The sequence below is a fragment of the Rana temporaria genome, chromosome 13, assembly GCF_905171775.1.
Source record: "Rana temporaria chromosome 13, aRanTem1.1, whole genome shotgun sequence".
NCBI classification, from domain to species: Eukaryota; Metazoa; Chordata; class Amphibia; order Anura; family Ranidae; genus Rana; species Rana temporaria.
In genome coordinates, this window is record NC_053501.1 from 121,057,359 (window position 1) to 121,186,773 (window position 129,415).

The 129,415-nt window shown below is 57.6% G+C and overlaps 3 protein-coding genes across 7 annotated transcripts; 2 read left to right on the top strand and 1 right to left on the bottom strand.

Annotated features, from left to right (window-relative positions):
• Window positions 1-2,826: 2,826 nt before the first annotated feature.
• On the top strand, window positions 2,827-16,579 carry MSTO1 (misato mitochondrial distribution and morphology regulator 1; the record flags this gene model as incomplete). The annotated part of the gene is made up of 13 exons (XM_040332224.1): window positions 2,827-2,965; window positions 3,037-3,112; window positions 3,198-3,258; window positions 5,781-5,817; window positions 6,822-6,951; window positions 7,048-7,165; window positions 7,563-7,697; window positions 10,363-10,515; window positions 13,785-13,916; window positions 14,639-14,817; window positions 14,898-15,002; window positions 15,291-15,406; window positions 16,186-16,579. Coding segments are annotated over 13 exons (1,602 nt in total), but the record flags the coding sequence as incomplete, so codon positions are not given.
• Window positions 16,580-26,023: 9,444 nt separating this feature from the next.
• On the bottom strand, window positions 26,024-95,144 carry GON4L (gon-4 like). 5 transcript variants are annotated; one of them, XM_040332217.1, is made up of 33 exons: window positions 95,038-95,144; window positions 85,730-86,971; window positions 84,909-85,687; window positions 83,279-83,377; window positions 63,963-64,150; window positions 63,261-63,335; window positions 60,043-60,093; window positions 59,920-59,970; window positions 58,411-58,497; window positions 54,271-54,381; window positions 53,776-53,940; window positions 53,509-53,701; window positions 50,776-50,883; window positions 50,332-50,372; window positions 48,001-48,101; window positions 47,178-47,391; window positions 47,011-47,097; window positions 46,405-46,573; window positions 45,959-46,103; window positions 45,729-45,879; window positions 43,361-43,477; window positions 41,425-43,203; window positions 38,462-38,702; window positions 38,181-38,362; window positions 35,784-35,981; window positions 33,927-34,070; window positions 33,070-33,213; window positions 31,503-31,619; window positions 30,936-31,049; window positions 30,802-30,856; window positions 30,302-30,722; window positions 30,033-30,135; window positions 26,024-27,586 (listed from the first exon to the last, which is right to left on the bottom strand). In XM_040332217.1, exons 2-33 carry the CDS (start codon window positions 86,899-86,901, stop codon window positions 27,443-27,445), a joined length of 7,746 nt encoding a protein of 2,581 aa, XP_040188151.1. In that variant the 5' UTR covers window positions 86,902-86,971; window positions 95,038-95,144; the 3' UTR covers window positions 26,024-27,442. The 5 variants fall into 5 exon arrangements, with proteins under 5 accessions (XP_040188151.1, XP_040188152.1, XP_040188149.1 ...); XM_040332218.1 differs by having other exon boundaries at window positions 84,909-85,675; window positions 85,718-86,971; XM_040332215.1 differs by having other exon boundaries at window positions 26,024-27,350; window positions 27,417-27,586; window positions 84,909-86,971.
• A 16,824-nt stretch (window positions 95,145-111,968) lies between these two features.
• Window positions 111,969-125,162, top strand: SYT11 (synaptotagmin 11). Its single transcript, XM_040332577.1, has 3 exons — window positions 111,969-112,091; window positions 123,441-124,240; window positions 124,906-125,162. The coding sequence occupies exons 1-3, from the start codon at window positions 112,058-112,060 to the stop codon at window positions 125,038-125,040; spliced, it is 969 nt and encodes a 322-aa protein (XP_040188511.1). The 5' UTR covers window positions 111,969-112,057; the 3' UTR covers window positions 125,041-125,162.
• The last annotated feature ends 4,253 nt before the right edge of the window (window positions 125,163-129,415 follow it).

Sequence of the window (129,415 nt, forward strand, 5' to 3'; positions counted from 1 at the left end):
TGAGGGGTCAGACTGGCTAAATCGGGGGTGGGAGGGGTCAGTCTGGCTAAGTCGGGGGTGGGAGGGGTCAGACTGGCTGAGTCGGGGGTGGGAGGGGTCAGGCTGAGTCGGGGGTGGGAGGGGTCAGGCTGAGTCGGGGGTGGGAGGGGTCAGGCTGAGTCGGGGGTGGGAGGGGTCAGGCTGAGTCGGGGGTGGGAGGGGTCAGACTGAGTCGGGGGTGGGAGGAGTGAGACTGGCTGAGTCGGGGGTGGGAGGGGTCAGACTGGCTGGGTCGGGGGTGGGAGGGGTCAGACTGGCTGGGTCAGGGGTGGGAGGGGTCAGACTGGCTGAGTCAGGGGTGGGAGGGGGTCAGACTGGCTGAGTCGGGGGTGGGAGGGGTCAGACTGGCTGAGTCGGGGGTGGGAGGGGTCAGACTGGCTGAGTCGGGGGTGGGAGGGGTCAGACTGGCTGAGTCGGGGGTGGGAGGGGTCAGACTGGCTGAGTCGGAGGGGTCAGACTGGCTGAGTCTGGAGTGGGAGGGGTCAGACTGGCTGAGTCGGAGGGGTCAGACTGAGTGAGTCGGGGGTGGGAGGGGTCAGACTGGCTGAGTCGGGGGTGGGAGGGGTCAGACTGAGTGAGTCGGGGGTGGGAGGGGTCAGACTGGCTGAGTCGGGAGTGGGAGGGGTCAGACTGGCTGAGTCGGGGGTGGGAGGGGTCAGGCTGGCTGAGTCGGGGGTGGGAGGGGTCAGGCTGGCTGAGTCGGGGGTGGGAGGGGTCAGGCTGGCTGAGTCGGGGGTGGGAGGGGTCAGACTGGCTGAGTCGGGGGTGGGAGGAGTCAGACTGGCTGAGTCGGGGGTGAGAGGGGTCAGACTGGCTGAGTCGGGGGTGGGAGGGGTCAGACTGGCTGAGTCTGGGGTGGGAGGGATCAGGCTGGCTGAGTCGGGGGGGTCAGACTGGCTAAGTCGGGGGTGGGAGGGGTCAGACTGGCTAAATCGGGGGTGGGAGGGGTCAGACTGGCTAAGTCGGGGGTGGGAGGGGTCAGACTGGCTGAGTCGGGGGTGGGAGGGGTCAGGCTGAGTCGGGGGTGGGAGGGGTCAGGCTGAGTCGGGGGTGGGAGGGGTCAGGCTGAGTCGGGGGTGGGAGGGGTCAGGCTGAGTCGGGGGTGGGAGGGGTCAGACTGAGTCGGGGGTGGGAGGAGTGAGACTGGCTGAGTCGGGGGGGGGAGGGGTCAGACTGGCTGGGTCGGGGGTGGGAGGGGTCAGACTGGCTGGGTAAGGGGTGGGAGGGGTCAGACTGGCTGAGTCAGGGGTGGGAGGGGTCAGACTGGCTGAGTCGGGGGTGGGAGGGGTCAGACTGGCTGAGTCGGGGGTGGGAGGGGTCAGACTGGCTGAGTCGGGGGTGGGAGGGGTCAGACTGGCTGAGTCGGGGGTGGGAGGGGTCAGACTGGCTGAGTCTGGGGTGGGAGGGGTCAGACTGGCTGAGTCTGGGGTGGGAGGGGTCAGACTGGCTGAGTCTGGGGTGGGAGGGGTCAGACTGGCTGAGTCGGTGGTGGGAGGGGTCAGACTGGCTGAGTCGGTGGTGGGAGGGGTCAGACTGGCTGAGTCGGGGGTGGGAGGGGTCAGACTGGCTGAGTCGGGGGTGGGAGGGGTCAGACTGGCTGAGTCGGTGGTGGGAGGGGTCAGACTGGCTGAGTCGGGGGTGGGAGGGGTCAGACTGGCTGAGTCGGGGGTGGGAGGGGTCAGACTGGCTGAGTCGGGGGTGGGAGGGGTCAGACTGGCTGAGTCGGGGGTGGGAGGGGTCAGACTGGCTGAGTCGGGGGTGGGAGGGGTCAGACTGGCTGAGTCTGGGGTGGGGACAGACTGGCTGAGTCTTGGGTGGGAGGGGTCAGACTGGCTGAGTCTGGGGTGGGAGGGGTCAGGCTGGGTGGGAGGGGTCAGACTGGGTGAGTCTGGGGTGGGAGGGGTCAGACTGGGTGAGTCGGGGGTGGGAGGGATCAGACTGGCTGGGGTGGGAGGGGTCAGACTGGCTGAGTCGGGGGTGGGAGGGGTCAGACTGAGTCAGGGTTGGGAGGGGTCAGACTGGCTGAGTCGGGGGTGGGAGGGGTCAGACTGGCTGAGTCGGGGGTGGGAGGGGTCAGACTGGCTGAGTCGGGGGTGGGAGGGGTCAGACTGGCTGAGTCTGGGGTGGGGACAGACTGGCTGAGTCTGGGGTGGGGACAGACTGGCTGAGTCTGGGGTGGGAGGGGTCAGGCTGGGTGGGAGGGGTCAGACTGGGTGAGTCTGGGGTGGGAGGGGTCAGACTGGGTGAGTCGGGGGTGGGAGGGATCAGACTGGCTGGGGTGGGAGGGGTCAGACTGGCTGAGTCGGGGGTGGGAGGGGTCAGACTGAGTCAGGGTTGGGAGGGGTCAGACTGAGTCTGGGGTGGGAGGGGTCAGACTGGCTGAGTCTGGGGTGGGAGGGGTCAGATTGGCTGAGTCTGGGGTGGGAGGGGTCAGACTGGCTGAGTCGGGGGTGGGAGGGGTCAGATTGGCTGAGTCGGGGGTGGGAGGGGTCAGACTGGCTGAGTCGGGGGTGGGAGGGGTCAGATTGGCTGAGTCTGGGGTGGGAGGGGTCAGACTGGCTGAGTCGGGGGTGGGAGGGGTCAGATTGGCTGAGTCTGGGGTGGGAGGGGTCAGACTGGCTGAGTCTGTGGTGGGAGGGGTCAGACTGGCTGGGTCGGGGGTGGGAGGGGTCAGACTGGCTGAGTCGGGGGTGGGAGGGGTCAGGCTGAGTCTGGGGGGGTAAGTTGGTTGAACTTTGATTTGAGTAGCGGGGAATGTGGCAGAAGAGCTTACACTCTAAGTTGTGACCCCCCCCCCCCCCTTTGCAGGCGGAGGGTTGCCGCCGGTCGGAGGCGGAGCTAAGCAGCAATGTTCAGTTTCGGGCGGGGATCACTCAGAATGGGGAGGAGACGTACACGCCGCGCCTCATCATCCTGGATATAAAAGGTGGGTGGAGCTCAGTGATCCGCAGAGGAGGGGCCAGGCTCTGACTGACCAATCATGTATTTTTTTTGCAGATGGCGGGGGCTCGGTCCGGACGCAGGGGGCGGGGTATGAGGAGAAGGAGGAAGTGGCACAAGCCACCCCCGCCTGGTGAGGGTCATATTACTGGAATCTTCTCTTCTAGGGCCACGGGGCCCCTGATAGTCCTTTGAATTTCCCTCTTTGTGTTTTACAGGAGAGGAAAACTGACGACACACAGAGAGGAGCAGTGCAGTGCTGGGCCAGCTACACAGGAGGTGAGGAACAATGGAGGAGGGGGTGTGACCACTCCAGGGATGGAGGGCGGGGTATAAGAGGGGGTGTGATCACTCCAGGGATGGAGGGCGGGGTATAAGAGGGGGTGTGACCACTCCAGGGATGGAGGGCGGGGTATAAGAGGGGGTGTGATCACTCCAGGGATGGAGGGCGGGGTATAAGAGGGGGTGTGACCACTCCAGGGATGGAGGGCGGGCTATAAGAGGGGGTGTGACCACTCCAGGGATGGAGGGCGGGGTATAAGAGGGGGTGTGACCACTCCAGGGATGAAGGGCGGGGTATAAGAGGGGGTGTGACCACTCCAGGGATGGAGGGCGGGGTATAAGAGGGGGTGTGACCACTCCAGGGATGGAGGGCGGGGTATTAGAGGGGGTGTGACCACTCCAGGGATGGAGGGCGGGGTATAAGAGGAGGTGTGACCACTCCAGGGATGGAGGGCGGGGTATAAGAGGGGGTGTGATCACTCCAGGGATGGAGGGCGGGGTATAAGAGGGGGTGTGATCACTCCAGGGATGGAGGGCGGGGTATAAGAGGGGGTGTGATCACTCCAGGGATGGAGGGCGGGGTATAAGAGGGGGTGTGACCACTCCAGGGATGGAGGGCGGGGTATAAGAGGGGGTGTGATCACTCCAGGGATGAGGGCGGGATATAAGAGGGGGTGTGACCACTCCAGGGATGAGGGCGGGGTATAAGAGGGGGTGTGACCACTCCAGGGATGGAGGGCGGGGTATAAGAGGGGGTGTGACCACTCCAGGGATGAGGGCGGGGTATAAGAGGGGGTGTGATCACTCCAGGGATGAGGGCGGGGTATAAGAGGGGGTGTGATCACTCCAGGGATGGAGGGCGGGGTATAAGAGGGGGTGTGATCACTCCAGGGATGGAGGGCGGGGTATAAGAGGGGGTGTGACCACTCCAGGGATGGAGGGCGGGGTATAAGAGGGGGTGTGACCACTCCAGGGATGAGGGCGGGATATAAGAGGGGGTGTGACCACTCCAGGGATGAGGGCGGGGTATAAGAGGGGGTGTGATCACTCCAGGGATGAGGGCGGGGTATAAGAGGGGGTGTGACCACTCCAGGGATGAGGGCGGGGTATAAGAGGGGGTGTGATCACTCCAGGGATGAGGGCGGGGTATAAGAGGGGGTGTGACCACTCCAGGGATGAGGGCGGGGTATAAGAGGGGGTGTGACCACTCCAGGGATGGAGGGCGGGGTATAAGAGGGGGTGTGACCACTCCAGGGATGAGGGCGGGGTATAAGAGGGGGTGTGATCACTCCAGGGATGGAGGGCGGGGTATTAGAGGGGGTGTGACCACTCCAGGGATGGAGGGCGGGGTATTAGAGGGGGTGTGACCACTCCAGGGATGGAGGGCGGGGTATAAGAGGGGGTGTGATCACTCCAGGGATGAGGGCGGGGTATAAGAGGGGGTGTGATCACTCCAGGGATGGAGGGCGGGGTATAAGAGGGGGTGTGACCACTCCAGGGATGGAGGGCGGGGTATAAGAGGAGGTGTGACCACTCCAGGGATGGAGGGCGGGGTATAAGAGGGGGTGTGACCACTCCAGGGATGAGGGCGGGATATAAGAGGGGGTGTGACCACTCCAGGGATGAGGGCGGGGTATAAGAGGGGGTGTGATCACTCCAGGGATGAGGGCGGGGTATAAGAGGGGGTGTGACCACTCCAGGGATGAGGGCGGGGTATAAGAGGGGGTGTGACCACTCCAGGGATGGAGGGCGGGGTATTAGAGGGGGTGTGACCACTCCAGGGATGAGGGCGGGGTATAAGAGGGGGTGTGATCACTCCAGGGATGGAGGGCGGGGTATAAGAGGGGGTGTGATCACTCCAGGGATGAGGGCGGGGTATAAGAGGGGGTGTGATCACTCCAGGGATGGAGGGCGGGGTATAAGAGGGGGTGTGACCACTCCAGGGATGGAGGGCGGGGTATAAGAGGGGGTGTGACCACTCCAGGGATGAGGGCGGGGTATAAGAGGGGGTGTGATCACTCCAGGGATGAGGGCGGGGTATAAGAGGGGGTGTGACCACTCCAGGGATGAGGGCGGGGTATAAGAGGGGGTGTGATCACTCCAGGGATGGAGGGCGGGGTATAAGAGGGGGTGTGACCACTCCAGGATGAGGGCGGGGTATAAGAGGGGGTGTGACCACTCCAGGGATGGAGGGCGGGGTATAAGAGGGGGTGTGACCACTCCAGGGATGGAGGGCGGGGTATAAGAGGGGGTGTGATCACTCCAGGGATGGAGGGCGGGGTATAAGAGGGGGTGTGACCACTCCAGGGATGAGGGCGGGGTATAAGAGGGGGTGTGACCACTCCAGGGATGGAGGGCGGGGTATTAGAGGGGGTGTGACCACTCCAGGGATGAGGGCGGGGTATAAGAGGAGGTGTGACCACTCCAGGGATGGAGGGCGGGGTATTAGAGGGGGTGTGATCACTCAGGTCTGGTAGCGGATGGGAATACTGAAATGTGAACTGTCTGTGTCTCATCAGGGCGGAGCTCCGAAAGGGGGAGGCGGCAGAGAGAAGGGTGAGTCGTCTGTTCTTTGTATATCTCTGGGGGAGGGGAGCAGAAATTCCATTTAAAAATTGGTGGGAGGGGGATTTTGTTTATAGGGTGCAGTGTCGGGTGACCTATGGGGGTATGGCCTATTTATAGGGGTGTGGCCTCGGTGTCAGGTGACATATTTATAGGGGTGTGGCCTCGGTGTCAGGTGACCTATTTATGGGGGTGTGTCCTCGGTGTCAGGTGACATATTTGTGGGGGTGTGGCCTCGGTGTCAGGTGACATATTTATGGGAGTGTGGTGTCAGGTGACCTATTTATAGGGGTGTGGCCTCGGTGTCAGATGACCTATTTATAGGGTGTGGCCTCTGTGTCGGGTGACCTATTTATGGGGGTGTGGCCTCGGTGTCGGGTGACATATTTATGGGGGTGTGGCCTCGATGTCGGGTGACATATTTATGGGGGTGTGGCCTCGATGTCGGGTGACATATTTATGGGGGTGTGGCCTCGGTGTCGGGTGACATATTTATGGGGGTGTGGCCTCGGTGTCAGGTGACATATTTATAGGGGTGTGGCCTCGGTGTCAGGTGACATATTTGTGGGGGTGTGTCCTCAGTGTCAGATGACATATTTATGGGGGTGTGGCCTCAGTGTCAGATGACATATTTATGGGGGTGTGGCCTCTTTGTCAGGTGACATGTTTATGGGGGTGTCGGGTGACTTATGGTGGGGGTGTGGCCTCGGTGTCAGGTGACATATTTATGGGGGGGTGTCCTCGGTGTCAGGTGACATATTTATGGGGGTGTGGCCTCAGTGTCGGGTGACATATTTATGGGGGTGTGGCCTCAGTGTCGGGTGACATATTTATGGGGGGGTGTCCTCGGTGTCAGGTGACATATTTATAGGGGTGTGGCCTCAGTGTCAGGTGACATATTTATGGGGGTGTGGCCTCGGTGTCAGATGACATATTTGTGGGAGGGGTTGTGGTGACATCATATGATGGAAAATTCTTTCTTGTTTCCTTTGTAGGTCTGGCAGGGGGAGGAGCCACTCTGGACATCAGGGAGGAGCCTCATCAGCCAATCGCACAGGATGGGGTGTGGTCTGACTTCCTTTGCACTCAGCTCCACCCCAAGTCCCTGTGTATGCTGAGTGGCGGGTGAGTGGGGGGGGGTGGGTTGTGTTTTGTGAGGTCACATGACCCGCTCTCTGTGCAGTGATTGGTCGGTGGTTTCATGGTGTCTCCTATGCGCAGGAACATGGGCAGCCTGGAATCGTTCAGCCAAGGCGAGTCGCTCCTCAGGGGTGTGTCTCATCAGGAGGAGGTGGAGGACCGGCTGCGTTTCTTCTCAGAGGAGTGCGACTACCTGCAGGTGGGTGAGGGGCGGTGTGCGGGGAGGGGGAGGGGAACCAGGGGGCGGTGTGCGGGGAGGGGGAGGGGAACCAGGGGGCGGTGTGCGGGGAGGGGGAGGGGAACCAGGGGGCGGTGTGCGGGGGAGGGGGAGGGGAACCAGGGGGCGGGGGAGGGGGAGGGGAACCAGGGGGCGGTGTGCGGGGGAGGGGAACCAGGGGGCGGTGTGCGGGGGAGGGGGAGGGGAACCAGGGGGCGGGGGAGGGGAACCAGGGGGCGGTGTGCGGGGAGGGGGAGGGGAACCAGGGGGAGGGGGAGGGGAACCAGGGGGCGGTGTGCGGGGAGGGGGAGGGGAACCAGGGGGCGGTGTGCGGGGAGGGGGAGGGGAACCAGGACTGACTTCTCTTCTCCCACTCCAGGGATTCCACATTCTCTGCGACACGCACAACGGCTTCTCCGGGGCCGGAGCCAAGATGGCGGAGCTGCTACACGACGAGTACCCCGGGCGCGGCATCCTCAGCTTCGGAACAAGTCCAGTACTGTCAGAGCATAGGGTGAGAGCGGGGGAGGGGGGCCGGACTGTCCCCGGGGAGGGGGAGGAGGACCGGACTGTCCCCGGGGAGGGGGAGGAGGACCGGACTGTCCCCGGGGAGGGGGAGGAGGACCGGACTGTCCCCGGGGAGGAGGAGGAGGACCGGACTGTCCCCGGGGAGGAGGGCCGGACTGTCCCCGGGGAGGGGGGCCGGACTGTCCTCGGGGAGGGGGGCCGGACTGTCCCCGGGGAGGAGGGCTGGACTGTCCTCGGGGAGGGGGAGGAGGAGCGGACTGTCCCCGGGGAGGAGGGCTGGACTGTCCTCGGGGAGGGGGAGGAGGAGCGGACTGTCCCCGGGGAGGGGGGCCGGACTGTCCCCGGGGAGGGGGAGGAGGAGCGGACTGTCCCCGGCGAGGGGGGCCGGACTGTCCCCGGGGAGGGGGGCCGGACTGTCCCCGGGGAGGGGGAGGAGGACCGGACTGTCCCCGGGGAGGGGAAGGAGGACCGGACTGTCCCCGGGGAGGAGGGCCGGACTGCCCCCGGGGAGGAGGACCGGACTGTCCCCGGGGAGGGGGAGGAGGACCGGACTGTCCTCGGGGAGGGGGAGGAGGACCGGACTGTCCTCGGGGAGGAGGGCCGGACTGTCCTCGGGGAGGGGAGGAGGACCGGACTGTCTCCGGGGAGGGGGAGGAGGACCGGACTGTCCCCGGGGAGGGGGAGGAGGAGGGGACTGTCCCCGGGGAGGGGGAGGAGGGCCGGACTGTCCCCGGGGAGGAGGAGGAGGGCCGGACTGTCCCCGGGGAGGGGGAGGAGGGCCGGACTGTCCCCGGGGAGGGGGAGGAGGGCCGGACTGTCCTCTGGGAGGGGGAGGAGGGCCGGACTGTCCCCGGGGAGGAGGAGGGGACTGTCCTCTGGGAGGGGGAGGAGGACCGGACTGTTTTCGGGACTGTCCCCGGGGAGGGGGAGGAGGACCGGACTGTCCCCGGGGAGGAGGACCGGACTGTCCTCGGGGAGGGGGAGGAGGACCGGACTGTCCTCGGGGAGGGGGAGGAGGACCGGACTGTCCTCGGGGAGGAGGACCGGACTGTCCTCGGGGAGGAGGACCGGACTGTCCTCGGGGAGGAGGACCGGACTGTCCCCGGGGAGGGGGAGGGGGGCCGGACTGTCCCCAGGGAGGGGGAGGAGGGCCGGACTGTCCTCGGGGAGGGGGAGGAGGGCCGGACTGTCCTCGGGGAGGGGAGGAGAACCGGACTGTCCCCGGGGAGGGGGAGGAGGACCGGACTGTCCCCGGGGAGGAGGAGGAAGGCCGGACTGTCCCCGGGGAGGGGGAGGAGGGCCGGACTGTCCCCGGGGAGGGGGAGGAGGGCCGGACTGTCCTCTGGGAGGGGGAGGAGGGCCGGACTGTCCTCGGGGAGGGGGAGGAGGACCGGACTGTCCTCGGGGAGGAGGGCCGGGACTGTCCTCGGGGAGGGGAGGAGGACCGGACTGTCTCCGGGGAGGGGGAGGAGGACCGGACTGTCCCCGGGGAGGGGGAGGAGGAGGGGACTGTCCCCGGGAGGGGGGAGGAGGGCCGGACTGTCCCCGGGGAGGAGGAGGAGGGCCGGACTGTCCCCGGGGAGGAGGAGGAGGGCCGGACTGTCCCCAGGGAGGGGGAGGAGGGCCGGACTGTCCCCGGGGAGGGGGAGGAGGGCCGGACTGTCCTCTGGGAGGGGGAGGAGGGCCGGACTGTCCCCGGGGAGGAGGAGGGGACTGTCCTCTGGGAGGGGGAGGAGGACCGGACTGTTTTCGGGACTGTCCCCGGGGAGGGGGAGGAGGACCGGACTGTCCCCGGGGAGGAGGACCGGACTGTCCTCGGGGAGGGGGAGGAGGACCGGACTGTCCTCGGGGAGGGGGAGGAGGACCGGACTGTCCTCGGGGAGGGGGAGGAGGACCGGACTGTCCTCGGGGAGGAGGACCGGACTGTCCTCGGGGAGGAGGACCGGACTGTCCCCGGGGAGGGGGAGGAGGGCCGGACTGTCCTCTGGGAGGGGGAGGAGGGCCGGACTGTCCTCGGGGAGGGGGAGGAGGGCCGGACTGTCCTCGGGGAGGGGAGGAGGACCGGACTGTCCCCGGGGAGGGGGAGGAGGACCGGACTGTCCTCTGGGAGGAGGACCGGACTGTCCCCGGGGAGGAGGAGGAAGGCCGGACTGTCCCCGGGGAGGGGGAGGAGGGCCGGACTGTCCCCGGGGAGGAGGGCCGGACTGTCCTCTGGGAGGGGGAGGAGGGCCGGACTGTCCTCTGGGAGGGGGAGGAGGACCGGACTGTCCTCTGGGAGGGGGAGGAGGACCGGACTGTTTTCGGGGAGGGGGAGGAGGGCCGGACTGTCCCCGGGGAGGAGGAGCGGACTGTCCCCGGGGAGGGGGAGGAGGGCCGGACTGTCCCCGGGGAGGAGGGCCGGACTGTCCCCGGGGGGGGGAGGAGGGGCCAGACTGTCCCCGGAGAGGAGGAGCGGACTGTCCCCGGGGAGGAGGAGCGGCTTGCCCCCGGGGAGGTGGAGGAGGAGCGGACTGTCCTCGGGGAGGGGGAGGAGGAGCGGACTGTCCTCGGGGAGGGGGAGGAGGGCCGGACTGTCCCCGGGGAGGAGGGCCGGACTGTCCTCGGGGGAGGGGCATGGAGTCATTGTCTGCTCTTCTTTCCCCCCCCCCCAGGACCCGCACACCAGTACCTACCAGCTGATGAACTGTGTGATGTCCCTGGTGGCCCTGACCAGTCATAGCTCCGCCCTCTGTCCACTGACCCTGAACTCCAGTTTGGGGCGGAGACCCGGAGCCCCCGCAGACTTCCCCCACCTGATCTACAATGTAAGTATCTGTGACCCCGGTACTCTGTGCCCCCCCCCCCCATGCACTTGTGACGGTATCGGTATGATATCCCCGTCAAGCATTCCCTCCTCTCCATACAAGAACATCACAGGATTCCCCACACATGAGTCAAGACTGGATGCTGGAACCAAGACACTTTATTGACACAAAAACTCAGCTTATATGTGGTTACAGCCTGTTAGGAACGCCCCCCCCCTCACACAGTGGGGTTTCCCATACAGATTATAGGAGACAAGTCGGAGCCGACCATGCAGACACGTTTCTTTAGATAAAGACATCACTGGAGTTAATTAATACACTGAAGCAATCAGAATAATTAACATACTACTTCTCTAATCATTTAGCCTGATGATACAATACACATCTTTTAAGGGTAAACACAGATCTTCTTTACACAACACAATAGATCAATTAACCTTTAGAATAGTGAGGGGACATTAGCACGTCAATAACCGGTCAGAGGAATGAATCACACATGAAATTCCTTTCTACATCTACCCATGGCTAGCAGGGAGCAGTACACTGAGACATATAGGCAAATGTATCACAATGGCCCCCCTTTTGCTCCCTGCTCCGGCAAACCCGGTTGAACCTTCCCTGGTCCAGTAGGGTTGACGGGTTCAGAGCTTTTAGTCCGAGGTTAACTCCGTTTGGCATGACTGACCTCCCTTGGCAACTGCTTCAGACTCAGGTATGTCACCGGGTCGTCAGATCACACGCCGGTCAGTCCCCAAGTCTTTGTGTGATCTGCAAAGTCACCAGAAGTCAGTGTGAAGACGGCGAATGGGTCTGTGCGCCGCCGTCTAGGTGTCCCGCTATGGGAGGGGGCAGGTTATGGCTCTGAAGTGACAATCACAGGAGATTCATAAAAGAAAAAGTTATATTTGTTGAAATGCTGTAGCACTGGTGCTCAGAGTCCAGGGGGCCCCAGAGCCCCATAAGGTCAGCCACCCCCTGCTCCCTCCGCAGCCGCCGGTTCTCCTCTTTGAGCTTCTCCATCTCCAGTTCATGGAGCCTGGGGGGGTCAGCCTGCTGTGACCTCAGGTGGTTGTTCTCCTCCTCCATGCGGCTTATGCACTCCTCCAGCTCTATGTACTCACGGATCAGCTCCTGCTTGCTCATGTCCTGCAGGCTCTCCACGTGGTCCTTCATCATCAGGAACTGGGTGGTGGTGTAAGGGGCCACCGGTGGGCCCTTGGCGAACATCTCGGCCCGCATCTGGGACGCCCGCTGCGACTCCCTCTCCTCCAGTCGCTTCTTCTCCTCCCAGGTCCGCTGGTTATACGGCTTCCAGGACCTCTTCTTCTTGAAGGGTGGCCGGCGGTGCCTCTTTCTGCCCAGCTCCCACCAGGGCCCCTCCGGCTCATGGCTGTCGCCCATGACCAGCTGACAATGGTGTTCCCTGTTGTCCGTAATAACAGATTGTACCATGAGGGCTTCGTAAGGGGTGCCCAATGGTTCTTCCTGACCCAGCTCCTGGGGATCCCAAGCCGAGTCTACACAATGGGCTGCTGCTGGTGGGCGGTACCCAGGTTGAGACCAATTTGACCTGGTGTTGTCATTCATGGGGCAATTTTGCTTGAAGTGACCCAGCTGTTTGCCCTGGAAGCAGCGTTGTTCGTTGTCCTCCTGGCGTGGATAGCGAGGGCTAGATGTCACCGGTCTGTTAGGAGGTTGGTATCTAGCGGCTGGTGGGTGTGAGGGCGCCGTTGGTCGTGGAGGTTGTTCCTGTGGTGTGATCTGGTTCGTCTTGCGAGTATCCGCATATTCATCCGCCAACTTAGCGGCCTCTGGTAGAGTCATGGGCCTGCGATCTCTCACCCAATCTTTGACATCCGTCTGGATGTGATTGTAAAATTGCTCCAGGAGCATTAGTTGCAAAATGTCCTCTGCGGTGGTGGCCTGGCTGCTGTTAACCCAGTTAGAGGCCGACCGGGACAACTGGCATGCCCATTCCGCATAAGAGTCTTTCGTGGTTTTGCGTGAGTCCCTGAACTTCTGTCGGTGGGACTCTGGGGTTACTGCATAACGAGCCAGGAGCACTTCTTTAACCCGGGCGTAGCTATGAATATCCTGATCTGGCACGGTCCGGAAAGCATCAGAAGCTTTGCCTGACAGTTTGCCTGACAATATTGCAACCCACTCTCTTCTAGCTATTCGGTGCAGGTTACATTGTCGCTCAAAATCCGCCAGGTAGTTATCAATCTCACAGTCCTTTTCATCAAAAGCTTTAAAAGCGCTAAACGGAATCTTCCTTGCGTCTGCTGTGCTGTACTCACTGTTTGGAGAAGGTGCGGCTGCTGGTCGGACTGCTGCCAGTTTTAACTGTAGTTCTGCATCTCTTATTTGTTTATCCTTCTGTAGTTCTGCGTCTCTTATTTGTTTATCCTTCTGTAGTTCTGCGTTTACTAACAGGTCCATCACTTTCAGCACCACATCCGGCGTTGGGTTCGGGCCGAACCATGCTAGCTTCTCTCTCATTAGCTTGTTGGCTGGTGATTCCTCTTCCTGAATCCCTGGTGTCTCCATCTCTTGTACTGCTGGTGTTGCTGCAATCCCGTCCTCCTGGTCTATCTCCATTGATTCTGCTATGATGACCCCTTGGTTTTGTTGCTAGCAATCCTTCCACGAACTTCCAGTAGTTCTTCCAGTGTCTGCTTGGAATCCGGGTGTAAAGGAGAGTAGAAGGGAAGATCCCGCTGCTACAACCAATTTGTGACGGTATCGGTATGATATCCCCGCCAAGCATTCCCTCCTCTCCATACAAGAACATCACAGGATTCCCCACACATGAGTCAAGACTGGATGCTGGAACCAAGACACTTTATTGACACAAAAACTCAGCTTATATGTGGTTACAGCCTGTTAGGAACGCCCCCCTCACACAGTGGGGTTTCCCATACAGATTATAGGAGACAAGTCGGAGCCGACCATGCAGACACGTTTCTTTAGATAAAGACATCACTGGAGTTAATTACTACACTGAAGCAATCAGAATAATTAACATACTACTTCTCTAATCATTTAGCCTGATGATACAATACACATCTTTTAAGGGTAAACACAGATCTTCTTCACACAACACAATAGATCAATTAACGTTTAGAATAGTGAGGGGACATTAGCACGTCAATAACCTGTCAGAGGAATGAATCACACATGAAATTCCTTTCTACCTCTACCCATATGGCTAGCAGGGAGCAGTAAACTGAGACATATAGGCAAATGTATCACACTCTTTCTTGCAGGCCGGTTGGCGGTATCACAGCAGTGCGGTTCTGGCGGCGGCTCTGGACACTCTCACCGCTCCGTACCGACTCCCCTCCTCCACCCTCTCTATGTCACACCTACTGGACACTCTGAGCTTCAGCGGAAGGAAGGTGGGTGTACCGGGGCCCAGTGTGGGGGGAGAGGGGATAGAATGGCGCCCAGTGTGGGGTGAGGGGATAGAATGGCGCCCAGTGTGGGGGGAGAGGGGGAGTAGAATGGCGCCCCGTGTGGGGTGAGGGGGATAGAATGGCGCCCCTGTGTGGGGTAGAATGGCGCCCCTGTGTGGGGGGAGAGGGGGAGTAGAATGGCGCCCCGTGTGGGGTGAGGGGGATAGAATGGCGCCCCTGTGTGGGGTAGAATGGCGCCCCTGTGTGGGGGGAGAGGGGGCATAGAATGGTGCCCCTGTGTGGGGGGAGGGGGATAGAATGGCGCCCCTGTGTGGGGGGAGAGGTGGAGTAGAATGGCGCCCCGTGAGGGGGATAGAATGGCGCCCTGTGTGGGGTAGAATGGCGCCCCTGTGTGGGGGGATAGAATGGCGCCCCGTGTGGGGTGAGGGGATAGAATGGCGCCCAGTGTGGGGATAGAATGGCGCCCTGTGTGGGGTAGAATGGCGTCCCTGTGTGGGGGGATAGAATGGCGCCCTGTGTGGGGATAGAATGGCGCCCAGTGTGGGGTGAGGGGATAGAATGGCGCCCAGTGTGGGGGTAGAATGGGGCCCCGTGTGGGCGGTGAGGTGTCAGGTGACACCGCATGTATAGGGTTGGTCCTCGGTGTCAGGTGGCATTGCGGTGGGCGGGGTGTATTGGCGTCACATGATTTCCTGTCTCTTTAGGTACTGACTGCGTCTTGCTCCCTCCCGTTCCCGATTGGCTCCTCCTCCTTCCTCCCGGACGCTCTCCTTCCTCACATGACCTCTCCTCCGTGGCGCTCTCTGTCGGCATGCGCGGACGGCGCTCCGCTCTTCTCCCAGTCGGTGGTGCTGCGAGGAATCCCTACACGGCAGCAGATCAGGTACGGGATTGGTGTGGGCGGGGTCAGTGACTGATGAAACTCCTTTCCGTCTCCTTACCTCTCTTGTGTGCCGCCCTCAGGTCCCTTCCTGCCGGGACTCGGCCGCCATCATCTCTCCACGCATGTGCCAGCGGAGAGGAGGTCCTCCAATGTTACCTGTCCGCCACCTGCCCCCGCACACTCAGGTCTGTGACGGGGGGGAGGGGTAGAATGATGTTGGGCGGGGGAGGGGTAGAATGATGTTGGGCGGGGGAGGGGATGATGTAGTTTGGATGGGGGGAGGGGATGATGTAGTTTGGATGGGGGGGGGGGGGGGTAGAATGATGTTGGGCGGGGGGAGGGGGTGATGTAGTTTGAATGGGGGGGGGGGTGATGTAGTTTGGATGGGGGGAGGGGATGATGTAGTTTGGATGGGGGGGGGGGTGTTGGATCATCGCTGAGACTTATTCTGTTGAATTTCTCTCCATGCACAGCGTCTCCCACCTCCTGGGGGCCCCCTGCACGTTGGGCCCCACATTCCCGCAGTTCTTCTCCCGATATATCAACAAATATGGCGGCACGGAGGAGGAGCCTCTGACAGATTCCACAGGTGAGCCGCCATGTTGTGTCTGTGGCTCCTGTAGTCACCATTCAGGTACGGGGCCACACAGACCCTCCCCACTACAGGTATGCAGCACCCCCCAACCCCGCACTAGTCCCCCCCCCCCCCCCCGAGCCGCCCATCCCCCACCTGGGGGGGGTAATTTTATGTCTGTAGCAAAAATCCCTGATCTATGACCCCTCTGGGGCCCCTGACTTTGGAATCAGACACCTGGGAGGGGGGGGGATGGGAGCACAGACACCTGGGAGGGGGGGGTGGGAGCACAGACACCTGGGGGGGGGGGATGGGAGCACAGACACCTGGGAGAGGGGGGGGTGGGAGCACAGACACCTGGGAGAGGGGGGGGTGGGAGCACAGACACCTGGGGGGGGATGGGAGCACAGACACCTGGGAGAGGGGGGGGGTGGGAGCACAGACACCGGGGGGGGGGGGGGGTGGGAGCACAGACACCTGGGGGGGGGGGGGGGGATGGGAGCACAGACACCTGGGAGGGGGGGATGGGAGCACAGACACCTGGGAGGGGGGGATGGGAGCGGAGCACAGACACCTGGGAGGGGGGGGATGGGAGCACAGACACCTGGGAGGGGGGGATGGGAGCACAGACACCTGGGAGGGGGGGATGGGAGCACAGACACCTGGGAGGGGGGGGGATGGGAGCACAGACACCTGGGAGGGGGGGGGTGGGATGGACACTCCCGGTGTAGAATGCTGTGCTGTGATTGGTTTCCACCCTCAGGAGGAAATGTTCTGATGATCGTGTTCTTTAGTTGTAGGCGGAGTTCCTGTCATGGCCGCCCTGCGCTCCTCCAGCGCCCTCCAGCTCAGTCTTCGCTCGTTGTGTGATGAGGTCACCAAGATGGACGTCAGACGTTCGGCCAATTTCTCTACCGCCGGCATAGAAGAGGAGGAATTGAAGGAAGCCGTCAATGAGCTGCGCAGCCTCGCTCGGTGCTACCAGATGCACGAAGGTGAGGACAGCGATGACTGACGCCTGGAGTGCGACCCGCCATCACCAGAGCGCGACCCCGCCATCACCAGAGCGCGACCCCGCCATCAACGGAGCGCGACCCGCCATCAACAGAGCGCGACTCCGCCATCAACAAAGCGCAACCTACAACCAGAAACTCACCATAGCAAATAAAATAGTCTAAGAACAATCAATAGTCTGTCTGTCATATTGCTCCTTCCCAGGATGGGCGTGTCCTGTCACATTGGGCCTCCCCATGATGGGCGTGTCACATTGGTTTTACTCAGGTTGGGAATGTCATGTTAATCCTCCCCAGGCTGGGCGTGTCGTGTCACATTGGGCCTCTCCAGGCTGGGCGTGTCACATTGGTTCTACTCAGGCTGGGCGTGTCACGTTGGTCCGCCTCGGGCTGGGAATGTCACGTTGATGTTCCTCGGGCTGGGCGCGTCGCGTTGGTCCTCCTCGGGCTGGGCGCGTCGCCTTGGTCCTCCTCAAGGCTGGGCGCGTCGCGTTGGTCCACCTCGGGATGGGCGCGTCGGTCCTCCTCGGGCTGGGCGCGTCGCGTCGGTCCTCCTCGGGCTGGGCGCGTTGGTCCTCCTCGGGCTGGGCGCGTCGGTCCTCCTCGGGCTGGGCGCGTCGCGTCGGTCCTCCTCGGGCTGGGCGCGTCGCGTCGGTCCTCCTCGGGCTGGGCGCGTCGCGTCGGTCCTCCTCGGGCTGGGCGCGTCGCGTCGGTCCTCCTCGGGCTGGGCGCGTCGCGTCGGTCCTCCTCGGGCTGGGCGCGTCGCGTCGGTCCTCCTCGGGCTGGGCGCGTCGCGTCGGTCCTCCTCGGGCTGGGCGCGTCGCGTTGGTCCGCCTCGGGCTGGACGCGTCGCGTTGGTCCTCCTCGGGCTGGGCGTGTCCTGTCATGTTAGTCCTCAGGCTGGGCGTGTCACGTTGGTTCTCCTCGGGCTGGGCGTGTCACGTTGGTTCTCCTCGGGCTGGGCGTGTCACGTTGGTTCTCCTCGGGCTGGGCGCGTTGGTCCTCCTCGGGCTGGGCGCGTTGGTCCTCCTCGGGCTGGGCGCGTTGGTCCTCCTCGGGCTGGGCGCGTCGGTCCTCCTCGGGCTGGGCGCGTCGCGTTGGTCCTCCTCGGGCTGGGCGCGTCGCGTTGGTCCTCCTCGGGCTGGGCGCGTCGCGTCGGTCCTCCTCGGGCTGGGCGCGTCGCGTCGGTCCTCCTCGGGCTGGTCGCGTCGGTCCTCCTCGGGCTGGGCGCGTCGCGTTGGTCCGCCTCGGGCTGGACGCGTCGCGTTGGTCCTCCTCAGGCTGGGAATGTCACGTTGATGTTCCTCGGGCTGGGCGCGTCGCGTTGGTCCTCCTCGGGCTGGGCGCGTTGCGTTGGTCCTCCTCGGGCTGGGCGTGTCCTGTCATGTTAGTCCTCCTCAGGCTGGGCGTGTCACGTTGGTTCTCCTCGGGCTGGGCGTGTCACGTTGGTTCTCCTCGGGCTGGGCGTGTCACGTTGGTCCTCCTCGGGCTGGGCGTGTCACGTTGGTCCTCCTCGGGCTGGGCGTGTCACGTTGGTCCTCCTCGGGCTGGGCGTGTCACGTTGGTCCTCCTCGGGCTGGGCGTGTCACGTTGGTCCTCCTCGGGCTGGGCGTGTCACGTTGGTCCTCCTCGGGCTGGGCGCGTCACGTTGGTCCTCCTCGGGCTGGGCGCGTCACGTTGGTCCTCCTCGGGCTGGGCGCGTCACGTTGGTCCTCCTCGGGCTGGGCGCGTCACGTTGGTCCTCGGGCTGGGCGTGTCACGTTGGTCCTCCTCGGGCTGGGCGCGTCACGTTGGTCCTCCCTCTTCAGGGAGGGTTTGCTGAGGCATTGACAGTAGAAATGACAACAAAAGGTCTGGGGCTGTAAACTGGGTCAGGTCCTTCCTCAGGGAATAATATCTCATCATCTTCAGCCTTGTAGAAGGTCTCAGAAGAGGGAAAGGACTGAGGATTATTATATACCACAAGGGGTACAACCACATCTGAGGGTGAAGAATTCTCCTGCAGGGGGCAGTAGGAGTTAAGATCGGATCAGAAAAAAAATGCAAATGCGGCCATCTTGCTACACCCCACACGCCGGCACAGGATGTGTAAATCTAAATGTGAAATTCAGAGGTGTTCTGTCACATCAGCAACCACGGAAGGTCAGCAGGTTTGTAACATCGCCCGTCGGATTTCCAAATTCTGTATTTCACCTTTATAAGCTCTGTTTGTGATGAAAATAACTGAAATCTAAAACTCTGGTGGGTGTAACAAGATGTCCGCTTCAATTAAAGTAAATTCCGTGCTACGGTAAGGTATGTGGGCTGCTGCCTAAGGAGGGATGTAGAAATCAAGTGATATAGTATAGGGGTGGGGGTCCTGCCTAACACTTTGATTCCAGTGATGGTTAAAATTGGTTCCCTGTGACAAGTGAGTAGTAAGTGACGTGATATAGAATGTTGGACGCCTCTGGTGGGGGGGGCTCATAAGCAAAAGGAGCCCCCTTAATGTTCTCAGACGGGGATCCTAATAAATGAATCTATTCCACCTGGTAGTGTACTGTGGGTGGCAACGTGATACCTCGTGGGTGTGTGCCTATAATTAGGTCATTTCCTAGACGACCAATGCCTAGCGTGAGGCTAAAACGTGTCTATTCCAAGAGAAAATAAGAGAAAATCTGCCTTTCGTCCAATAGACTCTCTCAAAACTGAGTCTATTGGACGAAACACGTCAGCGGATCCAGCAACGTCACATCCGGGTAAGGAACTGTGGAACGCAAACAAGTGGCGCACACGTTCCTCACAAAACTTTTGGTACTACACCATGCGGATTCTCCATTTTTTAACGCTCACACGTGGCCCCCCCGAGTCCTGCCGTGGATTACTACCTACCGGTGGAAGCGAGCTGTGGAACCGCGAGGTACACTGGCAATTTCCCCTAACATTCCAGAGCGCCTCCAATAGGGGGACTACAATCTGGTGAGTGGGGATCTCACGGGGGGGGGGGGGGGGGGGGTACCACGTTGAAGAGCACATTCCAGGATAATCATTCATCACAAGTCACCATCGAGACTTTACAGAGAACTATTGGGAATAATTCCTACCAGGCCTAGTGGTTTGGAATCGCCGTCATTTACTACTAGATCTTTTGTTTATTTCATTTGGTGCCGCCCTGAATTTATTTGGATATTTTCTCTTGGAATAAAAGGATTTTTGTACTCACCGTAAAATCCATTTCTCTGAGTTCATAGACGGACACAGCCTTCATTGACCTTAGGGTTATGCTTCTTCCTACCAGGAGATTTAGGCAGAATTCTACAGCACTTAAGGTGTTAAAACCTTTCCTTCATGCTGCTCCTCCCAGGGGGCGTGGCTCCCCCAGGCATAACCCCCACCCTGCTCTAGCAGCCTCAGTTCGTAACAAGCAGTACAAACAAAGGAGGGGTGGGTGCTGTGTCCGTCTATGAACTCAGAGAAATGGATTTTACGGTGAGTACAAAAATCCTTTTTTCTCTTCCGTTCATAGACGGACACAGCCTCCTTTGTCCTTAGGGACGTCCCCAAGCAGTGTCAAAAAATTCGAGGGGTGGGAAAAATAACACAGCAAAAACAGGTTACACCCCAAACAAAAACCGGAGTCACTCAACGGAGGAACTCCAACCTTAAACTGCCGCCTGTAACACCCTGCGGCCGAAAGAGGCATCAGAAGATGCACACACATCCACCTTATAAAACTTTGAAAAAGCGTGGACCGACGACCAGGTCGCAGCCTTACACACCAGTAACACAGAGGCTTGGTGTCGGAAAGCCCAAGAGGCCCCGATCGCCCTGGTCGAATGCGCCGTAACCCGAAAGGGAGGCGCCCGCCCTTCAGGGCATAGGCCTGAAGCACAATCCGTCGGATCCACCTGGAAATGGTGGCCGACGAGACTGCCAGGCCCTTACTGGGACCGGACACAGACACGAACAGCGAGTCCGACTTCCGGAACGGAGCGGTCGCCGACAAGTAAACTCGTAGGGCCCGAACCACATCCAAAGAATGTAAAGTGGCCTCCTTCGGGTTCTTCGGCTGAGGACACAAGGATGGAAGAACAATGTCCACATCCAAGTGAAAAGCCGAAACGACCTTAGGGAGAAAAAACGGCTGCGGCCGCAGCACCACCTCATCCTTACGGATGACCAAGCAGGGAGCCTTGCAAGACAAGGCCGCCAGAACAGACACCCGTCTGATCGAGGTAATTGCTACCAGAAATAAAATCACCTTTTGTGACAATAAAACAAAAAACCTCCCGAATGTCCTCAAAGGGAGCATCCCGAAGCACTGAAAGGACTAAATTCAAGTCCCATGGGGGTAATGGAGGGCGCACCGGAGGGGCCACCTGCCAGACCCCCTGACCCAACGTACGCACCCAGGAGTGCTATGCCAAGGGTCGCTGCAAGTAAAAAACAGCCAGAGCAGAAATCTGGCTCCTAACCGTACGTAAGGCGAGAGCCTGAACCACTCCCTGCTGCAAAGACAGCAGAATCCTGTACACAACGCATGTACGAGAGTGCCAGTTCATCTCCCCACACACAGAGAAGTAGGCCTTCCATGTATGAGGAAAAAACCTACGTGAGGTAGACTTCCGTGCAGGCAGCACGGTAGAGACCACCGAGCCCAATAGGCCTCGGTCCTTAAGCCCCTGGCTCTCAACAGTCACGCCGCTAAGGCCAGTGGCTGTGAAACAGGGTGGAAGATCAGACCCTGTAACAGAAAATCAATTCCCAGGGGAAGATGCTAGGGGGCGTCTGCCAGCAGACGCACCTGGTCCGCGTACCAGAAGCGACGCGGCCAATCTGGGGCAATCAGGACCGATAGAATCCCTACAGCTTCTACTCTGCGCAGCAGGCGAGGAAGTAGCTTCCGAGGAGGGAAGGTGTAAAGTAGGCGACAGTGACCCCAAGGAGCCACCAACGCGCCTGACGCGTCCGCCAACGGGTCCTTAAACCTGGCCACGAACCGTGGCACCTACCGATAGAGACGGGACGCTAGAAGGTCCACGTCCAGAGTGCCCCACTTTCGGCACAGACCCCGAAACACCTGCGGGTGGAGAGACCACTCGCCTTGGCCCAGTGCAGTGCGACTTAGGTAGTCGGCTAGCCAATTCCGTATTCCCGGAATGTACCCAGCCGATAGAGCCGGAACGGACCCTTTGGCCCACCGAAAGGATGCGCGCGACCCCCGTCGCTGCAACAGAACTCCGTGTGCCTCCCTGATGATCAACCTACGCCACGGACGTGGTGTTATCGGACAGGATCCTGACCGGTCGGCCCTGTAGATCCAGGGACCACCTGGCAAGGCAAAGCTTGATTGCTCGGAGCTTCAGAACGTTGATCAGTAAGCAGGACTCCACCTGAGTCCAGTGCCCCTGGGCTGACTGGGTGCCCCAAGCGCCCCTCCCCAACCGGAGAGGCTGGCATCCGTCATGACCACTGTCCAGTGGCCTGCAGAAAAATGACTTTCCCGCCCGAAGCACCGGAAACGCCAGCCACCATACCAGGGGAGACATGATCAGATGACTCAACTGAATCTGGTAATCCAGAGATGACGGAAGCTAGTCCCATCATGACAGCAGTTCCCTCCGTAGTACCCTGGCGTGGAATTGGGCATACGGAACCGCCTCGAAAGAGGCTACCAACTGACCCAGAACCTTCCTGCAGAATCGCAGAGATGACCGCTTCTGGGTCGGCAACTGCTGCACAGCAGATAGCAGAGTCTGAAGTTTTTCCGCTAGGAGAAAAACACTCCCGCCCCGGAGGAATCCAGGACCAGTCCCAGGTATCCCTGAGACGGAATCAACCCTGATTTCAGGACAATCCAGAAACCAGCCGAACACTCGGAGAGCCTGACACATGATAGACACGGCTCCACCAATGCAGAGCTCGAAGAAGCTCGTAGGAGAATGTCGTCCAGACATCCCATGATAACAAACCCCCGCTGTCACAGCCGGGCCAGTATCGGGATGAGCACCTTGGCGAAACCACGTCGAAAGGGAAGGACACCAATTGAAAATGGCCCCCCCCCGACCGCAAAGCACAGAATCTCCAGTGGTTTGAGGATATGCAGGTACACGTTCATGACATCCAAGGATGCCAGAAAATCCCCCTGATGAAGTGCCGCTATTACCAAGCGAATCGACACCACCTTGACAAAACAAAACGAGGGACTTGAGGCCCAGGATCGACCGGGCCCCATCCTCCATGGGGACACAAACAGAATGGAGTAAAACCCCGAGACCGTTCCAACGAGGGAACTGGCACAATCACTCCCCTGACCAGAAGATCCTGGACAGCCCCTGACGGAGTCAACCGGCGAACCGGAGGAGGCCAGAAGCTGGAGGGAAAAAACCTGTTTGGCAGACGAGAGAAACTCAAAATGTACCCCAAGGAAAACACTTCGCAATGCGAAGCCAGTCTCCCACCCGAGACACGGGCGGGAGCAGACCTTCAGGCGGAAGCAGGTATGTCTGCAGACTTGTTAGGCATGCGGTATCAGGTGCGCTGCTACCCCGCAGCGGGGATTCAAGCACCATGTAGACGTACCCCCACCGCACAGGGCGAGCGAAAAAACGCTTGGAGGTAGGCAAGGAGGGTCCTTGCACAGGGCGAGGTCCCTAGCCCTTCCCAGACTGTGGGAACAGCATGCGCTTACCACCCGTGGCATCCTCAATGATGCCAGTCAGGGAAGACCCAAAAGGACCGTTCACCCTTAACGGCCATCACCAAGGCCACCTTAGAGGTCCTTCTTCCAGATCCTGCAGCAGGAGCTTCGCCCTTTAAGTCGGGGCCTGACCAGGGCCCCGGCCAGAGCCGGCCTCACCGCCGAACCCACCACCGTGAATAGGGAGCGGGCCACGGCCTCCACTCTCCTATCAGCGGGATCCTGAAATGCAGGAGCCCCTTCCACAGGCAACGTGGTGGCCTTGCGCAGTCTGGGTCCACTGGCGGAGGAGAGACCTACTTTTTTTTTTTTTAAAGCCCCCCTCAAGGGGGTAACGGGTTGCAAACTTTTTGCGGTGCATCCCATTCATTGTATAACATATTGTCCAAATAAGGAACACAAGGAAACACTTCAGCGATGCGTGGTAGTCTGCTGGTACTGACACGGAGGTGTCTCCGCCACATCCTCAATTTTTAGAGTCTCACGCACCGCAGAAACAAGAGCTCCAACAAATTCTTGCCAGCAACTGACTGCAGCAGAGTCATCCTCACTATCCATAGGGGTTAAAAACCGCAGCCTCTGACGTAACAGAACCAGAAAAAAACAGCGATTCTGTGTCATCCCCAGAAGCAGGCTTCAGGGAGGGGGCGCTTTTTTACCCCCCATCCGGGCACTAGCTGCTTCAAACCTGGCAAGAAACCCAGGACAGCCAACATAACAGATGTGGCAGGGGGAGGGGCGTTAAGGGTTAACTCAGGCATAGCTAGTCACCCACCCTGCAAGGCAGGACAAAAAAAACCCACTGGTCACCTCCTTGCTGCTATTGCAGAGCATGGGGGCCCCCGGTATTCACCACCCCACCCAGCTGCAGAGAGAGCCGAAAACCTGAGGTGTGCTCTGATGTGCTGGCTGTGATGTGTCTGTCACCTCAGGGAAGAATCACAGCGTTTCACAGCACTAAAACCGTTACAAGAGACAAGAGGCTGTGCTGTGTGTGTCACCTCAGGGAAGATTTCCAAGATGGCCACCGTCTGAGGTAAAAATCACCTCATAGAACACAGCAGCACCCCCCAGAGTAACAACACAGTCCCCCAACAACACACGGGCCCCCGGTGGTAATAAAGAAAACCCAGGAGGCCCCCCTTCACAGCCACTACCCAGTCAGGGGAAGAAGGGAGAGGAAGGGGAGAGAGGAAAGCAGGGCGGACCCTCAGTCGACCTCCCAGGGAAAACACCAGCCAGACCACTTACCTGAGTAAGGGGCCACTACTTACCCGTCCTGCGACTACCCGGCTGGAGGTATCCCAGACAGAACCAATGTCCGCAAATGGCATGGCTGTCGGCCAGACACACTATGACAAATTCATAGAGACCGGTCATATGTGTGCCCTAGAACCGGAGTTCCCCGGCCGCCCCTGGAGCAACAGGGCCTGTCGTGGACGTCCCAAAGCTGAGCTAAGGGCCGGCACACGCTCGAAGGCCGAACATGGGGGGACTACAAGGGTCAAGACCCAGCCTGTCACCCAGTCGGCTGTTGATAGAAGAATCACAGGATTCAAAAAGCGAGAAAAGTCGCAAGAAAAAAACTCCAGAGTACAGGGACTCCAGAAGTGCCTGACCTCTCCTGTCGTTAGGCAGATAAAGACTGAGGCTGCTAGAGCAGGGTGTGGGTTATGCCTGGGGGAGCCACGCCCCCTGGGAGGAGCGGCACGAAGGAAAGGTTTTAACACTTTAAGTGCTGTTAAATTCTGCCTAAACTCTCCTGGTAGGAAGAAGCATAACCCTAATGTCAAAGAAGGCTGTGTCTGTCTATGAACGGAAGAGAAATTCTTTATTATGGGGGTGGGGAAGTTACTCAGGGACATAACGTGTCAATGCAGACAGTGTTGGATCATCAATGTTCCTCATCGCACAGCATTACCCACCTCCAGGGGGCCCCATATTCCCTCAATTATTCTCCTGCTCTATCCGCAGGGGACGTGCCAAGTTGTCACCAGATGCCCCAACCCCCTAATATTCTGGGTGCCTGTGATGACACGTTCTGTACTGATGGTGGCGATGCAGCACCTCGGCCCCATCGCTGGTTTCTTCCAGGTGACGCGTTCTGAGTCCCCCACAGCAGCTCCTCCCACCTCAGGGACATTTCCCCATCACCCCACCCCTGATAGGAGAAATACAAGGAGAGGCCCAAGCTTCCCATCTTTCTGACCTATGACCTCTCAAGGGGCCCCCCAAGTTTCCTATCTTCCTGATTTACAACCTCTTTGGGGAGCCCCGAGCTTACCATTTTTCTAATCTACGACCTCTCTCAGGGGCCCCCCCCGAGTTTCCTATCTTCCTGATTTACAACCTCTCTAGGGAGGCCCCCCCCAACTTTCTGCTCTTTAACCTCTTTGGGGGAGAGGGGGGGGGAGCTGAGATTCCCATTTTCCTCATTTACAACCCATCTTCAGCATTTTACACTTCCAAATGTGTCAGATACCTTCATCCCCCACCATGGCAGGCCCTTATCTTCCTGAACTATGACCTCTCTGGGGGACCCCATAGTGTCCCATCTTCCTCATCTACAACTGCACTGGGGAGCCCCCCCCCCCATCTACGACCTCTCCGGGGCTCACCAAGCATCTCTGGCCTCTTCAGCATTTTACACTTTCTGGTGTATCAGATGCCTTCACCCCCCCCACCGCGATTCCCGCTGATGATCCCCACTTTAATACTGGTTCCTGGAGGGGGTGGAGTCAGACATCTGGACACTCCTGGAAGTGTTGAATTCTGATGGAAAGATAAACGTCTCAAAATCTAGATGATCGTCTTCGGTTGGAGGCGGAGTCCCTGCGATGAGGTCACAGTGCCGGACATCAGATAATGTGCCAATTCCTGGATGACTGGCATAGAAAAGACTAAAATATCACCAAACACAGGAAAGGAACGACGCCGGAATTCTGATCACCACAAAACTGACAATTTTATGTCACAAATAATAATAATACATCCTAAAAACAATCTGTACAAATATCATATGTCCATGTCATAGTGATCCCCCCCTCAAATGGGGCGTGTCCATGTCATAATGATCCCCTAAAACTGGGCGTGTCCATGCCACAATGATCCCCCTCAAACTGGGCGTGTCCATGCCACAATGATCCCCCTCAAATGGGGCGTGTCCATGTCATAATGATCCCCTAAAACTGGGCGTGTCCATGCCACAATGATCCCCCTCAAACTGGGCGTGTCCATGTCATAATGATCCCCCTCAAACTGGGCGTGTCCATGTCACAATGATCCCCCTCAAACTGGGTGTGTCCATGTCATAATGATCCCCTCAAACTGGGTGTGTCCATGTCATAATGATCCCCCTCAAACTGGGCGTGTCCATGTCACAATGATCCCCCTCAAACTGGGCGTGTCCATGTCACAATGATCCCCCTCAAACTGGGTGTGTCCATGTCACAATGATCCCCCTCAAACTGGGCGTGTCCATGTCATAATGATCCCCTCAAACTGGGCGTGTCCATGTCACAATGATCCCCCTCAAACTGGGCATGTCCATGTCATAGTGATCCCCCTCAAACTGGGCATGTCCATGTCATAGTGACCCCCTCAAACTGGGCGTGTCCATGTCATAATGATCCCCCTCAAACTGGGCGTGTCCATGTCATAATGATCCCCTCAAACTGGGTGTGCCCATGTCATAGCGATCCCCCTAAAACTGGGTGTGTCCATGTCATAGCGATCCCCCTCAAAATGGGCGTGTCCGTGTCATAGAACCCCCCTCAAAATGGGCGTGTCCATGTCATAGTGATTCCCTCAGAGTGGGTGTGTCCATGTCAGAGATCCTCCTAAGAGTGGGCATGTTTGTCATACTAATCCTGCCCAGAGTGGGCATGTCCATTGTATGGATCATCCTCAGACTGGGCGTGTCCATGTCACAGTAATCCTCCTCAGACTGGGCGTGTCCATGTCACAGTAATCCTCCTCAGACTGGGTGTGTCCATCATGGATCCTCCTCAGAGTGGGCGTGTCCATGTCACACTAATCCTCAGACTGGGTGTGTCCATCATGGATCCTCCTCAGAGTGGGCGTGTCCATGTCACAGTAATCCTCCTCAGACTGGGTGTGTCCATCATGGATCCTCCTCAGGGTGGGCGTGTCCATGTCACTCTAATCCTCCTCAGACTGGGTGTGTCCATCATGGATCCTCCTCAGGGTGGGCGTGTCCATGTCACTCTAATCCTCCTCAGACTGGGTGTGTCCATCATGGATCCTCCTCAGGGTGGGCGTGTCCATGTCACTCTAATCCTCCTCAGACTGGGTGTGTCCATCATGGATCCTCCTCAGGGTGGGCGTGTCCAGGTCACTCTAATCCTCCTCAGACTGGGCAGCTTCCGGGTCAGACACATTTTCCTCCAGCACTACGGCGTCCTCCTCTTCCTCCTCCTCGTCTGAACTGGTAACACAACCCGTCTGGAAGAGACTGATGAGTTCCCGGAATCGTTGAGCCACCTGCGGGGAGGAAGAAGAATTAGGGTCACCATGGAAACATAGGATTGTGGACCCCATTAGGGAAGTGGTTCTCCTCGGGTACCCCCAACAGGCCGTGTTTTGTGAATTTCTCTTGGATAAAATATCTGTCCCAAATACCAAGTCATGGACTCTGATTAGAAGTGCCTGTGCCAGATGAAGGAAAACCTGCAGACATGGCCTGTTGGGGGTACTTGAGAAGCTTAGAGGACCCTGCAGACATGGCCTGTTGGGGGTACTTGAGAAGCTTAGGGGACCCTGCAGACATGGCCTGTTGGGGGTACTTGAGAAGCTTAGGGGACCCTGCAGACATGGCCTGTTGGGGGTACTTGAGAAGCTTAGAGGACCCTGCAGACATGGCCTGTTGGGGGTACTTGAGAAGCTTAGGGGACCCTGCAGACATGGCCTGTTGGGGGTACTTGAGAAGCTTAGGGGACCCTGCAGACATGGCCTGTTGGGGGTACTTGAGAAGCTTAGGGGACCCTGCAGACATGGCCTGTTGGGGGTACTTGAGAAGCTTAGAGGACCCTGCAGACATGGCCTGTTGGGGGTACTTGAGAAGCTTAGGGGACCCTGCAGACATGGCCTGTTGGGGGTACTTGAGGGGACAGGGTTGAGAAGCTCTGCATTAGGGGACACGGGGAAGATCGGGTGATGCTGGACATTGGATGCAGAGGACTGTGGTGGAAATGTTATGAAGATGTATTTTCATCGTGTCCCCCGGTGTTCGTTCCCTTGCACCCCGCTCTAAAGAGGTGACTGGGGGAGACTGACGCTGGGTGAGTCCCGTCTGGTAGTGGAAAACTTCCTGAGGTTGGAGAGAGGAGTTTGCTGTCCGCTGGCGAATGGGCTGTCTGGGGGGGCGTGTCCGCTCTGCAAACACTTTATCAGTTTAGCGGATGTGCGCTTGTGTCACCCATGGGGGCGTACACCATCAGCAGGAACGGTGTTCATTGGTTGTTGGAAGGATTTCCCTGTATTGTCACATCCTTATTTGGTCATTTCCTGTGTGGAGGTCACATCCTGTGATGTCACTTCCCATGGAGGAGGCGATTGGCTGCTGGAGCCATCACTTCCTGTTTGTTATTTACAAATAAAAGGCCTCTGGGAAGGAATGCCGACGGAGATGAGAACGTAGCTGTGGGGATGAACGGGAAATGGAATGATGGGTGAGGAGATATCATGAGATTATTATTAGCACAGGAGATTGAGGATATGAGGTGCGCTCTGCGTACAGCCCCAATATAATCCCTCCCACTCCCAGCATGCCTCAGTTCTGTAGCAAGCAAGGGTGGGTCATGAGAAAGGGGGGGGGGGTTTACTCCAAGAACAGAATTGGACGTGATCTAACTTAGGGATGGCAAACAGAGCGCCAACCAGCCACCCAGCCCACAACAACCACCCATGAGATGCCTGTAGAACGTTCTAACTGAAGCCAAGACCCCGAATGTCCACCTGGCAGCCGTCCATATCCGAAAAACAGATGCCGGAGCCGAGACCCCGAAGGTCCACCTGGCAGCCGTCCATATCCGAAAAACAGATGCCGGAGCCGAGACCCCGAAGGTCCACCTGGCAGCCGTCCATATCCGAAAAACAGATGCCGGAGCCGAGACCCCGAAGGTCCACCTGGCAGCCGTCCATATCCGAAAAACAGATGCCGGAGCCGAGACCCCGAAGGTCCACCTGGCAGCCGTCCATATCCGAAAAACAGATGCCGGAGCCGAGACCCCGAAGGTCCACCTGGCAGCCTTCCATATCCGAAAAACAGATGCCGGAGCCGAGACCCTGAAGGTCCACCTGGCAGCCGTCCATATCCGAAAAACAGATGCCGGAGCCGAGACCCCGAAGGTCCACCTGGCAGCCTTCCATATCCGAAAAACAGATGCCGGAGCCGAGACCCCGAAGAATCTGAGAACCCCGAGGACAGAGAAAGGAGGAGTCTTGGCTTGGAGGTCACATGACTGAAGAGTTGTCTTATAGAGACCCTTCAGGAACGACGAGTCAGGAAGATGAAGCCCTCAACCCCCAGGGCCCTTTCACACGTGCGGACCGTTCTGGCCCGCCTGTTAGTTTTTTGGGCGGAGCCACGGATATCAGCGGTGACACGTCCGCTAAAGTGTGACGGGTGGAGAACCTATTTTCCATCCATCCAGCGGATGGGATGAAAACGGACTCTACAGTCTTCATCCCATCCCCCATCGAGGAGAGCCGCGCTCCGACAGGTCCCTGCACAGTGTCCTCTGTCTGCTCAGCTCAGGATTTGGGGCCCCCATTTAATGTCATCGAGTTGGAGCAGAACCCCTGAGTGTGGGGCGGTGACCTCCTCTCTCTCGGAGGGGGGGGAGGGATAATGGAAGACACGGGGGGGGTTGGGATAACAGACAGGTGGTAAACCTTCAGTCGTGACCCGGAGTGGGCGGAGTCTCACCTCAGAAGGACTCTTGTTGCCGAGTTGCTCGGAGACGGCTCCGAACGTCTGGTCATGCGCTCCTCGCTCCTGGCACATGGTGAGGATGACTCGATCCGCCTCCCTGCAGAGACATCAGAGGACAATCACTATGGGGATGATCTGCAGGATCACACAGCAGCCGGGACAGCTGTGATTGGTCGCTTTGGATTACTGCAGCTCACCCGAAACAGCCTTAAATGGACACACTTTGCTGTCGGCCAATCAGAAAGCCTCCTGATGACACCTACCTGGTCCACACAATGACCTTCTCTCCGCTGGAGCTGAGGCGAATGTTCTTGGCGCACACGGTGAGCGTCTGCTCCTCCTGATCGGCGGCAGGCTGGAGGGCGGAGTTCTCAGCGGTGGGGATCGGCTCGCAGAGGGAGGCGGTGGGTGTGGGGCAGCGGGTGGCGCCCTCTGCTGGAGTGCAGGGACCAGAATGGGACTGTGGGGAGCGCTCACTCTCTTTTTCGATTGGGGCAGGAGGCGGATCCTTCGAGGCTAGAGGTTTGCGTGGCCCTCGCAGGGCGGAGCGCCCGCTATCCTTCGCTTGAGTCCGCGGTTTGCTGGTGCCTTCGGTGATGCCGCGCCCATGCAGGGTGGAGCGAGATCTGTGGGCGGTCCCAGTCCTCTCCTCCCCCGAGCTCTTCAGCAGAGACTTCCCGTCACCTGGATCAGAAGACACAACATAAGGTAACAGGGCCGAGGATCAGGGGCCGGGGGAGGGGGAGACGATTGTCTGACTTACCTGCTGAGCTCTGACGAAACGCATCGGCCGATCTCTGGGAGCGATTGTCACAGGCCTGAGTACAGAACACAGACGTCAGTTACCCACAGAGACCCAACGGGACCCACAACAGGGCCACAACAACCCCCACCTACCTTACTGCTACAGGGACCGCACAGCCGCCTCTTACATCGCTTCAGCCTCTGCTCCGCCCCTCCGTCATGACAAGAACACGGGCAGTCCTTCCCGCCTTCCAGCCAATCCACATCCTGCAATCACATACACGCCCCCAAATCAGCCCCAGGCAATTCAGAGCGACCCCCCGGGGGGGAAATCAGATATTGTACCGAGCCTTGTCCTGGGGACCCCAATATCAGGAGTACAGCTATCAGACCCTTTCCCCTCTCCTTGTCCTGGGGACCCCAATATCAAGCTCCGGACCCGCTCCCCTTACCCTGGGGACCCCAATATCAGGCCCCGTTCCCCTCACCCCATCCTGGGGACCCCAATATCAGGCCCCGGCCCCCTCACCCCATCCTGGGGACCCCAATATCAGGCCCCGTTCCCCTCACCCCATCCTGGGGACCCCAATATCAGGCCCCGGCCCCCTCACCCCATCCTGGGGACCCCAATATCAGGCCCCGGACCAGTTTCCCTCACCTTGTCCTGGGGACCCCAATATCAGGGGCACAGCTACCAGACCCCGGACTCGTCCCCCTCACCTTGTCTTGGCTCTGGCTCGCTTCCTTCCTCCTCTTGTTCCTCTGTGTTGGGGGCACTTTGTTTGGCTCCTCCTCCTCCTCCACTTCCGGTAATGTCACTTCTTCAAATCCATCAAACTACAGAAAACACTTTACTTTATAAACTGACAGACTCCTCCCACTACTATTCTGTCACATTCCTCCTCCCACTATGATCACAGACCCCTCCCACTACTGATCACAGACCCCTCCTACTACTGATCACAGACCCCTCCCACTACTATTCTGTCACATTCCTCCTCCCACTATGATCACAGACCCCTCCCACTACTGATCGGTTACCTTCTTCCTCCCACTATGATCACAGACCCCTCCCACTACTGATCACAGACCCCTCCTACTACTGATCACAGACCCCTCCCACTACTATTCCGTCACATTCCTCCCACTATGATCACAGACCCCTCCCACTACTGATCGGTCACCTTCTTCCCACTATGATCACAGACCCCTCCCACTACTGATCGGTCACCTTCCTCCTCCCACTACTGATCGGTCACCTTCCTCCTCCCACTACTGATCAGTCACCTTCCTCCTCCCACTACTGATCAGTCACCTTCCTCCTCCCACTACTGATCAGTCACCTTCCTCCTCCCACTATGATCACAGACCCCTCCCACTACTGATCTGTCACCTTCTTCTTCCCACTATGATCACAGACCCCTCCCACTACTGATCGGTCACCTACCTCCTCCCACTATGATCACAGACCCCTCCCACTACTGATCTGTCACCTTCCTCCTCCCACTATGATCACAGACTCCTCCCACTACTGATCTGTCACCTTCTTCCTCCCACCATGATCACAGACCCCTCCCACTACTGATCAGTCACCTTCCTCCTCCCACTACTGATCAGTCACCTTCCTCCTCCCACTATGATCACAGACCCCTCCCACTACTGATCGGTCACCTACCTCCTCCCACTATGATCACAGACCCCTCCCACTACTGATCTGTCACCTTCCTCCTCCCACTATGATCACAGACCCCTCCCACTACTGATCGGTCACCTTCTTCCTCCCACCATGATCACAGACCCCTCCCACTACTGATCGGTCACCTTCCTCCTCCCACTACTGATCGGTCACCTTCCTCCTCCCACTACCGATCGGTCACCTTCCTCCTCCCACTATGATCACAGACCCCTCCCACTACTGATCTGTCACCTTCCTCCTCCCACTATGATCACAGACCCCTCCCACTACTGATCGGTCACCTTCTTCCTCCCACTATGATCACAGACTCCTCCCACTACTATTCCGTCACATTCCTCCTCCCACTATGATCACAGACCCCTCCCACTATGATCACAGACCCCTCCCAATACTGATCGGTCACCTTCCTCCTCCCACTATGATCACAGACCCCTCCCACTACTGATCTGTCACCTTCCTCCTCCCACTACTGATCGGTCACCTTCCTCCTCCCACTATGATCACAGACCCCTCCCACTACTATTCGGTCACCTTCCTCCTCCCACTATGATCACACCTCAGAGTTGTCACCTACAATAAGGATCTACTTACCTTGTATTCCTTTTCCTCCGTCCAATTCATAACCTCGAAATCCTCCATGCGGCTGGCGGGAGGTCTCAGCTGATCGAAGAAAAGTGAGAACTCTTCCTGAAGGTGATGGTGGCCCTTCAGCAACTGAAACATCTGAGTCTTCAGCTGGAGAGAGAGGACGGGAGAGACGTGACAGGAGAGGGGAGGGGAGTGACAGGAGAGGGGAGGAGAGTGACAGGAGAGGGGAGGGGACCGAGAGGGGAGGGGACTGCGCAGTGACAGGAGAGGGGAGGGGAGAGACAGGAGAGGGGAGGGGAGAGACAGGAGAGGGGAGGAGAGTGACAGGAGAGGGGAGGAGAGTGACAGGAGAGGGGAGGAGAGTGACAGGAGAGGGGAGGGGACCGAGAGGGGAGGGGACTGCGCAGTGACAGGAGAGGGGAGGGGAGAGACAGGAGAGGGGAGGGGAGAGACAGGAGAGGGGAGGAGAGTGACAGGAGAGGGGAGGAGAGTGACAGGAGAGGGGAGGGGACTGCGCAGTGACAGGAGAGGGGAGGGGACTGCGCAGTGACAGGAGAGGGGAGGGGACTGCGCAGTGACAGGAGAGGGGAGGGGACTGCGCAGTGACAGGAGAGGGGAGGGGACTGCGCAGTGACAGGAGAGGGGAGGGGACTGCGCAGTGACAGGAGAGGGGAGGGGACTGCGCAGTGACAGGAGAGGGGAGGGGACTGCGCAGTGACAGGGGAGGAGACTGCGCAGTGACAGGAGAGGGGAGGGGACTGCGCAGTGACAGGAGAGGGGAGGGGACTGCGCAGTGACAGGAGAGGGGAGGGGACTGCGCAGTGACAGGTGTGATGAGGTGTCCCGGGTACAGTACCAACCTTGCCAATCTCCTGCAGGGGGCACTCCGCACAGCTCTGTAGCAGTTTGATGATCTTCTGGTGATGAGCGGGGTTCTCCTTAAAACAAATCTCTAACTGGCGCAGGAATCGCCGGCTCTTCTCAAACGCTTGCTGCTCTTCAAACTGGAAATAATGGGAGTGGCTTGTAATAGTTACACCAACCAATCATCAGTTCATACTTTACATGCTGGCTCCACTTTCATTTCAGAGACTCCATTATGGGGGGGACACTCTGTGTAGGGACACTATTGGGGGGGGACACACTGTGTAGGGACACTATGGGGGGGGGGACACACTGTGTAGGGACACTATTGGGGAGACACTATGGGGGGGGGGGGACACACTGTGTAGGGACACTATTGGGGAGACACTATGGGGGGGGACACACTGTGTAGGGACACTATTGGGGAGACACTATGGGGGGGGACACACTGTGTAGGGACACTATTGGGGGGACACTATGGGGGGGACGACACACTGTGTAGGGACACTATGGGGGGGGGGACACACTGTGTAGGGACACTATTGGGGGGGACACACTGTGTAGGGACACTATGGGGGGGGACACTATTGGGGGGACACACTGTGTAGGGACACTATGGGGGAGACAATATGGGGGGGGGGGACACACTGTGTAGGGACACTATTGGGGGGACACACTGTGTAGGGACACTATTGGGGAGACACTATGGGGGGGGGGACACACTGTGTAGGGACACTATTGGGGGGACACTATGGGGGGGGGGACACACTGTGTAGGGACACTATGGGGGGGGGGACACACTGTGTAGGGACACTATTGGGGGGGACACTATTGGGGGGACACACTGTGTAGGGACACTATGGGGGGGGGGACACACTGTGTAGGGACACTATTGGGGAGACACTATGGGGGGGGGGGGACACACTGTGTAGGGACACTATTGGGGAGACACTATGGGGGGGGACACACTGTGTAGGGACACTATTGGGGAGACACTATGGGGGGGGACACACTGTGTAGGGACACTATTGGGGGGACACTATGGGGGGGACGACACACTGTGTAGGGACACTATGGGGGGGGGGACACACTGTGTAGGGACACTATTGGGGGGGACACACTGTGTAGGGACACTATGGGGGGGACACTATTGGGGGGACACACTGTGTAGGGACACTATGGGGGAGACAATAGGGGGGGGGGGGACACACTGTGTAGGGACACTATTGGGGGGACACACTGTGTAGGGACACTATTGGGGAGACACTATGGGGGGGGGGGACACACTGTGTAGGGACACTATTGGGGGGACACTATGGGGGGGGGGACACACTGTGTAGGGACACTATGGGGGGGGGGACACACTGTGTAGGGACACTATTGGGGGGGACACTATTGGGGGGACACACTGTGTAGGGACACTATGGGGGGGGGACACACTGTGTAGGGACACTATGGGGGACACACACACTGTGTAGGGACACTATGGGGGAGACACTATGGGGGGGGGACACACTGTGTAGGGACACTATTGGGGAGACACTATGGGGGGGGGACACACTGTGTAGGGACACTATTGGGGAGACACTATGGGGGGGGGGGGGACACACTGTGTAGGGACACTATGGGGGGGGGGGACACACTGTGTAGGGACACTATTGGGGGGACACACTGTGTAGGGACACTATGGGGGGGACACTATGGGGGGGGACACACTGTGTAGGGACACTATGGGGGGGACACACACTGTGTAGGGACACTATTGAGGGGACACTATGGGGGGGGGACACACTGTGTAGGGACACTATTGGGGGGACACTATGGGGGGGACACTATGGGGGGGTGTCACTCACCAGGCCGCACTCCAGAGCTTGTTCCGGGAGAAGGAAGGCAGCGAAGTCTTTGAGGAGCTGAGGCCAGTCCTGGAGGAGATGTTGGAGACGCTCGAACAGATCCACCGCCGTCCTCTTACTGCTCCGCATCTCGTACTCATAGATGATGTTCAGGAACTGTTCATATGTCCCCGGGATCGGCTGCAGAGCTTCCCGTACCTGAGAGGGGACACAACCGTCACCTCAACCCCATAAGAGAGGGGACAAACCGTCCACACACGGCACCTCAACTTCTCACCAAAGTCAGGAGCCTCGTACGAGGGGTCCCCACACAATCAGGAGCCTCGTACAAGGGGTCTCCACACAATCAGGGGCCTCGTACAAGGGGTCTCCACACAATCAGGAGCCTCGTACAAGGGGTCTCCACACAATCAGGAGCCTCCACACAATCAGGAGCCTCGTACGAGGGCTCTCCACACAATCAGGAGCCTCCTACGAGGGGGTCTCCACACAATCAGGAGCCTCGTACGAGGGGGTCTCCACACAATCAGGAGCCTCGTACGAGGGGGTCTCCACACAATCAGGAGCCTCGTACGAGAGGTCTCCACACAATCAGGAGCCTCGTACGAGGGGTCTCCACACAATCAGGAGCCTCGTACGAGGGGGTCTCCACACAATCAGGAGCCTCGTTGGAGGGGGTCCCCACACAATCAGGAGCCTCGTACAAGGGGTCTCCACACAATCAGGAGCCTCGTACAAGGGGTCTCCACACAATCAGGAGCCTCGTACGAGGGGTCTCCACACAATCAGGAGCCTCGTACAAGGGGTCTCCACACAATCAGGGGCCTCGTACGAGGGGTCTCCACACAATCAGGAGCCTCGTACGAGGGGGGTCTCCACACAATCAGGAGCCTCGTACGAGGGGGTCTCCACACAATCAGGAGCCTCGTACGAGGGGGTCTCCACACAATCAGGGGCCTCGTACAAGGGGTCTCCACACAATCAGGAGCCTCGTACAAGGGGTCTCCACACAATCAGGAGCCTCCACACAATCAGGAGCCTCGTACGAGGGCTCTCCACACAATCAGGAGCCTCCTACGAGGGGGTCTCCACACAATCAGGAGCCTCGTACGAGGGGGTCTCCACACAATCAGGAGCCTCGTACGAGGGGGTCTCCACACAATCAGGAGCCTCGTACGAGAGGTCTCCACACAATCAGGAGCCTCGTACGAGGGGTCTCCACACAATCAGGAGCCTCGTACGAGGGGGTCTCCACACAATCAGGAGCCTCGTTGGAGGGGGTCCCCACACAATCAGGAGCCTCGTACAAGGGGTCTCCACACAATCAGGAGCCTCGTACAAGGGGTCTCCACACAATCAGGAGCCTCGTACGAGGGGTCTCCACACAATCAGGAGCCTCGTACAAGGGGTCTCCACACAATCAGGGGCCTCGTACGAGGGGTCTCCACACAATCAGGAGCCTCGTACGAGGGGGTCTCCACACAATCAGGAGCCTCGTACGAGGGGGTCTCCACACAATCAGGAGCCTCGTACGAGGGGGTCTCCACACAATCAGGAGCCTCGTTGGAGGGGGTCCCCACACAATCAGGAGCCTCGTACGAGGGGGTCCCCACACAATCAGGGGCCTCGTACAAGGGGTCTCCACACAATCAGGGGCCTCGTACAAGGGGTCTCCACACAATCAGGAGCCTCCACACAATCAGGAGCCTCGTACGAGGGCTCTCCACACAATCAGGAGCCTCCTACGAGGGGGTCTCCACACAATCAGGAGCCTCGTACGAGGGGGTCTCCACACAATCAGGAGCCTCGTACGAGGGGTCTCCACACAATCAGGAGCCTCGTACGAGGGGGTCTCCACACAATCAGGAGCCTCGTACGAGGGGGTCTCCACACAATCAGGAGCCTCGTACGAGGGGGTCTCCACACAATCAGGAGCCTCGTTGGAGGGGGTTTCCACACAATCAGGAGCCTCGTACGAGGGGGTCTCCACACAATCAGGAGCCTCGTACGAGGGGTCTCCACACAATCAGGAGCCTCCACACAATCAGGAGCCTCGTACGAGGGGGTCTCCACACAATCAGGAGCCTCGTACGAGGGGGTCTCCACACAATCAGGAGCCTCGTACGAGGGGGTCTCCACACAATCAGGAGCCTCGTACGAGGGGGTCTCCACACAATCAGGAGCCTCGTTGGAGGGGGTTTCCACACAATCAGGAGCCTCGTATGAGGGGGTCTCCACACAATCAGGGGCCTCGTTCGAGGGGGTCTCCACACAATCAGGAGCCTCGTACGAGGGGGTCTCCACACAATCAGGAGCCTCGTACGATGGGTCCCCACACAATCAGGAGCCTCGTACGAGGGGTCTCACTAGTTATGGGTCTCATATGAGGGGTCTCACCCTGTTGAGGTAGGAGCGAGCGTACGCCATGTCCTTCTGCTCCCTCAGGGGGTCCTTTAGGAGGATCTTCTCATCATAGAGCAGCAGCAGTTTGGAGGAGTCCTTGCTGGCTCGTGTGCGCCCTCTTCTGTTCCGGACACGATGGGCACTGGGGCCCTTGGAGCCCGCACGTCTCCTTTCTCCTAGAAAACATAGTGGCATGATGGCTCCGCCCCAGTAAGAACCTAACCAATCCACATTTACCTCCCCCAATATCAGACATTGTGTATAAAATGACTCACCAGCAGGGGCGACGTTGGTCTCCACGGGGGCCGGAGAAGGGACCCGAAGGTGAGAGGCGTCCAGTTTTTCCCCCTCCTCCCCCGTCTCATCTGTCATCTCCTCTGCTTTGTGTAATGACACCTCGGCTACGTCCTCCTCTTCCTCCTCCTCCGTGTTCTCCTCCTGGGAGTTCTCCTCCGAGTCCGCCTCCTGGCTCAGCCGTCTCTCCGAGGCCAACCACGTCAGCTTCTCCATGGTCTCCTGACAACGCACAGCCGTGATTACCCTCCCGAGGACAAAGTACTGTGTACACCAACACACCCCAAACAGAGCACACCGCGAGTATACACCACACTGTCCTCACCACGTCAGCTTCTCCATGGTCTCCTGACAACGCACAGCCGTGATTACCCTCCCGAGGACAAAGTACTGTGTACACCAACACACCCCAAACAGAGCACACCGCGAGTATACACCACACTGTCCTCACCACGTCAGCTTCTCCATGGTCTCCTGACAACGCACAGCCGTGATTACCCTCCCGAGGACAAAGTACTGTATACACCAACACACCCCAAACACAGTATACACCACACTGTACTCACCGCGTCAGCTTCTCCATGGTCTCCTGACAACGCACAGCCGTGATTACCCTCCCGAGGACAAAGTATACATCAACACACCCCAAACAGAGTATACACCACACTGTCCTCACCGCATCAGCTTCTCCATGGTCTCCTGACAACGCACAGCCGTGATTACCCTCCCGAGGACAAAGTATACACCAACACACCCCAAACAGAGTATACACCACACTGTACTCACCGCATCAGCTTCTCCATGGTCTCCTGACAACGCACAGCCGTGATTACCCTCCCGAGGACAAAGTATACACCAACACACCCCAAACAGAGTATACACCACACTGTACTCACCGCGTCAGCTTCTGCATGGTCTCCTGACAACACACAGCCAAGATTCTCCACCCTACCATGGGGGACACACTCCACCCTACAGACCTGACCCGGCACCATCGGAGACACTCCACCCTACGGACCTGACACCATCGGGGACACTCCACCCTACGGACCTGAACCTGGCACCATCTGGGACACTCCACCCTACGGACCTGAACCCGGCACCATCGGAGACACTCCACCCTACAGACCTGAACCCTGCACCATCTGGGACACTCCACCCTACGGACCTGAACCCGGCACCATCGGAGACACTCCACCCTACAGACCTGAACCCTGCACCATCTGGGACACTCCACCCTACGGACCTGAACCCGGCACCATCTGGGACACTCCACCCTAGGGACCTGAACCCGGCACCATCGGAGACACTCCACCCTACGGACCTGAACCCGGCACCATCGGAGACACTCCACCCTAGGGACCTGAACCCTGCACCACTGGGACACTCCACCCTACGGACCTGAACCTGGCACCATCAGAGATACTCCACCCTACAGACCTGAACCCGGCACCATCGGAGACACTCCACCCTACAGACCTGACCCGGCACCATCGGAGACACTCCACCCTACAGACCTGACCCGGCACCATCAGAGACACTCCACCCTACGGACCTGACCCGGCACCATCGGAGACACTCCACCCTACAGACCTGAACCCGGCACCATCGGAGACACTCCACCCTACGGACCTGAACCCGGCACCATCGGAGACACTCCACCCAAGGGACCTGAACCCTGCACCACTGGGACACTCCACCCTACGGACCTGAACCCTGCACCATCTGGGACACTCCACCCTACAGACCTGACCCGGCACCATCAGAGATACTCCACCCTACAGACCTGAACCCAGCACCATCGGGACACTCCACCCTACGGACCTGAACCCGGCACCATCTGGGACACTCCACCCTACGGACCTGAACCCTGCACCATCGGAGACACTCCACCCTACAGACCTGACCCGGCACCATCTGGGACACTCCACCCTACGGACCTGAACCCGGCACCATCGGAGACACTCCACCCTACAGACCTGAACCCTGCACCATCTGGGACACTCCACCCTACGGACCTGAACCCGGCACCATCTGGGACACTCCACCCTACAGACCTGACCCGGCACCATCGGAGACACTCCACCCTACAGACCTGACCCGGCACCATCTGGGACACTCCACCCTACGGACCTGAACCCGGCACCATCGGGACACTCCACCCTACGGACCTGAACCCGGCACCATCGGGGACACTCCACCCTACAGACCTGACCCGGCACCATCGGGGACACTCCACCCTACAGACCTGACCCGGCACCATCGGGGACACTCCACCCTAGGGACCTGAACCCTGCACCAGTGGGACACTCCACCCTACGGACCTGAACCCGGCACCATCGGGACACTCCACCCTACGGACCTGAACCCGGCACCATCTGGGACACTCCACCCTACAGACCTGACCCGGCACCATCGGGGACACTCCACCCTACAGACCTGAATCGGCACCATCGGGGACACTCCACCCTAGGGACCTGAACCCTGCACCACTGGGACACTCCACCCTACGGACCTGAACCTGGCACCATCTGGACACTCCACCCTACGGACCTGAACCTGGCACCATCTGGACACTCCACCCTACGGACCTGAACCCGGCACCATCGGGACACTCCACCCTACGGACCTGAACCCGGCACCATCGGGACACTCCACCCTACAGACCTGAACCCGGCACCATCGGAGACACTCCACCCTATGGACCTGACCCGGCACCATCAGAGATACTCCACCCTACAGACCTGACCCGGCACCATCAGAGACACTCCACCCTACGGACCTGAACCTGGCACCATCTGGACACTCCACCCTACGGACCTGAACCTGGCACCAGGGACACTCCACCCTACGGACCTGACCCGGCACCAGGGACACACACACCCAACCCTATGATCTGACCTGGAACCAGACACACAGCCCCACAACCCGGCACCAGTCTTACCTGCAGCTCTGGAACAGACAGAACGGACTCCTCAGATGCAGAGGACATCTCATCCTCATCCTGGGTCAGGTCATCAAAGTCCTCTTCTTCCTCTTCCTCTGCACCGTCCTTGTCAATGGTCAGGTCCTGTCCACCTGGAGGAGGACTACAAAATTCTCTTGGGGCACTGGAGGGACTGCTGATCTCTACGTCCCCGTCAGTAGAGGGTGATGTGTTCTTCGGGGAGTCTGCAGCACCTCCTCCGCTCTCCTGCTTTTGGGGCTCGTTGCCGTCCTCCGGCTCTTCCATATCCTCCTGTTTTAGGTCTCTGTCCTCCTTCAGGGAAACTTCAGAATTTTGCCCCTCCCCGGAGTGTGACTGCCCCCCACCTGAAGTACAAGGTGCACCCCCAGCACTGGGGCTACTCTGCGGATTCACCGTGGACTTGTCATCGTTTTCAGTCACATGATCTGAGATATCAGAGGAGCGTTCTGATTCTTTAGGAGGTTTGTCCTCCGACGGCTCCCCAGCACCGTCCGATTCCCCGCCATCTTGGTTCTGTTCCCCATCAGGGCTCCCTTCCGCTGCACACTCCGGATCGTCCTCGGCCTTAGTCTCAACCACTAGATTGTCCTCATCCTTCATTTCAACCACTAGATTGTCCTTGGCCTTCATCTCAACCACTAGATCGTCCTCGGCCTTCATCTCAACCACTAGATCGTCCTTGGCCTTCATCTCAACCACTAGATCGTCCTTGGCCTTCATCTCAACCACTAGATCGTCCTCGGCCTTCATCTCAACCACTAGATCGTCCTCGGCCTTCATTTCAACCACTAGATCGTCCTTGGCCTTCATCTCAACCACTAGATCGTCCTTGGCCTTCATTTCAACCACTAGATCGTCCTTCATCTCAACCACTAGATCGTCCTCCATTTCAACCACTAGATGGTCCTCGGCCTCCATTTCAACCACTAGATCATCCTCATCCTTCATCTCAAACATTAGATCATCCTCGGCCTTCTTGATAGACTCATCAGCCTCCAATGTGGGGCTGGTGTGCCCCCCACCAACGCCAGACCCCAAACATACAGTCTTCTGGACCTGCTTGTAGGGGGGAGTTATCAGCGATTGGCTGAGAGGCATGTGGGTGGGATTAAGGACGACGGTGGTGATTGGCTGAAGGACTCTGCACGGTGTTCCCAGACTTACCAGCTTCAACATTCCATTAGGCACGGCGAGGAGGACGGGACCCGAGTGCACCAGGGGAGCCGCCTTTATGCCCACCATACGGGGAACCGTCTTTATCTTAGGAATGCCGCCCAGCAGGGACCTCCTGATTCGTTGGTTCGCTGTGGTGGGCATAATCATCCTGGTCTGAGGTACAGAGATGTGAGTGACGGAAGCGCCTGCAGGTTTGGCACACACCGTCCTCTTATTAGAGATGGGGGTGCAAATCTCAGGCCCCTTACGGCCAAGCGGCACCCCGACTGGCTGAATATTGACGATTCCTTGAATGGGGACGGCGGGCTGCATGAAGGGCGGCACCTGGCTAATGATCCTGATGGGGACAGTCTGGGGGGGCGCAGGTTTAGCCAGTAATTTGGGGGCACAGGTGGTGCCAGCAGGAGGACGGATCAGGAGCGGCTTCAGTGCAGACCTCTTCTGGCGCCACAATTTGCGATAGAAACGCCTGGAAAGAGGTTTGAGAGTCATGGCCACGGCGGGTGGGAGGAGCAGAGGGTATCCGGAGTTGCGGGATTCTGTGTTTTTCATGTAGGCCTCAATGCTGCTCAGACTGGCCTATGAGAAGAGGAGGATGGAGAGGACAGGATGAGACACACCAAACCGCAGACAGGGCAGTACCTTGGTACAGAACACCTTCCCCCACCCCCAACATCCAATTCTACAAATTTCAATACAACTATTTTATTCTTAGGAAATCCCTCAAAACCTTTACCTTTATCCAGAATGGTAGTTTAAGTTTCTCCCTCTCCACTGGGGGGCGCATATTCTGAGGGAGGATATCCTCACAGCATCTGCTCAGTGGTGGCAACATCTTGTTCTTCTTGTAATACTACCAGAAAAGAAAAAACACACAAATCGGTCAAGTGGAGAGCGGGCGGGCCGGGGACAAGAGGAGAGCGGGCCCGGGGGCAAGAGGAGAGCGGACCCGGGGGCAAGAGGAGAGCGGACCCGGGGGCAAGAGGAGAGCGGACCCGGGGGTAAGAGGAGAGCGGACCCGGGGGTAAGAGGAGAGCGGACCCGGGGGCAAGAGGAGAGCGGGCGGGCCGGGGACAAGAGGAGAGCGGGCGGGCCGGGGACAAGAGGAGAGCGGACCCGGGGGCAAGAGGAGAGCGGACCCGGGGGCAAGAGGAGAGCGGGGCCGGGGGGACAAGAGGAGAGCGGACCCGGGGACAAGAGGAGAGCGGGCCCGGGGACAAGAGGAGAGCGGGCCCGGGGACAAGAGGAGAGCAGGCGGGCTGGGGACAAGAGGAGAGCGGGCCCGGGGACAAGAGGAGAGCGGGCCCGGGGACAAGAGGAGAGCGGGCCCGGGGACAAGAGGAGAGCGGACCCGGGGGCAAGAGGAGAGCGGACCCGGGGGCAAGAGGAGAGCGGACCCGGGGGCAAGAGGAGAGCGGGCGGGCCGGGGACAAGAGGAGAGCGGGCGGGCCGGGGACAAGAGGAGAGCGGGCGGGCCGGGGACAAGAGGAGAGCGGGCGGGCCGGGGACAAGAGGAGAGCGGGCGGGCCGGGGACAAGAGGAGAGCGGGCGGGCCGGGGACAAGAGGAGAGCGGGCGGGCCGGGGACAAGAGGAGAGCGGGGCCCGGGAAAAGGATTTCCTTATTCAAAATGGCCGCTAGTAGCACCCCCTCCCATCGAGTGAAGAATGTAGCTGAAAGATGGCGTCTACCCCCTGCTGCCCACGCAACGGAGGAATGAGGAAATACAGAAGAGGACGAGCACAACCAAACTTTCTACATTCTTCCTGCATCTCAGCCAATTAAGACGTGCCTGTCAGACGATCACATTTGCATAGTAGTGACACTTGATCGTTCTTTGTGTAAAGAGCGGAGCGCTGGTTTGCAGTAAACCAGAGAAAAAGGAAGTGATTGAACTGTGTGATTGCTCCCGACGTGCACGCTGCTCCCGACGTGCACGCTGCTCCCGACGTGCATGCCTCTCCACAATCAGGAGCAGCAGCAGATACTCAGCTTGAGCTCCATTGCCGCTCTCAACCACCCGGCGGCGAGTTCTCTCTCTCAACCACCCGGCGGCGAGTTCTCTCTCTCAACCACCCGGCGGCGAGTTCTCTCTCTCAACCACCCGGCGGCGAGTTCTCTCTCTCAACCACCCGGCGGCGAGTTCTCTCTCAACCACCCGGCGGCGAGTTCTCTCTCAACCACCCGGCGGCGAGTTCTCTCTCAACCACCCGGCGGCGAGTTCTCTCTCAACCACCCGGCGGCGAGTTCTCTCTCTCAACCACCCCGCGGCGAGTTCTCTCTCTCAACCACCCGGCGGCGAGTTCTCTCTCTCAACCACCCGGCGGCGAGTTCTCTCTCAACCACCCGGCGGCGAGTTCTCTCTCAACCACCCGGCGGCGAGTTCTCTCTCAACCACCCGGCGGCGAGTTCTCTCTCAACCACCCGGCGGCGAGTTCTCTCTCTCAACCAACCGGCGGCGAGTTCTCTCTCTCAACCACCCGGCGGCGAGTTCTCTCTCTCAACCACCCCGCGGCGAGTTCTCTCTCAACCACCCGGCGGCGAGTTCTCTCTCAACCACCCGGCGGCGAGTTCTCTCTCAACCACCCGGCGGCGAGTTCTCTCTCAACCACCCGGCGGCGAGTTCTCTCTCTCAACCACCCGGCGGCGAGTTCTCTCTCAACCACCCGGCGGCCAGTTCTCTCTCAACCACCCGGCGGCCAGTTCTCTCTCAACCACCCGGCGGCCAGTTCTCTCTCTCTCAACCACCCGGCGGCGAGTTCTCTCTCTCAACCACCCGGCGGCCAGTTCTCTCTCAACCACCCGGCGGCGAGTTCTCTCTCTCAACCACCCGGCGGCGAGTTCTCTCTCAACCACCCGGCGGCGAGTTCTCTCTCTCAACCACCCGGCGGCCAGTTCTCTCTCTCAACCACCCGGCGGCCAGTTCTCTCTCAACCACCCGGCGGCGAGTTCTCTCTCTCAACCACCCGGCGGCGAGTTCTCTCTCTCAACCACCCGGCGGCGAGTTCTCTCTCAACCACCCGGCGGCCAGTTCTCTCTCTCAACCACCCGGCGGCCAGTTCTCTCTCAACCACCCGGCGGCCAGTTCTCTTGCCCCTCCCTCACCTTGATGACGTTGTCCGGTGACTTCTTCATGGTCAGGTTCTTGATCCGCACCGTCAGTTGTTGGGCCGTTTTGGCCGTTAGGAGAAATTTGCTGATCAGCTGTTTGGAGAATTCCGTTCCTTCGAAGTGCTTTAAACCGAGAGCCAGCAAACTGCAAGGAGAGGGTGACAATGACATAAAAACCATCTCTACCATTGGGGGGGGGGCAACCGCCCACCTCGGGAACTTACCTGTCCTCAGCCTTGGTGAAGAAGGTCCTGTCCCTGGGGCCCCGGGCCCTCATGGAGCACACAGGCAGCAGCTCAGGATACATGAAGACAGGCCGTGTAGCTATAACCCAGGCCATGTGTTTGGGTAAATCCGACACCTCGTTACCTGCAGGGGAGAAGAAACCACACGACTAAGGAGACCACATATATCTATATACAGAGAGCACAGGACCGGGGGGAGGTGACAACCGATCATCAGGTTCCAGGAAGGTGGAGCAGAGGGTTACAGTCCCCTCCCACAGACACAAGCCGAGGAGGAGGAGTTTCCCCCACACTGTCCATCCATCCCTCCTATAACGATCGTCGTCGGACCCCAGAGCTTGGATGAGCGAGATCTTCCACCGTTCTCAGGAAACTCCGCCTTTACCTGGAGAGAGGGGACAGATCTGACAATAACCATCACCTACCGTTCTTTCTGGCTGGTATGGGGGATTCGGGGTCCTCTGGAACTTGGCTATGTACCAAGGGGATCAGCTGCAGCGCCTCCCGCAGGTTGCACGGGTGGAATGCGCTCTGGAATCCAGGAGTTTGCTGATGGGATAGAGAGGAGCTCTCTGCAAAGCTGGACAATTCCACCTGGGGGGAGAGAACAATGTGTTCACATTCCAGAGATTGGTCCCCACATACAATACACACCCCTTTGGGGGGGGGCACATTGCCCTCCTAAGCCCCCCACATACAATACACACCCCTTTGGAGGGGGCACATTGCCCTCCTCACAGCCCCCACATACAATACACACCCGGGGGGGGGGGGGCACATTGCCTTCATCTCAGCCCCCCACATACAATACACACCCGGGGGGGCACATTGCCCTCCTCACAGCCCCCCACATACAATACACACCCGGGGGGGGCACATTGCCCTCCTCACAGCCCCCCACATACAATACACACCAGGGGGGGGCATGTTGCCCTCCTCACAGCCCCCCACATACAATACACACCTGGGGGGGCACATTGCCCTCCTCACAGCCCCCCACACACACACACACATTAGGGAGGAGACATTACCAGGTACATTTGCGCAGTCTCGGCTTCCACGCTCAGCCCCGGGTTCCGGAAGGTCAGGAGATGAAGCTGCGTCAGGAGCTGGATGTGCTGCCAGACAGAAGAGGAAGGGTCAGCGGGCCAGACACCAGAATGACACGAAGATTTTGGGGGGGGGGGGGGGGGCTCACCTGTTGCATCTGCTGCTGCAGCCTTTTCCTCTGCATTACATCCAGCGTCAGGACTGGGGGGGCTCTGGGTGACGGGGGCTTTGGTATGTCGGGGTCTCTCACAGATTTGTCATCATCTGACTTCATCATGGATTTCCTCATCCGCAGAAACTCCAGCTGTGCCCTGACCGTGCGATGCTGCTCCGTCAGAAGGTTAGCCAGAGGCTCCTCAAACCTGCAGAATGGAGGGCGATAATAATATGGAGGGGACCAAAGGGGGGCCGCACAGGAGAGACCAAAGAGGGCACAGGGGGGCCGCATAGAGGGACCAAAGAGGGCACAGGGGGGCCGCACAGGAGGGACCAAAGAGGGCACAGGGGGGCCGCATAGAGGGACCAAAGAGGGCACAGGGGGGCCGCACAGGAGGGACCAATGAGGGCACAGGGGGGGCCGCACAGGAGGGACCAATGAGGGCACAGGGGGGCCACACAGGAGGGACCAATGAGGGCACAGGGGGGCCACACAGGAGGGACCAAAAAGGGCACAGGGGGGCAGCAGAGGGCGAGAGCCCTGGGGGGCCGCAGAGGGCATGCCTGTAATGTCCCTACATAAACTGATAAGTTAGAGATTGGGCTTCTGCAACAGAAAAGACATAACATTGTGGACATCTGTTGGGGCTGTGTGGGCCCCCCCAATCAGCACAACTCAAGTGAGGTGGGGGGGGCAACCAACACCCCGAGTTCCTCTACCTCCCATCCCAAACAGGTGCAGCAGGGTCTGTAGCTGTCCTGCCCCATAGTCAGGAGGGGGGGGTCACCAGACTCTGGTGAGGGGTTTATCTTACCTCATGGCTTGTGGGGTGTTGAAATCTGGGAAAGGGTCAGAACTACTGTCATCATCTGGCCCCTCGTCTTCCAAGTGCGAGATTCCCATCTCATCCTGAAACTGAAGAAAGAGTGTGAGACTGAGCATTCCCCCCTCCCCCAAAACAGAGTGCCGGGATCCAACACCTGAGGCGGAGCCGACCCAGAGAGCCAACACCTCTAAGGCGGAGACGACCCAGAGAGCCAACACCTCTGAGGCGGAGCCGACCCAGAGATCCAACACCTGAGGCGGAGCCGACCCAGAGAGCCAACACCTCTGAGGCGGAGCCGACCCAGAGAGCCAACACCTCTGAGGCGGAGCCGACCCAAAGAGCCAACACCTCTCAGGCGGAGCCGACCCAGAGAGCCAACACCTCTGAGGCGGAGCCGACCCAAAGAGCCAACACCTCTCAGGCGGAGCCGACCCAGAGAGCCAACACCTCTCAGGCGGAGCCGACCCAGAGAGCCAACACCTCTGAGGCGGAGCCGACCCAAAGAGCCAACACCTCTCAGGCGGAGCCGACCCAGAGAGCCAACACCTCTCAGGCGGAGCCGACCCAGAGATCCAACACCTGAGGCGGAGCCGACCCAGAGAGCCAACACCTCTGAGGTGGAGACGACCCAGAGAGCCAACACCTCTGAGGCGGAGCCGACCCAGAGATCCAACACCTGAGGCGGAGCCGACCCAGAGAGCCAACACCTCTGAGGCGGAGCCGACCCAGAGAGCCAACACCTCTGAGGCGGAGCCGACCCAAAGAGCCAACACCTCTCAGGCGGAGCCGACCCAGAGAGCCAACACCTCTGAGGCGGAGCCGACCCAGAGAGCCAACACCTCTGAGGCGGAGCCGACCCAGAGAGCCAACACCTCTCAGGCGGAGCCGACCCAGAGAGCCAACACCTCTGAGGCGGAGCCGACCCAGAGAGCCAACACCTCTGAGGCGGAGCCGACCCAGAGAGCCAACACCTCTGAGGCGGAGCCGACCCAGAGAGCCAACACCTCTGAGGCGGAGTCGACCCAGAGAGCCAACACCTCTGAGGCGGAGCCGACCCAGAGAGCCAACACCTCTGAGGCGGAGCCGACCCAGAGAGCCAACACCTCTGAGGCGGAGCCGACCCAGAGATCCAACACCTCTGAGGCGGAGCCGACCCAGAGAGCCAACACCTCTGAGGCGGAGCCGACCCAGAGAGCCAACACCTCTGAGGCGGAGCCGACCCAGAGAGCCAACACCTCTGCGGCGGAGCCGACCAGAGAGCCAACACCTCTCAGGCGGAGCCGACCCAGAGAGCCAACACCTCTGAGGCGGAGCCGACCCAGAGAGCCAACACCTCTGAGGCGGAGCCGACCCAGAGAGCCAACACCTCTGAGGCGGAGCCGACCCAGAGAGCCAACACCTCTGAGGCGGAGCCGACCCAGAGAGCCAACACCTCTGAGGCGGAGCCGACCCAGAGAGCCAACACCTCTGAGGCGGAGCCGACCCAGAGAGCCAACACCTCTGAGGCGGAGCCGACCCAGAGAGCCAACACCTCTGAGGCGGAGCCGACCCAGAGAGCCAACACCTCTGAGGCGGAGCCGACCCAGAGAGCCAACACCTCTGAGGCGGAGCCGACCCAGAGAGCCAACAACCAACACCTCTGAGGCGGAGCCGACCAGAGAGCCAACACCTCTGAGGCGGAGCCGACCCAGAGAGCCAACACCTCTGAGGCGGAGCCGACCCAGAGAGCCAACACCTCTGAGGCGGAGCCGACCCAGAGAGCCAACACCTCTGAGGCGGAGCCGACCCAGAGAGCCAACACCTCTGAGGCGGAGCCGACCCAGAGAGCCAACACCTCTGAGGCGGAGACGACCCAGAGATCCAACACCTCTGAGGCGGAGACGACCCAGAGAGCCAACACCTCTGAGGCGGAGACGACCCAGAGATCCAACACCTCTGAGGCGGAGACGACCCAGAGAGCCAACACCTCTGAGGCGGAGCCGACCCAGAGAGCCAACACCTCTGAGGCGGAGACGACCCAGAGATCCAACACCTCTGAGGCGGAGCCGACCCAGAGAGCCAACACCTCTGAGGCGGAGACGACCCAGAGAGCCAACACCTCTGAGGCGGAGACGATCCAGAGAGCCAACACCTCTGAGGCGGAGACGACCCAGAGAGCCAACACCTCTGAGGCGGAGACGACCCAGAGAGCCAACACCTCTGAGGCGGAGCCGACCCAGAGAGCCAACACCTCTGAGGCGGAGACGACCCAGAGAGCCAACACCTCTGAGGCGGAGCCGACCCAAAGAAGAACGACGGGATACAACACCTCACACTCACCGTCTCAAAGAGCTCCTCCATCAACTCGTTCACCTCCTTTTCTGGAAATCACAAAAGAAAAAGTCAATATCGCACAAAATGCACCCCTGCCAGATGACATGCCCCGCCCCATGCTGGATTAGACACGCCCCCGCCAGATTAGATTTGCCCCCCATCCTCTGCCACATTAGACACACCCCCACCAGATTAGACACACCTCCACCAGATTAGACACGCTCTTGCACCCCCTGCCAGATCACACACCTTGTCCCATGATAGATTAGACACGCCCTTGCACCCCCCCCCCCCCCAGATTATATTTTTTTTATTACGGCGTCGCACAATTGTCAGTTAAAGCAACGCAGTGCCCGATCAAAAAATGGCCTGGTCATGAAGGGGGAGCAAAACCTTCCAAGGCTGAAATCTCATTCCTGACACCCCACCAATCACACTCTGAGGACTTACTGGTGATCCGGACGGCTCGATCGTTGCGCAGGTCCTCCGTATCCGGCTCATCCCAGTCCTCCAGAATATTGTACTCCGGATCATCATCTTCATCATCATCCCCTTCATCTGGAAGAGAAGATCAGAGGGATGTGTGTCTGGTCAGCTGACATCAGCACTGGACTGGGGGGGGGGGGTTGTGTTGGGGGAGGTTCTTCTCTGTGTAGGGTTGGGGGGGGGGGGTTCTTCTCTGAAATCAGCACTGGGCTGGGTTGGGTTCTTCTCTGAAATCAGCACTGGACTGGGTTGGGTTCTTCTCTGAAATCAGCACTGGACTGGGTTGGGTTGTGTTGGGGGAGGTTCTTCTCTGTGTTGGGTTGGGGGGGGTTCTTCTCTGTGTTGGGTTGGGGGGGGTTCTTCTCTGAAATCAGCACTGGACTGGGTTGGGTTCTTCTCTGAAATCAGCACTGGACTGGGTTGGGGTTGTGATGGGGGTGGGGGGGGGGGTTCTTCTCTGAAATCAGCACTGGACTGGGTTGGGTTGTGTTGGGGGAGGTTCTTCTCTGTGTTGGGTTGGGGGGGGGTTCTTCTCTGTGTTGGGTTGGGGGGGGTTCTTCTCTGAAATCAGCACTGGACTGGGTTGGGTTCTTCTCTGAAATCAGCACTGGACTGGGTTGGGGTTGTGATGGGGGTGGGGGGGGGGTTCTTCTCTGAAATCAGCACTGGACTGGGTTGGGTTGTGTTGGGGGAGGTTCTTCTCTGTGTAGGGTTGGGGGGGGTTCTTCTCTGAAATCAGCACTGGACTGGGTTGGGTTCTTCTCTGAAATCAGCACTGGACTGGGTTGGGGTTGTGATGGGGGTGGGGGGGGGGTTCTTCTCTGAAGACAGCACTGGACTGGGTTGGGTTGTGTTGGGGGAGGTTCTTCTCTGTGTAGGGTTGGGGGGGAGGTTCTTCTCTGAAATCAGCACTGGACTGGGTTGGGTTCTTCTCTGTGTAGGGTTGGGGGGGGGTTCTTCTCTGAAATCAGCACTGGACTGGGTTGGGTTCTTCTCTGAAATCAGCACTGGACTGGGTTGGGGTTGTGATGGGGGTGGGGGGGGGTTCTTCTCTGAAGACAGCACTGGACTGGGTTGGGTTGTGTTGGGGGAGGTTCTTCTCTGTGTTGGGTTGGGGGGGGGTTCTTCTCTGAAGACAGCACTGGACTGGGTTGGGTTCTTCTCTGAAATCAGCACTGGACTGGGTTGGGGTTGTGATGGGGGGGGGGGGGGGGGGGGTTCTTCTCTGAAGACAGCACTGGACTGGGTTGGGTTGTGTTGGGGGAGGTTCTTCTCTGTGTTGGGTTGGGGGGGAGGTTCTTCTCTGAAATCAGCACTGGACTGGGTTGGGTTGTGTTGGGGGAGGTTCTTCTCTGTGTTGGGTTGGGGGGGGTTCTTCTCTGAAATCAGCACTGGACTGGGTTGGGTTCTTCTCTGAAATCAGCACTGGACTGGGTTGGGGTTGTGATGGGGGTGGGGGGGGGGTTCTTCTCTGAAGACAGCACTGGACTGGGTTGGGTTGTGTTGGGGGAGGTTCTTCTCTGTGTTGGGTTGGGGGGGGTTCTTCTCTGAAATCAGCACTGGACTGGGTTGGGTTGTGTTGGGGGAGGTTCTTCTCTGTGTAGGGTTGGGGGGGGTTCTTCTCTGAAATCAGCACTGGACTGGGTTGGGTTCTTCTCTGAAATCAGCACTGGACTGGGTTGGGGTTGTGATGGGGGTGGGGGGGGGGGGGTTCTTCTCTGAAGACAGCACTGGACTGGGTTGGGTTGTGTTGGGGGAGGTTCTTCTCTGTGTTGGGTTGGGGGGGGTTCTTCTCTGAAATCAGCACTGGACTGGGTTGGGTTGTGTTGGGGGAGGTTCTTCTCTGTGTAGGGTTGGGGGGGGGTTCTTCTCTGAAATCAGCACTGGACTGGGTTGGGTTGTGTTGGGGGAGGTTCTTCTCTGTGTTGGGTTGGGGGGGGTTCTTCTCTGACATCAGCACTGGACTGGGTTGGGTTGTGTTGTGTTGGGGGAGGTTCTTCTCTGTGTAGGGTTGGGGGGGGGGGGGTTCTTCTCTGAAATCAGCACTGGACTGGGTTGGGTTGTGTTGGGGGAGGTTCTTCTCTGTGATGGGTTGGGGGGGGTTCTTCTCTGACATCAGCACTGGACTGGGTTGGGTTGTGTTGTGTTGGGGGAGGTTCTTCTCTGTGTAGGGTTGGGGGGGGGGGGTTCTTCTCTGAAATCAGCACTGGACTGGGTTGGGTTGTGTTGGGGGAGGTTCTTCTCTGTGATGGGTTGGGGGGGGTTCTTCTCTGACATCAGCACTGGACTGGGTTGGGTTGTGTTGTGTTGGGGGAGGTTCTTCTCTGTGTAGGGTTGGGGGGGGGGGGGGGTTCTTCTCTGAAATCAGCACTGGACTGGGTTGGGTTGTGTTGGGGGAGGTTCTTCTCTGTGTTGGGTGGGGGGGGGGTTCTTCTCTGAAATCAGCACTGGACTGGGTTGGGTTGTGTTGGGGGAGGTTCTTCTCTGTGTTGGGTTGGGGGGGGTTCTTCTCTGACATCAGCACTGGACTGGGTTGGGTTCTTCTCTGAAATCAGCACTGGACTGGGTTTGGGCTGTGTAGGGTTGGGGGGGGGGGTTCTTCTCTGTGTTGGGTTGGGGGGGGGGGGGGTTCTTCTCTGAAGACAGCACTGGACTGGGTTTGGGTTGTGATGGGGGGGGGGGGGGGTCTCCACTCACCTTCATTTCCCACATCGTCCTGCATGAGGCTGCGCAGCCACACCTTCCAGTACTCGTCATCGGCTGTGCTGAGGTCATACATGTCCGGTGTGATGTCAGGGGCATGCAGCTCCGCCTCCAGCCGCCCCATAGGCACATCCTTCAGAGGCCGCTTGGAACGAGTGCGGAAGGCGATGAGGCTCTCGTCTAAGGTCTACAGGGAGAGAAGGGGTGTCACACATTTTCCAAGCTCCACCCACATCATGTGACACAGGGAGCGCCCCTCACCTGGAAGGAATCAATACTGACGAGATGTCGCTCCAACTCCTCATCCACCGCGTGCAGCTTCTCCATAAAGGCGAAATCCGGGGCGTGCTTCACCTTAGGAGGTGGCGGGGGGCCCATAGGGACCGACTCGAAGCAGATATGCCTCGCACTAGAGAGTGAAGCATTCTGGGGGAAAAAACGGTCATTGTGCATTAAGGTCACCGAAATTTCCTCATTGTATGTGTTCCCGCAAATACCCCCCCCCCCCTCCCCACAAATCACACTGCACCCCTCCCCACAAATCACACTGCACCCCTCCCCACAAATCACACTGCACCCCTCCCCACAAATCACACTGCACCCCTCCCCACAAATCACACTGCACCCCTCCCCACAAATCACACTGCACCCCTCCCCACAAATCACACTGCACCCCTCCCCACAAATCACACTGCACCCCTCCCCACAAATCACACTGCACCCCTCCCCACAAATCACACTGCACCCCTCTATTACCTGACCCTCGGCCGCTTCCTCCTCCTGAGACTCCGACAAATTCTGCGCTCTCAGGCGTTTGTGTCCACGGGGCGAGGACGCCGTACTCTCCACATCACTCTCCAGCAGACTCTAACAAACCAAAAGATTGAAGTGCAAATTACCCAGCATGCAATGTGTCCTGTAATATCCCCCCAGTAGTTTGTGTCTCTGCCCCTCCCACAATGGGGAGGTTTCCTGCAGTAGTTTGTGTCTCTGCCCCTCCCACAATGAGATTTCCTGCAGTAGTTTGTGTCTCTGCCTCTCCCACAATGGGGAGATTTCCTGCAGTAGTTTGTGTCTCTGCTCCTCCCACAATGGGGAGATTTCCCCGCAGTAGTTTGTGTCTCTGCCCCTCCCACAATGAGGAGATTTCCTGCAGTAGTTTGTGTCTCTGCCCCTCCCACAATGGGGAGATTTCCTGCAGTAGTTTGTGTCTCTGCCCCTCCCACAATGAGGAGATTTCCCTGCAGTAGTTTGTGTCTCTGCCCCTCCCACAATGGGGAGATTTCCTGCAGTAGTTTGTGTCTCTGCCCCTCCCACAATGGGGAGATTTCCTGCAGTAGTTTGTGTCTCTGCCCCTCCCACAATGGGGAGATTCCCTGCAGTAGTTTGTGTCTCTGCCCCTCCCACAATGAGGAGATTTCCCTGCAGTAGTTTGTGTCTCTGCCCCTCCCACAATGAGGAGATTTCCTGCAGTAGTTTGTGTCTCTGCCCCTCCCACAATGGGGAGATTTCCTGCAGTAGTTTGTGTCTCTGCCCCTCCCACAATGGGGAGATTTCCTGCAGTAGTTTGTGTCTCTGCCCCTCCCACAATGATGAGATTTCCTGCAGTAGTTTGTGTCTCTGCCCCTCCCACAATGGGGAGATTTCCTGCAGTAGTTTGTGTCTCTGCCCCTCCCACAATGGGGAGATTTCCTGCAGTAGTTTGTGTCTCTGCCCCTCCCACAATGGTGAGATTTCCTGCAGTAGTTTGTGTCTCTGCTCCTCCCACAATGGGGAGATTTCCTGCAGTAGTTTGTGTCTCTGCCCCTCCCACAATGGGGAGATTTCCCGCAGTAGTTTGTGTCTCTGCCCCTCCCACAATGAGGAGGTTTCCCGCAGTAGTTTGTGTCTCTGCCCCTCCCACAATGAGGAGATTTCCTGCAGTAGTTTGTGTCTCTGCCCCTCCCACAATGGGGAGATTTCCTGCAGTAGTTTGTGTCTCTGCCCCTCCCACAATGGGGAGATTTCCTGCAGTAGTTTGTGTCTCTGCCCCTCCCACAATGGGGAGATTTCCTGCAGTAGTTTGTGTCTCTGCCCCTCCCACAATGGGGAGATTTCCTGCAGTAGTTTGTGTCTCTGCCCCTCCCACAATGGGGAGATTTCCTGCAGTAGTTTGTGTCTCTGCCCCTCCCACAATGGGGAGGTTTCCTGCAGTAGTTTGTGTCTCTGCCCCTCCCACAATGGGGAGGTTTCCTGCAGTAGTTTGTGTCTCTGTCCCTCCCACAATGGGGAGATTTCCTGCAGTAGTTTGTGTCTCTGCCCCTCCCACAATGGAGAGATTTCCTGCAGTAGTTTGTGTCTCTGCCCCTCCCACAATGGGGAGGTTTCCTGCAGTAGTTTGTGTCTCTGCCCCTCCCACAATGGGGAGATTTCCTGCAGTAGTTTGTGTCTCTGCCCCTCCCACAATGGGGAGATTTCCTGCAGTAGTTTGTGTCTCTGCCCCTCCCACAATGGGGAGATTTCCTGCAGTAGTTTGTGTCTCTGCCCCTCCCACAATGGGGAGATTTCCTGCAGTAGTTTGTGTCTCTGCCCCTCCCACAATGGGGAGATTTCCTGCAGTAGTTTGTGTCTCTGCCCCTCCCACAATGGGGAGATTTCCTGCAGTAGTTTGTGTCTCTGCCCCTCCCACAATGGGGAGATTTCCTGCAGTAGTTTGTGTCTCTGCCCCTCCCACAATGGGGAGATTTCCTGCAGTAGTTTGTGTCTCTGCCCCTCCCACAATGGGGAGGTTTCCTGCAGTAGTTTGTGTCTCTGCCCCTCCCACAATGGGGAGGTTTCCTGCAGTAGTTTGTGTCTCTGTCCCTCCCACAATGGGGAGATTTCCTGCAGTAGTTTGTGTCTCTGCCCCTCCCACAATGGGGAGATTTCCTGCAGTAGTTTGTGTCTCTGCCCCTCCCACAATGGGGAGATTTCCTGCAGTAGTTTGTGTCTCTGCTCCTCCCACAATGGGGAGATTTCCTGCAGTAGTTTGTGTCTCTGCCCCTCCCACAATGGGGAGATTTCCTGCAGTAGTTTGTGTCTCTGCTCCTCCCACAATGAGATTTCCTGCAGTAGTTTGTGTCTCTGCCCCTCCCACAATGGGGAGATTTCCTGCAGTAGTTTGTGTCTCTGCCCCTCCCACAATGGGGAGATTTCCTGCAGTAGTTTGTGTCTCTGCTCCTCCCACAATGGGGAGATTTCCTGCAGTAGTTTGTGTCTCTGCCCCTCCCACAATGGGGAGATTTCCTGCAGTAGTTTGTGTCTCTGCTCCTCCCACAATGAGATTTCCTGCAGTAGTTTGTGTCTCTGCCCCTCCCACAATGGGGAGATTTCCTGCAGTAGTTTGTGTCTCTGCCCCTCCCACAATGGGGAGATTTCCTGCAGTAGTTTGTGTCTCTGCTCCTCCCACAATGGGGAGATTTCCTGCAGTAGTTTGTGTCTCTGCCCCTCCCACAATGGAGAGATTTCCTGCAGTAGTTTGTGTCTCTGCCCCTCCCACAATGGTGAGATTTCCTGCAGTAGTTTGTGTCTCTGCCCCTCCCACAATGGGGGGATTTCCTGCAGTAGTTTGTGTCTCCGCCCCTCCCACAATGGGGAGATTTCCCCGCAGTAGTTTGTGTCTCTGCCCCTCCCACAATGGGGAGATTTCCTGCAGTAGTTTGTGTCTCTGCCCCTCCCACAATGAGGAGATTTCCTGCAGTAGTTTGTGTCTCTGCCCCTCCCACAATGGGGAGGTTTCCTGCAGTAGTTTGTGTCTCTGCCCCTCCCACAATGGTGAGATTTCCTGCAGTAGTTTGTGTCTCTGCCCCTCCCACAATGGGGAGATTTCCTGCAGTAGTTTGTGTCTCTGCCCCTCCCACAATGAGGAGATTTCCTGCAGTAGTTTGTGTCTCTGCCCCTCCCACAATGGAGAGATTTCCTGCAGTAGTTTGTGTCTCTGCTCCTCCCACAATGGGGAGATTTCCTGCAGTAGTTTGTGTCTCTGCCCCTCCCACAATGGGGAGATTTCCTGCAGTAGTTTGTGTCTCTGCCCCTCCCACAATGGAGAGATTTCCTGCAGTAGTTTGTGTCTCTGCCCCTCCCACAATGGGGAGATTTCCTGCAGTAGTTTGTGTCTCTGCCCCTCCCACAATGGAGAGATTTCCTGCAGTAGTTTGTGTCTCTGCCCCTCCCACAATGGGGAGATTTCCTGCAGTAGTTTGTGTCTCTGCCCCTCCCACAATGAGGAGATTTCCTGCAGTAGTTTGTGTCTCTGCCCCCTCCCACAATGGGGAGGTTTCCTGCAGTAGTTTGTGTCTCTGCCCCTCCCACAATGGTGAGATTTCCTGCAGTAGTTTGTGTCTCTGCCCCTCCCACAATGGGGAGATTTCCTGCAGTAGTTTGTGTCTCTGCCCCTCCCACAATGAGGAGATTTCCTGCAGTAGTTTGTGTCTCTGCCCCTCCCACAATGGAGAGATTTCCTGCAGTAGTTTGTGTCTCTGCTCCTCCCACAATGGGGAGATTTCCTGCAGTAGTTTGTGTCTCTGCCCCTCCCACAATGGGGAGATTTCCTGCAGTAGTTTGTGTCTCTGCCCCTCCCACAATGGAGAGATTTCCTGCAGTAGTTTGTGTCTCTGCCCCTCCCACAATGGGGAGATTTCCTGCAGTAGTTTGTGTCTCTGCCCCTCCCACAATGGGGAGATTTCCTGCAGTAGTTTGTGTCTCTGCCCCTCCCACAATGGGGAGATTTCCTGCAGTAGTTTGTGTCTCTGCTCCTCCCACAATGAGATTTCCTGCAGTAGTTTGTGTCTCTGCCCCTCCCACAATGCTGGGATTGGGTATATAGTGGGGTAGGGGAGGAGTCTCCTCTGGAGGGTGGGGTCTGTACTCGGCACTCACCTCCTCATCCTCCTCCTCCTCATCAGGTTGGTATTCTTCATCAGATGAATCTTCTTCCTCCAGAGCAATGTCTACAAACTGGGGGGCCTGCCAGAGATAGGAGAGAAGTGTGTGATGGAAGCTGCAGAGGGGGGGCAGAATGGGAGAGGAAGAAAAAGGAATGGGGGGGGGGGAGAAGGAGGAAGAAGACAGAGAGGGAAAGGGGAAGAAGGCGGAGAGAGGAAGAAGGCGGAGAGGGAAAGGGATGGGAGGCGGAGAGGGAAAGGGGAAGAAGGCGGAGAGGGAAAGGGGAAGAAGGCGGAGAGAGGAAGAAGGCGGAGAGGGAAAGGGGGAAGAAGGCAGAGAGGGAGAGGAAGAAGGCGGAGAGGGAAAGGGGAAGAAGGCGGAGAGGGAAAGGGGGAAGAAGGCAGAGAGGGAGAGGAAGAAGGCGGAGAGGGAAAGGGGAAGAAGGCGGAGAGGGAAAGGGGGAAGAAGGCAGAGAGGGAGAGAAAGAAGGCAGAGAGGGAGAGGAAGAAAAAGGAATGGAAGGAGGAGGAGGAGGAGGAAGAAGGCGGCGGCGGAGAGGGAAAGGGGGAAGAAGGCGGAGAGGTAGAGGAAGAAGAAGGCGGAGAGGGAGAGGAGGGAGACGGAATGGGAGAGGAGGGAGACGGAATGGGACAGGAGGGAGACGGAATGGGACAGGAGGGAGACGGAATGGGAGAGGAGGGAGACGGAATGGGACAGGAGGGAGACGGAATGGGAGAGGAGGGAGAGGGAATGGGAGAGGAGGGAGACGGAATGGGAGAGGAGGGAGACGGAATGGGAGAGGAGGGAGACGGAATGGGAGAGGAGGGAGACGGGAATGGGAGAGGAGGGAGACGGGAATGGGAGAGGAGGGAGACGGGAATGGGAGAGGAGGGAGACGGAATGGGAGAGGAGGGAGACGGAATGGGAGAGGAGGGAGACGGAATGGGAGAGGAGGGAGACGGAATGGGAGAGGATGGAGAGGGAATGGGAGAGGAGGGAGAGGGAATGGGAGAGGAGGGAGACGGGAATGGGAGAGGAGGGAGACGGAATGGGAGAGGAGGGAGACAGAATGGGAGAGGAGGGAGACGGAATGGGAGAGGAGGGAGACGGAATGGGAGAGGATGGAGACGGAATGGGAGAGGAGGGAGACGGAATGGGAGAGGAGGGAGAGGGAATGGGAGAGGAGGGAGAGGGAATGGGAGAGGAGGGAGACGGAATGGGAGAGGAGGGAGACGGAATGGGAGAGGATGGAGACGGAATGGGAGAGGAGGGAGAGGGAATGGGAGAGGAGGGAGAGGGAATGGGAGAGGAGGGAGAGGGAATGGGAGAGGAGGGAGACGGAATGGGAGAGGAGGGAGAGGGAATGGGAGAGGAGGGAGACGGAATGGGAGAGGAGGGAGACGGAATGGGAGAGGAGGGAGAGGGAATGGGAGAGGATGGAGACGGAATGGGAGAGGAGGGAGAGGGAGATAGAAAGGGAGTAGGACAATATACAACTCTCACCTGAACTTTGTTGGCTTTCTTGATTGGAGAAAGATTCCAGGTGGGTATGACCTGAAGGGAAGCACATGTTATATACACCCTCCATGTACCCTCACCCCTTCTATACACCCTCCATGTACTCACCACTCCCTTCTCCACCACCTCCTTCAGTTTGGATCGGGTCATTTTTGGCTCCTGGGAAACAAAACAGATGAGAATTTTATATTTTTTAATCTATAAAACTTTATTAGTATGCACAGTGACAGCAATGGCGGATTGCTGAAAGAAGTCATGTGTACCAAGAGAACTGGGGGAGGTGAACTACTCCAGGGGGGATCCTGGTATACAGGAAGAGGGTACATGACCGGGGGAGGTGAACTACTCCAGGGGGGATCCTGGTATACAGGAAGAGGGTACATGACCGGGGGAGGTGAACTACTCCAGGGGGGATCCTGGTATACAGGAAGAGGGTACATGACCGGGGGAGGTGAACTACTCCAGGGGGGATCCTGGTATACAAGAAGAGGGTACATGACTGGGGGAGGTGAACTACTCCAGGGGGGATCCTGGTATACAGGAAGAGGGTACATGACCAGGGGAGGTGAACTACTCCAGGGGGGATCCTGGTATACAGGAAGAGGGTACATGACTGGGGGAGGTGAACTTCTCCAGGGGGGATCCTGGTATACAGGAAGAGGGTACATGACTGGGGGAGGTGAACTACTCCAGGGGGGATCCTGGTATACAGGAAGAGGGTACATGACTGGGGGAGGTGAACTACTCCAGGGGGGATCCTGGTATACAGGAAGAGGGTACATGACTGGGGGAGGTGAACTACTCCAGGGGGAATCCTGGTATACAGGAAGAGGGTACATGACTGGGGGAGGTGAACTACTCCAGGGGGGATCCTGGTATACAGGAAGAGGGTACATGACCGGGGGAGGTGAACTACTCCAGGGGGGATCCTGGTATACAGGAAGAGGGTACATGACTGGGGGAGGTGAACTACTCCAGGGGGGATCCTGGTATACAAGAAGAGGGTACATGACTGGGGGAGGTGAACTACTCCAGGGGGGATCCTGGTATACAGGAAGAGGGTACATGACCGGGGGAGGTGAACTACTCCAGGGGGGATCCTGGTATACAGGAAGAGGGTACATGACCGGGGGAGGTGAACTACTCCAGGGGGGGTCCTGGTATACAGGAAGAGGGTACATGACTGGGGGAGGTGAACTACTCCAGGGGGGATCCTGGTATACAGGAAGAGGGTACATGACCGGGGGAGGTGAACTACTCCAGGGGGGATCCTGGTATACAGGAAGAGGGTACATGACCGGGGGAGGTGAACTACTCCAGGGGGGATCCTGGTATACAGGAAGAGGGTACATGACCGGGGGAGGTGAACTACTCCAGGGGGGATCCTGGTATACAGGAAGAGGGTACATGACCGGGGGAGGTGAACTACTCCAGGGGGGATCCTGGTATACAGGAAGAGGGTACATGACCGGGGGAGGTGAACTACTCCAGGGGGGATCCTGGTATACAGGAAGAGGGTACATGACTGGGGGAGGTGAACTACTCCAGGGGGGATCCTGGTATACAGGAAGAGGGTACATGACCGGGGGAGGTGAACTACTCCAGGGGGGATCCTGGTATACAGGAAGAGGGTACATGACCGGGGGAGGTGAACTACTCCAGGGGGGATCCTGGTATACAGGAAGAGGGTACATGACCGGGGGAGGTGAACTACTCCAGGGGGGATCCTGGTATACAGGAAGAGGGTACATGACTGGGGGAGGTGAACTACTCCAGGGGGGATCCTGGTATACAGGAAGAGGGTACATGACCGGGGGAGGTGAACTACTCCAGGGGGGATCCTGGTATACAGGAAGAGGGTACATGACCGGGGGAGGTGAACTACTCCAGGGGGGATCCTGGTATACAGGAAGAGGGTACATGACCGGGGGAGGTGAACTACTCCAGGGGGGATCCTGGTATACAGGAAGAGGGTACATGACTGGGGGAGGTGAACTACTCCAGGGGGGATCCTGGTATACAGGAAGAGGGTACATGACTGGGGGAGGTGAACTACTCCAGGGGGGATCCTGGTATACAGGAAGAGGGTACATGACTGGGGGAGGTGAACTACTCCAGGGGGGATCCTGGTATACAGGAAGAGGGTACATGACTGGGGAGGTGAACTACTCCAGGGGGGATCCTGGTATACAGGAAGAGGGTACATGACTGGGGGAGGTGAACTACTCCAGGGGGGATCCTGGTATACAGGAAGAGGGTACATGACTGGGGGAGGTGAACTACTCCAGGGGGGATCCTGGTATACAGGAAGAGGGTACATGACTGGGGGAGGTGAACTACTCCAGGGGGGATCCTGGTATACAGGAAGAGGGTACATGACCGGGGGAGGTGAACTACTCCAGGGGGGATCCTGGTATACAGGAAGAGGGTACATGACCAGGGGAGGTGAACTACTCCAGGGGGGATCCTGGTATACAGGAAGAGGGTACATGACTGGGGGAGGTGAACTACTCCAGGGGGGATCCTGGTATACAGGAAGAGGGTACATGACTGGGGGAGGTGAACTACTCCAGGGGGGATCCTGGTATACAGGAAGAGGGTACATGACTGGGGGAGGTGAACTACTCCAGGGGGGATCCTGGTATACAGGAAGAGGGTACATGACTGGGGGAGGTGAACTACTCCAGGGGGGGATCCTGGTATACAGGAAGAGGGTACATGACTGGGGGAGGTGAACTACTCCAGGGGGGATCCTGGTATACAGGAAGAGGGTACATGACTGGGGGAGGTGAACTACTCCAGGGGGGATCCTGGTATACAGGAAGAGGGTACATGACCGGGGGAGGTGAACTACTCCAGGGGGGATCCTGGTATACAGGAAGAGGGTACATGACCAGGGGAGGTGAACTACTCCAGGGGGGATCCTGGTATACAGGAAGAGGGTACATGACTGGGGGAGGTGAACTACTCCAGGGGGGATCCTGGTATACAGGAAGAGGGTACATGACTGGGGGAGGTGAACTACTCCAGGGGGGATCCTGGTATACAGGAAGAGGGTACATGACTGGGGGAGGTGAACTTCTCCAGGGGGGATCCTGGTATACAGGAAGAGGGTACATGACCGGGGGAGGTGAACTACTCCAGGGGGGATCCTGGTATACAGGAAGAGGGTACATGACTGGGGGAGGTGAACTACTCCAGGGGGGATCCTGGTATACAGGAAGAGGGTACATGACTGGGGGAGGTGAACTACTCCAGGGGGGATCCTGGTATACAGGAAGAGGGTACATGACCGGGGGGGGGGGGGGGGGGGAGGGAACACTTACAAAGAGAGGCAGACCTTCCGTCTCGTTAATGGCGGCTTTCATCATGGCCACGACATGCTCATTGGTAATCACTTCCTGCAGAGACACAACCAGACATGATGGACCAAAGTCTACAACACCTCCCACCCTTCTGCCATATGTAGGTGTAGACATTTCTCCCTGGATCCACAATGACAACAACCCCCCCTGAAGCACATTAGATGTCCCCCATGACTGAGGCAGGACCCATCACACTTATCCTTTTCCATCCTTATAAATTTCCATTCCCTTGGTACGCAGGTCTTTTGACAGTTCTTTTCTGCTCCCCATGGATTGGTATCGAGCATGCTCAGTCCATCAACGTGAGAGCCAACAAAACTCTGACTATTTATACACAGACACAAGAGATGTGGGAAAGGAACCTCCTGTGTGTGTCACATTGTGTGTACCGAACATTCCGGGGGGGGGAGGGACTCTTCATCAGGATCATTTGGGGGATTTCTGTTATCATTAGAATATAAAAAAGGAGCCCCCCCCCGAGGCACCTTACATGCCCCCTCCAAACCGTAAGCACCGCCTTATATGGCCCCCGCCACAACCCTAAGGCATCTTGCATACCCCCCCCAACCTTAGGACCCGTGACCTTTGCTCCATATGTAGATATCAGCTGGTGCACCCGGGGGGGGGGGGCTGCATTGATTTATCAGGAAGGGGGTGACTCACATGTAGGATGTTGCGGACATTGACCACAGTGAGGTTGTGCTGTTTGGCTCCATCCTCCAGGGCTCTTTCCAGATCCTGGTCCTGGTCGCTTGATACCGGGGGGGCGTCATCCTCCGGCCTGTTCTCTCTCCTCTTCTTACCTGGAAGCCGCTTCCTCTTCTTCCTCTCATCACTTGACTCCTCCTCATCTGTCACAAGAAAAGAGGGGGACAGAGGGTCACTCCCAACATGGAGCCACAATACAAGGACCAAAGAGGGCCCCTCCCAACATGGAGCCACTACAATACAAGGACCAAAGAGGGCCCATCCCAACATGGAGCCACTACAATACGGGGACCAAAGAGGGCCCCTCCCAACATGGAGCCACTACAATACAGGGGAAGAGGGCCCCTCCCAACATGGAGCCACTACAATACAAGGACCAAAGAGGGCCCCTCCCAACATGGAGCCACTACAATACAGGGGACCAAAGAGGGCCACTACCAACATGGAGCCACTATACAAGGACCAAAGAGGGCCACTCCCAACATGGAGCCACTACAATACAGGGGAACAAAGAGGGCCCCTCCCAACATGGAGCCACTACAATACAGGGGAAGAGGGTCCCTCCCAACATGGAGCCACTACAATACAGGGGACCAAAGAGGGCCACTACCAACATGGAGCCACTATACAAGGACCAAAGAGGGTCACTCTCAACATGGAGCCACAATACAAGGACCAAAGAGGGCCCCTCCCAACATGGTGCCACTACAATACAAGGACCAAAGAGGGCCCATCCCAACATGGAGCCACTACAATACAAGGACCAAAGAGGGCCCCTCCCAACATGGAGCCACTACAATACAGGGACCAAAGAGGGCCACTCCCAACATGGAGCCACTACAATACAGGGACAGAGGGTCACTCCCAACATGGAGCCACTACAATACAGGGGAAGAGGGTCCCTCCCAACATGGAGCCACTACAATACCGTCACAGGGTCCCTCCCAACATGGAGCCACTACAATACGGGGAAGAGGGTCCCTCCCAACATGGAGCCACTACAATACAGGGGAACAAAGAGGGCCCATCCCAACATGGAGCCACTACAATACAAGGAACAAAGAGGGCCCCTCCCAACATGGAGCCACTACAATACAGGGGAACAAAGAGGGCCCCTCCCAACATGGAGCCACTACAATACGGGGACCAAAGAGGGCCCCTCCCAACATGGAGCCACAATACAAGGACCAAAGAGGGCCCCTCCCAACATGGAGCCACTACAATACAGGGACAGAGGGTCCCTCCCAACATGGAGCCACTACAATACGGGGAAGAGGGTCCCTCCCAACATGGAGCCACTACAATACGGGGAAGAGGGTCCCTCCCAACATGGAGCCACTACAATACAAGGACCAAAGAGGGCCCATCCCAACATGGAGCCACTACAATACAAGGACCAAAGAGGGCCCCTCCCAACATGGAGCCACTACAATACAAGGACCAAAGAGGGCCCATCCCAACATGGAGCCACTACAATACAAGGACCAAAGAGGGCCCCTCCCAACATGGAGCCACTACAATACAGGGACCAAAGAGGGCCACTCCCAACATGGAGCCACTACAATACAGGGGAAGAGGGTCCCTCCCAACATGGAGCCACTACAATACAGGGACCAAAGAGGGCCCATCCCAACATGGAGTCACTACAATACAAGGAACAAAGAGGGCCCCTCCCAACATGGAGCCACTACAATACAGGGGAACAAAGAGGGCCCCTCCCAACATGGAGCCACTACAATACAAGGACCAAAGAGGGCCCCTCCCAACATGGAGCCACTACAATACAAGGACCAAAGAGGGCCCCTCCCAACATGGAGCCACTACAATACAGGGGAACAAAGAGGGCCACTCCCAACATGGAGCCACTACAATACAGGGGAAGAGGGTCCCTCCCAACATGGAGCCACTACAATACAGGGGAAGAGGGTCCCTCCCAACATGGAGCCACTACAATACAGGGACCAAAGAGGGTCACTCTCAACATGGAGCCACTACAATACAGGGGAACAAAGAGGGCCCATCCCAACATGGAGCCACTACAATACAAGGAACAAAGAGGGCCCCTCCCAACATGGAGCCACTACAATACAGGGGAACAAAGAGGGCCCCTCCCAACATGGAGCCACTACAATACGGGGACCAAAGAGGGTCCCTCCCAACATGGAGCCACTACAATACAGGGACAGAGGGTCACTCCCAACATGGAGCCACTACAATACAGGGGAAGAGGGTCCCTCCCAACATGGAGCCACTACAATACAGGGGAACAAAGAGGGCCCCTCCCAACATGGAGCCACTACAATACAGGGGACCAAAGAGGGCCCCTCCCAACATGGAGCCACTACAATACAGGGGACCAAAGAGGGCCCCTCCCAACATGGAGCCACTACAATACAGGGACAGAGGGTCACTCCCAACATGGAGCCACTACAATACAGGGGAAGAGGGTCACTCCCAACATGGAGCCACTACAATACGGGGAAGAGGGTCCCTCCCAACATGGAGCCACTACAATACGGGGAAGAGGGTCCCTCCCAACATGGAGCCACTACAATACGGGGAAGAGGGTCCCTCCCAACATGGAGCCACTACAATACAGGGGAACAAAGAGGGCCCATCCCAACATGGAGCCACTACAATACAAGGAACAAAGAGGGCCCCTCCCAACATGGAGCCACTACAATACAGGGGAACAAAGAGGGCCCCTCCCAACATGGAGCCACTACAATACGGGGACCAAAGAGGGTCACTCTCAACATGGAGCCACTACAATACGGGGGACCAAAGAGGGCCCCTCCCAACATGGAGCCACTACAATACAAGGGACCAAAGAGGGCCCCTCCCAACATGGAGCCACTACAATACGGGGACCAAAGAGGGTCCCTCCCAACATGGAGCCACTACAATACAAGGACCAAAGAGGGCCCCTCCCAACATGGAGCCACTACAATACAGGGGAACAAAGAGGGCCCCTCCCAACATGGAGCCACTACAATACAGGGGAACAAAGAGGGCCCCTCCCAACATGGAGCCACTACAATACAGGGGAAGAGGGCCCCTCCCAACATGGAGCCACTACAATACAGGGGAACAACGAGGGCCCCTCCCAACATGGAGCCACTACAATACAGGGGAAGAGGGTCCCTCCCAACATGGAGCCACTACAATACAGGGGAACAAAGAGGGCCCCTCCCAACATGGAGCCACTACAATACAGGGGAACAAAGAGGGCCCCTCCCAACATGGAGCCACTACAATACAAGGAACAAAGAGGGCCCCTCCCAACATGGAGCGACTACAATACAGGGACCAAAGAGGGCCCCTCCCAACATGGAGCCACTACAATACAGGGGAACAAAGAGGGTCACTCCCAACATGGAGCCACTACAATACAAGGACCAAAGAGGGTCCCTCCCAACATGGAGCCACTACAATACAGGGGAACAAAGAGGGCCCCTCCCAACATGGAGCCACTACAATACAGGGGAACAAAGAGGGCCCCTCCCAACATGAAGCCACTACAATACAGGGGAACAAAGAGGGCCCCTCCCAACATGGAGCCACTACAATACGAAGAACAAAGAGGGCCCCTCCCAACATGGAGCCACTAAAATACAGGGGAACAAAGAGGGTCACTCCCAACATGGAGCCACTACAATACAAGGACCAAAGAGGGTCCCTCCCAACATGGAGCCACTACAATACAGGGACCAAAGAGGGCCCCTCCCAACATGGAGCCACTACAATACGGGGACCAAAGAGGGTCACTCTCAACATGGAGCCACTACAATACAGGGGAACAAAGAGGGCCCCTCCCAACATGGAGCCACTACAATACAGGGACCAAAGAGGGCCACTCCCAACATGGAGCCACTACAATACAGGGACCAAAGAGGGCCCCTCCCAACATGGAGCCACTACAATACAGGGGAACAAAGAGGGTCACTCCCAACATGGAGCCACTACAATACGGGGAAGAGGGTCCCTCCCAACATGGAGCCACTACAATACTGGGAAGAGGGTCCCTCCTAACATGGAGCCACTACAATACGGGGAAGAGGGTCCCTTCCAACATGGAGCCACTACAATACTGGGAAGAGGGTCCCTCCCAACATGGAGCCATTACAATACTGGGAAGAGGGTCCCTCCCAACATGGAGCCATTACAATACGGGGAAGAGGGTCCCTCCCAACATGGAGCCACTACAATACTGGGAAGAGGGTCCCTTCCAACATGGAGCCACTATAATACTGGGAAGAGGGTCCCTCCCAACATGGAGCCATTACAATACGGGGAAGAGGGTCCCTCCTAACATGGAGCCACTACAATACTGGGAAGAGGGTCCCTCCCAACATGGAGCCACTACAATACGGGGAAGAGGGTCCCTTCCAACATGGAGCCACTACAATACGGGGAAGAGGGTCCCTCCCAACATGGAGCCACTACAATACTGGGAAGAGGGTCCCTTCCAACATGGAGCCACTACAATACAGGGAAGAGGGTCTGTGATGCATTTGCCTATATGTCTCAGTTTAATTCTCCCTGCTTGCCCTGTGTGATTCAGTCCTCGGCTAACAGGTTATTGACGTGCTAATGTCCCCTCACTATTTCTAAAGGTTAATTGATCTATTGTGTTGTGTGAAGGAGATCTGTGTTTAAGTGGCTTGTGTTAATTATTCTGATTGCTCCAGTGTGGTAATTATCTCTCTATATGCGGGGTCGAGCGGTCTAGTTAATGTATTCAGTACAACTCCGTCGTGTCTGCCTAATCATCTGTATGGAAGCCCCAGTGTGAGGGGGGCGGAGATTTGTCATTGTAACAGTTTTGGAAATGACATATAAGCTCTGTGTTATAACATTAAAGTCTGTCTTGTTCTAGCAGTAAGCCTGGACTCATGTGTGGCTTATTATGGCGATTCCAGGAGGGGATGTTCTTGTATGGGGAGAAGGGAATGCTTGACGGGGATATCATACCAATACCGTCACAACTGGTTGGTAGCAGTGGGATTTTCCCTTCTATTCCCCTTTACACCCGGATTCCAAGCAGACACTGGAAGAACTACTGGAAGTTCGTGGAAGGATTGCTAGCAACAAAACCAAGCGGGTCATCATAGCAGAATCAATGGAGCTAGACCAGGAGGACGGGATTGCAGCAACGCCAGCAGTACAAGAGATGGAGACACCAGTGATTCAGGAGGAATCGCCAGCCAACAAGCTAATGAGAGAGAAGCTAGCATGGTTCGGCCCGAACCCAACGCCGGATGTGGTGCTGAGAGTGATGGACCTGTTAGTAAACGCAAAACTACAGAAGGATAAACAAATAAGAGACGCAGAACTACAGAAGGATAAACAAATAAGAGATGCAGAGCTACAGTTAAAACTGGCAGCAGTCCAACAAGCAGCGGCACCTTCTCCGAACAGTGAGTACAGCACAGCAGACGCAAGGAAGATTCCATTTAGCGCTTTTAAAGCTTTTGATGAAAAGGACTGTGAGATTGATAACTACCTGGCAGATTTTGAGCGACAATGTAACCTGCACCGAATAGCTAGAGGAGAGTGGGTTGCAATATTGTCAGGCAAACTGTCAGGCAAAGCTTCTGATGCTTTCCGGACCGTGCCAGATCAGGATATCCATAGCTACGCCCGGGTTAAAGAAGCGCTCCTGGCTCGTTATGCAGTAACCCCAGAGTCCCACCGACAGAAGTTCAGGGACTCACGCAAAACCACGAAAGACTCTTATGCGGAATGGGCATGCCAGTTATCCCTGTCGGCCTCTAACTGGGTTAACAGCAGCCAGGCCACCACCGCAGAGGACATTTTGCAACTAATGCTCCTGGAGCAATTTTACAATCACATCCAGACGGACGTCAAGGATTGGGTGAGAGATCGCAGGCCCATGACTCTACCAGAGGCCGCGAAGTTGGCGGATGAATATGCGGATACTCGCAAGACAAACCAGGTCACACCACGGGTACAACCTCCACGACCAACGGCGCCCTCACACCCACCAGCCGCTAGATACCAACCTCCTAACAGACCGGTGACATCTAGCCCTCGCTACCCACGCCAGGAGGACAACGAACAACGCTGCTTCCGGTGCAAACAGTTGGGTCACTTCAAGCAGAATTGCCCCATGAACGACAACACCAGGTCAAATTGGTCTCAACCTGGGTACCGCCCACCAGCAGCAGCCCATTGTGTAGACTCGGCTTGGGATCCCCAGGAGCTGGGTCAGGAAGAACCATTGGACACCCTTACGAAGCCCTCACGGTACAATCTGGTATTACGGACAACAGGGAACACCATTGTCAGCTGGTCATGGGCGACAGCCATGAGCCGGAGGGGCCCTGGTGGGAGCTGGGCAGAAAGAGGCACCGCCGGCTACCCCCCAAGAAGAAGAGGTCCTGGAAGCCGTATAACAAGCTGACCTGGGAGGATAAGAAGCGACTGGAGGAGAGGGAGTCGCAGCGGGCGACCCAGATGCGGGCCGAGATGTTCGCCAAGGGCCCACCGGTGGCCCCTTACACCACCACCCAGTTCCTGATGATGAAGGACCACGTGGAGAGCCTGCAGAACATGAGCAAGCAGGAGCTGATCCGTGAGTACATAGAGCTAGAGGAGTGCATAAGCCGCATGGAGGAGGAGAACAACCACCTGAGGTCACAGCGGGCTGACCCCCCCAGGCTCCATGAACTGGAGATGGAGCTGGAGAAGCTCAAAGAGGAGAACCGGCGGCTGCGGAGGGAGCAGAGGGTGGCTGACCCTATGGGGCACTGATCCCCCCCCCCCCCGACCTCTGAGTACCAGTGCTACAGCATTTCAACAAATTTAACTTTTTATGAATCTCCTGTGATTGTCACTTCAGAGCCATAACCTGCCCCTCCCATAGCGGGACACCTAGATGGCGGCGCACAGACCCATTCGCCGTCTTCACACTGACTTCTGGTGACTCTGCAGATCGCACAAAGACTTGGGGACTGACCGGCGTGTGATCTGACGACCCGGTGGCATACCTGAGTCTGAAGCAGTTGCCAAGGGAGGTCAGTCACGCCAAACGGAGTTAACCTCGGACTAAAAGCTCTGAACCCGTCAACCCTACTGGACCAGGGAAGGTCCAACCGGGTTTGCTGGAGCAGGGAGAAAAAAAGGATTTTTGTACTCACCGTAAAATCCATTTCTCTGAGTTCATAGACGGACACAGCCTTCATTGACCTTAGGGTTATGCTTCTTCCTACCAGGAGATTTAGGCAGAATTCTACAGCACTTAAGGTGTTAAAAACTTTCCTTCATGCTGCTCCTCCCAGGGGGCGTGGCTCCCCCAGGCATAACCCACACCCTGCTTTAGCAGCCTCAGTTCGTAACAAGCAGTACAAACAAAGGAGGGGTGGGTGCTGTGTCCGTCTATGAACTCAGAGAAATGGATTTTACGGTGAGTACAAAAATCCTTTTTTCTCTTTCGTTCATAGACGGACACAGCCTTCATTGACCTTAGGGACGTCCCCAAGCAGTGTCAAAAAAATTCGAGGGGTGGGAAAAATAACACAGCAAAAACAGGTTACACCCCAAACAAAAACCGGAGTTACTCAACGGAGGAACTCCAACCTTAAACTGCCGCCTGTAACACCCTGCGGCCAATGGAGGCATCCGAAGATGCACTCACATCCACCATATAAAACTTTGAAAAAGCGTGGACCGACGACCAGGTCGCAGCCTTACACACCAGTAACACAGAGGCTTGGTGTCGGAAGCCCAAGAGGCCCCGATCGCCCTGGTCGAATGCGCCGTGACCCGAAAGGGGGGCGCCCGCCCTTCAGGGCATAGGCCTGAAGCACAATCCGTCGGATCCACCTGGAAATGGTGGCCGACGAAACTGCCAGGCCCTTACTGGGACCGGACACAGACACGAACAGCGAGTCCGACATCCGGAACGGAGCTGTCGCCGACAAGTAAACTCGAAGGGCCCGAACCACATCCAAAGAATGTAAAGTGGCCTCCTTCGGGTTCTTCGGCTGAGGACACAAGGATGGAAGAACAATGTCCACATCCAAGTGAAAAGCCGAAACGACCTTAGGGAGAAAAACGGCTGCGGCCGCAGCACCACCTCATCCTTACGGATGACCAAGCAGGGAGCCTTGCAAGACAAGGCCACCAGAACAGACAGACACCCGTCTGATCGAGGTAATTGCTACCAGAAATAAAATCACCTTTTGTGACAATAAAACAAAAAACCTCCCGAATGTCCTCAAAGGGAGCATCCCGAAGCACTGAAAAGACTAAATTCAAGTCCCATGGGGGTAATGGAGGGCGCACCGGAGGGGCCACCTGCCAGACCCCCTGACCCAACGCACGCACCCAGGAGTGCTATGCCAAGGGTCGCTGCAAGTAAAAAACAGCCAGAGCAGAAATCTGGCTCCTAACCGTACGTAAGGCGAGAGCCTGAACCACTCCCTGCTGCGAAGACAGCAGAATCCTGTACACAACGCATGTACGAGAGTGCCAGTTCATCTCCCCACACACAGAGAAGTAGGCCTTCCATGTATGAGGAAAAAACCTACGTGAGGTAGACCTCCGTGCAGGCAGCACGGTAGAGACCACCGAGCCCAATAGGCCTCGGTCCTTAAGCCCCTGGCTCTCAACAGCCACGCCGCTAAGGCCGGTGGCTGTGAAACAGGGTGGAAGATTGGACCCTGTAACAGAAAATCAATTCCCAGGGGAAGACGCTAGGGGGCGTCTGCCAGCAGACGCACCTGGTCCGCGTACCAGAAGCGACGCGGCCAATCTGGGGCAATCAGGACCGATAGAATCCCTACAGCTTCTACTCTGACGCGTCCGCCCACGGGTCCTTAAACCTGGCCACGAACCGTGGCACCTACCGATATAGAGACGGGACGCTAGAAGGTCCACGTCCGGAGTGCCCCACTTTCGGCACAGACCCCGAAACACCTGCGGGTGGAGAGACCACTCTCCTTGGCCCAGTGCAGTGCGACTTAGGTAGTCGGCTAGCCAATTCCGTATTCCCGGAATTTACCCGGCCGATAGAGCCGGAACGGACCCTTCGGCCCACCGAAAGGATGCGCGCGACCCCCGTCGCTGCAACAGAACTCCGTGTGCCTCCCTGATGATCAACCTACGCCACGGACGTGGTGTTATCGGACAGGATCCTGACCGGTCGGCCCTGTAGATCCAGGGACCACCTGGTAAGGCAAAGCTTGATTGCTCGGAGCTCCAGAACGTTGATCAGTAGGCAGGACTCCACCTGAGTCCAGTGCCCCTGGGCTGACTGGGTGCCCCAAGCGCCCCTCCCCAACCGGAGAGGCTGGCATCCGTCGTGACCACTGTCCAGTGGCCTGCAGAAAAATGACTTTCCGGCCCGAAGCACCGGAAACGCCAGCCACCATACCAGGGGAGACATGATCAGATGACTCAACTGAATCTGGTAATCCAGAGATGACGGAAGCTAGTCCCATCGTGACAGCAGTTCCCTCCGTAGTACCCTGGCGTGGAATTGGGCATACGGAACCGCCTCGAAAGAGGCTACCAACTGACCCAGAACCTTCCTGCAGAATCGCAGAGATGACCGCTTCTGGGTCGGCAACTGCTGCACAGCAGATAGCAGAGTCTGAAGTTTTTCCGCTAGGAGAAAAACACTCCCGCCCCGGAGGAATCCAGGACCAGTCTCAGGTATCCCTGAGACGGAATCAACCCTGATTTCAGGACAATCCAGAAACCAGCCGAACACTCGGAGAGCCTGACACGTGATAGACACGGCTCCACCAATGCAGAGCTCGAAGAAGCTCGTAGGAGAATGTCGTCCAGACATCCCATGATAACAAACCCCCCGCTGTCACAGCCGGGCCAGTATCGGTACGAGCACCTTGGCGAAAACCCGCCGAATGGGAAGGACACCATTGAAAATGGTCCCCCCCGACCGCAAAGCACAGAATCTCTGGTGGTTTGAGGATATGCAGGTACACGTTCATGACATCCAAGGATGCCAGAAAAACCTGGCAAAACAAAACGAGGGACTTGAGGCCCAGGATCAACCGGGCCCCATCCTCCATGGGGACACAAACAGAATGGAGTAAAACCCAGAGACCGTTCCAACGAGGGAACTGGCACAATCACTCCCCTGACCAGAAGATCCTGGACAGCCCCTGACGGAGTCAACCGGCGAACCGGAGGAGGCCAGAAGCCGGAGGGAAAAAACCTGTTTGGCAGACAAGAGAGAAACTCAATCTTGTACCCCAAGGAAAACACTTCGCAATGCGAAGCCAGTCTCCCACCCGAGACACGGGCGGGAGCAGACCTTCAGGCGGAAGCAGGTATGTCCGCAGACTTGTTAGGCATGCGGTATCCGGTGCGCTGCTACCCCGCAGCGGGGATTCAAGCACCATGTAGACCTACCCCCACCGCACAGGGCGAGCGAAAAAAACGCTCGGAGGTAGGCAAGGAGGGTCCTTGCACAGGGCGAGGTCCCTAGCCCTTCCCAAACCGTGGGAACAGCATGCGCTTACCACCTGTGGCATCCTCAATGATGCCAGTCAGGGAAGACCCAAAAGGACCGTTCACCCTTAACGGTGATCACCAAGGCCACCTTAGAGGTCCTTCTTCCAGCTCCTGCAGCAGGAGCTTCGCCCTTTTAGTCGGGGCCTGCCAGGGCCCCGGCCAGAGCCGGCCTCACCGCCGAACCCACCACCGTGAATAGGGAGCGGGCCACGGCCTCCACTCTCCTATCAGCGGGATCCTGAAATGCAGGAGCCCCTTCCACAGGCAATGTGGTGGCCTTGCGCAGTCTGGACACAGGGGGGTCCACTGGCGGAGGAGAGACCTACTTTTTTTTTTTTTTTTTTTTTTTAAAGCCCCCCTCAATGGGGGTAACGGGTTGCAAAGTTTTTTGACAAACTTTTTGCGGTGCATCCCATTCCTTGTGTTATACCTGAAGGGTTTCACATGTACTGGCACTTTAAGGCTGGCTCCACCCAGCAGTGATGACAAGGGTCAAGGGGCATAGTAGCCATCTTAGAGAGACCACATGTAGGAAGCAGAGTGATATGTAATGTCCTGAGATGCATGTTGCAGTGTACAGGCTGTACTGAATAAACATCCATTGTTCCAGCCCAGAGTCTTGTGTCCCTCACAACACAGAGGATATAACAGTGGCGACGAGGATGGGATTTACAAAGTGTCTATCAGTCTGAGAGAGAGACAAAGACATTGTGGATTGTCACCTGGATAAAAGCAATCACAGATCCCAGCAGGAAAATGTCATTAATCGGGACATTAAGTGAGTTTGATGGAGAACAGACATCCTGGAGTTCCTGGGTTGAGAGGCTGGAACAGTATTTCAGTGCAAATGCCATCCCAGACAACAGGCAAGTAGCAGTGTTTCTGACAGTGGTTGGGGCCAAGACATATGACACTCTTAGGGATCTGCTTTCCCCTGTAAAACCAGCAGCTAAGACATTGGCAGAGCTGCTGACACTGCTAGAGGATCACTTCCAGCCTAAACCATTAGAGATTGCAGAAAGATTTCGCTTCTATCAGAGGCGGCAGCAGACAGGTGAAGAGATTAAAGTTTATGTGCTCGCCCTTCGCAGACTAGCCTCGACCTGTTCTTTTGGGGACTACCTACCTACTGCACTGAGAGATAAGTTTGTCATGGGACTGAATTGTGAGTCAACACAAAAGAGACTGTTAACAGAGAAAGACCTTACCCTTACAAAGGCAATTGAGATAGCTTCAGTGATGGAAATGGCTGTGAAAGATACAGAGGAATTGAACCCCCAGAGCAGAAGGGAAGAGGTGAAGCAGGAAGTTTTCAGAACAGCAGTCAAGCCAACTGCTGCAAACTGGAAATACAGACCCCCACCAAGCCGGGAGTCAGCTTGCTACCGTTGTGGGAATACAGACCCCCACCAAGCCGGGGGTCAGCTTGCTACCGTTGTGGCAATACAGACCATGACCACAAAGTCTGCCGGTTTAAGGATCAGACCTGTCATAATTGCGGTAGGACCGGCCATCTGAAACGAGTTTGCCGTAGCAAGAAGGTGCGAGATAAACAACCTCTGAACCCCAAGACTAAGACATATATGGTGGGAAGATATACATCATCATCTGAGTCAGAGGATGAGGCTGTGCTCCACAGGTTAGACATACATCATATGCATTCAGCACCCTCCGCAATGACTGTAGATGTAACCGTTGAGGGAAAGAAACTCAGGATGGATGTAGACACAGGAGCAGCAGTTTCAGTTATCACCCAGAAACAATGGAGACAACTTAAGACCCGAAGAACTGTCCGCCCAACACCAATCAAACTGCAGACATACTCAAAACAGATACTCCACCCACTGGGTTACGCAAAAGTAAAGGTATTGTACAAGGGTCAGACAAAGAGACTGCCATTATATATCCTAGAAAATGGGGGACCCCCTCTCTTTGGGAGAGACTGGATTGCTCACTTTGGTATGCCAGACATCGCCATAAGTCCCTGTAACACCGTTACCATTCCATTAGGAGATAATGAGGGATGGGTGGTGTCCCTGAAGCAGCGGTTCCCAAAGATTTTTGATGACCAGTTGGGAAAAATAAAGCATGACTGTGTGAGACTCAAGCTGAAACCCAACGCTCAGCCTAAGTTCTTCAAAGCTCGGACAGTACCTTTCGCACTCCGAGCAGGTGTGGAAGCAGAACTAAGTCGGCTGGAGGAACAAGGTGTCATCTCAAAGGTAGAGCACAGTGAGTGGGCATCACCAGTTGTACCGGTAAAGAAATCGAATGGGGACTTGCGCATTTGTGGCGATTTCCGCATGGCACTGAACTCTCAACTGGAAATAGACCAGTATCCCCTACCCAGAGTAGATGACATTTTTGCCTCTCTTGCAGGAGGTCAAAAGTTCACCAAGCTTGATCTCAAACAAGCATATTTACAATTTGAGGTCCATCCTTCTTCCCGCAAGTTTCTGACCATCAACACCCACAAGGGACTGTATCAATATAATCGGATGGTGTTTGGGGTAGCCTCTGCCCCAGCCATTTGGCAACGAAAAATGGATGAGATTTTGGCGGACATTCCTTTCACTCAGTGCCTGCTAGATGACATGCTCATTACAGGACGGACCGACCAGGAACACAAGCAGAATGTGGAGCTTGTGTTGGCGAGACTCCAAGAACAGGGCCTGAAAGTGAACTTAGCAAAATGCCAATTCATGGTGCCTAAATTGGAGTTTTGTGGCCACCTTGTGGATGCAGAAGGTATACACACCACGGAAGCCAAGGTTGATGCTTTAGTCAAAGCTCCAGCCCCAACCAACGTCCAGCAGCTGCGATCATACCTTGGCTTGCTGAACTATTACCACAAATTCCTGCCAGATCTGGCACACACCTTGTTTCCGTTGAACAAGCTTTTGGAGAAACACTCCAGATGGGACTGGTCGGCTGCATGCCAACGTGCTTTTGAAGTTTCTAAGCGGAAGCTGTTGGCGTCACGCATGCTCGTGCACTATGACCTCCAGAAGCCTCTCACCTTGGCTTGTGATGCCTCACCCTATGGTCTGGGGGCGGTACTATCTCACATCTTACCAGATGGGTCAGAAAAACCAGTGGCATTTGCCTCCAGGTCTTTGACAAAAGCAGAAAGCAATTACTCACACATTGACAAAGAGGCTCTTGCGCTGATATGGGCAATTAAGAAGTTTCATCTTTACCTGTATGGTAGGGAATTCACCATACTGACGGACCATAAACCACTCCTTCAGATCTTTAGCCCTGACAAAGGCATCTCCCAGACTACTGCGGCCCGCCTCCAACGCTATGCCCTATTCTTGGGGGCATACAGCTACAAAATTCAGTATCGTGGTCATGATGCCAATGCTAATGCGGACGCTATGTCCCGACTGACAGGGAGGTCCATGGACTCTTCTCCACCGGTCAAGAGTTGTCGTTACACCAGCCTGTCCTTCTTGTCTTCTGGGGAGATAGCAGCCCATACAAACAAGGATACCTTTCTGAAAACAATACTCTCCTGGGTACGTTCCGGTTGGCCTGCAACTGTCACACAGGAGTATGAACCTTATTTCCGTAGGCGTATGGAATTAACTGTGGCTGGCAACTGTGTTTTATGGGGAGACCGAGTGATCATTCCACAGACCCTCCGGAGACACATTCTGGACTTGCTACATACTGGTCATCCCGGGAGCACACGTATGAAACAAAAGGCCAGAGGCTATGTGTGGTGGCCAAACCTAGACTCAGATATCACAACATATGTGAATGCTTGTGCTGGATGTGCACAAACGGCAAGAGACCCTCCTCGAGGGTGCGTCCAGCCCTGGACTTGGCCCACGGTTCCTTGGTTTCGCCTACACTTGGACTTTGCAGGCCCGATCAGAGGACACACCTTCTTGATCATAGTGGACGCCCATTCAAAGTGGCCTGAGGTCATTCCTGTACCTCAGCCAACGACTAAGGCAACGGTTTCCATACTGTTACATCTCGCTGCTACGTTTGGATACCCCAGAGAAATCGTCACAGACAACGGTGCACAATTCACCAGTCAGGAGTTTCAGCATTTCCTGACTGCCCACAACATCAAGCACAAGTTGACCGCACCTTACCACCCGGCTACAAATGGTCAAGCAGAGCGGTTTGTGCAGACTTTTAAACGCTATTTCAAAGCTACAGTGGCTGCAAGTAAACAACAGTCCCTGTCACCCCAGCAGCTGGACTCCTTCCTTTCTGCTTACAGAAACACACCACATGCAACCACTGGGAAAACTCCAGCAGAACTCCTTCTGGGGCGGCAGCCATGGACTGTTTTGGATATGCTCCGCCCTCAAACAGTCCAGGAACATGTACTACAGTCCCAAGACAAGATGGTCCAACACAATGAGCTCCCCCGATTCACAGCCCAACAAAAGGTATGGGCCCGATCTTATGGGGCTTCCAACACCCGTTGGCTTCCTGCTGTCATTGCAGAGACCTTGGGACCCAAGATGTACAAGGTCCGCCTGGAAGATGGTTCCATTTGCAGACGTCATGCGGACCAACTGCGTCCTCGTTCTCAACTGCCCGAATCCCTGATGCCAGCTGAACCACCAGTGTCTCAAGGATCTGCTCCCAGCGAATCAGGATGCACAGAGACTGATGATTGTGGGGACTCTGAACTTTTGAACTCAGCTCCAACAGAGCCCTCCAGCTCTGGTCCGGAGGTCTGTTTACCCTCTGAGCTGGGGGATCCCTTCTTGGCCCTGCCGGTACCCATTCCGGCCAGCCCAGTATCCTCCGGTCCCGAATCGCTGGATGCCCGGCCTCAACGACACTGTCGCCCTCCTGACCGGTTTCAGTTGCAAGAGCGGTTACGAGACTTTCGACGGGGCCGACGGAAGTGATCCGATGACATATTAACCCCGCAAGCTTGAAGTCCCGTAATTCTCCTGTGTTTGGAGGACTGTTATTGGACAGTTAGCAGTTAATGTTTTGTGCCTGTTATTGTTTTGTTGTGTTTTTTTTTTTTTGTTTTTTGTTTTTTTTTAGGGATGGATGGAAGGTGTTATACCTGAAGGGTTTCACATGTACTGGCACTTTAAGGCTGGCTCCACCCAGCAGTGATGACAAGGGTCAAGGGGCATAGTAGCCATCTTAGAGAGACCACATGTAGGAAGCAGAGTGATATGTAATGTCCTGAGATGCATGTTGCAGTGTACAGGCTGTACTGAATAAACATCCATTGTTCCAGCCCAGAGTCTTGTGTCCCTCACAACACAGAGGATATAACACCTTGTATAACATATAGTCCAAATAAGGAACACAAGGAAACACTTCAGCGATGCGTGGTAGTCTGCTGGTACTGACACGGAGGTGTCTCCGCCACATCCTCAATTTTTAGAGCCTCACGCACCGCAGAAACAAGAGCTCCAACAAATTCTTGCCAGCAACTGACTGCAGCAGTCATCCTCACTATCCATAAGGGTTAAAACCCGCAGCCTCTGACATAACAGAACCAGAAAAAAACAGCGATTCTGTGTCATCCCCAGAAGCAGGCTTCATGGAGGGGGCGCTTTTTTACCCCCCATCCGGGCACTAGCTGCTTCAAACCTGGCAAGAAACCCAGGACAGCCAACATAACAGATGTGGCAGGGGAAGGGGCATTAAGGGTTAACTCAGGCATAGCTTGAGTTCCATAGTGTCAGCGCTGAGTCACCCACCCTGCAAGGCAGGACAAAAAAACCCCACTGGTCACCTCCTTGCTGCTATTGCAGAGCATGGGGGCCCCCGGTATTCACCACCCCACCCAGCTGCAGAGGGAGCTGAAAAACCTCAGGTGTGCTCTGATGTGCTGACTGTGATGTGTATTCACCTCATGGAAGATTCACAGCACTAAAACTGTAACAGCACTAAAACTGACCAGAGGCTGTGCCGAGTCATCTCAGGGAAGAATCACATCGTTACCAAGGAGATTTCCAAGACGGCCGCTGTCTGAGGTAAAAATTACCTCATAGAACACAGCAGCACTGACTGCTTTGTTACCTCAGAAAAGAATCACAGCGTTACCAAGGAGATTTCCAAGACGGCCGCTGTCTGAGGTAAAAATTACCTCATAGAACACAGCAGCACTGACTGCTTTGTCTGTTACCTCAGAAAAGAATCACAGCGTTACCAAGGAGATTTCCAAGACGGCCGCTGTCTGAGGTAAAAATTACCTCATAGAACACAGCAGCACTGACTGCTTTGTTACCTCAGAAAAGAATCACAGCGTTACCAAAGGAGATTTCCAAGACGGCCGCTGTCTGAGGTAAAAATTACCTCATAGAACACAGCAGCACTGACTGCTTTGTCTGTTACCTCAGAAAAGAATCACAGCGTTACCAAGGAGATTTCCAAGACGGCCGCTGTCTGAGGTAAAAATTACCTCATAGAACACAGCAGCACTGACTGCTTTGTTACCTCAGAAAAGAATCACAGCGTTACCAAGGAGATTTCCAAGACGGCCGCTGTCTGAGGTAAAAATTACCTCATAGAACACAGCAGCCCTGACTGCTTTGTCTGTTACCTCAGAAAAGAATCACAGCGTTACCAAGGAGATTTCCAAGACGGCCGCTGTCTGAGGTAAAAATTACCTCATAGAACACAGCAGCACACAGCAGCACCCCCCAGAGTAACAACACAGTCCCCCTAACAACACACGGGCCCACGGTGGTATGAGGCTGCTAAAGCAGGGTGTGGGTTATGCCTGGGGGAGCCACGCCCCCTGGGAGGAGCAGCATGAAGGAAAGTTTTTAACACCTTAAGTGCTGTAGAATTCTGCCTAAATCTCCTGGTAGGAAGAAGCATAACCCTAAGGTCAATGAAGGCTGTGTCCGTCTATGAACGAAAGAGAAAAGGGGGGCCATTGTGATGCATTTGCCTATATGTCTCAGTTTAATGCTCCCTGCTTGCCCTGTGTAATTCAGTCCTCGGCTAACAGGCTATTGACGTGCTAATGTCCCCTCACTATTTCTAAAGGTTAATTGATCTATTGTGTTGTGTGAAGGAGATCTGTGTTTAAGTGGCTTGTGTTAATTATTCTGATTGCTCCAGTGTGGTAATTATCTCTCTATATGCGGGGTCGAGCGGTCTAGTTAATGTATTCAGTACAACTCCGTCGTGTCTGCCTAATCATCTGTATGGAGGCCCCAGTGTGAGGGGGGCGGAGATTTGTCATTGTAACAGTTTTGGAAATTACATATAAGCTGTGTGTTATAACATTAAACTCTGTCTTGTTCTAGCAGTAAGCCTGGACTCATGTGTGGCTTATTATGGCGATTCCAGGAGGGGATGTTCTTGTATGGGGAGAAGGGAATGCTTGACGGGGATTTTTATACCAATACCGTCACAGGGTCCCTCCCAACATGGAGCCACTACAATACGGGGAAGAGGGTCCCTCCCAACATGGAGCCATTACAATACTGGGAAGAGGGTCCCTCCCAACATGGAGCCACTACAATACGGGGAAGAGGGTCCCTCCCAACATGGAGCCATTACAATACGGGGAAGAGGGTCCCTCCCAACATGGAGCCACTACAATACGGGGAAGAGGGTCCCTCCCAACATGGAGCCATTACAATACGGGGAAGAGGGTCCCTCCCAACATGGAGCCATTACAATACTGGGAAGAGGGTCCCTCCCAACATGGAGCCACTACAATACGGGGAAGAGGGTCCCTCCCAACATGGAGCCATTACAATACGGGGAAGAGGTTCCCTCCCAACATGGAGCCACTACAATACTGGGAAGAGGGTCCCTCCCAACATGGAGCCACTACAATACGGGGAAGAGGGTCCCTCCCAACATGGAGCCACTACAATACTGGGAAGAGGGTCCCTCCCAACATGGAGCCACTACAATACTGGGAAGAGGGTCCCTTCCAACATGGAGCCACTACAATACGGGGAAGAGGGTCCCTCCCAACATGGAGCCACTACAATACGGGGAAGAGGGTCCCTCCCAACATGGAGCCACTACAATACTGGGAAGAGGGTCCCTTCCAACATGGAGCCACTACAATACTGGGAAGAGGGTCCCTTCCAACATGGAGCCACTACAATACTGGGAAGAGGGTCCCTTCCAACATGGAGCCACTACAATACGGGGAAGAGGGTCCCTCCCAACATGGAGCCACTACAATACTGGGAAGAGGGTCCCTCCCAACATGGAGCCATTACAATACGGGGAAGAGGGTCCCTCCCAACATGGAGCCACTACAATACTGGGAAGAGGGTCCCTTCCAACATGGAGCCACTACAATACTGGGAAGAGGGTCCCTCCCAACATGGAGCCACTACAATACTGGGAAGAGGGTCCCTCCCAACATGGAGCCACTACAATACTGGGAAGAGGGTCCCTCCCAACATGGAGCCACTACAATACGGGGAAGAGGGTCCCTCCCAACATGGAGCCACTACAATACTGGGAAGAGGGTCCCTCCCAACATGGAGCCACTACAATACTGGGAAGAGGGTCCCTCCCAACATGGAGCCACTACAATACTGGGAAGAGGGTCCCTCCCAACATGGAGCCACTACAATACGGGGAAGAGGGTCCCTCCCAACATGGAGCCACTACAATACGGGGAAGAGGGTCCCTCCCAACATGGAGCCACTACAATACTGGGAAGAGGGTCCCTCCCAACATGGAGCCACTACAATACGGGGAACAAAGCCAACTGATAGAGCAGAGGGATAAAGCCACAACATCAGACACAGCAGAAGTCATCAGTGACTCCCGATCCTTACCTACAGGAATGAAGAGTCCTGAACCCTCCTCACCATCTTCTTCCTCTGGAAGATGACTCTTTCTGGGAGTTGAATTACTACAGGGGGAGGCACAGTCCCCTGAAATCAAAGAAGAGAAACGACACGGGGACATGTGAGTATTACACGGAACACGGGGACATGCGAGTATTACACGGGGACAAGGCGAGTATTACACGGGGACATGCGAGTATTACACGGGAACACGGGGACATGCGAGTATTACACGGGGACATGCGAGTATTACACGGGGACATGGTGAGCATTACACGGGAACACGGGGACATGCGAGTATTACACGGGGACATGGTGAGTATTACACGGAACACGGGGACATGCGAGTATTACACGGGGACAAGGCGAGTATTACACGGGGACATGCGAGTATTACACGGGGACATGCGAGTATTACACGGGGACATGCGAGTATTACACGGGGACATGCGAGTATTACACTGGGACATGCGAGTATTACACGGGGACATGCGAGTATTACACGGGGGCATGCGAGTATTACACGGGGGCATGCGAGTATTACACGGGGGCATGCGAGTATTACACGGGGACATGCGAGTATTACACAGGGACATGCGAGTATTACACGGGGACATGCGAGTATTACACGGGGACATGCGAGTATTACACGGGGACATGCGAGTATTACATGGCGAGTATTACACGGGGACATGCGAGTATTACACGGGGACATGCGAGTATTACACGGGGACATGCGAGTATTACACGGGGACATGCGAGTATTACACGGGGACATGCGAGTATTACACGGGGACATGCGAGTATTACACGGGGACATGCGAGTATTACACGGGGACATGCGAGTATTACACGGGGACATGCGAGTATTACACGGGGACATGTGAGTATTACACGGGGACATGCGAGTATTACACGGGGACATGCGAGTATTACACGGAACACGGGGACATGGTGAGTATTACACGGAACACGGGGACATGGTGAGTATTACACGGAACACGGTGAGTATTACACGGAACACGGGGACATGCGAGTATTACACGGGGACATGCGAGTATTACACGGGGACATGCGAGTATTACACGGGGACATGCGAGTATTACACGGGGACATGCGAGTATTACACGGGGACATGCGAGTATTACACGGAACACGGGGACATGCGAGTATTACACGGGGACATGCGAGTATTACACGGGGACATGCGAGTATTACACGGAACACGGGGACATGGGAGTATTACACGGAACACGGGGACATGCGAGTATTACACGGGGACATGCGAGTATTACACGGGGACAAGGCGAGTATTACACGGGGACATGCGAGTATTACACGGGGACATGCGAGTATTACACGGGGACATGCGAGTATTACACGGGGACATGCGAGTATTACACGGGGACATGCGAGTATTACACGGGGACATGCGAGTATTACACGGGGACATGCGAGTATTACACGGGGGCATGCGAGTATTACACGGGGGCATGCGAGTATTACACGGGGGCATGCGAGTATTACACGGGGGCATGCGAGTATTACACGGGGACATGCGAGTATTACACAGGGACATGCGAGTATTACACAGAACACGTGTCGGAACAATACTCACCATCCAGTCTGTTGGGCGTCTTTTCATGCTTGGCCACAGATTGCTGCTGTGAATCTCCTGGAGAAACCTTACTATGGGTAGAAGGTTTGCCGCCAAGACTGTCTTCATTACTCTGATCACAAACCCTCACAGCGCTGTCAGTAACAGGACTAGGCTGAGGAGCTTCATTCTGCCGTTTCACCGACCTTCGCCCACCTTTCTGAGACTTGGTGGATCTCTGAGGAGATCTGGTGGTGGGCTTCAGCTGAATAGAGTCAGTTCTCGGAGGAGATCTGGTGGTGGGCTTCGGCTGAATAGAGTCAGTTCTCGGAGGAGATCTGGTGGTGGGCTTCAGCTGAGCGGAATTAGTTCTTGGAGGAGATCTAGTGGTGGGCCTCAGCTGAGCGAAGGCGGTTCTTGGAGGAGACCCGGTGGTGGGCTTCAGCTGAGCGGAGTCGGTTCTCGAAGGAGATCTGGTGGTGGGCCTCAGCTGAGCGGAGTCGGTTCTCGGAGGAGATCTGGTGGTGGGCCTCAGCTGAGCGGAATCAGTTCTCGGAGGAGATCTGGTGGTGGGTCTCAGCTGAGCAAAGGCGGTTCTCGGAGGAGATCTGGTGGTGGGCCTCAGCTGAGTGGAGTCGGTTCTCAGGGGAGATCTGGTGGTGGGTCTCAGCTGAGCGGAATCAGTTCTCAGAGGAGATCTGGTGGTGGGTCTCAGCTGAGCGGAATCAGTTCTTGGAGGAGATCTAGTGGTGGGTCTCAGCTGAGCGAAGTCGGTTCTTGGAGGAGATCTGGTGGTGGGCCTCAGCTGAGCAGAATCAGTTCTTGGAGATCTGGTGGTGGGCCTCAGCTGAGCGGAATCAGTTCTTGGAGGAGATCTGGTGGTGGGTCTCAGCTGAGTGGAGTCGGTTCTCGGTGGAGATCTGGTGGTGGGTCTCAGCTGTATAGAGTCAGTTCTTGGAGGAGATCTGGTGGTGGGTCTCAGCTGAACGGAATCGGTTCTCGGTGGAGATCTGGTGGTGGGTCTCAGCTGAGTGGAGTCGGTTCTCGGTGGAGATCTGGTGGTGGGTCTCAGCTGAACAGAGTCGGTTCTCGGTGGAGATCTGGTGGTGGGCCTGAGTGGAACAGAGTCGGTAATATGAGCAGACTGAGCTGTAGGTCCCGACTGACCAGAAACAGTTGTTGGTGAGGTTGTGGTGATCAGTCTACATTGACTGATATCAGTTTTGGCAGCGGGTCTCAATGGATTGGGATCGGTTGGAGAGGATTTGGCGGCGGGTCTCAATGGATTGGGATCGTTTGGAGAGGATTTGGTGGTGGCTGTTGACTGACTGGTGCTGGTTGAAGAGGAATCCGTGTTATTTCTCCGTTGGACGCTGGTTGGAGAACATCCCATTATGGGTCTTATGAGACTGGATTGAGTTTGGGGTCTAGGCTGGTCTGCCTCAGTTCTTAGGGGAGTCTGGATGGAGGGGGAGGTGGCATCGTCCCCTCGGGGGAGTTTCTGTTCCCCACCATTCTGTACACGGAGCGTCTCATCTGACGGCTGAGGGGTGGACGGTCTGTGTGGACAGTCTGAGGAATCACATTCGGAGAGGTTGTGGCCTCCAGGTGGTTCAGTCCTCAAACTTTTCTTATTTACAGGGGGAGAGATTTCCTTCCTTGTGGCCAATGGATTAGGCCGGGATTGCCTCTGCATGGTGACAAGAGGACCTGTCCCTGGTCCTCCTGAAAGGGGAGGCAAGTCTCTTCCAGGCTGGGTGTGAGGAGCTCCAGGAACTGTCTGTGGAGTCCTTTGGAGGGGAATGGGAGGCTCTGGAGGTTTTAGTACTTCAGTAATCAGGACATGTTTTCCTCCAGATACATTGCCAGCTAGTGGAGGAGGGGCCCTGTGACTGGCAGGGAGGGGCCCAGAGCTGGACGCCGAGGCATTTCTGTATCTGGCTGGTTTGTGTTGTGAGGTGGGAACCTCCGACCTGGAAGACATCCGACACTTTATTCCAGGCGACCTCTCCATTGGCTGAAACAGCTAAGAGGACCTGAAGGGAGCTCCTGTCCAGGATGGTGGAACACGGGACACGCCCACCCTGCAGAGGAAGAGAACAAAGAAACCCATCAAGAGAGAGCGACGCGTGTCCTACAAACCATTCCTCCGACGTGGCCAACCGCCGAGAGCCCTTCCAACAACCGGGCCAACCCCCTCCAAGCCCGACCAACCCCCTCCGAGCCCTTTCAACAACCGGGCCAACCCCCTCCGAGCCCGACCAACCCCCTCCGAGCCCTTCCTCCAACACGCCCACCCTGCAGAGGAAGAGAACATAGAAACCCATCAAGAGAGAGAGCGACGCGTGTCCTACAAACCATTACTCCGACGCGGCCAACCGCCGAGAGCCCTTCCAACAACCGGGCCAACCCCCTCCAAGCCCGACCAACCCCCTCCGAGCCCTTTCAACAACCGGGCCAACCCCCTCCGAGCCCGACCAACCCCCTCCGAGCCCTTCCTCCAACACGCCCACCCTGCAGAGGAAGAGAACATAGAAACCCATCAAGAGAGAGAGCGACGCGTGTCCTACAAACCATTACTCCGACGCGGCCAACCGCCGAGAGCCCTTCCAACAACGTGACCAACCCCCTCCAAGCCCAACCAACCCCCTCTGAGCCCTTTCAACAACCGGGCCAACCCCCTCCGAGCCCTTCCTCCGACACGCCCACCCTGCAGAGGAAGAGAACATAGAAACCCATCAAGAGAGAGCGACGCGTGTCCTACAAACCATTCCTCCGACGCGGCCAACCCCCTCCGAGCCCTTCCAACAACCGGGTCAACCCCCTCCGAGCCCTTCCAACAACCGGGCCAACCCCCGCCGAGCCCTTCCAACAACGTGACCAACCCCCTCCGAGCCCTTCCAACAACCGGGTCAACCCCCTCCGAGCCCTTCCAACAACGTGACCAACCCCCTCCGAGCCCTTCCAACAACGTGACCAACCCCCTCCGAGCCCTTCCAACAACACAGCCAACCCCTCCGAGCCCTTCCAACAACCGGGTCAACCCCCTCCGAGCCCTTCCAACAACCGGGCCAACCCCCGCCGAGCCCTTCCAACAACGTGACCAACCCCCTCCGAGCCCTTCCAACAACGTGACCAACCCCCTCCGAGCCCTTCCAACAACCGGGTCAACCCCCTCCGAGCCCTTCCAACCACGCGACCAACCCCCTCCGAGCCCTTCCAACAACGTGACCAACCCCCTCCGAGCCCTTCCAACAACACAGCCAACCTCCTCCGAGCCCTTCCAACAACGTGACCAACCCCCTCCGAGCCCTTCCAACAACGTGACCAACCCCCTCCGAGCCCTTCCAACAACGTGACCAACCCCCTCCGAGCCCTTCCAACAACGTGACCAACCCCCTCCGAGCCCTTCCAACAACCGGGTCAACCCCCTCCGAGCCCTTCCAACAACCGGGTCAACCCCCTCCGAGCCCTTCCAACAACGTGACCAACCCCCTCCGAGCCCTTCCAACAACACAGCCAACCCCTCCGAGCCCTTCCAACAACCGGGTCAACCCCCTCCGAGCCCTTCCAACAACCGGGCCAACCCCCGCCGAGCCCTTCCAACAACGTGACCAACCCCCTCCGAGCCCTTCCAACAACCGGGTCAACCCCCTCCGAGCCCTTCCAACCACGCGACCAACCCCCTCCGAGCCCTTCCAACAACGTGACCAACCCCCTCCGAGCCCTTCCAACAACACAGCCAACCTCCTCCGAGCCCTTCCAACAACGTGACCAACCCCCTCCGAGCCCTTCCAACAACGTGACCAACCCCCTCCGAGCCCTTCCAACAACGTGACCAACCCCCTCCGAGCCCTTCCAACAACATGACCAACCCCCTCCGAGCCCTTCCAACAACGTGACCAACCCCTCCGAGCCCTTCCAACAACACAGCCAACCCCCTCCGAGCCCTTCCAACAACGTGACCAACCCCCTCCGAGCCCTTCCAACAACACAGCCAACCCCCTCCGAGCCCTTCCAACCACGCGACCAACCCCCTCCGAGCCCTTCCAACCACGCGACCAACCCCCTCCAACAACATGACCAACCCCCTCCGAGCCCTTCCAACAACATGACCAACCCCCTCCGAGCCCTTCCAACAACGTGACCAACCCCCTCCGAGCCCTTCCAACAACATGACCAACCCCCTCCAACAACGTGACCAACCCCCTCCGAGCCCTTCCAACAACATGACCAACCCCCTCCGAGCCCTTCCAACAACGTGACCAACCCCCTCCGAGCCCTTCCAACAACGTGACCAACCCCCTCCGAGCCCTTCCAACAACACGGCCAACCCCCTCCGAGCCCTTCCAACAACGTGACCAACCCCCTCCGAGCCCTTCCAACAACACGGCCAACCCCCTCCGAGCCCTTCCAACAACGTGACCAACCACCTCCGAGCCCTTCCAACAACGTGACCAACCCCCTCCGAGCCCTTCCAACAACACAGCCAACCCCCGCCGAGCCCTTCCAACAACGTGACCAACCCCCTCCGAGCCCTTCCAACAACGTGACCAACCCCCTCCGAGCCCTTCCAACAACACAGCCAACCCCCTCCGAGCCCTTCCAACAACGTGACCAACCCCCTCCGAGCCCGACCAACCCCCTCCGAGCCCTTCCAACAACGTGACCAACCCCCTCCGAGCCCTTCCAACAACACGGCCAACCCCCTCTGAGCCCTTCCAACAACGTGACCAACCCCCTCCGAGCCCTTCCAACAACGTGACCAACCCCCTCTGAGCCCTTCCAACAACGTGACCAACCCCCTCCGAGCCCTTCCAACAACGTGACCAACCCCCTCCGAGCCCTTCCAACAACGTGACCAACCCCCTCCGAGCCCTTCCAACAACGTGACCAACCCCCTCCGAGCCCTTCCAACAACACGGCCAACCCCCTCCGAGCCCTTCCAACAACACGGCCAACCCCCTCCGAGCCCTTCCAACAACACGGCCAACCCCCTCCGAGCCCTTCCAACAACGTGACCAACCCCCTCCGAGCCCTTCCAACAACACAGCCAACCCCCTCCGAGCCCTTCCAACAACACAGCCAACCCCCTCCGAGCCCTTCCAACAACGTGACCAACCCCCTCCGAGCCCTTCCAACAACGTGACCAACCCCTTCCGAGCCCTTCCAACAACACGGCCAACCCCCTCCGAGCCCTTCCAACAACACGGCCAACCCCCTCCGAGCCCTTCCAACAACACGGCCAACCCCCTCCGAGCCCTTCCAACAACGTGACCAACCCCCTCCGAGCCCGACCAACCCCCTCCGAGCCCTTCCAACAACACGGCCAACCCCCTCCGAGCCCTTCCAACAACACGGCCAACCCCCTCCGAGCCCTTCCAACAACGTGACCAACCCCCTCCGAGCCCTTCCAACAACGTGACCAACCCCCTCCGAGCCCTTCCAACAACGTGACCAACCCCCTCCGAGCCCTTCCAACAACGTGACCAACCCCCTCCGAGCCCTTCCAACAACGTGACCAACCCCCTCCGAGCCCTTCCAACAACGTGACCAACCCCCTCCGAGCCCTTCCAACAACGCGACCAACCCCCTCCGAGCCCTTCCAACCACGCGACCAACCCCCTCCGAGCCCTTCCAACCACGCGACCAACCCCCTCCGAGCCCTTCCAACAACGTGACCAACCCCCTCCGAGCCCTTCCAACAACGTGACCAACCACCTCCGAGCCCTTCCAACAACGTGACCAACCCCCCTCCGAGCCCTTCCAACAACACAGCCAACCACCTCCGAGCCCTTCCAAAAACACAGCCAACCTCCTCCGAGCCCTTCCAACAACGTGACCAACCCCCTCCGAGCCCTTCCAACAACGTGACCAACCCCCTCCGAGCCCTTCCAACAACGTGACCAACCCCCTCCGAGCCCTTCCAACAACGTGACCAACCCCCTCCGAGCCCTTCCAACAACACAGCCAACCTCCTCCGAGCCCTTCCAACAACGTGACCAACCCCCTCCGAGCCCTTCCAACAACGTAACCAACCCCCTCCGAGCCCTTCCAACAACGTGACCAACCCCCTCCGAGCCCTTCCAACAACGTGACCAACCCCCTCCAACAACGTGACCAACCCCCTCCGAGCCCTTCCAACAACGTGACCAACCCCCTCCGAGCCCTTCCAACAACGTGACCAACCCCCTCCGAGCCCTTCCAACAACGTGACCAACCCCCTCCGAGCCCTTCCAACAACGTGACCAACCTCCTCCGAGCCCTTCCAACAACGTGACCAACCTCCTCCGAGCCCTTCCAACAACGTGACCAACCCCCTCCGAGCCCTTCCAACAACGTGACCAACCCCCTCCGAGCCCTTCCAACAACGTGACCAACCTCCTCCGAGCCCTTCCAACAACGTGACCAACCCCCTCCGAGCCCTTCCAACAACGTGACCAACCCCCTCCGAGCCCTTCCAACAACGTAACCAACCCCCTCCGAGCCCTTCCAACAACGTAACCAACCCCCTCCGAGCCCTTCCAACAACGTAACCAACCCCCTCCGAGCCCTTCCAACAACACAGCCAACCCCCTCCGAGCCCTTCCAACAACGTGACCAACCCCCTCCGAGCCCTTCCAACAACGTAACCAACCTCCTCCGAGCCCTTCCAACAACGTGACCAACCCCCTCCGAGCCCTTCCAACAACGTAACCAACCTCCTCCGAGCCCTTCCAACAACGTGACCAACCTCCTCCGAGCCCTTCCAACAACGTAACCAACCCCCTCCGAGCCCTTCCAACAACGTAACCAACCTCCTCCGAGCCCTTCCAACAACGTGACCAACCTCCTCCGAGCCCTTCCAACAACGTGACCAACCCCCTCCGAGCCCTTCCAACAACGTGACCAACCCCCTCCGAGCCCTTCCAACAACGTGACCAACCCCCTCCGAGCCCTTCCAACAACGTGACCAACCCCCTCCGAGCCCTTCCAACAACGTGACCAACCCCCTCCGAGCCCTTCCAACAACGTAACCAACCCCCTCCGAGCCCTTCCAACAACTTGACCAACCCCCTCCAACAACATGACCAACCCCCTCCGAGCCCTTCCAACAACGTGACCAACCCCCTCCGAGCCCTTCCAACAACGTGACCAACCCCCTCCGAGCCCTTCCAACAACACAGCCAACCCCCTCCGAGCCCTTCCAACAACGTGACCAACCCCCTCCGAGCCCTTCCAACAACACGGCCAACCCCCTCCGAGCCCTTCCAACAACGTGACCAACCCCCTCCGAGCCCTTCCAACAACGTAACCAACCCCCTCCGAGCCCTTCCAACAACACAGCCAACCCCCTCCGAGCCCTTCCAACAACGTAACCAACCCCCTCCGAGCCCTTCCAACAACGTGACCAACCCCCTCCGAGCCCTTCCAACAACGTGACCAACCCCCTCCAACAACGTGACCAACCCCCTCCGAGCCCTTCCAACAACGTGACCAACCCCCTCCGAGCCCTTCCAACAACGTGACCAACCCCCTCCCAGCCCTTCCAACAACGTGACCAACCCCCTCCGAGCCCTTCCAACAACACAGCCAACCCCCTCCGAGCCCTTCCAACAACGTGACCAACCCCCTCCGAGCCCTTCCAACAACGTGACCAACCCCCTCCGAGCCCTTCCAACAACGTGACCAACCCCCTCCGAGCCCTTCCAACAACGTGACCAACCCCCTCCGAGCCCTTCCAACAACGTGACCAACCCCCTCCGAGCCCTTCCAACAACGTGACCAACCCCCTCCGAGCCCTTCCAACAACATGACCAACCCCCTCCGAGCCCTTCCAACAACGCTGTTGTCAGGGGTAATAGTCAGGTGAGGGGGAGGGGCTGTTGTCAGGGGTAACAGTCAGGTGAGGGGGGAGGGGCTGTTGTCAGGGGTAACAGTCAGGTGAGGGGGGAGGGGCTGTTGTCAGGGGTAACAGTCAGGTGAGGGGGGAGGGGCTGTTGTCAGGGGTAACAGTCAGGTGAGGGGGGGAGGGGGCTGTTGTCAGGGGTAACAGTCAGGTGAGGGGGGAGGGGCTGTTGTCAGGGGTAACAGTCAGGTGAGGGGGGGAGGGGGCTGTTGTCAGGGGTAACAGTCAGGTGAGGGGGGGCTGTTGTCAGGTGTAACAGTCAGGTGAGGGGGGAGGGGGCTGTTGTCGGGGGTAACAGTCAGGTGGGGGGGCTGTTGTCAGGGGTAACAGTCAGGTGAGGGGGGAGGGGCTGTTGTCAGGGGTAACAGTCAGGTGAGGGGGGGAGGGGCTGTTGTCAGGGGTAACAGTCAGGTGTGGGGGGAGGGGCTGTTGTCAGGGGTAACAGTCAGGTGGGGGGGCTGTTGTCAGGGGTAACAGTCAGGTGAGGGGGGGCTGTTGTCAGGGGTAACAGTCAGGTGAGGGGGGAGGGGCTGTTGTCAGGGGTAACAGTCAGGTGAGGGGGGGGCTGTTGTCAGGGGTAACACTCAGGTGGGGGGGGGGGCTGTTGTCAGGGGTAAGTCAGGTGAGGGGGAGGGGCTGTTGTCAGGAGTAACATTCAGGTGAGGGGGGAGGGGCTGTTGTCAGGGGTAACAGTCAGGTGAGGGGGGAGGGGCTGTTGTCAGGGGTAACAGTCAGGTGAGGGGCTGTTGTCAGGGGTAACATTCAGGTGAGGGGGGAGGGGCTGTTGTCAGGGGTAACAGTCAGGTGAGGGGGGAGGGGCTGTTGTCAGGGGTAACATTCAGGGGAGGGGGGAGGGGCTGTTGTCAGGGGTAACAGTCAGGTGAGGGGGGAGGGGCTGTTGTCAGGGGTAACAGTCAGGTGAGGGGGGGAGGGGCTGTTGTCAGGGGTAACAGTCAGGTGAGGGGGAGGGGCTGTTGTCAGGGGTAACAGTCAGGTGAGGGGGGGAGGGGCTGTTGTCAGGGGTAACAGTCAGGTGGGGGGGCTGTTGTCAGGGGTAACAGTCAGGTGAGGGGGGAGGGGCTGTTGTCAGGGGTAACATTCAGGTGAGGGGGGAGGGGCTGTTGTCAGGGGTAACAGTCAGGTGAGGGGGGAGGGGCTGTTGTCAGGGGTAACATTCAGGGGAGGGGGGAGGGGCTGTTGTCAGGGGTAACAGTCAGGTGAGGGGGGAGGGGCTGTTGTCAGGGGTAACAGTCAGGGGAGGGGCTGTTGTCAGGGGTAACAGTCAGGTGAGGGGGGGGGCTGTTGTCAGGGGTAACAGTCAGGTGAGGGGGGGAGGGGGCTGTTGTCAGGGGTAACAGTCAGGTGAGGGGGGGAGGGGCTGTTGTCAGGGGTAACAGTCAGGTGAGGGGGGGGGGAGGGGCTGTTGTCAGGGGTAACAGTCAGGTGAGGGGGGAGGGGCTGTTGTCAGGGGTAACAGTCAGGTGTGGGGGGAGGGGCTGTTGTCAGGGGTAACAGTCAGGTGTGGGGGGGGGGCTGTTGTCAGGGGTAACATTCAGGGGAGGGGCTGTTGTCAGGGGTAACAGTCAGGTGTGTGGGGGGGGCTGTTGTCAGGGGTAACAGTCAGGTGAGGGGGAGGGGCTGTTGTCAGGGGTAACAGTCAGGTGAGGGGGGGGGGGCTGTTGTCAGGGGTAACAGTCAGGTGAGGGGGGAGGGGCTGTTGTCAGGGGTAACAGTCAGGTGAGGGGGGGGGCTGTTGTCAGGGGTAACAGTCAGGTGAGGGGGGAGGGGCTGTTGTCAGGGGTAACAGTCAGGTGAGGGGGGAGGGGCTGTTGTCAGGGGTAACAGTCAGGTGAGGGGGGAGGGGCTGTTGTCAGGGGTAACAGTCAGGTGAGGAGGGGCTGTTGTCAGGGGTAACAGTCAGGTGAGGGGGGAGGGGCTGTTGTCAGGGGTAACAGTCAGGTGAGGGGGGAGGGGCTGTTGTCAGGGGTAACAGTCAGGTGAGGGGGGAGGGGCTGTTGTCAGGGGTAACAGTCAGGTGAGGAGGGGCTGTTGTCAGGGGTAACAGTCAGGTGAGGGGGGAGGGGCTGTTGTCAGGGGTAACAGTCAGGTGAGGGGGGAGGGGCTGTTGTCAGGGGTAACAGTCAGGGGAGGGGCTGTTGTCAGGGGTAACAGTCAGGTGAGGGGGGAGGGGCTGTTGTCAGGGGTAACAGTCGGGGGGAGGGGCAAACAGTCTCCGGTGGGGGAGGGGTCGGTAGACATTACATTGCCGGTCGCTCCGGTCTCCGCTCTCTCCGGTTTCCCGCTACCTGGCGGCCGCCATCTTCTTTCCCGGATCAATTCTCCGCCAGCCCCGCCCACCGGAGTTCCCGCCTCGCGCCTGCGCAGTCCCCTCCTCTCAGACACGGTGGGAGGGAAGTTACATGTGGTGGGCGGAGTGAGGGCGGGGTTTGGAGGTTCCGGGGGAGGATCTCTAGGAGGCGGTAAACATTCAGACGGAGTGCTAAATCCTGTACTGGTATAAATAAGTGTAAAATGTAAAACCCCGGTGGGTGTAGGAAGATGTCCGCTCACTCTCTCCTCACTGTATCATTACTGCGGGGTGTAGCAAGATGGCGGCGACCAACGTCATTTCCGTTACTCATTCTGACGGATCGCCTAATCTGATGGAACATTAATACAGAGATCACGTGACCGCCACCCATGTCCTTTGTTATAGGGCGGGATAGCGATTGTTATGTGTGTTCTATGGGGGGGTCATCTATAGGGCACCCCCCCCCGATCTGATCGTTCCACCAATCAATGCCTTCCCTCCCCTAGTACAAGCCCCTCCCATTCAGTGAGTAAGCACACATCCCCCCACATGTAGTGTTAGTACAGTGACAGTGCATATTATTATAGTGTGTGATTGTCCAACGCTTGGTGGAGGGGCGCAATGGTTTGGGGGCAGGATCCCCGATGAATAGGGGTGGGCAGTATGGGACAATCAGCTGGTGTGATGTCATCGGTGAAGTCTCGATCCCCCGTCCTCCGTCTGTGACGTCATCGGTGAAGTCTCGATCCCCCGTCCTCCGTCTGTGATGTCATCAGTGAAGTCTCGATCCCCCGTCCTCCGTCTGTGACGTCATCGGTGAAGTCTCGATCCCCCGTCCTCCGTCTGTGACGTCATCGGTGAAGTCTCGATCCCCCGTCCTCCGCCTGTGATGTCATCGGTGAAGTCTCGATCCCCCGTCCTCCGCCTGTGACGTCATCGGTGAAGTCTCGATCCCCCGTCCTCCGCCTGTGATGTCATCGGTGAAGTCTCGATCCCCCGTCCTCCGCCTGTGATGTCATCGGTGAAGTCTCGATCCCCCGTCCTCCGCCTGTGACGTCATCGGTGAAGTCTCGATCCCCCGTCCTCCGTCTGTGACGTCATCGGTGAAGTCTCTATCCCCCGTCCTCCGCCTGTGATGTCATCGGTGAAGTCTCGATCCCCCGTCTGTGATGTCATCAGTGAAGTCTCGATCCCCCGCCTGTGATGTCATCGGTGAAGTCTCGATCCCCCCTCCTCCGCCTGTGATGTCATCGGTGAAGTCTCGATCCCCCGTCCTCCGCCTGTGATGTCATCGGTGAAGTCTCGATCCCCCGTCTGTGATGTCATCGGTGAAGTCTCGATCCCCCGTCTGTGATGTCATCGGTGAAGTCTCGATCCCCCCTCCTCCGCCTGTGACGTCATCGGTGAAGTCTCGATCCCCCGTCCTCCGTCTGTGATGTCATCGGTGAAGTCTCGATCCCCCGTCCTCCGTCTGTGACGTCATCGGTGAAGTCTCGATCCCCCGTCCTCCGCCTGTGACGTCATCGGTGAAGTCTCTATCCCCCGTCCTCCGTCTGTGATGTCATCGGTGAAGTCTCTATCCCCCGTCCTCCGTCTGTGATGTCATCGGTGAAGTCTCGATCCCCCGTCCTCCGTCTGTGACGTCATCGGTGAAGTCTCTATCCCCCGTCCTCCGCCTGTGACGTCATCGGTGAAGTCTCGATCCCCCGTCCTCCGCCTGTGACGTCATCGGTGAAGTCTCTATCCCCCGTCCTCCGCCTGTGATGTCATCGGTGAAGTCTCGATCCCCCGTCCTCCGCCTGTGACGTCATCGGTGAAGTCTCGATCCCCCGTCCTCCGCCTGTGACGTCATCGGTGAAGTCTCGATCCCCCGTCCTCCGCCTGTGACGTCATCGGTGAAGTCTCGGTCCTCCGCCTGTGATGTCATCGGTGAAGTCTCGATCCCCCCTCCTCCGCCTGTGATGTCATCGGTGAAGTCTCGATCCCCCGTCCTCCGTCTGTGATGTCATCGGTGAAGTCTCGATCCCCCGTCCTCCGCCTGTGATGTCATCGGTGAAGTCTCGATCCCCCGTCCTCCGCCTGTGATGTCATCGGTGAAGTCTCGATCCCCCGTCCTCCGTCTGTGATGTCATCAGTGAAGTCTCGATCCCCCGTCCTCCGCCTGTGACGTCATCGGTGAAGTCTCTATCCCCTGTCCTCCGCCTGTGATGTCATCGGTGAAGTCTCTATCCCCCGTCCTCCGTCTGTGATGTCATCGGTGAAGTCTCTATCCCCCGTCCTCAGTCTGTGACGTCATCGGTGAAGTCTCGATCCCCCGTCCTCCGCCTGTGATGTCATCGGTGAAGTCTCGATCCCCCGTCCTCCGTCTGTGATGTCATCGGTGAAGTCTCTATCCCCCGTCCTCCGTCTGTGATGTCATCGGTGAAGTCTCGATCCCCCCTCCTCCGCCTGTGATGTCATCGGTGAAGTCTCTATCCCCCGTCCTCCGTCTGTGATGTCATCGGTGAAGTCTCGATCCCCCGTCTGTGATGTCATCGGTGAAGTCTCGATCCCCCGTCTGTGATGTCATCGGTGAAGTCTCGATCCCCCTTCCTCCGCCTGTGATGTCATCGGTGAAGTCTCGATCCCCCGTCCTCCGCCTGTGACGTCATCGGTGAAGTCTCGATCCCCCGTCCTCCGCCTGTGACGTCATCGGTGAAGTCTCGATCCCCCGTCCTCCGCCTGTGATGTCATCGGTGAAGTCTCGATCCCCCCTCCTCCGCCTGTGACGTCATCGGTGAAGTCTCGATCCCCCGTCCTCCGCCTGTGATGTCATCGGTGAAGTCTCGATCCCCCGTCCTCCGTCTGTGACGTCATCGGTGAAGTCTCGATCCCCCGTCCTCCGCCTGTGACGTCATCGGTGAAGTCTCGATCCCCCGTCCTCCGTCTGTGACGTCATCGGTGAAGTCTCGATCCCCCGTCCTCCGCCTGTGACGTCATCGGTGAAGTCTCCATCCCCCGTCCTCTGCCTGTGATGTCATCGGTGAAGTCTCGATCCCCCATCCTCCGTCTGTGATGTCATCGGTGAAGTCTCGATCCCCCGTCCTCCGTCTGTGATGTCATCGGTGAAGTCTCGATCCCCCGTCCTCCGTCTGTGATGTCATCGGTGAAGTCTCTATCCCCCGTCCTCCGTCTGTGACGTCATCGGTGAAGTCTCCATCCCCCGTCCTCCGCCTGTGATGTCATCGGTGAAGTCTCGATCCCCCATCCTCCGTCTGTGATGTCATCGGTGAAGTCTCGATCCCCCGTCCTCCGTCTGTGATGTCATCGGTGAAGTCTCGATCCCCCATCCTCCGTCTGTGATGTCATCGGTGAAGTCTCGATCCCCCGTCCTCCGTCTGTGATGTCATCGGTGAAGTCTCGATCCCCCGTCCTCCGTCTGTGATGTCATCGGTGAAGTCTCGATCCCCCGTCCTCCGTCTGTGATGTCATCGGTGAAGTCTCGATCCCCCGTCCTCCGTCTGTGATGTCATCGGTGAAGTCTCGATCCCCCCGTCCTCCGCCTGTGACGTCATCGGTGAAGTCTCTATCCCCCGTCCTCCGTCTGTGATGTCATCGGTGAAGTCTCGATCCCCCGTCCTCCGCCTGTGACGTCATCTGTGAAGTCTCTATCCCCCGTCCTCCGCCTGTGACGTCATCGGTGAAGTCTCTATCCCCCGTCCTCCGCCTGTGATGTCATCGGTGAAGTCTCGATCCCCCGTCCTCCGTCTGTGACGTCATCTGTGAAGTCTCGATCCCCCGTCCTCCGCCTGTGACGTCATCGGTGAAGTCTCTATCCCCCGTCCTCCGCCTGTGATGTCATCGGTGAAGTCTCGATCCCCCATCCTCCGTCTGTGATGTCATCGGTGAAGTCTCGATCCCCCGTCCTCCGTCTGTGATGTCATCGGTGAAGTCTCGATCCCCCGTCCTCCGTCTGTGATGTCATCGGTGAAGTCTCGATCCCCCGTCCTCCGTCTGTGATGTCATCGGTGAAGTCTCGATCCCCCGTCCTCCGTCTGTGATGTCATCGGTGAAGTCTCGATCCCCCGTCCTCCGCCTGTGACGTCATCGGTGAAGTCTCTATCCCCCGTCCTCCGTCTGTGATGTCATCGGTGAAGTCTCGATCCCCCGTCCTCCGCCTGTGACGTCATCTGTGAAGTCTCTATCCCCCGTCCTCCGCCTGTGACGTCATCGGTGAAGTCTCTATCCCCCGTCCTCCGCCTGTGATGTCATCGGTGAAGTCTCGATCCCCCGTCCTCCGTCTGTGACGTCATCTGTGAAGTCTCGATCCCCCGTCCTCCGCCTGTGACGTCATCGGTGAAGTCTCTATCCCCCGTCCTCCGCCTGTGATGTCATCGGTGAAGTCTCGATCCCCCGTCCTCCGTCTGTGATGTCATCGGTGAAGTCTCGATCCCCCGTCCTCCGTCTGTGACGTCATCGGTGAAGTCTCGATTCCCCGTCCTCCGTCTGTGACGCCATCGGTGAAGTCTCGATCCCCCGTCCTCCGTCTGTGATGTCATCGGTGAAGTCTCGATCCCCCATCCTCTGTCTGTGATGTCATCGGTGAAGTCTCGATCCCCCGTCCTCCGCCTGTGATGTCATCGGTGAAGTCTCGATCCCCCGTCCTCCGCCTGTGATGTCATCGGTGAAGTCTCGATCCCCCGTCCTCCGCCTGTGATGTCATCGGTGAAGTCTCTATCCCCCGTCCTCCGCCTGTGATGTCATCGGTGAAGTCTCGATCCCCCGTCCTCCGTCTGTGATGTCATCGGTGAAGTCTCGATCCCCCGTCCTCCGTCTGTGACGTCATCGGTGAAGTCTCGATCCCCCGTCCTCCGTCTGTGATGTCATCGGTGAAGTCTCGATTCCCCGTCCTCCGTCTGTGATGTCATCGGTGAAGTCTCGATCCCCCGTCCTCCGCCTGTGATGTCATCGGTGAAGTCTCGATCCCCCGTCCTCCGCCTGTGATGTCATCGGTGAAGTCTCGATCCCCCATCCTCCGCCTGTGATGTCATCGGTGAAGTCTCGATCCCCCGTCCTCCGCCTGTGACGTCATCGGTGAAGTCTCGATCCCCCGTCCTCCGTCTGTGATGTCATCGGTGAAGTCTCGATCCCCCGTCCTCCGCCTGTGACGTCATCGGTGAAGTCTCGATCCCCCGTCCTCCGTCTGTGATGTCATCGGTGAAGTCTCGATCCCCCGTCCTCCGCCTGTGATGTCATCGGTGAAGTCTCGATCCCCCCGTCCTCCGCCTGTGATGTCATCGGTGAAGTCTCGATCCCCCGTCCTCCGCCTGTGACGTCATCGGTGAAGTCTCGATCCCCCGTCCTCCGCCTGTGACGTCATCGGTGAAGTCTCGATCCTCCGCCTGTGACGTCATCGGTGAAGTCTCGATCCCCCGTCCTCCGCCTGTGATGTCATCGGTGAAGTCTCGATCCCCCGTCCTCCGTCTGTGATGTCATCGGTGAAGTCTCTATCCCCCGTCCTCCGCCTGTGACGTCATCGGTGAAGTCTCGATCCCCCGTCCTCTGCCTGTGACGTCATCGGTGAAGTCTCGATCCCCCGTCCTCCGTCTGTGACGTCATCAGTGAAGTCTCGATCCCCCGTCCTCCGCCTGTGATGTCATCGGTGAAGTCTCGATCCCCCGTCCTCCGCCTGTGACGTCATCGGTGAAGTCTCTATCCCCCGTCCTCCGCCTGTGACGTCATCGGTGAAGTCTCGATCCCCCGTCCTCCGCCTGTGATGTCATCGGTGAAGTCTCGATCCCCCATCCTCCGTCTGTGATGTCATCGGTGAAGTCTCGATCCCCCGTCCTCCGTCTGTGATGTCATCGGTGAAGTCTCGATCCCCCGTCCTCCGCCTGTGATGTCATCGGTGAAGTCTCCATCCCCCGTCCTCCGCCTGTGACGTCATCGGTGAAGTCTCGATCCCCCGTCCTCCGCCTGTGACGTCATCAGTGAAGTCTCGATCCCCCGTCCTCCGCCTGTGATGTCATCGGTGAAGTCTCGATCCCCCGTCCTCCGCCTGTGATGTCATCGGTGAAGTCTCGATCCCCCGTCCTCCGCCTGTGACGTCATCGGTGAAGTCTCGATCCCCCGTCCTCCGCCTGTGATGTCATCGGTGAAGTCTCGATCCCCCGTCCTCCGCCTGTGACGTCATCGGTGAAGTCTCGGTCCCCCGTCCTCCGTCTGTGATGTCATCGGTGAAGTCTCGATCCCCCGTCCTCCGTCTGTGATGTTATCGGTGAAGTCTCCATCCCCCGTCCTCCGTCTGTGACGTCATCGGTGAAGTCTCGATCCCCCGTCCTCCGCCTGTGATGTCATCGGTGAAGTCTCGATCCCCTGTCCTCTGTCTGTGATGTCATCGGTGAAGTCTCCATCCCCCGTCCTCCGTCTGTGATGTCATCGGTGAAGTCTCGATCCCCCGTCCTCCGCCTGTGATGTCATCGGTGAAGTCTCGATCCCCCGTCCTCCGCCTGTGATGTCATCGGTGAAGTCTCGTTTCCCCCGTCCTCCGCCTGTGACGTCATCGGTGAAGTCTCGATCCCCCGTCCTCCGCCTGTGATGTCATCGGTGAAGTCTCGATCCCCCGTCCTCCGCCTGTGATGTCATCGGTGAAGTCTCGATCCCCCATCCTCCGCCTGTGATATCATGGGTGAAGTCTCGATCCCCCGTCCTCCGCCTGTGATATCATGGGTGAAGTCTCGATCCCCCGTCCTCCGTCTGTGATATCATGGGTGAAGTCTCGATCCCCCGTCCTCCGTCTGTGACGTCATCGGTGAAGTCTCGATCCCCCGTCCTCCGCCTGTGATGTCATCGGTGAAGTCTCGATCCCCCGTCCTCCGTCTGTGATGTCATCGGTGAAGTCTCGATCCCCCGTCCTCCGCCTGTGATGTCATCGGTGAAGTCTCGATCCCCCATCCTCCGCCTGTGATATCATGGGTGAAGTCTCGATCCCCCGTCCTCCGCCTGTGATATCATGGGTGAAGTCTCGATCCCCCGTCCTCCGTCTGTGATATCATGGGTGAAGTCTCGATCCCCCGTCCTCCGTCTGTGACGTCATCGGTGAAGTCTCGATCCCCCGTCCTCCGCCTGTGATGTCATCGGTGAAGTCTCGATCCCCCGTCCTCCGTCTGTGATGTCATCGGTGAAGTCTCGATCCCCCGTCCTCCGCCTGTGATGTCATCGGTGAAGTCTCGATCCCCCGTCCTCCGCCTGTGATGTCATCGGTGAAGTCTCTATCCCCCGTCCTCCGTCTGTGATGTCATCGGTGAAGTCTCGATCCCCCGTCCTCCGCCTGTGATGTCATCGGTGAAGTCTCGATCCCCCGTCCTCCGTCTGTGATGTCATCGGTGAAGTCTCGATCCCCCGTCCTCCGCCTGTGATGTCATCGGTGAAGTCTCGATCCCCCGTCCTCCGCCTGTGATGTCATCGGTGAAGTCTCTATCCCCCGTCCTCCGTCTGTGATGTCATCGGTGAAGTCTCGATCCCCCGTCCTCCGCCTGTGATGTCATCGGTGAAGTCTCGATCCCCCGTCCTCCGTCTGTGACGTCATCGGTGAAGTCTCGATCCCCCCTCCTCCGCCTGTGATGTCATCGGTGAAGTCTCGATCCTCCGCCTGTGATGTCATCGGTGAAGTCTCGATCCCCCGTCCTCCGCCTGTGACGTCATCGGTGAAGTCTCGATCCCCCGTCCTCCGCCTGTGACGTCATCGGTGAAGTCTCTATCCCCCGTCCTCCGTCTGTGATGTCATCAGTGAAGTCTCGATCCCCCGTCCTCCGCCTGTGATGTCATCGGTGAAGTCTCGATCCCCCGTCCTCCGTCTGTGACGTCATCGGTGAAGTCTCGATCCCCCCTCCTCCGCCTGTGATGTCATCGGTGAAGTCTCGATCCTCCGCCTGTGATGTCATCGGTGAAGTCTCGATCCCCCGTCCTCCGCCTGTGACGTCATCGGTGAAGTCTCGATCCCCCGTCCTCCGCCTGTGACGTCATCGGTGAAGTCTCTATCCCCCGTCCTCCGTCTGTGATGTCATCAGTGAAGTCTCGATCCCCCGTCCTCCGTCTGTGACGTCATCGGTGAAGTCTCGATCCCCCGTCCTCCGTCTGTGATGTCATCGGTGAAGTCTCGATCCCCCGTCCTCCGCCTGTGACGTCATCGGTGAAGTCTCGATCCCCCGTCCTCCACCTGTGATGTCATCGGTGAAGTCTCGATCCCCCGTCCTCCGTCTGTGACGTCATCGGTGAAGTCTCTATCCCCCATCCTCCGCCTGTGACGTCATCGGTGAAGTCTCGATCCCCCGTCCTCCGCCTGTGATGTCATCGGTGAAGTCTCGATCCCCCGTCCTCCGCCTGTGACGTCATCGGTGAAGTCTCGATCCCCCGTCCTCCGCCTGTGACGTCATCGGTGAAGTCTCGATCCCCCGTCCTCCGCCTGTGACGTCATCGGTGAAGTCTCGATCCCCCGTCCTCCGCCTGTGACGTCATCGGTGAAGTCTCTATCCCCCGTCCTCCGCCTGTGACGTCATCGGTGAAGTCTCTATCCCCCGTCCTCCGCCTGTGACGTCATCGGTGAAGTCTCGATCCCCCGTCCTCCGTCTGTGATGTCATCTGTGAAGTCTCTATCCCCCGTCCTCCGTCTGTGACGTCATCGGTGAAGTCTCGATCCCCCGTCCTCCGTCTGTGATGTCATCGGTGAAGTCTCGATCCCCCGTCCTCCGCCTGTGATGTCATCGGTGAAGTCTCGATCCCCCGTCCTCCGTCTGTGATATCATCGGTGAAGTCTCTATCCCCCGTCCTCCGTCTGTGATGTCATCGGTGAAGTCTCGATCCCCCGTCCTCCGTCTGTGATGTCATCGGTGAAGTCTCGATCCCCCGTCCTCCGTCTGTGATGTCATCGGTGAAGTCTCTATCCCCCGTCCTCCGCCTGTGACGTCATCGGTGAAGTCTCTATCCCCCGTCCTCCGTCTGTGACGTCATCGGTGAAGTCTCGATCCCCCGTCCTCCGCCTGTGACGTCATCGGTGAAGTCTCGATCCCCCGTCCTCCGCCTGTGATGTCATCGGTGAAGTCTCGGTCCCCCGTCCTCCGTCTGTGATGTCATCGGTGAAGTCTCTATCCCCCGTCCTCCGTCTGTGATGTCATCGGTGAAGTCTCGATCCCCCGTCCTCCGTCTGTGATGTCATCGGTGAAGTCTCTATCCCCCGTCCTCCGTCTGTGATGTCATCGGTGAAGTCTCTATCCCCCGTCCTCCGCCTGTGACGTCATCGGTGAAGTCTCTATCCCCCGTCCTCCGTCTGTGACGTCATCGGTGAAGTCTCGATCCCCCGTCCTCCGCCTGTGACGTCATCGGTGAAGTCTCGATCCCCCGTCCTCCGCCTGTGATGTCATCGGTGAAGTCTCGGTCCCCCGTCCTCCGTCTGAGATGTCATCCGTGAAGTCTCGATCCCCCGTCCTCCGCCTGTGATGTCATCGGTGAAGTCTCGATCCCCCGTCCTCCGCCTGTGACGTCATCGGTGAAGTCTCGATCCCCCGTCCTCCGCCTGTGACGTCATCGGTGAAGTCTCGATCCCCCGTCCTCGGTCTGTGACGTCATCGGTGAAGTCTCGATCCCCCGTCCTCCGCCTGTGATGTCATCGGTGAAGTCTCTATCCCCCGTCCTCCGCCTGTGACGTCATCGGTGAAGTCTCGATCCCCCGTCCTCCGCCTGTGACGTCATCGGTGAAGTCTCGATCCCCCGTCCTCCGCCTGTGACGTCATCGGTGAAGTCTCGATCCCCCGTCCTCCGCCTGTGACGTCATCGGTGAAGTCTCGATCCCCCGTCCTCCGCCTGTGACGTCATCGGTGAAGTCTCGATCCCCCGTCCTCCGTCTGTGATGTCATCGGTGAAGTCTCGATCCCCCGTCCTCCGCCTGTGACGTCATCGGTGAAGTCTCTATCCCCCGTCCTCCGTCTGTGACGTCATCGGTGAAGTCTCGATCCCCCGTCCTCCGCCTGTGACGTCATCGGTGAAGTCTCGATCCCCCGTCCTCCGCCTGTGACGTCATCGGTGAAGTCTCGATCCCCCGTCCTCCGCCTGTGATGTCATCGGTGAAGTCTCGATCCCCCCTCCTCCGCCTGTGACGTCATCGGTGAAGTCTCGATCCCCCGTCCTCCGTCTGTGATGTCATCGGTGAAGTCTCGATCCCCCGTCCTCCGTCTGTGACGTCATCGGTGAAGTCTCGATCCCCCGTCCTCCGCCTGTGACGTCATCGGTGAAGTCTCGATCCCCCGTCCTCCGCCTGTGATGTCATCAGTGAAGTCTCGATCCCCCGTCCTCCGTCTGTGACGTCATCGGTGAAGTCTCGATCCCCCGTCCTCCGCCTGTGACGTCATCGGTGAAGTCTCGATCCCCCGTCCTCCGCCTGTGACGTCATCGGTGAAGTCTCGATCCCCCGTCCTCCGCCTGTGACGTCATCGGTGAAGTCTCTATCCCCCGTCCTCCGCCTGTGACGTCATCGGTGAAGTCTCTATCCCCCCTCCTCCGCCTGTGATGTCATCGGTGAAGTCTCGATCCCCCCGTCCTCCGTCTGTGACGTCATCGGTGAAGTCTCGATCCCCCGTCCTCCGCCTGTGATGTCATCGGTGAAGTCTCGATCCCCCGTCCTCCGCCTGTGACGTCATCGGTGAAGTCTCGATCCCCCGTCCTCCGTCTGTGATGTCATCGGTGAAGTCTCGATCCCCCGTCCTCCGCCTGTGACGTCATCGGTGAAGTCTCGATCCCCCGTCCTCCGCCTGTGATGTCATCGGTGAAGTCTCGATCCCCCGTCCTCCGCCTGTGATGTCATCGGTGAAGTCTCGATCCCCCGTCCTCCGCCTGTGATGTCATCGGTGAAGTCTCGATCCCCCATCCTCCGCCTGTGATGTCATCGGTGAAGTCTCGATCCCCCGTCCTCCGCCTGTGACGTCATCGGTGAAGTCTCGATCCCCCGTCCTCCGTCTGTGATGTCATCTGTGAAGTCTCGATCCCCCGTCCTCCGTCTGTGATGTCATCGGTGAAGTCTCGATCCCCCGTCCTCCGTCTGTGATGTCATCGGTGAAGTCTCGATCCCCCTTCCTCCGCCTGTGATGTCATCGGTGAAGTCTCTATCCCCCGTCCTCCGCCTGTGATGTCATCGGTGAAGTCTCGATCCCCCCTCCTCCGCCTGTGATGTCATCGGTGAAGTCTCGATCCCCCGTCCTCCGCCTGTGACGTCATCGGTGAAGTCTCGATCCCCCGTCCTCCGTCTGTGACGTCATCGGTGAAGTCTCGATCCCCCGTCCTCCGTCTGTGACGTCATCGGTGAAGTCTCGATCCCCCGTCCTCCGCCTGTGACGTCATCGGTGAAGTCTCTATCCCCCGTCCTCCGCCTGTGATGTCATCGGTGAAGTCTCGATCCCCCCTCCTCCGCCTGTGATGTCATCGGTGAAGTCTCGATCCCCCGTCCTCCGTCTGTGACGTCATCGGTGAAGTCTCGATCCCCCGTCCTCCGTCTGTGATGTCATCGGTGAAGTCTCGATCCCCCGTCCTCCGCCTGTGACGTCATCGGTGAAGTCTCGATCCCCCGTCCTCCGCCTGTGACGTCATCGGTGAAGTCTCTATCCCCCGTTCTCCGTCTGTGATGTCATCGGTGAAGTCTCGATCCCCCGTCCTCCGTCTGTGATGTCATCAGTGAAGTCTCGATCCCCCGTCCTCCGTCTGTGACGTCATCGGTGAAGTCTCGATCCCCCGTCCTCCGCCTGTGATGTCATCGGTGAAGTCTCGATCCCCCGTCCTCCGCCTGTGACGTCATCGGTGAAGTCTCGATCCCCCGTCCTCCGCCTGTGACGTCATCGGTGAAGTCTCGATCCCCCGTCCTCCGTCTGTGACGTCATCGGTGAAGTCTCTATCCCCCGTCCTCCGTCTGTGACGTCATCGGTGAAGTCTCGATCCCCCGTCCTCCGTCTGTGATGTCATCGGTGAAGTCTCGATCCCCCGTCCTCCGCCTGTGATGTCATCGGTGAAGTCTCGATCCCCCGTCCTCCGTCTGTGATGTCATCGGTGAAGTCTCGATCCCCCGTCCTCCGTCTGTGATGTCATCGGTGAAGTCTCGATCCCCCGTCCTCCGCCTGTGACGTCATCGGTGAAGTCTCGATCCCCCGTCCTCCGCCTGTGACGTCATCGGTGAAGTCTCGATCCCCCGTCCTCCGCCTGTGATGTCATCGGTGAAGTCTCTATCCCCCGTCCTCCGCCTGTGACGTCATCGGTGAAGTCTCGATCCCCCGTCCTCCGTCTGTGACGTCATCGGTGAAGTCTCTATCCCCCGTCCTCCGTCTGTGACGTCATCGGTGAAGTCTCGATCCCCCGTCCTCCGTCTGTGATGTCATCGGTGAAGTCTCGATCCCCCGTCCTCCGCCTGTGATGTCATCGGTGAAGTCTCGATCCCCCGTCCTCCGTCTGTGATGTCATCGGTGAAGTCTCGATCCCCCGTCCTCCGCCTGTGACGTCATCGGTGAAGTCTCGATCCCCCGTCCTCCGTCTGTGACGTCATCGGTGAAGTCTCGATCCCCCGTCCTCCGCCTGTGACGTCATCGGTGAAGTCTCGATCCCCCGTCCTCCGTCTGTGATGTCATCGGTGAAGTCTCTATCCCCCGTCCTCCGTCTGTGATGTCATCGGTGAAGTCTCTATCCCCCGTCCTCCGTCTGTGATGTCATCGGTGAAGTCTCGATCCCCCGTCCTCCGCCTGTGATGTCATCGGTGAAGTCTCTATCCCCCGTCCTCCGTCTGTGATATCATCGGTGAAGTCTCGATCCCCCGTCCTCCGTCTGTGATGTCATCGGTGAAGTCTCGATCCCCCGTCCTCCGCCTGTGACGTCATCGGTGAAGTCTCGATCCCCCGTCCTCCGCCTGTGATGTCATCGGTGAAGTCTCGATCCCCCGTCCTCCGCCTGTGATGTCATCGGTAAAGTCTCTATCCCCCGTCCTTCGCCTGTGACGTCATCGGTGAAGTCTCGATTCCCCGTCCTCCGCCTGTGATGTCATCGGTGAAGTCTCTATCCCCCGTCCTCCGCCTGTGACGTCATCGGTGAAGTCTCTATCCCCCGTCCTCCGCCTGTGATGTCATCGGTGAAGTCTCGATCCCCCATCCTCCGCCTGTGACGTCATCGGTGAAGTCTCGATCCCCCGTCCTCCGTCTGTGATGTCATCGGTGAAGTCTCGATCCCCCCTCCTCCGCCTGTGATGTCATCGGTGAAGTCTCGATCCCCCCTCCTCCGCCTGTGACGTCATCGGTGAAGTCTCGATCCCCCGTCCTCCGTCTGTGATGTCATCGGTGAAGTCTCGATCCCCCGTCCTCCGTCTGTGATGTCATCGGTGAAGTCTCGATCCCCCGTCCTCCGCCTGTGACGTCATCGGTGAAGTCTCTATCCCCCGTCCTCCGCCTGTGATGTCATCAGTGAAGTCTCGATCCCCCGTCCTCCGTCTGTGATGTCATCGGTGAAGTCTCGATCCCCCGTCCTCCGTCTGTGACGTCATCGGTGAAGTCTCGATCCCCCGTCCTCCGCCTGTGACGTCATCGGTGAAGTCTCGATCCCCCGTCCTCCGCCTGTGACGTCATCGGTGAAGTCTCGATCCCCTGTCCTCCGCCTGTGATGTCATCGGTGAAGTCTCGATCCCCCGTCCTCCGTCTGTGATGTCATCGGTGAAGTCTCGATCCCCCCTCCTCCGCCTGTGATGTCATCAGTGAAGTCTCGATCCCCCGTCCTCCGTCTGTGACGTCATCGGTGAAGTCTCGATCCCCCGTCCTCCGCCTGTGACGTCATCGGTGAAGTCTCGATCCCCCGTCCTCCGCCTGTGATGTCATCGGTGAAGTCTCTATCCCCCGTCCTCCGCCTGTGACGTCATCGGTGAAGTCTCGATCCCCCGTCCTCCGCCTGTGACGTCATCGGTGAAGTCTCGATCCCCCGTCCTCCGCCTGTGATGTCATCGGTGAAGTCTCGATCCCCCATCCTCCGCCTGTGACGTCATCGGTGAAGTCTCGATCCCCCGTCCTCCGCCTGTGATGTCATCGGTGAAGTCTCGATCCCCCGTCCTCCGTCTGTGACGTCATCGGTGAAGTCTCGATCCCCCGTCCTCCGCCTGTGATGTCATCGGTGAAGTCTCGATCCCCCGTCCTCCGCCTGTGATGTCATTGGTGAAGTCTCGATCCCCCGTCCTCCGTCTGTGATGTCATCAGTGAAGTCTCGATCCCCCGTCCTCCGCCTGTGACGTCATCGGTGAAGTCTCGATCCCCCGTCTGTGATGTCATTGGTGAAGTCTCGATCCCCCGTGCTCCGTCTGTGACGTCATCGGTGAAGTCTCTATCCCCCGTCCTCCGCCTGTGATGTCATCGGTGAAGTCTCGATCCCCCGTCCTCCGTCTGTGACGTCATCAGTGAAGTCTCGATCCCCCGTCCTCCGCCTGTGATGTCATCGGTGAAGTCTCTATCCCCCGTCCTCCGTCTGTGATGTCATCAGTGAAGTCTCGATCCCCCGTCCTCCGCCTGTGACGTCATCGGTGAAGTCTCTATCCCCCGTCCTCCGCCTGTGATGTCATCAGTGAAGTCTCGATCCCCCGTCCTCCGTCTGTGACGTCATCAGTGAAGTCTCGATCCCCTGTCCTCCGCCTGTGACGTCATCAGTGAAGTCTCGATCCCCCGTCCTCCGCCTGTGATGTCATCAGTGAAGTCTCGATCCCCTGTCCTCCGCCTGTGACGTCATCAGTGAAGTCTCGATCCCCCGTCCTCCACCTGTGATGTCATCAGTGAAGTCTCGATCCCCCGTCCTCCGTCTGTGACGTCATCAGTGAAGTCTCGATCCCCTGTCCTCCGCCTGTGACGTCATCAGTGAAGTCTCGATCCCCCGTCCTCCGCCTGTGACGTCATCAGTGAAGTCTCGATCCCCCGTCCTCCGCCTGTGACGTCATCAGTGAAGTCTCGATCCCCCGTCCTCCGCCTGTGATGTCATCGGTGAAGTCTCGATCCCCCGTCCTCCGCCTGGTGTCCTTGGAGGCGCCTACCCCGCCGCCAAGGACACCAATTAACACAACATATACATGAGGACACACCCCTACCCCGCCTCCAAGGACTTCCATCAACACAACATATACATCAGGACACACCCCTACCCCGCCCCCAAGGACATCCATCAACACAACATATACATGAGGACACACCCCTACCCCGCCTCCAAGGACATCCATCAACACAACATATACATGAGGACACACCCCTACCCCGCCTCCAAGGACACCAATCAACACAACATATACATCAGGACACACCCCTACCCCGCCGCCAAGGACACCAATCAACACAACATATACATGAGGACACACCCCTACCCCGCCCCCAAGGACACCAATCAACACAACATATACATGAGGACACACCCCTATCCCACCTCCAAGGACACCAATCAACACAACATATACGTGAGGACACACCCCTACCCCGCCCCCAAGGACACCCACCTACAGTATACAGGTGAGGACACGCCCCTCCACACAGTGTATAGGTGAGGACACACCTCTCCCCCTTTACCAACACACAATGTATAGGTGAGGACACACAGTCTCTGTGGCCCCCTCCAGTCTATGCGGTCCCCTCCAGTCTATGTGGCCCCCTCCAGTCTCTGTGGCCCCCTCCAGTCTATGTGGTCCCCTCCAGTCTCTGTGGCCCCCTCCAGTCTCTGTGGCCCCCTCCAGTCTATGTGGTCCCCCTCCAGTCTATGTGGCCCCCTCCAGTCTCTGTGCCCCCCCTCCAGTCCATGTGGCCCCCTCCCGTCTCTGTGGCCCCCCCCTCCAGTCCCTGTGGCCCCCCTCCAGTCTATATGCCCCCCTCCAGTCCCTGTGGCCCCCCTCCAGTCTATATGCCCCCCTCCAGTCCCTGTGGCCCCCTCTAGTCTATATGCCCCTCCAGTCTCTGTGGCCCCCCTCCAGTCTATGTGGCCCCCCTCCAGTCTATATGCCCCCCCCCCAGTCCCTGTGGCCCCCCTCCAGTCTATATGCCCCCCTCAGTCCCTGTGGCCCCCCTCCAGTCTATGTGGCCCCCCTCCAGTCTATATGCCCCCCCCCCAGTCCCTGTGGCCCCCCTCCAGTCTATATGCCCCCCTCAGTCCCTGTGGCCCCCCTCCAGTCTATGTGGCCCCCCTCCAGTCTATATGCCCCCCTCAGTCCCTGTGGCGCCCTCTAGTCTATATGCCCCTCCAGTCTCTGTGGCCCCCCTCCAGTCTATGTGGCCCCCCTCCAGTCTATATGCCCCCCCCCAGTCCCTGTGGCCCCCCTCCAGTCTATATGCCCCCCTCAGTCCCTGTGGCCCCCCTCCAGTCTATGTGGCCCCCCTCCAGTCTATATGCCCCCCCCCAGTCCCTGTGGCCCCCCTCCAGTCTATATGCCCCCCTCAGTCCCTGTGGCCCCCCTCCAGTCTATGTGGCCCCCCTCCAGTCTATATGCCCCCCTCAGTCCCTGTGGCGCCCTCTAGTCTATATGCCCCCCCAGTCCCTGTGGCCCCCCTCCAGTCTATATGCCCCCCTCAGTCCCTGTGGCCCCCCTCCAGTCTATGTGGCCCCCCTCCAGTCTATATGCCCCCCCCCCCCAGTCCCTGTGGCCCCCCTCCAGTCTATATGCCCCCCCCCCCAGTCCCTGTGGCGCCCTCTAGTACCATAGTTATAAAATGACCTCTCCCCCTCCATCTTTCTACACCCTGAGCGGTGGCCGTTGTTGTAAACAATCTCTCGGCGCCTTGTGTCTGGGTCTGCAGGGTGTAGCAAGATGGCGGCGGATGTTCGTGTGTTCGGCAGTTTCCGGCGATGGGAGAGGCCGGGGTTCGGCTTCTCTGGGCGGGGCCAGGACTTGCATCAGGACCAGCGCCCGGATCTCAGCATCATCTGCGGCATCATCAGGAATGAAGTGACGGCGGAGAGAGGAGTATGGCGGAGATCAGCGGCCTCACCCCCAGCTACGGTAAGAGGGGGCCCCCGGGGGCCACACACTGTGCTACTCACCCTCCCAGGGGCCACACACTGTGCTACTCACCCCTCACCCTCCCAGGGACCCCTCATTCCCTCCCAGGGGCCCCTCACCCCCAGCTACGGTGAGAGAGGGGCCCCCGGGGGCCACACACTGTGCTACTCACCCTCCCAGGGGCCACACACTGTGCTACTCACCGCTCACCTTCCCAGGGACCCCTCATCCCCTCTCAGGGGCCACACACTGTGCTACAACCACCACACCACCACCCAGGGGCCCCTCATTCCCTCCCAGGGGCCCCTCACCCCCAGCTACGGTAAGAGGGGGCCCCCGGGGGCCACACACTGTGCTACTCACCCCTCACCACCACCCAGGGACCCCTCATCCCCTCTCAGGGGCCACACACTGTGCTACAACCCCCACACCACCACCCAGGGGCCCCTCATTCCCAGCTACGGTAAGAGGGGGCCCCCGGGGGCCACACACTGTGCTATTCCCCCTCACCCCCTCCCAGGGGCCACACACTGTGCTACACCCCCTTTACCCTCCCAGGGGCCCCTCACCCCCTCCCAGGGGCCACACACTGTGCTACAACCCCCACACCACCACCCAGGGGCCCCTCATTCCCAGCTACGGTAAGAGGGGGCCCCGGGGGCCACACACTGTGCTACACCCCCCCACCACCACCCAGGGGCCCCTCATCCCCTCCCAGGGGCCACACACTGTGCTACAACCCCCCCACCACCACCCGGGGGCCACACACTGTGCTACTCACCCCTCACCCTCCCAGGGGCCACACATTCCCTCCCAGGGACCCCTCACCCCCAGCTACGGTAAGAGGGGCCCCCGGGGGCCACACACTGTGCTACTCACCCCTCACCCTCCCAGGGGCCCCTCATTCCCTCCCAGGGGCCCCTCACCCCCAGCTACGGTAAAAGGGGCCCCCAGGGGCCACACACTGTGCTACTCACCCCTCACCTTCCCAGGGGCCCCTCATTCCCTCCCAGGGACCCCTCATTCCCTCCCAGGGACCCCTCACCCCCAGCTACGGTAAGAGGGGCCCCCGGGGGCCACACACTGTGCTACTCACCCCTCATCACCTCCCAGGGGCCACACACTGTGCTACAACCCCCACACCACCACCCAGGGACCCCTCATCCCCAGCTATGGTAAGAGGGGGGCCCCGGGGGCCACACACTGTGCTACTCACCCCTCACCCCCTCCCAGGGGCCCCTCACCCCCAGCTACGGTAAGAGGGGGCCCCGGGGGCCACACACTGTGCTACACCCCCTTTACCCTCCCAGGGACCCCTCATTCCCTCCTAGAGGCCCCTCACCCCCAGCTACGGTAAGAGGGGGCCCCCGGGGGCCACACACTGTGCTATTTCCCCTTTACCCTCCCAGGGGCCCCTCATCCCCTCCCAGGGGCCACACACTGTGCTACAACCTCCCCACCACCACCCAGGGGCCCCTCATCCCCAGCTACGGTAAGAGGAGGGCCCCTCACCCCCTTCCAGGGGCCACACACTGTGCTACAACAAGGGCCCCAGGGACCCCAACACAGAGGGCCCCACTCTGGTCACATGACCCCACCCCAGAGATGTGACTCCACCCCAGGGGGCCCCACTCTGGTCACATGACTCCACCCCAGAGGGCCCCACTCTGGTCACATGACTTCACCACAGAGGGCCCCACACTGGTCACATGACTCCACTCCAGAAAACCCTACTCTGGTCACATGACTTCACCACAGAGGGCCCCACTCTGGTCACATGACTCCACCCCAGAGGGCCCCACTCTGGTCACATGACTTCACCACAGAGGGCCCCACACTGGTCACATGACTCCACTCCAGAAAACCCTACTCTGGTCACATGACTTCACCACAGAGGGCCCCACACTGGTCACATGACTCCACTCCAGAAAACCCTACTCTGGTCACATGACTTCACCACAGAGGGCCCCACTCTGGTCACATGACCCCACCCCAGAGATGTGACTCCACCCCAGGGGGCCCCACTCTGGTCACGTGACTCCACCCCAGAGGGCCCCACTCTGGTCACATGACCCCACCCCAGAGATGTGACTCCACCCCAGGGGGCCCCACTCTGGTCACGTGACTCCACCCCAGAGGGCCCCACTCTGGTCACATGACTTCACCACAGAGGGCCCCACACTGGTCACATGACTCCACCCCAGAGGGCCCCACTCTGGTCACATGACTCCACCCCAGAGGGCCCCACTCTGGTCACATGACTTCACCACAGAGGGCCCCACACTGGTCACATGACTCCACTCCAGAAAACCCTACTCTGGTCACATGACTTCACCACAGAGGGCCCCACACTGGTCACATGACTCCACTCCAGAAAACCCTACTCTGGTCACATGACTTCACCACAGAGGGCCCCACTCTGGTCACATGACCCCACCCCAGAGATGTGACTCCACCCCAGGGGGCCCCACTCTGGTCACATGACTTCACCACAGAGGGCCCCACTCTGGTCACATGACTTCACCACAGAGGGCCCCACACTGGTCACATGACTCCACTCCAGAAAACCCTACTCTGGTCACATGACTTCACCACAGAGGGCCCCACTCTGGTCACATGACTTCACCACAGAGGGCCCCACACTGGTCACATGACTCCACTCCAGAAAACCCTACTCTGGTCACATGACTTCACCACAGAGGGCCCCACTCTGGTCACATGACTTCACCACAGAGGGCCCCACACTGGTCACATGACTCCACTCCAGAAAACCCTACTCTGGTCACATGACTTCACCACAGAGGGCCCCACACTGGTCACATGACTCCACTCCAGAAAACCCTACTCTGGTCACATGACTTCACCCCAGAGGGCCCCACTCTGGTCACATGACTCCACCCCAGAGGGCCCCACTCTGGTCACATGACTCCACCCCAGAGGGCCCCACTCTGGTCACATGACTTCACCACAGAGGGCCCCACACTGGTCACATGACTCCACTCCAGAAAACCCTACTCTGGTCACATGACTTCACCACAGAGGGCCCCACACTGGTCACATGACTCCACTCCAGAAAACCCTACTCTGGTCACATGACTTCACCACAGAGGGCCCCACTCTGGTCACATGACTTCACCACAGAGGGCCCCACACTGGTCACATGACTCCACTCCAGAAAACCCTACTCTGGTCACATGACTTCACCACAGAGGGACCCACTCTGGTCACATGACTCCACCCCAGAGGGCCCCACTCTGGTCACATGACTCCACCCCAGAGGGCCCCACTCTGGTCACATGACTCCACCCCAGAGAGCCCCACACTGATCACATGACTCCACTCCAGAAAACCCTACTCTGGTCACATGACTCCACCCCAGAGGGCCCCACACTGGTCACATGACTCCACCCCAGAGGGCCCCACACTGGTCACATGACTCCACCCCAGAGGGCCCCACACTGGTCACATGACATCCCTCTGATCACAAGACATCACGCATGACCCCCAAATCTCTTCTTTACCATTAAAAGCAAACGATCCCCCATAAAAATGTTTACTTCCTCCCTGGACTGGAAGTGAGGTCATGACGTGGCTTGGGTCCTCCAAGGCCATAGAGGTGATCAGAGACAGTCTGGTCTTTTACCGCCTCTATGACCATCCAATCGTTTCTCCACTGAGGTAAAACGTCCCATTCAGTAATATTATTATATAGATTGGAACTCACACAGAACAAGTAGATTGGGGCCCCTCCCTCAGACCCCAGATTGTCCAGTACTAAGGGGGCCCATACTCTATACAAACATAGAAGTCTATAAGCGGGTCGGTGGGGCTCTGGGTATGCCTTTGCCGCTCGAGTTATGCGGAGTGGTCATACGGGGCCTTTCAGACTCGCTGGGATTGTGATTCGGAGACACTTTTTCGAGTGGAATGCACGGTGTCGGGTTTCCTGTGGAAGTGGTGGTGCCGGACCTTCTGGGTGAGGTTGGGAAGATTTGGGGTCTTGGCGGTCTGGGGGGGCTGGACGAAGGTGTGGAGGAATGTCGGGTCCCTGTAGTCCCTGTCTGTCAGTTTCTGGGGGTGTGGCTTCTCTTTCTGTCCTTTCACGCCCCCCTAGATGTTAATAAGGTCAGACTTTTGGAAAAAGGGCGGCATGTGACCCATGTGTAATTGTTTCTTAGCCTGAGGGTGTGTTTAGGTGAGGGGGGGTGTGTTTAGGTGGGGAGGGAGGGGGGTGTGTTTAGGTGAGGGGGAGGGGGGGTGGGTGTGTTTAGGTGGGGAGGGAGGGGGGGTGTGTTTAGGTGAGGGGGGGTGTGTTTAGGTGAGGGGGGGTGGGTGTGTTTAGGTGAGGGGGGTGTTTAGGGGAGGGGGGGTGGGTGTGTTTAGGTGAGGGGGGGTGTGTTTAGGTGAGGGGGGTGTGTTTAGGTGAGGAGGGGGGATGTGTTTAGGTGAGGGGGGGTGTGTTTAGGTGAGGAGGGGGGATGTGTTTAGGAGAGGGGGGGTGTGTTTAGGTGAGGAGGGGGGATGTGTTTAGGTGAGGGGGGGTGTGTTTAGGTGAGGAGGGGGGATGTGTTTAGGTGAGGGGGGGTGTGTTTAGGTGAGGAGGGGGGATGTGTTTAGGTGAGGGGGGGTGTGTTTAGGTGAGGAGGGGGGGTGTGTTTAGGAGAGGGGGGGGTGTGTTTAGGTGAGGAGGGGGGGTGTGTTTAGGAGAGGGGGGGTGTGTTTAGGTGAGGAGGGGGGATGTGTTTAGGTGAGGGGGGGTGTGTTTAGGTGAGGAGGGGGGATGTGTTTAGGAGAGGGGGGGTGTGTTTAGGAGAGGGGGGGTGTGTTTAGGTGAGGAGGGGGGATGTGTTTAGGAGAGGGGGGGTGTGTTTAGGAGAGGGGGGGTGTGTTTAGGTGAGGAGGGGGGGTGTGTTTAGGTGAGGAGGGGGGATGTGTTTAGGTGAGGGGGGGTGTGTTTAGGTGAGGAGGGGGGATGTGTTTAGGTGAGGGGGGGTGTGTTTAGGTGAGGAGGGGGGATGTGTTTAGGAGAGGGGGGTGTGTTTAGGAGAGGGGGGGTGTGTTTAGGTGAGGAGGGGGGATGTGTTTAGGTGAGGGGGGGTGTGTTTAGGTGAGGAGGGGGGATGTGTTTAGGTGAGGAGGGGGGGTGTGTTTAGGTGAGGAGGGGGGATGTGTTTAGGTGAGGGGGGGTGTGTTTAGGTGAGGAGGGGGGATGTGTTTAGGTGAGGGGGGGTGTGTTTAGGTGAGGAGGGGGGATGTGTTTAGGAGAGGGGGGGTGTGTTTAGGAGAGGGGGGGTGTGTTTAGGTGAGGAGGGGGGATGTGTTTAGGAGAGGGGGGGTGTGTTTAGGAGAGGGGGGGTGTGTTTAGGTGAGGAGGGGGGGTGTGTTTAGGTGAGGGGGGGTGTGTTTAGGTGAGGGGGGGTGTGTTTAGGAGAGGGGGGGGTGTGTTTAGGAGAGGGGGGGTGTGTTTAGGAGAGGGGGGTGTGTTTAGGTGAGGAGGGGGGATGTGTTTAGGAGAGGGGGGGTGTGTTTAGGAGAGGGGGGGTGTGTTTAGGTGAGGAGGGGGGATGTGTTTAGGTGAGGAGGGGGGATGTGTTTAGGAGAGGGGGGGTGTGTTTAGGAGAGGGGGGTGTGTTTAGGTGAGGAGGGGGGATGTGTTTAGGTGAGGGGGGGGTGTGTTTAGGTGAGGAGGGGGGTGTGTTTAGGTGAGGAGGGGGGATGTGTTTAGGAGAGGGGGGGTGTGTTTAGGAGAGGGGGGGTGTGTTTAGGTGAGGAGGGGGGATGTGTTTAGGTGAGGGGGGGTGTGTTTAGGTGAGGAGGGGGGATGTGTTTAGGAGAGGGGGGGTGTGTTTAGGTGAGGAGGGGGGGTGTGTTTAGGTGAGGGGGGGTGTGTTTAGGTGAGGGGGAGGGGGGGTGTGTTTAGGTGAGGGGGAGGGGGGGTGTGTTTAGGTGAGGGGGGGTGTGTGTTTAGGTGGGGAGGGGGGGTGTGTTTAGGTGAGGGGGGGTGTGTTTAGGTGAGGGGGGGTGTGTTTAGGTGAGGAGGGGGGGTGTGTTTAGGTGAGGGGGGGTGTGTTTAGGTGAGGGGGGGTGTGTTTAGGTGAGGGGGGGGTGGGTGTGTTTAGGTGAGGGGGGGTGTTTAGGGGAGGGGGGGTGTGTTTAGGTGAGGGGGGGTGTGTTTAGGTGAGGGGGGGGTGGGTGTGTTTAGGTGAGGGGGGGAGGGGGGGTGGGTGTGTTTAGGTGAGGGGGGAGGGTGAGGCGGGGTTTGTTGAGCTCCATCATGAAATACGTCTCGGTTTGTATATTTAGTTTTTTTTTCTGCTAAAAAGTGAATTTTCTATTCTGATGTTTATATGTATTATTTATTTTGTATATATATAAATATGTTTTTATTTAGTTGTATGTTTGTAAGATGTACATTATACAAACCCCCTTCACTATAGAAATCTACACGCGGGTGGGCGGGGCTCTGGGTAGTCATTATGCGGAGTGGTCATAGGGGGCTTTTCAGTCTGGCAGAGATTTGGATTTGGAGATACTTGTTCTATGTAGGTCTCTGCTCTGGGAACAAGTCCTTCCTGTGTTTGGGGTCTTGGGAAGGATGGGGGCCCGGAGGTCCCCGTAGGCGCTGTCAGTCTCCGGGTGTGAGGCTTTTCTTTCCATCCTTTCACCTCCCCTACATTTCTATAAGATCGCTGGAAAGGTCAGGGGTTCACGCCGATCTTCCATTCCACCAAGACAGCTTCCGACGCGCCACCATCCAGCAGACACGACCCATTGGATTCCCCAGAATAACGAGACACACAGCTCTGGTTCCAAACACAATGGATACCTTAACCACTTCAGCCCCGGACCATATTGCTGGTCAAAGACCAGAGCACTTTTTGTCATTCGGCACTGCGTCGTTTTAACCGCTTAACGGCCGCCGCACGCCTATATACGTCCACAGAATGGCACGTACAGGCATATGGGCGTGTCCCCGCCTTCTTGCGGGTCAGGGGTCCGATCGGGATCCCACCCCCGGTACATGCGGCGGGCGTCTTACCTCCGGGAGCGATCCTTCATGTGGGGGGCGGCCGCTCGTTTTTGGCGGCCTCCTGGTGATCGCTCCCGGCCAATCCGGCAACCCCCCCCCCCCCGCCACGTCACTTCCTCTGCCTGTGTAATGTAAACACTGGCACAGGAAGTGACGTCACCTCTCCGGTATTTTCAATCCGACGAGAGGAGAGAAGACATGACAGTAAGTGGCACTAACACTATGCTGACACCAGTACACATAGGCACACCTAACCCCCCCCCCCCCCCCCGATGGTCTGCGTATCCATAGTTACGCAGCGCAATTGCTTACTTGCCCCGGCATAGCGAATGCTCCTGATTCAGGAACCTCGTTACGCCGACGGCAGCCTAAGAAATGCGCGGCATAAGGCTCTTATGCCCGCATATCTTAAGCTGCATTCTGGCGATGGACGCTAGGTGGCGTTCCCGTTGTGCTCAGCGTATAGTATGCAAATTGCATACTAACGCCAATTCACAACGTTACGCGAGCCCTGCGTACGCAGTTTACGTTGTTTCCGTCCGTCGGGTTTCGCGTAAGGCTGCTCCTTCTAATAGCAGGGGGAGCCAATGTTACGTATACCCGTCGTTCCCGCGTCGCAAAGTTAAAATTTTAACGTCGTTTGCGTAAGTGAATCGTGAATGGCGCTGGACGCCATTTACGTTCACTTTGAAGCAAATGACGTCCTTGCGACGTCATTTGCCGCAATGCACGTCGGGAAAGTTTCCCGACGGAGCATGCGCCCTACGCTCGGCGCGGGAACGCGCCTAATTTAAATGGTTCCCGCCCCCTACGGGATCATTTAAATTACGCGCCCTTACGCCGGGCATTTTTGAGGAGCGCCCACGCAAATTACGTGGCTACTGCTTCGTGAATGAAGCGTAGCGCAAATAATTTGCGGGGGCGCAGGGCAAAAAACGGGACGCTGCGCCTCCGTAAGGAGTGCGCAGCGGTACCTGAATCTACCCCAGTGTCACTAAGCGATCGGTTTTCTGATCGCTGTATTAGTGTCGCTGTTGCCGCTAGGTAGCTAATTTTTTTTTTATATTGCGATTTTTTTTTTTTTACTAAAGACATGTGGCTGAAATTATTTTGGCCTAAATTTTTTAATAAAATTTATTTTATTCGATTTTTCTTATAACAAAAAGTAAAAAATGTCGATTTTTTTTTTTCAAAAATTGTCGCTCTATTTTTGTTTATAGCGTAAAAATCGCAGAGGCGATCAAATACCATCAAAAGAAATCTCTATTTGTGGGAAAAAAAGGACGCAAATTTTGTTCGGGAGCCGCGTCGCACGACCGCGCAATTGTCTGTTAAAAGCGACGCAGCGCCGAATTGTAAAAACGCCTTTGGGCATTTAGCAGCATATTGGTCCGGGGCTTAAGTGGTTAACTGACAATTGCGCGGTCGTGCGACGTGACTCCCAAACAAAATTGGCGTTGTTTTTTCCCCACAAATACAGATTTCTTTTGGTGGTATTTGATCCCCTCGGCGGTTTTGATTTTTTGCGCTATAAACAAAAATAGAGCGACAATTTTGAAAAAAATGAATATTTTTTACTTTTTGCTGTAATAAATATCCCCCCAAAATATATAAAAAAAAAATTTTTTCCTCAGTTTAGGCCGATGCGTACCTATTTTTCGTAAATAAGCGTTTATTGTTTGGTTTGCGCAAAAGTTATAGCGTTTACAAAATAGGGGGTATTTTTATGGCATTTTTATTAATTATTTTTTTTTTTTTTACTAGTTTCGGTACTGCGACATTATGGCGGACACTTCGGACAATTTTGACACATTTTTGGGACCATTGTCATTTTTATAGCGATCAGTGCTATAAAAATGCATGGATTACTATAAAAATGTCACTGGCAGGGAAGGGGTTAACACTAGGGGGCGGGGAAGGGGTTAAGTATGTTCCCTGGGTGTGTTCTAACTGTAGGGGGGGTGGCCTCACTAGGGGAAATGACTGATCGCTGTTTATACATTGTATGAACAGAAGATTAGCATTTCTCCCCTGACAGGACCGGGAGCTGTGTGTTTACACTCACAGCTCCCGATCCCGGCTCTGTAACGACGGGAGTCGGGGGCGCGTGCGCCCCTAGTGGCCTGCGCGAGAGCCGACGTATAGCTACGTATAGCTACGTGCGAGAGCGCAGGGGAGCCGGCGGCTGGTCGGCAAGTAGTTAATGGTAAACTCAGCTCTTCTTATATACAGTTAGAAGCCCCAAGAAACAATGGCTTGACTCCACCCACAACATGACACAATGGGTGCTCAATACACATTCCTTTAGATAATGACATTCAGATAATCTACATGAACTAATTGCTTATCATTACCCAGACGCTCCGACTCGGCGATAAGCTATTCTCACCTGATACACAATACACATTCCTTTAGATAATGACATTCAGATAATCTACATGAACTAATTGCTTATCATTACCCAGACATCCGACTCCGCGATAAGCTATTCTCACCTGATACACAATACACATTCCTTTAGATAATGACATTCAGATAATCTACATTAACTAATTACTAATCATTACCCAGACATCCGACTCCGCGATAAGCTATTCTGAACCGATACACAATACACATTCCTTTAGATAATGACATTCAGATAATCTACATGAACTAATTGCTTATCATTACCCAGACGCTCCGACTCGGCGATAAGCTATTCTCACCTGATACACAATACACATTCCTTTAGATAATGACATTCAGATAATCTACATGAACTAATTCCTAATCATTACCCAGACGTTCCGACTCCGCGATAAGCTATTCTCACCTGATACACAATACACATTCCTTTAGATAATGACATTCAGATAATCTACATGAACTAATTCCTAATCATTACCCAGACGTTCCGACTCCGCGATAAGCTATTCTCACCGGATACACAATACACATTCCTTTAGATAATGACATTCAGATAATCTACATGAACTAATTACTAATCATTACCCAGACGCTCCGACTCCACGATAAGCTATTCTCACCGGATACACAATACACATTCCTTTAGATAATGACATTCAGATCATCTACATGAACTAATTCCTAATCATTACCCAGACGCCCCGACTCCGCGATAAGCTATTCTCACCGGATACACAATACACATTCCTTTAGATAATGACATTCAGATAATCTACATGAACTAATTACTAATCATTACCCAGACGTTCCGACTCCGCGATAAGCTATTCTCACCCGATACACAATACACATTCCTTTAGATAATGACATTCAGATAATCTACATGAACTAATTCCTAATCATTACCCAGACGTTCCGACTCCGCGATAAGCTATTCTCACCCGATACACATTGACATGCTAATCCACTACAGCTGAAAAGTCAGACATCTGACCCTTCAGACTGCTGACCCCCAACACATCTATCATCAATAGACTTCCACACAATGAAATCTCCTAGGAGCCAGACTTAATTAACACCTCAACAGTGCTCACATGAAGGAGTCACTCTCCTATTGACCTGTTGGGGTCAGAATAAACACCCTGTAATATTCCAAGATATCCTGCAATACATGAAATATCATTACTGTCCCATCTCATGTAATCCGAGATATCATTTCTCAGTCATCCTATGCCCCTAGTGGACGACCCTAGACCCAAGAGTCATTGGTGAAGCTGAAACAGGAGTACCCCACATCCTTCAAATGTCTCTGGGTATCACGGGCCATTCCGTTACAATCACATTTTTGGAAAAAGGCTGCATTCATGTGTTAAACCCTTAGGCCAGTCCACCCTGATGTGGGGAGGGGAGGTCGGAGTGTGAGGGTAGCCCATGTATGGAGAGGCCAGTCCACCCTGATATGAGGAGGGGAGGCCGATGTTTGTAGAGGTCGGTGTACGGAGTGGTCAGTCCACCCTGATATGAGGAGGGGAGGCCGATGTTTGTAGAGGTTGGTGTACGGAGTGGTCAGTCCACCCTGATGTGAGGAGGGGAGGCGGGAGTGTGATGGTAGTCGGTGTACTGAGAGGTCAGTCCACCATGATATGAGGAGGGGAGGCCGATGTTTGTAGAGGTCGGTGTACGGAGTGGTCAGTCCACCCTGGTATGAGGAAGGGAGGCCGATGTTTTTAGAGGTCGGTGTACGGAGTGGTCAGTCCACCCTGGTATGAGGAGGGGAGGCCGATGTTTGTAGAGGTCGGTGTACGGAGTGGTCAGTCCACCCTGATATGAGAAGGGGAGGGGAGGCCGATGTTTCTAGAGGTCGGTGTACCGGCCATGGTTTTGATGCCCTTTCTCCATTTCCCTTGCAGACATGTCGCCCATTGCGGCCGGCTTCATTGGGGCCGCCATCTTGGTGGTGTCGGTCTCGGTCACCATTTTTATCTGGAGTTGTTGTGTGAGTCGGGCGGAGAAGAAACACAAGAATCCTCCATATAAGTTCATCCACATGCTGAAGGGGATCAGTATCTACCCCGAGACGCTGAGCAATAAGAAGAAACACCTGAACATGCGCAAAGATAAGCAAGACGCCGAGAACCCGCGGGCAGGAAATGTGGAGGTGGGTCTGATGACCTCCGAGAAAGGACCCAATGGCCTGGCCACCGCCACGCCCATCAACCAGCTGCCCATTACCATGAACTATGGAGAGGAAGTGAGCCCAAGTCTGACCTCCAGCGGGAGTAAGACGTCATCTCCGTCCTCCCCAGAAGAAGACGTCGCCCTCGGGACGCTCACCCTCTCCGTAGATTATAACTTCCCAAAGAAAGCTCTGGTGGTCACCATCCAGGAGGCCCATGGTCTGCCAGTGATGGATGAACAGTCCCAAGGTTCCGACCCGTACATCAAGATGACCATCCTGCCCGACAAGAAACATCGAGTGAAAACTCGGGTTCTGAGGAAGACCCTCAATCCCGTCTTTGACGAAACCTTCACCTTCTATGGGATCCCCTACAGCCAGCTCCAGGATATCGTCCTCCACTTCCTCGTCCTGAGCTTTGACCGCTTCTCCCGAGATGACGTCATTGGCGAGGTGATGGTGCCGCTGGCGGGCGTGGACCCCAGCACTGGCAAGGTGCAGCTAACCAGGGAGATCACCAAAAGGAACATTCAGGTGAGTCTTATGGAGTCTATTATACCATCCCCACATGGCCCATCTTCAGGAACATGGGGGGTGCTTCATCTCTGGGGCAACAATGCCTGATTGCTCCCGATCCCCACATGGCCCATCTTCAGGAACATGGGGGGTGCTTCATCTCTGGGGCAACAATGCCTGATCGCTCCCGATCCCCACATGTCTCATCTTCAGGAACATGGGGGGTGCTTCATCTCTGGGGCAACAATGCCTGATCGCGCCCATCTTCAGGAACATTGTGGGGGGGGGGGGGGGGCTTGGTTCTTCATGTCCAGGTCAACACAATGACAGCGCTAAATCACACGTGTCCTGAGATCCTTGAAGCCCATCTTCTGGATCTCCGGGATCAGCTTCCCTACTATTATAGACACAGCCAAGTGCGTTTTGTCATTTGTCCCAGTCATAGGGGTTCACAGACTTTTGCAGGTTCTGATTGAAGGTTTCCTCACCGTCCAATCTCTGGTCACTTTATTATCCTGTCACCTCATATTTAGGTCCCGCCCCAGTCATGGTAATTCCTCCCAACTCCATCCCCGAGTGATCCAACCCCCGACTAGAAGCCCCTCCTCCTCGGTCAGCAGTGCCAGCTCATATTTTGGGTCAGGCTGTGGCCACCATTGTAATTGTAGTCCTTGTCTCCACAGAAGTGCATGAGTCGGGGCGAGCTGCAGGTATCACTCTCCTACCAGCCCGTGGCACAGAGGATGACCGTTGTTGTGCTGAAAGCCAAACACCTTCCGAGGGTGGACATCACCGGACTGTCAGGTAGCAGCTATTAATCCATTCTAGGGCAGAGTCACTGTACTTACCTCCTACTCCCTGCATCTGGCCAATCGGAACCCACTGGGAGCAGCCATTGCTGACAATTTACAGGTGCAGAATACAGGATGAAAAGTATGTGCTGCTGTGAGGGAGAAGTACGGGGCTCTGTGAGGGAGAAGTACGGGGCGCTGTGAGGGAGAAGTACGGGGCACTGTGAGGGAGAAGTACGGGGCACTGTGAGGGAGAAGTACGGGGCTCTGTGAGGGAGAAGTACGGGGCTCTGTGAGGGAGAAGTACGGGGCTCTGTGAGGGAGAAGTACGGGGCTCTGTGAGGGAGAAGTACGGGGCTCTGTGAGGGAGAAGTACGGGGCACTGTGAGGGAGAAGTACGGGGCTCTGTGAGGGAGAAGTACGGGGCTCTGTGAGGGAGAAGTACGGGGCTCTGTGAGGGAGAAGTACGGGGCTCTGTGAGGGAGAAGTACGGGGCTCTGTGAGGGAGAAGTACGGGGCACTGTGAGGGGGAAGTACGGGGCTCTGTGAGGGGGAAGTACGGGGCTCTGTGAGGGAGAAGTACGGGGCTCTGTGAGGGAGAAGTACGGAGCTCTGTGAGGGAGAAGTACAAGGCACTGTGAGGGAGAAATACGGGGCTCTGTGAGGGGGAAGTACAAGGCACTGTGAGGGAGAAATACGGGGCTCTGTGAGGGGGAAGTACGGGGCTCTGTGAGGGAGAAGTACGGGGCTCTGTGAGGGGGAAGTACGGGGCTCTGTGAGGGAGAAGTACGGGGCTCTGTGAGGGAGAAGTACGGGGCACTGTGAGGGAGAAGTACGGGGCTCTGTGAGGGAGGAGTACGGGGCTCTGTGAGGGAGAAGTACGGAGCTCTGTGAGGGGGAAGTACGGGGCTCTGTGAGGGAGAAGTACGGGGCACTGTGAGGGAGAAGTACGGGGCTCTGTGAGGGAGGAGTACGGAGCTCTGTGAGGGAGAAGTACGGGGCTCTGTGAGGGAGAAGTACGGGGCTCTGTGAGGGAGAAGTACGTGGCACTGTGAGGGAGAAGTACGGGGCACTGTGAGGGAGAAGTACGAGGCTCTGTGAGGGAGAATACGGGGCTCTGTGAGGGAGACGTACGGGGCTCTGTGAGGGGGAAGTACGGGGCTCTGTGAGGGAGGAGTACGGGGCTCTGTGAGGGAGGAGTACGGAGCTCTGTGAGGGGGAAGTACGGGGCTCTGTGAGGGAGGAGTACGGAGCTCTGTGAGGGAGGAGTACGGAGCTCTGTGAGGGGGAAGTACGGGGCTCTGTGAGGGAGGAGTACGGGGCTCTGTGAGGGAGGAGTACGGAGCTCTGTGAGGGGGAAGTACGGGGCACTGTGAGGGAGAAGTATGGAGCTCTGTGAGGGGGAAGTACGGGGCTCTGTGAGGGAGAAATATGTGAGGGAGAGGGAGAAGTACGGGGCTCTGTGAGGGAGAAGTACGGGGCTCTGTGAGGGAGAAGTACGGGGCTCTGTGAGGGAGAAGTACGGGGCTCTGTGAGGGAGAAGTATGGGAAGTACGGGGCTCTGTGAGGGAGAAGTACGAGGCTCTGTGAGGGGGAAGTACGAGGCTCTGTGAGGGAGAAGTACGGGGCTCTGTGAGGGAGAAGTACGAGGCTCTGTGAGGGGGAAGTACGAGGCTCTGTGAGAGAGAAGTACGGGGCACTGTGAGGGAGAAGTACGAGGCTCTGTGAAGGAGAAGTACGGGGCTCTGTGAGGGAGAAGTACGGGGCTCTGTGAGGGAGAAGTACGGGGCACTGTGAGGGAGAAGTACGGGGCTCTGTGAGGGAGAAGTACGAGGCTCTGTGAGGGGGAAGTACGGAGCTCTGTGAGGGAGAAGTACGAGGCACTGTGAGGGAGAAGTACGGGGCTCTGTGAGGGAGAAGTACGGGGCTCTTTGAGGGAGAAGTACGGTCTGTGAGGGAGAAGTACGGGGCTCTGTGAGGGAGAAGTACGGGGCGCTGTGAGGGAGAAGTACGGGGCACTGTGAGGGAGAAGTACGGGGCACTGTGAGGGAGAAGTACGGGGCTCTGTGAGGGAGAAGTACGGGGCTCTGTGAGGGAGAAGTACGGGGCTCTGTGAGGGAGAAGTACGGGGCTCTGTGAGGGAGAAGTACGGGGCTCTGTGAGGGAGAAGTACGGGGCTCTGTGAGGGAGAAGTACGGGGCACTGTGAGGGAGAAGTACGGGGCTCTGTGAGGGAGAAGTACGGGGCTCTGTGAGGGAGAAGTACGGGGCTCTGTGAGGGAGAAGTACGGGGCTCTGTGAGGGAGAAGTACGGGGCACTGTGAGGGGGAAGTACGGGGCTCTGTGAGGGGGAAGTACGGGGCTCTGTGAGGGAGAAGTACGGGGCTCTGTGAGGGAGAAGTACGGAGCTCTGTGAGGGAGAAGTACAAGGCACTGTGAGGGAGAAATACGGGGCTCTGTGAGGGGGAAGTACAAGGCACTGTGAGGGAGAAATACGGGGCTCTGTGAGGGGGAAGTACGGGGCTCTGTGAGGGAGAAGTACGGGGCTCTGTGAGGGGGAAGTACGGGGCTCTGTGAGGGAGAAGTACGGGGCTCTGTGAGGGAGAAGTACGGGGCTCTGTGAGGGAGAAGTACGGGGCTCTGTGAGGGAGGAGTACGGGGCTCTGTGAGGGAGAAGTACGGAGCTCTGTGAGGGGGAAGTACGGGGCTCTGTGAGGGAGAAGTACGGGGCACTGTGAGGGAGAAGTACGGGGCTCTGTGAGGGAGGAGTACGGAGCTCTGTGAGGGAGAAGTACGGGGCTCTGTGAGGGAGAAGTACGGGGCTCTGTGAGGGAGAAGTACGTGGCACTGTGAGGGAGAAGTACGAGGCTCTGTGAGGGAGAATACGGGGCTCTGTGAGGGAGACGTACGGGGCTCTGTGAGGGGGAAGTACGGGGCTCTGTGAGGGAGGAGTACGGGGCTCTGTGAGGGAGGAGTACGGAGCTCTGTGAGGGGGAAGTACGGGGCTCTGTGAGGGAGGAGTACGGAGCTCTGTGAGGGAGGAGTACGGAGCTCTGTGAGGGGGAAGTACGGGGCTCTGTGAGGGAGGAGTACGGGGCTCTGTGAGGGAGGAGTACGGAGCTCTGTGAGGGGGAAGTACGGGGCACTGTGAGGGAGAAGTATGGAGCTCTGTGAGGGGGAAGTACGGGGCTCTGTGAGGGAGAAATATGTGAGGGAGAGGGAGAAGTACGGGGCTCTGTGAGGGAGAAGTACGGGGCTCTGTGAGGGAGAAGTACGGGGCTCTGTGAGGGAGAAGTACGGGGCTCTGTGAGGGAGAAGTATGGGAAGTACGGGGCTCTGTGAGGGAGAAGTACGAGGCTCTGTGAGGGGGAAGTACGAGGCTCTGTGAGGGAGAAGTACGGGGCTCTGTGAGGGAGAAGTACGAGGCTCTGTGAGGGGGAAGTACGAGGCTCTGTGAGGGAGAAGTACGGGGCTCTGTGAGGGAGAAGTACGGGGCACTGTGAGGGAGAAGTACGGGGCTCTGTGAGGGAGAAGTACGAGGCTCTGTGAGGGGGAAGTACGGAGCTCTGTGAGGGAGAAGTACGAGGCACTGTGAGGGAGAAGTACGGGGCTCTGTGAGGGAGAAGTACGGGGCTCTTTGAGGGAGAAGTACGGTCTGTGAGGGAGAAGTACGGGGCTCTGTGAGGGAGAAGTACGGGGCTCTGTGAGGGAGAAGTACGAGGCTCTGTGAGGGAGAAGTACGGGGCTCTGTGAGGGAGAAGTACGGGGCTCTGTGAGGGAGAAGTACGGAGCTCAGTGAGGGAGAAGTACGAGGCACTGTGAGGGAGAAGTACGAGGCACTGTGAGGGGGAAGTACGGGGATCTGTGAGGGAGAAATACGGGGCTCTGTGAGGGGGAAGTACGGGGATCTGTGAGGGAGAAATACGGGGCTCTGTGAGGGGGAAGTACGGGGATCTGTGAGGGAGAAGTACGAGGCTCTGTGAGGGAGAAGTACGGGGCTCTGTGAGGGAGAAGTACGGAGCTCTGTGAGGGAGAAGTACGGGGCACTGTGAGGGAGAAGTACGAGGCTCTGTGAGGGAGAAGTACGGGGCTCTGTGAGGGAGAAATACGGGGCTCTGTGAGGGGGAAGTACGGGGATCTGTGAGGGAGAAGTACGAGGCTCTGTGAGGGAGAAGTACGGGGCTCTGTGAGGGAGAAGTACGGAGCTCTGTGAGGGAGAAGTACGGGGCACTGTGAGGGAGAAGTACGGAGCTCTGTGAGGGGGAAGTACGGAGCACTGTGAGGGAGAAGTACGGGGCACTGTGAGGGAGAAATACGGGGCTCTGTGAGGGAGAAGTACGGGGTTCTGTGAGGGAGAAGTACGGGGCTCTGTGAGGGAGAAGTACGGGGCTCTGTGAGGGAGA

What these genes read in the sequence shown, in the direction of transcription:
- SYT11 (XM_040332577.1), top strand. Translation starts at nt 112,058, where the DNA reads ATGGCGGAGATCAGCGGCCTCACCCCCAGCTACG. An exon ending in CGGCCTCACCCCCAGCTACG is followed by an intron (nt 112,092 to 123,440) that starts GTAAGAGGGGGC and finishes TTTCCCTTGCAG; the next exon opens with ACATGTCGCCCATTGCGGCC. An exon ending in TCACCAAAAGGAACATTCAG is followed by an intron (nt 124,241 to 124,905) that starts GTGAGTCTTATG and finishes TTGTCTCCACAG; the next exon opens with AAGTGCATGAGTCGGGGCGA.
- GON4L (XM_040332215.1), bottom strand. Translation starts at nt 86,901, where the DNA reads ATGGAGAGGTCGCCTGGAATAAAGTGTCGGATGTCTTCCAGGTCGGAG. An exon ending in GACGCCCAACAGACTGGATG is followed by an intron (nt 83,378 to 84,908) that starts GTGAGTATTGTT and finishes CTTTGATTTCAG; the next exon opens with GGGACTGTGCCTCCCCCTGT. An exon ending in AAGCTCTGGAGTGCGGCCTG is followed by an intron (nt 34,071 to 35,783) that starts GTGAGTGACACC and finishes CATTATTTCCAG; the next exon opens with TTTGAAGAGCAGCAAGCGTT.